General features: G+C 46.9%; 1 protein-coding gene across 1 annotated transcript; it reads right to left on the bottom strand.

Annotated features, from left to right (window-relative positions):
- Positions 1 to 23621: 23621 nt before the first annotated feature.
- LOC148454106 (protein kinase C delta type-like) lies at positions 23622 to 86915 on the bottom strand. Its single transcript, XM_088461249.1, has 9 exons — positions 86396 to 86915; positions 74477 to 74577; positions 53210 to 53380; positions 42539 to 42630; positions 41629 to 41691; positions 38911 to 39049; positions 31905 to 32048; positions 27819 to 27947; positions 23622 to 23783 (listed from the first exon to the last, which is right to left on the bottom strand). Exons 1-9 carry the CDS (start codon positions 86913 to 86915, stop codon positions 23622 to 23624), a joined length of 1521 nt encoding a protein of 506 aa, XP_088317375.1.
- Positions 86916 to 144179: the final 57264 nt, after the last annotated feature.

Raw genomic sequence — 144179 nt, 5'->3', positions numbered from 1 at the left:
CCAGACCTGGGTTGTCTGTCCTTGACGGTGTGGCGGTGGAGACTGCCCTCTTAAGGTCTAGGAGTTTTTCCAGCTCTATAGTTAACAGGGGCTCTGTCCATGCTAAGAGCTCGGAAGTTTTTATCTGCAAGAATTTACCATTAGGTATGGTATACTTTCTTTCGGTTGTCGCCCTAGAGGCTAGGCTCCTCGGGTATTCCGGATATACAGAGGTTGGCTTTCCTACAGGTGGGCTTAGATAACGGTCTTCGCCTTGCTTACCTGAAGGTGCAGGTTTCTGCCCTGTTAGTATGGTTTCAGTGTAGGATTGCTACTCTTCCTGATGTCCGCACCTTTGTGCAGGGTGTACGTTATATTCAGCATCCCTTTGTTCCACCTGTGGCTCCTTGGGATTTGGCTGTGGTCCTTAGGGCTCTCTGAGGACCGCCATTTGATCCACTGGGCTCAGTGGATTTCAAATGGCTTACGGCTAGGACTGTATTCCTTCTGGCTCTTAATTTGGCCAGTAGGATCTCAGAATGGGAGGCTCTGTCATGTAGACCTCCCTTTTTCTCATCTTTCCTAGGAACAGGGCAGTGCTTGCCCTTACTTCCCCAGTCCTGTCTGCTGGTGAGGCCTATTTGGCTGTGGTACGGGCGCTAAGAATTTAAGTTGACCGTACCAGTCCATTTAGGAAATCAGACTCTCGGTTTTGTCCTTTCTGGTTTCCATAAAAAGGGTTGGCCTGCCACTACGCTAACTTTGGCAGGATGGATTCACAGGTCTTCCTGTTCCATCCTCTATTAAAGCTCTTCCACTAGGTCTGTGGGTCCTTCGTGGGCAGCTCGACGTGGCGCCTCAGCGGTGATTGGCAGCCACGTAGTCATCTGTCCATATTTTTGTAAGGTATTATGCTTTTGATACCTTCGCCTCTCAGGATGCTTCCTTTCGGCGGCAGATTCTCCTTACAGCACAGGAGCGTCCCCACCCTTAAAGGATACTGCTTTGGGACATCCCCAAGGTATCCTGTGGATACCCTATGGACCCTGAAGTAGAAAATATGAGATATGGTAAGAACTTACCCTTGTTATCTCTATTTCTACGAAGTCCATAGGGTTCCACAGGACTCCCGCCCTGTCACACCTGTACTGCAGATGGGCTTTGATCTGGTCACCGGTTTCTCCGTCTCCTTCTGGTGAGGATGTGATTCTTGTGTGTTCCAGACTGTCTTCTCTCTCTTTTTTGCTCCTGCTCCGGCCTATGGCTTGTTACGAAACTGAGTGGCCTGAGGCTCGGGGGCGGGGTATAGGAGAGGGACCCCAGTGCATCCTGGGAGGCTGAAAATTTAACTCTGTGGTGTCTGGATGTCTGCCGCCATCGCCTATACCCCAAGGTATCCTGTGGAACCCTATGGACTTCGTAGAAATAGAGATAACAAGGGTAAGTTCTTACCATATCTCATATTTTACTCCAGTCTCTTCGTGCTTCCGGACGGACAGCTCGATGAGACCTATTCTGAACTTGATGGATCTCAAGCCATACCTAAGGATTTTCAAGTTCAGGATGTAGTTCTTTTAGTCGGTGATTGCGGGCCTAGAGGAAGGTGAATTCATGGTATCTCGAGATATCAAGGACGCCTCCCCTCACATTCCTATCTGGCCGCCTCACCAAGTGTTTCTGAGATTCGCAGTTCGAAATTCACATTTCCAGTTTCCGGCCTTTCACTTCGGCTTATCATCAGCACCCAGGGTATTCACAAGGGTCATGGCTGTGATGATGAGTCTCCTTCGAAAAACAAGGGATCACTATTGTCCTTCACCTGGACAATCTCCTTCTGAAGACCCATTCCAGGGACAAATTACTGCACATCACAGTGACTCACAGCCCTCTCATTCGTCAAGGGTGGATCCTGATCTTTCCCTAGTTCCATCTTCAACTGACGCAGAGGCTACAGTTTCTGGGAATGATCATGGACATTATGTCAACAGATGTTCCTCCCTCAGGAAGAGGCAACTTCTATGCAGGAGATGGTGAGGATTGTCCTTCGACATCATCAGGTATCGATGCATGTTTGCATTCAACTCCTGGGGAAGATGGTTGCAGCATTCGCGGCCATTCCTTACGGAAGGACCTTTCAGCTTGCCCTCTTCTCAAAGTGGACAGGATCCCATCTTTTCCTTCAACAACAGGTAAGGTTAAGTCCTAGAGCTCTGATATCCTTTCTCTGGTGGTTGAACTCGGTACACCTAAATGGAGGAAAAGAGATTCGGAGTGTGGGAGGGGCTGGGGGGCTATCATTTAGGAACTTCACTTCCAAGGCCACGGGACATCACAGGAAGCGAGTCTGCCGATGAACATATTGAAATTAAAGACAGTGTTCTACGCTATTCAGACAGCAGATCACCTGTTGTGGGGCCGAGCAGTCAGGGTCCAGTCAGACAACGCTACAGTGGAATACATAAACAAACCAGAAGTTGGCCGGCTATGAAAGAAGTAAGCCGGATTCTAATCTGGGCAGAAAAGTTTGCGATCGGCAGGATGTGCAGCCAGGGGAATGGGTACTACATCTTCAGGTTTTTCACCAGCTTGTCCAACGGTGGGAGTCTTCCACAGGTCGACCTCATGGCATCCAGATGAAATCATCAACTGCCTCTCTACTGCTCTTCGACGCGGCGGTGGCAGGGGATACACTGTCATCGCCGTGGCAGTTCCAATTTGTCTATCTGTTCCCTCCGTTCCCTCTTCTCCCTCGATTCTACACATCAAAAGGGAGAAGGCCAATGTTTTATTGGTGGTTACGGATTGGCCTCGCAGAGCTTGGTATATTCCATCATTCAACTTCTGCGGATCGACGATCCGTGGTCCTTGTAGTCTTCTCTTTTCGAATCTTTGGAGTCTATAGAGTTAAGATTCCTTTCGTAGACGGTAACACTTCTTCTCGCGCTGGCCTCAGCCAGGAGGGTGTCAGAACTGGGAGCTCTATCCTGCTATCCTCCATACTTGGTGTTTCATGAGGATAGAGCCGACCAAGAATGGATTTTCTAAGGTGGTTTCGGCTTTCCACATCAACCAACCTAGTGTGGTGCCTGTTTCTTCCACAGGATTCACCTTCGTCAAGATCCTTGGATGTTGTTAGGGCTCTTTGTATCTATGTAGAGAGGACTGTAGCCATAAGTAGAACAAACACTCTATTTGTTTTGTAGGATGCTGCTTGTCCTGGTTGGCCAGCTTCCAAACAGTAGCTGGCCCGCTGGATTTGTCTGACCATCAGATAGGCGTATATGGCCTAATTTAGGGACCCTCCGCCTTCTCTTACAGCGCATTCCACTCGCTCAATGGGTTCCTCGTGGGTGGCTGCTCGCGGGGTTTCCATAGAGTTACTTTGCTGGGCGGCTACTTGGTCTGGCTGGCATAGGTTTATTCGTTATTATAGATTTAACATTGTGGCCTCTGCAGCGCAGTATGGCTGGTCTGTTTTGCAGGGTTCTCAGCGCTCTCCCGCCAATGATGGGAGCTCTGGGATGTACCCACTGTCTAAAGCCTCCAGTGTCCCCTAGTGGATGAAGGAGAAAACAGGATTTTGTTACTTACCGATACATACCTTTCTCTGATTCTGCGCTGTTCCTTCCTTCCAGGGTTGTGGTAATTTTATGTTATGACTGTTAAAGAACTGTTTGACGTCTTTTCACTTGTTGTGTTACTGTTATTTCAACCTTCTAAAATGTTCTGTGTACTTTCTTCACCTCCTGTTCTTCCGTTTGTCTTTTTCTCAGCACCCCTCGGGCACAGTTTCCTAAGACTGGGCTTGTAGGGGGGTATAAAGGGGGAGGAGCTAGTCACACTTAAAATTGTAAAGTGCCAGCTCCCACTTAGCAAACGTCTATACCCCCTAATGTCTGAAGCCTCCAGTGTCCCCTATGGAATCGGAGAAAGGGATTTATCGATAAGTACCAAAATCCTGTTTTCTATACACTGCGGCTTGTATTGTGTTAGGCGCACTGAAAGTGCACATCAAATAATTATGTAATGTTGCTTTGCTTGGTTAATTACTGGCTGTCAGGGGCGTCAGAACGATTTATGTTGTAGGGTTATGAAATAGGTCCTGAGAATATGGAATCGACGTGATTTTGGCAGATTCGCGGCTAAATTTGTTTTTGCCATATAACTCATTGCCGCTTTATATTTAGCTGTGAAGTCGATGAAATCACGCCTGTTCTGTGATCTAGGAATCTATTACATAAGCCCCCATATGTTGTATAGTGTTACTAAAAATGCACTTGGGCAGTATAACTACTAAAAGATATTAGTGGAACTTATCTTAAATTAACTATCCTATCTATTCAGGTGCTGATGTACCTTACGGTTTAATCATAGCTTGTCATATGTAGGGATGACTACCTGCACCTTTCACGAGCGTATGGCTAATCACCGTAGCTCTATTCATCAGGCATTGCTGACGGGTGTGTCCGACAAACCTGTTGCGAAACACTTTCTGGATGCGGGCCACCAGGTCGCTATGCTTAAATGCAGGATCATAGACTGAATACCGAAACCTTATTGTGGAGGTGATCGGGCATTGCTTCTGAAGAAACTTGAAGCCAAGTGGATATTTAGACTTGGGACCGTGTCACTCCACGGATTGAATGAATATAGTACTTGAAATGTGTTTTTGCGCTGATAGGCTTTTCGGCATCATGATTTTGATGCACCTGTGCAGTGTGTGTATGTTTTTTCTTTGCGATACAATTTGTATGCATATTTATTTTTTGGGGTATATTGGTGTGTATATTGTATATTTGTTTTGTGCTTTGTTATTGGTGTCTTGTGTATGTTAATATTTATGTATATATTTTTTTCTGGGTATTCAGTTAAGTATATGGGTGTGTATTTTAATTTAATTTTAACATGTCTGTATTTGTTTTCTTTTCTCTATTCACCTGAAACCCTGGTCTTAGTACCCTTTGATGTAATGAGCTTGTGCCTATCGATATTTGCCCCACCTGATTGGACTTAGAAGTTTCTCTTTGCATGTGGAACACAGCCTAACATATCCTTATTCCAGACATATTTGTCTGCTGCACCCGCTACTTCCGGTTCGGTGGAACGCGGAAGTTGGTGTAATCTTGGGGCAGAAGTGAGTTTCTGCTCCCTGGCTGGAACGCACTCTGGGTTGTAGCATGTGGTACACGCTGCAAGTATGATTATACATGTGATGCGCTCTGAGCCTTTACAGGTGAGATCGCGGTTTTCTGATGTTTCTAGTGCATACTTTTAGCTTATACTCGGCGATGGTGATATGTTATGGTGTGTTCCTTACTTGATTACTTAATTAGTGTTATTATGCTATAGGTGTTGTATGGGTATTTATATAACCAAGGGGGCTGAATGTCCCTCTCTGTAGGTGTTTTGGGCTTTTTGTGCATGCTGCGCTGTGTTGGCTGTGTTTCCTGATGAAGGGCTCATTGGAGTCCGAAAACGTTTGAGCAGTGTATTACCTCTGCCTATATGTGAGTAATAAATAGCAGCCTTTTTATATGCAAGAAGAATCTGGTGAGGCGCCCCCCGGGAGAGTTAGGGTCAGGCTAGGGGAAGGGGGGTTAGAGTTAGGCACCCCCAGGGGGAGGTTAGGGTCAGGCACCCTCCCCACTGGGAGGGTTAGGTTTAGTGTACGGGGAGGGGGGCTAGGTTTAGGCCCTTGCTGGGGGAGGAAAGGGTTAGTCACTAGGGGGGAGGTTAGGGTTAGGCACCCCGAAAGGAGGGTTAGGGGGGGGGAGAGAGGGCTAGGTATAGTGAAAAATACTTACCTGTCGGGATCTTGTCATGCAGGTCTGCCGGCGTCGGGATTTGAACCGCTGGACTTAGGTTCGGCAGTTAAACATACCGATTCCACAGAAGACTAATGTTGCACTACAAGTGTAGTAATATTCAAAATCGTTTGTACATTAAACAATCGATAATTAAGCTCAATTATATTGTAGAGACTTGCACAGGTGTATATGCTGGACTGTAATAGTAGCCCAGAAATGACAATAGCACAATGCAGTGGCAGAACTTGTGACTAGTGGGCCCATGTGCTGAAATATGTTTTGGGCCCTCCTCCTCTGCCCCACCCCAAGTTCATAGTGACATGGAGATGTAGAGGGTGAAAGGGAGAAGCAAGAGGGTTACAAGGAGAGGGTGATAGGTACTGGGTGACAGGGAGAGAGTGGCTGGCAGTGGCTGACGGAGAGAGTGACAGGCAGTGGGTGACAGGCAGTGGGTGACAGGGAGAGGGTGACGGGCAGTGGGTGACGGGCAGTGGGTGATGGGGAGAGGTGACACAGTGGGTGACAGAGAGAGGTGACAGACAGTGGGTGGCAGGGAGAGGGTGACAAATATATTACTGTTTAGTTACGTGATCCCAGAACTGCAGCTCATTTGATCCTCCTTGGGTTTTAATGTCGGGGACAGTCACAAGTTCATGACATCTGTTGGTGGCAGAGGTAAGGACTACCTCAAAGAGGGAGAGCCAGGCCAGTCGGGGAGAAGCAGGGCGGGATGGGGAGGAGCAGGTAGGAGAGAGGCTATGAGGGGAGGAGAGGAGGGCCCAGCCTCCTCCAGCCGGATTACGTCCACAACCACAGCTCATCATTCCATGATGTTACCACTGGGACGGGTTGGCGGCACGTGGTGGCGTATAGTGAGTCAATCTGACTCATTATAATCCAGCCAGCTGCGGGTCCCTTTATTTCGGCGGGCCACAGTGCAATTCACTAGCTGCACCACTGGTAGTTCCGCCCCTGGCACAATGGCAGGAGTGACTTTTTGTATCTCAGAGTTAGGATTCTCCATCTTCTTCATAGTCTTTGTAGTTTAGTCATATTCTGTTGTTTCTTAGGAACTTTGAAAACCAAGTATAAATGTACCTTTATTTTGAGAAGAAACATGTATGCAGTATACATGTAGTAGCATATTTATTGAAAATAATAAATGAAAATGACATTGATCCATAGTATACAACCTCTTAGTTGTATATGATTTCCTCTTCAGAATTAAAAGTTCTCAAACTTGACAATTTTTAGGTAGTTTGAAGAGAAAACTTATTGGGAGATTTCTGCTGCTGTTTTTAGCCCCACACTGATAATTGGATAAATTGTATGGCTGGTAATGGTTAATGACCAGTTGGCACTTCAATTTGGAAAAGTTTAATGCCTTTCAAATGTGGTTTAAGTGCCAGAAGGGAAAACGCCTCCATTACGGGACTGATATATCTATAGCCAGCTAAGATATCCAAGGTTTCCAAAATAAAGTAACAAGTAATATGTCTAGGCTATCTGTGTGGAGTTAGTATATTTTCCCTATGCTTCTGTGGGTTTCCTCAAGGGGCTCTGGTTTCCACCCACGATGGAAGGTCCTGGAAGGATAAGCTTGGTAATCATCCCACAGTACTTCCTATAGAGCAGCACCTCGTGTGGCCATGGTTACTATGATGACCTGTAGAATGCTTCCTATTATTTTCCATGTAATAAATATCTAAATAACACTCAAATAAATGAATCCAGAACATCTGCTTTTTATAAATCATTTTCTTTTATTGAACATATAGTAAAAGGCATACAAGGTACAAGCAGAGGTAGACAATGTAACTCTGATACAGTAACACAGCAAGGTAACGATACAAACAATGGCAATAACACATGAGAACAGAACTAAGGGCCTCATTCAGAGGCGGTCGGAGGATGCAAGCGGTCGCTCAGAAACTGGGCGGCCGCTTGCATCCTGACCGCCCGCCTCTGTTTCGGTCGTTAGGCTGTGGGTTTACACCCACAGCTCTAACGACCGCTAGGGTGATGGTCGCGATGGTCTCTGACCATCGCGACCATCGGGGCTTACGACGAGACCCTAGGGTAGGGTCTCACTTGTCGTAAGCCCCGGAGAGCTTCTGGCTCTGTTAGAGCCGGAAGCTCTCCACTGACATCACTAGTGATGTCAGTGGGGCCTCCGTTTGGGCTGCCACCCCCCCGGCCCGCCCTCCAAACGGGGCGAGCTGTCAATCAACATCGACAGCTCGCCCCCTTTGGAAAGAGACCCGCTACGACCGGCGCTGTCGGTCGTAGCGGGTCTCACGCATGAGCACGAAGGAGCCGGCTCCCTCGTGCACATGCGCACTTGACAAACATCGAGGCGGCCGTGCGGCCGTAGACCGTACGGCCGCCTCTGAATGAAGGAATAAATGCTGTCCTAATAAGATATATAACATCAGGTATACATGCAGCGATACCATTATCATATAATGGGCCTGATTCAGATGTGGACACAATGCTGATATTTACGCAGTTGAGCAATTATCGTCCGACGGCGCATGTCTCATGGTCGCACTGCGCAAGCACCAAGATACCTCAGCAGTGAGGATTACAGGGAGTGGCAGCAAAAATGTGGGCGAGTCTTGAAGATGCTTCCAGCACTGCTTGAGTTTAAGATGACGGCGGCCCCGCCCCTTTATGTGAGACGTCATGACGTCACGCACAAAAGGGACGATGCCGGCACGGGGCGCTCAGAGCGCTAGCTACGGCTCTGCTCTTAAGTGTTTTTGTTCGGATACGGTTTTGGATCCCTTAAATATCAATGCAAATCTATAAAAAAAATTCATAAATCATGTAATTTGGACCTGTTTACATGCAGTTCAAAACCCGAGGTCGGTTTTTAAATCTGATTTCCAAACTGACTACAGAACCGAATCGTAACTTGATTTGTCTCGAAACTTACCCCAAAGTGATTTCGAACTAGGGAGCTCATTCAGAGCCGCTCGCTCGAGGGGATCGCTCGCACCCAGTGTATGCAAATTCGGCTAAGTGACGGCATGGCAGGCGCTCGCTCAGAAAGGCATAAGCACCCCACTTTGTGTTGGCGAGCGATCACTTTGTGTCTATAGATGCCCATTAGCGTATGTAGAGACTCCCATTAGCACCCATCATCTCCAGGAAGTGTATTAAAATATTGGTATATCGAGGCCCATCGGAAGGGCTCGTAGCGCTTGTGGTTGCCTTACCTTACCGCAAGCTCTGTGAGTGTACAAAACAGGCAGGTGACGTGTACTATGACGCTGCCTCTTAATTATGCACGCCTAGGAAACTACGTTGAAAAACATAGGCACGCCTGCGTTCGCACCTCCACTCCCCCGTTTCTAGTGGCCTGCCCCTGTTACCACCCACAAATGGCCTCTTCTGTCACTCAATCAACTGGGCTGTCTATGCTGAGCAAGCGAGTGATTCCCGGTCTATCGCAGTGGTTCGCATACGCGCAATGTGATGCATACGCATGCGCAGAATGGAAAAATTGGCCAGCAACGAGCGAGCGCATCCTAGCGAGCAGGTATGAGTCAGGTCCAGAATCTTGTGGGAGACACAGCCAGAACAGAACAACCCACACAGGCCCAAGAGCCAGCACCTGATTAAAACTGCTGGTAACCAATCACAGTCGACCAGGCCAACGCGTAGGCTGACATAATCATAGCTGGTAAACAAGTCAGCAACCTATCCAAGGATTCAGTCTAGACTCAACCAGCTGAGTACAGATATAACACCACCTTCCCTTCTAGCTGGCAAATCACACACCTTTCTATTTTGTTGTTACTATCTTATTAAGATTAAACTATTCTAACATACTAAATATTAAAATGTACATGTAGAAAATTAAAAAAATCTAAATAGTATTTTAGCTATCCGGCCCCCAACCTGCCCTTCTAGACGGCCAATCACACACCTTTCTATTGTGTTGTTATTGTCTTGTAAAAATTCAACTATACTAACTTAGTAAATATTAAAATTTAAATGTAGAAAACTTTAAAATCATAAATAGAATTATTTCTACTTCAGGGTCCATAGGGTATCCACAGGATACCTTGGGGTATAGGTGTGACGTCAGTCATCGGGCACCATAGAGTTAAGCTTTCAGCCTCCCAGGATGCACTAGGGTCCCCCTCCTATACCCCGCCCCAGAGCCAAGGCACCTCAGATTTTAGTTTGGTGCCCGGCCGGAGTCGGGTGCACCTGTTGAAGTGGGGGCTAGAAGAGCCCCTGAAGCTTTTTCTTCATGCAGCTGTGGCTGCACATCTGGATGAACAGCATGGACAGTCAGTCCTGACGTCCATGCTGTCTTCCCTACACCCCCGCCGGTACCAGAACGCCGGTAACGATCCGGGGATGCTGGTGAGCATCTGGGGTCACAGCTAGCGGTGACCCCAGATGTTCCGGACCATGGCCGGATTCAAGGGGGACAGCAGGTAAGCAGCGGGGTCCCGCGGTGGGTCCCCGCTGTCACATGGTCCAGAGTCCCCAGGCAGGGGGCTCCCTGGGTACTGGCTGCAGCGTGGAGCCAGCTATTGAACCTGCGCTTCCACTACCCCCTGGGACAGCGGACCACAGCAGAGCGGTAGCGCTGCGGCGTCCCGGGGGTTAAATGCATACCAGGGGAGCGCGCCTTCCCTGTCTCACAGCCGGCGCCTCCCCCGCTGCACACAGCCCTCTCTGCACACTGCCGACTGGTCCTGTAGCAGCGCTCCTCCCCCAGGCCAGCCTCCTCTCTGCTCCTCGGCGGCCATCTTTCCAACGCATGGTGAACGCTGCTGGAAGCGCTGGACGGAAGCATCGTGGTCTGGGTCCCCCCGCATACCTCTCCTCCGATTTGGGTCAGGTCTGTGTATGCTGCGCTGTGTCCTACCAGGCCCTGTGTCTGCGTAGTTGAGTGATCAGCGCTGTTAGTGCAGGAATTGATTTTTCTTTGCATTGTGACTGTGCTAGCGCTGCTGCCTGTAACTTTTCTTCTAACTGTCAGCTTTATTACTGTCCCTGTCCTTTCTGCTAAGCCCTTGCGGTGCGGTGCTGCAGGGTGGTCTCTCGCCTATTTAATATATAATTGGTGAGAGGGGTCACATACTTGGTGCCATCATGTCTGAAAGTGATTTTCCTCTCCGACTACAGTGTGCTACGTGTAAAGTACCGTTAGCGGAGGGGGAGGGTAGCGTGGAGGGCCTCTGCCGGCAGTGTTTGTCTATGGCGCGGCCTATTACGTTTACTGCACCGGTACAGGAGCCGCCCTGGGCTTGTTTAGCTCAGGCGCTCACAACCTTAGTGGGCCAGTTAGCTCCGCAGCCCGTGTTTCCGCCGATGGGTTTGTCCCAGCAGTCAGTGGTGTCGTCACCCATGCAGGGTTTCCCACGACAATTGGTGGTACCCCACAGTCTCCCTATTTCCCCTCTCCCGGTTTCTCAGGAGCCGGCGTGGATTAACTCCCTGACGAGTTCTGTACAGCACTTGTCGGATGTGTTGCAAGGGGAGTCTGTGATGCGGCCACATAAACGGCCGGTGGCGACTCTGTCGGCTCCTTATGAGGATGACGAGGGGACGTCTGATGATGGGGAGATTCTGGATCCTTACGATCAGGAACCTCTCCATACTAAGGACGCTGACGCTAAGTCCAAGGTATATATTCCTGGACTTATTCGGGCAGTCCGCACAGCCTTGGTGATTGAGGACGAAGTTCCCCCAGCGGCTAAATCCAAGTATGCCTTTTTTAAAGATGTGAAGGGCGATGCCACAGTCTTTCCTCTTTCGGGTCAGTTAGTGGACCATTTAGAGGAGGCGTGGAAACAGCCTGGCAAAAGATACCAGCCGCAGAGGCGCCTGGCAGTGGCTTATCCGTTCGCAGATAATTATTTTGCAAAGTGGGAATCCCCTCCACAGGTGGATTCCCACGTGACCCGTCTTGTCCGTAGTGCCACATTGCCGATGCCATCCATGTCCTCCCTTAAGGATGCTACGGACCGCAAGGTGGAGATCTGCCTGAAGTCCGCTTATGCCCTTGCGGGGGGGGCAGCACGGCTGGCTATGGCCATTTGCTGGTTTGCCAGAGCGATGGAGCGCTGGGCGGATTCATTAGAGGCGTCTTTTGATTCCGACTGTCCGGCCGAACAGGCGGAGTTGATTGGTAATCTCCGTGATTCGGCCACTTATATCAACGAGGCGGCCTTAGACATTAGTACTCTGGTGTCTAGAATTTCTTCAGCAATGGTGGCTGCTCGTCGCACCTTGTGGCTGCGATCCTGGAAGGCGGACGCAGATTCCAAAAAGGGTTTGGAGGCGTTGCCATTTACCGGAGAAGTTTTCTTCGGTCCGGATCTGGACAAGATTGTGGCCACGCTGGCGGCAGCCAAATCGTCTTGTCTCCTGTCGGCCGCTGCTCCTTCTGGTTCTGGACCATCGTCCTTTCGGTCTTATAGGGCCCAGGGCAGGCCCAAACCACAGTCTTTTCCTCGACAGGCTGGCCCTAAGAAATCGGCCAAGCCCCGGAAGCAGGCATGGAGTACCAGACGTCCGGCCCCTAAGCCAGATGACAAGCCTGCGGCCTGACGGTCCGGGCCTCCCTTTGAGGGATCCCAGGGTGGGAGGCCGCCTGCTGCAGTTCGCCCAGTGTTGGTCGGTCACTACGACAGACACTTGGGTTCTCGAGGTGGTCTCCCACGGGTACGCCCTCTCTTTCCGGCACAGACCCCCATCTCGATTCTTCACCATGGGTCTACCATCAGACCGGAACAAGGCTACGGAGCTGCGGAAGGTATTGCACACTATGCTCCAGGCTGGAGTTATAGTGCCTGTTCCATTCTCCCAGAGGGGCCAGGGTTTCTATTCAAATCTTTTTTTGGTACAGAAACCCAATGGGTCGTATCGTCCGATCCTCAACCTCAAGGCTCTCAACAAGTCTTTGTGGGTACCGAAGTTTCGGATGGAGACCCTACGGTCCATCATTCTGGCGCTGGAACCTGGGGACTACATGGTGTCATTGGACATACAGGACGCTTACCTGCATGTCCCTATTCTTTTGCGTCATCAACAGTTCCTCAGGTTTGCAATCCGCAGCGACCACTTCCAGTTTCGGGCGTTACCTTTTGGCCTGGCGACAGCACCACGTGTGTTCACCAAGGTGATGGCGGTCATGGCGGCTTCTCTGCGGCTGCAGGGAGTCCGCATGTTGCCGTACTTGGGCAACCTTTTATTGGTGGCAGGATCTCCAGAGCTACTTCTACGCCACTTGGACCTGACTATTGCGCTACTGCAACGGCACGGCTGGCTAATCAACTGGCAGAAGTCCACTCTAATCCCGTCTCGGCGGATTCTGCACCTCGGAGCCTTATTTGACTTGGAACCGCAAAGGATCTTCGTGACGGGGGAAAAGATCTCTGCTTTACAGTTGAGGGTGCGCAGTTGTCTGCACGGCCGCCGGGTGTCTCTACACTCGGCGATGAGGTTACTGGGCTCCATGGTGTCGGTTTTCGACGTGGTGGAATATGCCCAGTTTCACTCCAGACCTCTGCAGCACCTGATCCTGTCCAAGTGGAACGGGCTGCCTCAGTCTCTGAAGTCCCAGACGATTTTGCTCACCCCGGAGGTTCGCCTGTCCCTTGCCTGGTGGTTACAGACGACCCATCTCAGCGAGGGACGTCCGTTCTGGGTTCCAAATTGGGTCCTGTTGACAACGGACGCCAGTCTTCGGGGCTGGGGAGCAGTTTCGGGTCCACACTTGTTCCAGGGCAGGTGGACGCCGACAGAAGCGGAGCTTCCAATCAATATCTTGGAACTCCGTGCGGTCTTCAATGCTCTCCAGCAGGCACATCGGGTTCTCCAGGGTCGTCCGGTGCAGGTCCAGTCGGACAACGCTACCACCGTGGCCTACATAAACAGGCAAGGAGGAACCCGAAGTCGGGCGGCTCTCGTGGAGGTCTCTCGGATCCTGGTATGGGCGGAGCGCAATCTTCCGGCCATATCAGCGGTCTTCATCCCAGGAGTGCTAAATTGGGAGGCGGACTTTCTAAGTCGCCAGGACTTTCATCCGGGGGAATGGTCCCTGCACCCGGACGTTTTTCAACTGCTGGTGGACAGATGGGGTCTTCCAGAGATCGACTACATGGCGTCCCGGCACAACAACAAGTTGCCGGTGTACGGGTCTCGCACAAGAGACGAAGGGGCGCCTCTGGTGGATGCTCTGTCCGTCCGGTGGACGTTCCGGTTCGCATACCTGTTCCCTCCGGTCTCCCTTCTTCCACGGGTAATCCGGAAATTCAAACAGGAAGGAGGGACGCTCCTGTTGATAGCTCCCGCGTGGCCCAGACGACACTGGTGTTTAGACCTTCAGGGTCTGTCCGTGGACAGTCCTCTGCGGTTGCCGCTTCGACCGGACCTTCTGTCACAGGGTCCTTGTCTTCACCCGGACCTGACTCGGCTGTCTTTGACGGCGTGGCTGTTGAGACAGCCATGCCGAGGTCCAGGGGGTTTTCCAGCTCTGTGGTGCGTACCATGTTACGAGCTCGGAAGCCGTCTTCCGCGAGGATATACCATCGCGTGTGGCATACGTTCTTCCAGTGGTGTCGACCGAGAGGTTATGCACCGCGGGAATTTCGTTTGTCTCGGATACTCGCCTTCCTACAAGCGGGAGTAGATTATGGGCTTCGCCTTGCTTCTTTGAAGGTACAGGTTTCAGCCCTGTCTGTCTGGTTTCACCGTAGGATTGCTACAATCCCGGATGTGCGCACCTTTATGCAAGGTGTTCTCCGCATTCAGCCGCCCTTTGTTCCACCTGTGGCGCCTTGGGATTTGGCTGTGGTCCTGAGGGCTCTCCAGGGACCGCCGTTTGAACCACTGGGCTCAGTGGATCTTAAATGGCTAACAGCTAAGACTGTTTTCCTTCTGGCTATTGCTTCGGCCAGACGTGTTTCTGATTTAGGGGCTCTTTCTTGTAAACCCCCTTTCTTGGTTTTTCATGGGAACAGGGCAGTGCTCCGCACTCGGCCCGAGTTTCTTCCCAAAGTTGTTTCCCAGTTTCATGTTAACGAGGAAATCGTTGTTCCGGCCTTTAACTCACCTGGTCTTTCAGTGGGTGAGGCCTCTTTGGATGTCGTGCGGGCCTTAAGGACTTATGTTGACCGCACTTCTTCGTTTAGGAAGTCGGACGCCTTGTTTGTCCTCTATGGCTTCCGTAAAAAGGGTTGGCCTGCTTCAAAGCAAACTTTGGCGGCCTGGATCCGTATGGCTATTTCTGAAGCTTATCTTCATGAAGGCCTGCCGGTTCCTCCTTCTGTGGGTCCTTCGTGGGCAGCTCGACGTGGTGCCTCTGCAGTCCAGATCTGCAAGGCTGCTACGTGGTCCTCTGTCCAAACCTTCGTGAGGTATTACAGGTTTGACACCTTCGCCTCTCAGGATGCTTCCTTCGGGCGGCGGATTCTCCTTTCTGCACAGGAGCGTCCCCACCCTTAAAGGATACTGCTTTGGGACATCCCCAAGGTATCCTGTGGATACCCTATGGACCCTGAAGTAGAAAATATGAGATATGGTAAGAACTTTCCCTTGTTTTCTCTATTTCTACGAAGTCCATAGGGTTCCACAGGACTCCCGCCCTGTCGCACCTGTGCTGCATATGGGCTTTGCTCTGGTCACCGGTTTTTCCGTCTCCCTCTGGTGAGAATGTGATTCTTGTGTGTGTCCAGATCTTTTTTCTCTCTCTTCCTTCTCCTCCTCCGGCCTATGGCTTGGTAACTAACTGAGGTGCCTTGGCTCGGGGGCGGGGTATAGGAGGGGGACCCTAGTGCATCCTGAGAGGTTGAAAGCTTAACTCTATGGTGCCCGATGACTGACGTCACCCCTATACCCAAGGTATCCTGTGGAACCCTATGGACTTCGTAGAAGTAGAGATAACAAGGGAAAGTTCTTACCATATCTCATATTTTATATCCGGTCTCCATCTGTTATGATACCTGATGAACTCCTGCACTGTCAAAACCTAAACAAAGTGCCCTTCACCAATAACAACCCCCTTTCCTGGAACACACACTTGTTCGTAGGTACTCGGCTGCCGCCTGGACTTCGCACTTAAAGTAGTAACAGTGCAGGAAGCACAGGTATCAAAATATATACATAGAAATGTGACACTCTAAGACTTCATATTGGGAACTACACCTAGATTATCAGGAGGTCTCCCATCCACAAGTAAACCCAAGCCCTTACTGCCTAGCTTCTTTCTCTCTATTTTATAGTGTTATTACTGTCTTCTGAAACTATACTAACATACTAAATATTAAAATGTAATGTAGAAAAAGTAAATAACATAAATAGCATTTTAGCTATCCGGCCTCCAACCTCCTCTTCTAGATGGCCAATCACACACATTTCTATTGTGTTGTTACTGTCTTGTTAATACTAAACTATTCTAACATACTAAATATTAATATATACATGTTGAAAAATGTAAAACAACAAAGGGTATGCAGTTATATTTTCACTACATTAGTAATATATACATGCTTATATACATTATATACATAATTCCGGAATAATCATTCAACAAACATGAGAGTATTTTCAAAACTCAGTGTATTCTTTAGATCAGGGGTTCCCAACCACGGTCCTCAAGGCACACTAACAGTCCTGGTTTTAAGGATAGCCATGGATGAGCACAGGGGACTTAATTAGCACCTTAGCTATTTTGATTTAACCATCTGTGCTTAAGCATGGATATCACTAAAACCAGGACTGTTAGTGTGCCTTGAGGACCGAGGTTGGGAATCACTGCTTTAGATATACAGCAAACTGCAGGATAAGAGAATTCAAAACGCATGAATAATCCAGAGTAGTATATTAGCCAGGTGTACATCTGCTAGCAATAATATGTAATAATGTATCCAGGATATTTAGCAGATGAAGAAACCAGCAATCCTTCTTGCAAATAGCTAGAACCAGGGACCAACAAGACATAGAATCCTGTCAGAGACACAGCCAAAACAAACAACCCACACAGGCCCAAGAGCCAGCACCTGATTAAAACTGCTGATAACCAATCACAGTCAATCAGGCCAACACCCAGGTTGACATCATCATAACAGGTGAACAAGTTAGCAACCAATCCAATGATTCAGTCTAGACTCGACCAGCCGAGTACAGATATAACACCGCCTCCCCTTCTAGCTGGCCAATCACACACCTTTCTATTGTGTTATTACTGTCGTCTTCTGAAAATGAAACTATACTAACATACTAAATATTAAATGTAAATGTACAAAAAGTAAATAACGTAAATAGCATTACAGGTATCCAGCCACCAACCTCACCTTCTAACCATCCAATCACACACCTTTCTATTGTGTTGTTACTGTCTTGATAAAACTAAACTATTCTAACATACTAAATATGTTGGAAAATTAAAAACTATAAATAGCATTACAGCTATCTGGCCTCCAACTTCCACTTCTAGCCAGCCAATCACACACCTTTCTATTGTATTATTTTTGTCTTGTAAAAAGGAAACTATACTAACATAGTAAATATTAAAATGTAAATGTAGAAAAAGTAAAAATCATGAATAGACCTATTGCTATTCAGCCTCCACCTGTTATGATACCTGCTGAACTCCTGCACTGTCAAAACCTAAACAAAGTGCCCTTCACCAATAACAACCCCCTTTCCCGGAACACACACTTGTTCGTAGGTACTCGGCTGCCGCCTGGACTTCGCACTTAAAGTAATAACAGTGCAGGAAGCACAGGTATCAAAATATAGACATAGGAATGTGACACTCTAACAACTCATATAGGGAACTAACCTAACCTAGAAAAAGTAAAAACATAAATAGCATTTTAGCTATCCGGCCTCCAACCTCCCCTTCCAGCCGGCCATCACACACCTTTCTATTTTTGATGTTATCTGATTAAAATCAAACTATTCTAACATAGTAAATATAAAAATGTAAATATAAAAAAAGTAACACTTAAAAAATATATTTTCCTATCTATATCAACATTTATCATAAATTATCAAAATACTACAGGATCTTATGTCCTCTTTCCACACGTCTGATCTTGCACGTGTCTTCCATGTCCTGTATAATTAGAAAACAATATTAGTACATTGTACCGATTACACCATGTGCACTTAGTATCATTTATAACAAAATATATATAACATAATATACATTTTTGTTTCTATGTAGAAAAAATATAGACTTTTTAAAACCTTTGGATTATTTACTAGTGTAACATTATGAGTCCACAGAGCATAAGCTCTGTGGATTTAGTAAGCACTGTATTATGCCAAGAATGTTAGTAGGCAAAAGGACAATAATAATAGGCAGTGAAAACGGCTTTCAAATCCCTTATTCATGCAAGCCGGGATTTAAGGGATTAACTCCTTTTAAAAACTCAGGAGCATAGCCTGAACGGCTTGTTTATCCCGTACTCACAGTCCTCCCGGGAGACGTGACGAGTGTTTGCAGCCAGCTGGTTTAGACTTGTCATGTCTCCCATGAATAAGGGATTTGAAAGCCGTTTTCACTGCCTATTATTATTGTCCTTTTGCCTACTAACATTCTTGGCATAATACCGTGCTTACTAACACTTGGGGCATAAAGACTAACATCTATACAGCTGAAAACTTGGATTGCAAAACAAATTATTTTTGTACGGATTCACCTGCAATGAATACTGACTAACACCCTCATCTTGGGAATAAATCAATCTGTTATTCTAAGCAGACAAAGTCTCATGCTATTGATTTTTTCATGCTTGCAATTTTTTTATAACACCAATCAAGGTGTATCCACAAAACCATATGACATATTGTTTTTTCTGGATGTCCAGAAATTTATGGTTTTTTAGTTGATTGATGAGTGTCTACACCGGCTGGTTTTTTGTAGATTTAGTAATAATTTTTAATTGTCTATTGTGATGTATTGTTTTAGTAATTGTTTGTAAGGTCATTATTATGTATTAAATCTTTTGTTAAAAAGCGCCGTCTTTACAATTTGCATTTTCCTAGGGACTTTCTTTTTAGGTAGTGGCATTTACCTATTTCTTGACAGCAGCTGAACAAAGATTAAACTAATTTTAATTTTAATAATTGTTATATAATTGGCTGGTTAAAGAGTGCCTGGTTCTCTTTTTTTCCTTCCCAAAAAGGGCAGCCAGAATTTCGGCAACCCTGGCTTAAGGCCTAGAGCTGTGTTTGAGCTTAAGTTTGGGCCTGGGCATATGGATGAGGCCTGGGACTGGATGTGAGATTTTGCTGGGACAAACAGTGACCAAACTGGCCAATAACCCGGCCCTGATGTACTGCTGGAGGCTCCACTCTGTTCCTGGAAATTACTGGTCCAGTGGCCACTACTGGCTTTTGTATATTATGCTAATCACTGAGATTGGATATTGTGTACTATTGTATAATATGCTGGATAGTGTATACTTATTCTCTTGCCTGCGTCTCTTCCTATATTTTGGAAAGCCTCCCTCTCGCAGCCCACCACCAACAGAACCATGTCTAGCCAATACCAGGCCCAGTGGGGAATAGACAGAAGATTTCCCACAACAGAGGAATGCTGACATGTACAGTTATTAGAGTATATTATGTGAAGGTTCCTGTATGGATAGTATAGTGGACCCATTAATAGTCGCCCAACCAGAGGAAACGTGTATCCTCGAGGTGAAATAATGGAATCAGAAAGCAGGACAGCAAATTTCTGAGGTAACATAACAGATTCTGTCAGATGTCCAGCCAGGGAATGCAAGCTAGGGACATATAACATATTGCTGGTGAGTGCACACCTGCCAATCCCCCTCTGATAGTAGTGTCCCACATCCTGATTATATACCACATGCTATGTTCCCCAGGCGGCCATTACCTGGGTGAAAGAGTGGACCCTGAAGTACACCTGCAGCCTTTATTTGTTTACATTGTGCTTGCCTATAACCCCATTCCATTGTTCCTGAATAGGACCTAAATGTTTGCTAACATGCTTGCAAACAGTGGCGTAACTACCATGGGTGCAAGAGGTGCAGCTGCTATGGAGGCCCACTGCTCCCCCTGCATCCAGTCATGCATACAAGGTAGGCTGATGTAGTCAGGGCCATCAAGGGGGGCCCGGGTGTCAGTGATGTTGATTTAGTGCTGGCCCACCAGCTGAGTACAGCTGGCTCACTGGCAGGCAGTCATGGAAAGACAGCTGCTCCAGTCGCGAGGCAATCAGAGCTTGCAGACCGACAGCCAATCAGCAGTGGCAGTTTCTGTTTGGCTGCAGGTCCGCGAGCTCTGCTTGGCTTGCGGCCAGTGCCAGATTCAAATTGCAATAGCGCTGTCTGTCCATGGGTGATGCTACCTGTCGGTTAGCCCGCTGAAATTAGCTGGCAGCCTGGCCCCAAATCCACACCTGCTGGCTGCTGATGGCACACAAGGAGAGGTGAGAGGCTGCTGGAGGGCATGGGGAGGTGAGTTGCTGGGGGGGGCATAATGTGTAACGGGCACTACTATTGTGTGGAATAATGTGTTATATGGGGGAGCTACTACTATGTGGCATAATCTGTAAAGGGCATTACCGTGTGGTATAATGTGTAAGGAGTATTACTATGTAGTGTAAGGGGCATTACTGTGTGGCATAATGTATAAGGGGCACCACTACTTCGTGGCATAATGTGTATAAAGGGTACTACTATGTGGCGTAAACTGAATGGGCTCTGTGTGGCATAACCTAAATGGGGTCTGTGTGGCATAACATGAATGGGCTCTGTGTGGGGGCAAATGTATGTTTTTTTTTTTACCTTTGGGGGGCCTTTTAAAATTTTGCTATGTGGACCCTATGTAGTTACGCCCTTGCATGCAAACACAAAGGCTCTGGATTTAATATGAACTTGCATGAGTCATCAAGTTTGTTCAGACTGAGGTGAAAATTATACTTCTGTAGCTATCTGTTACAAGTCGCCGCCCTGTCGGTTATAGAGTTTTCATGTGGAACTTTTGGTTATGCAAGCTGCTCTCTGTGCATCCAGACTTCCAGCTATATTTTCTACATGCTGCGTGTATTCTGCTCACCGGCTTTTAAGTCACCCAAGTACCCTGGGTCCAAGCAACGCTGTCTCCAGGGCCCTCCAGGCCATACAGCTATCCTGCTTCTATACCACGGTTCAAGCATCTCTGTCTACAGAGCCCTCCAGACCATCCAGCTATCCTGCTTCTATACCACGGTTCAGGCATCGCTGTCTACAGAGCATCCAGGTCATACAGCTATCCTGCTTCTATACCACAGTTCAAGCATCGCTGTCTACTAAGCTCTCCAGGCCATACAGCTATCCTGCTTCTATACCTCGGTTCAAGAATTGCTGTCTACAGAGCCCTGCAGGCTATACAGCCATCCTGCTTCTATACCACCGTTCAAGCATCGCTGTCTACAGAGCCTCCAGGCCATACAGCTATCCTGCTTCTATACCACGGTTCAAGCATCGCTGTCTACTGAGCCCTCTAGGCCATACAGCTATCCTGCTTCTATACCTCGGTTCAAGAATTGCTGTCTACAGAGCCCTGCAGGCTATACAGCCATCCTGCTTCTATACCACCGTTCAAGCATCGCTGTCTACAGAGCCTCCAGGCCATACAGCTATCCTGCTTCTATACCACGGTTCAAGCATCGCTGTCTACTGAGCCCTCTAGGCCATACAGCTATCCTGCTTCTAAACCACGTTTCTAGCTACGCTGTCTACTAGGCCCTTCAGGCCATACAGCAATCCTGCTTCAACACCACGTTTCAAGCACCACTGTTTACTAGGCCCTCCAGGCCATACAGCAATCCTGCTTCAACACCACATTTCAAGCACCACTGTTTACTAGGCCCTCCTGGCCATACAGCAATCCTGCTTCTACACCAGATTTCAAGCATCGCTGTCTGCTAGGCCATCCAGCAATCCTTCTTCTTCACCACGTTTCAAGCATTGCTGTCTACTAGGCCTCCTGGCCATTTAACAACTTTAGTTTGGACTGTAAACCTACAGTATGTTCTATTGACTGTCCTATGGTTTCAGCTCCTTATTGCACCATTGACATGTTGTGTTTTCACTGGTCCATCATATCATTTATTTAGTAAACTGCCATGATTTAACTATACTTCTTGTGTTTGTTCTTCGATGTGCCACGTATCTCCAACACCTCCATCTCGGTCCTAGCAATTGCTAGAGGATCGTAACACTATCTCACAGGTTTTTGGTAGACCTCCAATTTCCACTGGAGCCAGCCCTGGAACCTGTGTAATTTAAGAGTGTCCCCATTTTTTAGAGATTTTGTGACAGTGTGTGACCCTGACGAAGTTCAAACCTAGGCAAAAACCTAATCCTGGTCAAACTACACCACAATGCCACATTTGGCGAAGCTAGGTCCATAACTCTGGCCGTGCATAAAGGACAAACAAGCGGACAGACAGACATGCTTTCTTGATTATTATATGGATGATGTGTGCATCATCTATTATAGAGCCATAAAATTATAAATATTCCCACTATAAATACACTTTTTGTTGTCCTATTGCAGCACACTGGTATAAAGGCAGATCCCCACTGCACTGATCTATCCTATTACTGTACATACTATAACATCTAGAGCAGTGATTCCCAACCTCAGTCCTCAAGACACACTAACAGTCCTGGTTTTGGTGATATCCATGCTAAAGCACAGATGGCTTACTCAAAATAACTGAGGTACTAATTAAGTTGCCTGAGCTCAAGTATGGCTATCCTTAAAACCTGGACTGTTAGTGTGCCTTGAGGACCGTGGTTGGGAACCCCTGATCTAGAGTATATAACGTGTTCACTTCATGAGTGCTGGCATAAATCTTGCAGCGTTTGTTCCCCTTGGGTCATAAACCATAAGGAAGCATAAAACAACTGATTGTGGGCCTGCACGGATCGCAATTGCAACCAAGTACGCAGATTGGCCGATTGTTGCGTACTGCACATGCATATACACTGCACATGCACGGCGATCGCACTGCGATTACTCACGCAGATAGGAATCCATCAAAGAGTGAGTGACAGGACGTGAGCGTTTGGGGGTGGTGACGAGCGAGTGGCTGCAGAAATGAAGGTGTACCGCTTCTTTGTATGCCATTGCATGGGTGTGCATAAATTAGCCACTGTGATTGCTTATGCAGCTTGAGTGCTCACTGCATGAGACGAGACTTGCAATTTTTGCGAAGGGTCAGACCTGCTGTAGTTGTGCTTGACGGGCCGATGTCCTTCGATGTTACTGATGTATACGCAGAACTGCAAAGTATTAGAGATATGAGAAAGCAGTAGTGGGCGTCCCTATGCTGGCTGAGCGGTGGCAGGCATTCGCATATTCTCACTGCAACTTTGGGTACGATTACGCAGCTGAGATTGCGATCCGTGCTAAATCAGGCCCTATGTTTGGTTCTATTGCTTTTTCTGTGCATGCAGCAGGTACACCTCACTCCTCCCTGCCTCCATTGTTCTTCCTCTGCTCACATCCCTGACATGCCCCTTCTCCTCCATTTCCCCCGCTATTATTTTTATATCTCTTAAGCTATATCTGTTTATGTAATAATCCCCAGCCTGCAATTATTTCTGCATTTCATCTTGCAAGAAGCTTATTGTCCAATATGAAAACTGATTATTATTGATCCTCAAATTACTATTATGCCCAGCTCTATCTCCCTTTTTCTTTCTTCATCCTTCCCCGGTTTAAAATTGAAATCTTCAATCAAACATGTTGAAAAAATAATAAATATATAATGTACATACATGCAGAGGTTCCCATTCTGGCACCCAGCAGTGCTGAAGCCTCAGCTCTATGTTCTTACAGGCCGGGTGGCTTTGGCAGGGTTCTCCAGGTGGAGGTGACAAATGAGAACCCTGCAAATTCTTCCTGCTCCTCGGCTGTAAGAGGCAGTTTACGGGCTTCTGCTGCCTCCATTCTTTCCAGATGTTTAGTTTTGGAGGCAGGCGGTGGAACGGTTGGCTACAGAAAGAAGAAATAACGTTTATACCAATGACTATTGCATCTTTTATTTGTAAGGTAGAAAAGGAGGCATTTACAACACTCCCTTTTGTAGAGATTTTGCACAATAGTTTAAATACTAGGTGCTTACAAGGAGGTACATTTACTAAGGTACAGGTTTTTAGAAGTGGAGTTGTTGCCCATAGCAACCAATCAGATTCTAGATATTATCTTCTAGAAGATGCTAGATAAATGATAAGTAGAATCTGATTGGTTGCTATGGGCAACAACTCCACTTCTAAAAACCTGCACTTTAGTAAATATACCCAAAGATGTCTATATAAAGCTGAAGGAAGTGGCATAAATGTTGCACAAATAACTGTCAGTCAGACCATATATAACAGTATTGCAGTAGATGCAGTGCTCAAAGTGGGGCGGTATACAGCAGTATGACATATCGCCACTTCCTGCTGCCACTTAATTTTTGATACAGTAGAGAATGTACCAGCGCTGGAACAGCTGTGGCATTGTGTGGAGATGTGTCCATTGTGATGGAGCCGGGAGCATCAGCTCCTGGTTGCACTGCTGTTTACAGCTAGCAGTGGCCGCCAGCCAATCCTGGCTCGCGGACCAGCTGCCAGTCAAAAGAAGGGGCTGATTTTTTAATCTGGTACCTTCTGCTAGCCAATAGCGGCTTGCAGACCGCCAGCCAATGAGAAGCAGCAAAGTGGCTTTCTCATTGGCTCACGGCCGGTGCTGGATTTAAAAAGACTCTCCTTCTTTTGACTGAGTCACGCGTCCCCGCTGGTAACCGGCATCGCGGATCCCTATTCCCTCTCTGACAGCTGGTTTAGGGGTTGGATTGTGGACATCTGCTGTCGGTTCTTGCTTCCCTTAGAGTAGCCTCAGCCATTCTCAGTACAGACAAGCTACCCATTGAGGAGACCCTGAAGGACAGTCCTCAGGTCACAGGTCTGCAGGGAAGTGGCTGTTGTGTGCTGCGTGGGTGTGGGGTGTGTGTGTGTGGGGGGGGGGGGGTAGAAGAGGGGTGGATTACATTTTTCATACCCCCACCTCTGAATTCCCACTTTGAGCACTGAGTAGATGTGAGATTGCTCTGGTGCGACTAAAGGTGTTGGCATACTCTATGCTCTCAGGAGAAGTCTATGTAACCTAGAAGTGCACCTTGATGTGCATAGAGGAGAATTCATTTCTAGAGGATAACTATGGAAAAGAGTAAACTGAGTATTAAAGTCCAACCTCAAACCACTTTATTTACACCCATTTATTAAAATAAATAATTACAGTTTCCTTCCTAAAATACTGTATTATGTATGGTGCCACATGGTAGTAACGCTAGGACTGCCTTTCTCCACTGATGTGCCATATGAAGGCTAAGAGGAGCCCCAATAACAGTGTAGGATGAGACCTAAAGACTATCAGCTGGTGCAATGGTCACATCTTTTTATACAGCAGCAATGGCCCCTTAGGTCAGCAAGAAATGTACCATGTCTACCCCTTTACCTCATTGCCAAATTACTGTATCACTCTGAGGGCTCTATTTATTAACATTATTTTTATTAAAAATAAAGTGAAGTAAGGGGCTTTCACACTCTTTTCACATTATTTTAGTTTCACATAAATTTACTAAAGGACGATTGGAGTAGAATTCGGAAAAATTTACTACAAACCCTAATTATCACATATTTTTAGTAAGCAAATCGCCTTTCCCATAATTATAATGGGATAGAACAGCTGACCACCAGAATCCCTGCAGTTAGTATTATGGGCCTGATTCAGACCCACTCGCGAGCGGCTGTCCGCTCGCAAGTGGGTCGATGGTGTGCATTGAGCATGCGCACGACGGAGGGAGCTCCATCGTGCGCATGCGCGAGACGCGACGAGCGAAGGACTTTCCTTCGCTCGTGTCTGATCAAAGGGGGCGTGCTGTCGATGTTGATTGACAGCACGCCCCCTTTGGTGGGCGTGCCGGGGGCGTGCCTCCCAGACGGGGGCGTTCCCAAGGGAACGCCTACAATCAGAAGCCGGCCCACTGACATCACTAGTGATGTCAGTGGGAGTGATTTTGGCTCTGATAGAGCCAAAATCACTCCAGGGCTTGTGGTCGAAAAACCCGACCACAGGCTTCTGGTCGCAATGTCAAGACCATCGCGACCATCATCCTGCACGCTCGTATGTGCTGTGGGTGGTGACCCACAGCTATACGACCGTCCAGTAGGACGCTCCATTTTTATGGAGGACGGCCCTCATTCAGAGCGAGCGCTCTGCTCAGAGCGTCCTGCTCTGAATGAGGGCCTATGACCACATCCCATATACAGAGGTGGAGGCTAATGCATGCGTCAAGTTATTGCAGTCACAGCGGCAGTACTGTGCAAATGCTAGTTTCAGCTTCCCTCTTGTGTACAAACGTATGATGGACTCTGCAAGCTCTGAGATGCCCACTTTCCTTGCTTGTGCCAGGGGTTGTATACACTCCACCATTAACGCACCATAACTTGCAATATCGAAAAGACAGCCTATGGCAGCACAGTGCTTCCTTCTGAACATCTCCTAAACATGGCCTCTATGGTTGTGGATCTGCTTTTGAGAATGCTGCCTCATTCACTGACATGCCCCTGACTCTCCATAACATGCCTGTGACTCTCCATAACACACCTGTGACTCTCCATAACACGCCTGTGACTTACTATAACACGCCTGTGACACCTTGAGACAGCCTTTTTTTGTGTTCACTTTAGGCCATCTCCCGGTAACCGCCCAGGAATGCCTATGGCTTTCTGACGCCAGCTCAAATGGATGCAATACCATATGCAACAGTGGTGTCTGCATACACATAGAAGTGACAGCGGTGTCTGCATACACATAGAAGTAACAGCAGTGTCTGCGTACACATAGAAGTAACAGCGGTGTCTGCGTACACATAGAAGTAACAGCGGTGTCTGCGTACACATAGAAGTAACAGCGGTGTCTGCGTACACATAGAAGTAACAGCGGTGTCTGCGTACACATAGAAGTAACAACGGTGTCTGCGTACACATAGAAGTAACAGCGGTGTCTGCGTACACATAGAAGTAACAGCGGTGTCTGCGTACACATAGAAGTAACAGCGGTGTCTGCGTACACATAGAAGTAACAGCGGTGTCTGCGTACACATAGAAGTAACAGCGGTGTCTCAGTACACATAATGTACACATAGATGTAACAGCAGTGTCTGCGTACACATAATGTACACATAGAAGTAGACAGGACTTAGGGTTTGAGTCAGAGGTGGACGCGGTGTCAATGTTTGCACAGTTGAGTGATTATTTGGTACTGAGCATGCACAAATAGTCCTAATTATGTGAATGATAACTTTTATCTATATAGTTCTGCATAACTGGTGGCATTATATAAATAAACAAGGGATGTAGTTACCATGCCGGTGCTCGGGATGTCGGCGTTCAGCAATCGGAATCCCAACACCAGAATAACAACCGCTGGCATCCTGATGGTAAGTATTAGGGTTAGGAGGGGGGGTAAGGGTAAGACACTATGGGGAGGGTTAGGGGTAGGCTGCAGGGGGGAGGTTTAGGTTACGGGGAGGGAGGGTTAGGGATAAACTGAGGGGTTAGGCTGCAGGGGGCGAGTTAGATATCGGCTATGAGGAGAAGGTTTAAGCTGCGAGGGGAGGGTTATGGTTAGGCTGTGGGGGGAGGGTTAGGGTTAAGCTGCAGGGGGAGGGTTATGGTTAGGCTGCGGGAAAGGTGAGATAGGGTTAGAACTTAGAACACTTGTCTAATTGGGTCGAGATTCTGACTGTCTGGATGCCACTGTCGGTATTCTGACCACCGGCTTCCCAACTGCTGGGATTCCGTATCCAACCCATAAACAATAATAAATGTCAATAATAGGTTGAGTGGCAGCTATAGCCTGGACCATACATGCACATTTGCACATCTCCTTAGCTCCATGTGTCTGACATGTATGTATTATCTGCTGACCAGCATTTAGTGACAGGTTGTCCAGTAGCTCTTGGAACTTCTGTGCTATACTTACTGGTGCAGGTATGTATGGGGGTGCGGTGCTAAGGGCTTCAATGGCGACCCAGTCGATTGGCTGAAAGAAGGGATCACGGCGTATGTTACCATTAACTCCGAGTCGTCTGGCTTGGTCTTTATGGAGGAGCTGAAAAAATTATTTGCATTTAATTTAATGGCTTACATAAAGCATAGTAGCTCAAAACAATCATTTTACAAACATTTCTGCTGCCCGGTACAGAGGAATATAAAGTGATTTGTCCATGGCCACAGCATGTTATACTGACATTCTATCTGGGGTATGTAGTATGTCTCCCATTATCATTCTCCATTCAAAGAACATCTACCCACCAAGCCATTTCTTCTCATATTGCTCCTAATTTGGATTTATCTGTGTAACAATGGGAGGTCAGTATAGGTGTTTCTATAATGGGTGCAGGGTGTACAGTGAGCACTGGCCCCTGGGTGTAACAATGGGTGGTCAGTACGGGTGTTTCTATAATGGGTGCAGGGTGTACAGCGAGCACTGGTCTCTGGGTGTAACAATGGGTGGTCAGTACGGGTGTTTCTATAATGGGTGCAGAGTGCACAGCGAGCACTGGCCCCTGGGTGTAACAATGGGTGGTCAGTATGGGTGTTTCTATAATGGGTGCAGGGTGTACAGTGAGTACTGGCCCCTGGGTGTAACAATGGTTGGTCAGTACGGGTGTTTCTATAATGGGTGCAGGGTGTACAGCGAGCACTGGCCTCTGGGTGTAACAATGGGTGGTCAGTACGGGTGTTTCTATAATGGGTGCAGGGTGTACAGCGAGCACTGGCCCCTGGGTGTAACAATGGGAGGTCAGTATGGGTGTTTCTATAATGGGTGCAGGGTGTACAGTGAGCACTGGTCCCTGGGTGTAACAATGGGTGGTCAGTATGGGTGTTTCTATAATGGGTGCAGGGTGTACAGCGAGCACTGGTCCCTGGGTGTAACAATGGGTGGTCAGTATGGGTGTTTTTTATAATGGGTGCAGGGTGTACAGTGAGTACTGGCCCCTGGGTGTAACAATGGGAGGTCAGTATGGGTGTTTCTATAATGGGTGCAGGGTGTACAGTGAGCACTGGCCCCTGCATCCAGGGAGCCTCACACCACACACTCTGCACCCATACAGTATTCTGGCATCGGCCTCACAGAAATCACTGGGAAAAAGGTGCTGCTGCAATTTTCCTGAAGATCTGCACATGTGCAGTAGAGAAATCACTGGGAATATGGCACCATCGCTGTATTCCAAGACTCCTGCATTTGCACAGTAGACACTGGCACAGTCCCAGAGGCTACTCTGCAAATTTGACGGAGAGAGAGGGGAGGAGCCATACGGAGTCAGCACATGGGCCCCTCCTCTCTTACACCACTCCTGGTGCTCAGGGTTTTTTGGACATTAGAATATTACTTCTATACTTCTTATTAAACAAAGCATATGAATTATAAGCAGCATGATGGTGTACTATGCCAGGTGGGCACTGCCAGAGCTTTTCTATGACCTCACCTGTGATCACTAGAAATATATATTTATTGGGCTTTGTAAGAACCATACCTGCAATTATCTGTAATGTTTCCAATTGTCTCACTATACAGAAGTCTTCCATTACTTATGTAATAATTGTATTTCTGATTGCAGAGAAAACAGTTGGATGATGCAGGTAGCTGTGTATGTTTTGCACTGAAATGCACTTTATATTTATTAAGTATATTTATCAAATGAGAAAAGCCATATCTCAATGGAACCGCCCCCATCTCTGCCTTAGCAGTGCCTAACCCTAAAACTCCCAGGGTGGTGCCTAACTCTAACCTCCCCCCAGTGCCGCATAAACCTAACCCCCCCAGGGGGTGCCTAACCCTAATTTTCCCCAGGGATGCCATAACCTAACCCCCCCATCCCCAGGTTAAGTAGTATACTTACCCAGCTGTTGATGATAGTGATGGTGGGGGTCGGGCTTCCAGCGTCAGGATTTAGATAGTCATTGGTATTTCGACACCTATCTTAAGTCCCATGCCGGGCTTGTGCAGTCGGGATATAGACCAGCGGCAACTCATCCGCCGGTCTATTGACTGCATCCCGTGTGAGCCAGCTAGCCGCGGAGACTGGCCCAGAGAAGACATAAGATAAGCCTTACAGCTCCTGTCCAGTACTGAGAAGCATCTGAGTATCACTGACCAGGTAATATTGCATTAATAAATTGCATTAATACTATCTTTCTAATGCAACAAAAAGGAGGGATTAAAATATCCCTATCACGGCTTGCTGATAAGTATCACTCTGCGTGCCTGAGATTTCCCAAACATTGTGAGATCTCGTGCACAGCCGGACTTCCACAGAATCCATACCAGCAGGTAATTCTGCCAATATAAGGAATAATGATAAGCCACAAAAGAGCACTTATTGGTTTTAATAACATCTGAATGATTTTCTGCCTACAGCAAAATCGTTACATATTTGCATATAACCTACAGAAGAGTAATTTTCTCTATGTTATCTGCTTTCATACATACCGATGTTCATTGTAAGTGTCAAATAGCGCTGGTTATAGTGCATTTAACATTTACCAAATCTTCTTACATCTCCTCCTTAGTTCCACCTTTGGGAAACCAGAGCTGAGCCCTTCATGTATTTATGTCCTGGTGCAGTGTATCCTGTAGTTCTCCTGGGGGAGAGTATAAAAGTGTGCCTTTGCTAACCCCATTACACAGCCATAGGACATAGCCATAACTATTACTTTATACATAACCTAGAACATGTAGGAGAGTGGCACAGGGTTGGAAGGCTGTCTAGCATTTATTAAGGACCAACAGCAGGGGTGAAACTAGCAGTGGTGCAAAGCACTGGGGCCACCATAATGAAGGGAGCCCACTGTTGCCAGACAGCATTATCAGCAGGCCAGCCAGGTATTATTAATGAGTCAGACTGACTCATTATAGTACATCGGCAGCTGCCGGGATGAGAGCCATAACCAGGAGAGAGGAGGAACCAGTCTGGCCTCCCCTGATCTCATGGACATTTACATTATATTCTATACTAGCTGGGATACCAAGCATTGCCCTGGTTGAAGACTGGACCGTGAAGTAACCTGCAGCCTTCATTTTGTTACATTGTCCTCGCCTATAACCTGGATAACTATGCAAATTAGGAGTAAATGACAGTGCAGGCGGGTGTATTCTCATACCCTTTGGAATGGGGTATATCAGAAGCAGACTGACTTACAGAACAGCTATAGCTTCCAAAATCACTTGAGTTACAGGAATCACTCCAGAGCAGAGGGGGTGATTCAGCTACGGATGGATATGCTTTTGCAGCTGCTAACATGTTAACAGCTGCGATATCTGTAATATGGTAATGCAGCAGGAGGTGTTATGCCTCCTGCATACGTTACTGATCCAAGCTGCATCCAAGGACACAGCATCAAATTATCTACAATAATCAGGACTCTGCGTGATCCCTGTCACTGTGTCTGCAACTGAGTCACCACTTGAAATCACTGTGCAGTCCAACATTGAAGACCATGTCTAGCAGTGCTGCCATCACTGGAATGCCGGGACTGGAGTCCCATTCCCAGACAGAAGGGGGCTCGCTCGCAGTGGCACTGTATGGCTGCTATCAATCTCCCCTGCTGTTTGTAATCTCTGTATGCTAAGCCTTGCCAGGATCAAAGATTGTGGCTTGATTATGCTGTCTGCCACAGTCTAGAAATCTTGAGTGCTGAGCTGCTCATAAGCCTGCCAGGTATTGTGTGTGTATGAAGCCAGCCCATCAGCCCCAGAACCTGTGTAATTAAAGAGTATCTCAGTTTTGTTGGATTATGTGACAGTGTATGGCTCTGATGATGTTCAAACCTAGAAAAAAAACCTATTCCTGGTCAAACTACACCATCATGCCAAGTTTGGTGAAGCTAGGTACAAAACTCTGGCTGTGCTTAAAGGAAAAACAGACACGCACACTTTTTTGCTTATTATATAGATGTGTATCTATCATTTCATTTTTGCTGTGTACAACATCATATAAAGTTATCTATAGCCATTAAAATCATATACTTTACAGTTATAATGTATAAATGTAATCTTATTTACCTGTTCAATGATGTCTTTGACCGCAGTGCCTGATGCAGAAAGCCTTTTGGGATTGTATGTAAGACTTCCAGTAATCATTTGAGTTAAAATAACTCCAAATGAATACCAGTCTGCACTGGCATTATACTCCTCACCAGAACGCACCTACCAAAAGAGAGATATTCATTATCAGGCTGTTACCAATAATTTTTCCATTTTAGCTTTTTTTTAATTGACCAAGTACATCGCTCTGTATAATATGTGTTTATGTGGAGACAGAACACACAAAAGTAGAATCATAAAACAATGCAGTGATGTGTGGTGAGGTCGATGGCTGGGGAAGCACACATGTATAAAAACTCAGGGCCTGATTCAGAGCCGCTCGTAAGCGGCCGCTCGTTCACTCCGAGCGATGTTCGCACATCTGTGCATACGTATGGGTCGTAATGCGCATGCGCCAACCAGTCATTGCGGTCGGAAATCGAGCGCTCGCAAAATAGCGAGTGCCTGCTAATTTGAGTGACAGAATGAGGCGTTTGTGGGTGGTAACAGGGGAAGGTGCTTGAAAACGGGGAGTGGAGATCCGAACGCAGGCGTGCCAAACGGTCAAAACGGGCGTTTTAAGGGTGTGCATAATTAACAAAGTAGCGTCATCGGCCACGTCACTTGGTTGTTTCTTAGCCTGAACTATTCGCATGATTGCGGTAGGAAAATCCAACCACAAGCACTGCGAGCAGTTCAGACGCCTTTCGATGTACTCGATTAATCAAATAAATAGCGGAGATGACGTAGGATGCGAGCGGCCAGGGGGCGTGTTTACAAAATAGCGAGCGCATGTTTCGTTCGATCACTCAGACATAGAGGCGTCAACAGACCGCAAAGAGCGAGCGCTCAATTTAAATAGCCGGCCCCTTTTTCTGAACGAGCGAGCGCAAATAGCGTCCGGCTCTGAATCAGGCCCTTAGTTTTTATATTAAAACTCGAGCATGACAGGGAGTATGATAGGGTAGGACCGCACCGCATGTCTTTGATACAATGTAATGTGTCAATTCAGGACACTGATGTGTGGCTTTGTGTCGCCTTGTAATCATATTGGCATGTGCTGTGTTTCCTGGGGAAGACTACATGTATATTACCTTAGTGATACTATAATTATTAAGGACTTTATTTCATTATTATTTGTAAAGCGTGGACATTTCCCTGGCCTGGAATCAGGGCCAGCCCAACCATTACTCAGGGTATGCGGCCGCGAAGAGCGCCACAGTGACGAGGGCGCTGCCATCACGCAGCCCGACAGTGGATGTGACGGGGTGGCCGGCAGGCGCAAAGACCTAGGGGGCCAGGTCTGCGTATACCTTTCTGTGAGGGAAGGAGCGATAACGGTGCTCCGGCATACTTTACTCACATGAGGCAGCTCCTTCCTGCTGCTTCTCTCTATGGTAAGACACCCCGGGGGTCAGAGGGTTGTGTGGTGAGCCCTGATTGGAGGAGCCATGTACACATGTTCCTCTGACTCGGGCAGGGGCGGAGCTACACCGTCTCCTTAGTCCAGGGCTTCAGGCAGCATGGAGGAACTACTAGAAGCTCCACATCAAGGTGAGAGGGGGTGAGACTATAGGGGAACATATTGCTTATGTCCTCCACTCTCTGTGTGTGACCCTGCCTGGATGTGTGTGTGTGTATGTCTATATGTAACCCTGTGTGTGTGTATGTAATCCTGTGTGTGTGTGCTTATGTCTCTATATGTAAATGTGTGTGAGAGAGAGAGAATGGGTAACTGCTGTGTGTTTGACAATGTCTGGCAGCTGTGTGTGTGACAATGTCTGTGTGCTGTGTATGTGACAATGTCTGGCTGCTGTGTGTGTGACAATGTCTGGGTGCTATGTGTGTGACAATGGCTGCTGTGTATGTGACAATGTCTGGGTGCTGTGTGTGTGTGACAATGTCTGGCAGCTGTGTGTGTGACAATATGACAATATCTGGGTGCTGTGTGTGTGACAATGGCTGCTGTGTATGTGACAATGTCTGGGTGCTGTGTGTGTGTGACAATGTCTGGCAGCTGTGTGTGTGACAATATGACAATATCTGGGTGCTGTGTGTGTGACAATGGCTGCTGTGTATGTGACAATGTCTGGGTGCTGTGTGTGTGACAATGTCTGGCTGCTGTGTGTGTGACAATGTCTGGGTGCTGTGTGTGTGACAATGTCTGGCTGCTGTGTGTGTGACAATGTCTGGGTGCTGTGTGTGTGACAATGTCTGGCTGCTGTGTGTGACAATGTCTGGCTGCTGTGTATGTGACAATATCTGGGTGCTGTGTGTGTGACAATGGCTGCCGTGTGTGTGACAATGTCTGGCTGCTGTGTATGTGACAATGGCTGCTGTGTGTGTGACAATATCTGGCTGCTGTGTGTGTGACAATGTCTGGCTGCTGTGTGTGTGACAATGTCTGGGTGCTGTGTGTGTGACAATGGCTGCTGTGTATGTGACAATATCTGGCTGCTGTGTGTGTGACAATATCTGGCTGCTGTGTGTGTGACAATGGCTGCTGTGTATGTGACAATATCTGGCTGCTGTGTGTGTGACAATGGCTGCTGTGTATGTGACAATATCTGGCTGCTGTGTGTGTGACAATGTCTGGGTGCTGTGTGTGTGACAATGTCTGGCTGCTGTGTGTGTGACAATGTCTGGGTGCTGTGTGTGTGACAATGGCTGCAGTGTATGTGACAATGTCTGGGTGTTGTGTGTGTGACAATGGCTGCTGTGTATGTGACAATATCTGGCTGCTGTGTGTGTGACAATTGCTGCTGTGTATGTGACAATATCTGGCTGCTGTGTGTGTGACAATGTCTGGGTGCTGTGTGTGTGACAATGTCTGGCTGCTGTGTGTGTGACAATGTCTGGGTGCTGTGTGTGTGACAATGGCTGCTGTGTATGTGACAATGGCTGCTGTGTATGTGACAATGTCTGGGTGTTGTGTGTGTGACAATGACTGCTGTGTATGTGACAATGTCTGGCTGCTGTGTGTGTGACAATGGCTGCTGTGTATGTGACAATGTCTGGGTGCTGTGTGTGTGACAATATCCGGCTGCTGTGTGTGTGACAATGGCTGCTGTGTATGTGACAATGTCTGGGTGCTGTGTGTGTGACAATGTCTGGCAGCTGTGTGTTTGACAATGTCTGGGTGCTGTGTGTGTGACAATGGCTGCTGTGTATGTGACAATGTCTGGGTGCTGTGTGTGTGACAATGTCTGGCTGCTGTGTGTGTGACAATGTCTGGGTGCTGTGTGTGTGACAATGGCTGCTGTGTATGTGACAATGTCTGGGTGCTGTGTGTGTGACAATGTCTGGGTGCTGTGTGTGTGACAATGGCTGCTGTGTATGTGACAATGTCTGGGTGTTGTGTGTGTGACAATGGCTGCTGTGTATGTGACAATATCTGGCTGCTGTGTGTGTGTGTGTGCGCATGTGAGACAATTGGTGACTGCTGTGGGTATACAAGACAACGTCTGACTGGTGTGTGTGACAATGGGTGACCTCTATACACCTGCATAGTAGCCATATCTATCATTAGTAAAATGAAAAGGCGGGTAGCTGCTTTGAGCAAGCGGTGAATAAATACAGTACACATGTGCGCCGCATCTATTCACTGGAGAGAGGGACTGGGGGCATGTCCAGCAGATCCCGGAGTGCTGGGCATGCATCAAGTGTGACAAAAATGGGGTGTGGCTTGTGGGTATGGCTTTTCCCATGAGACCACAGCCCCTAAATTATTTTGGGTGCGCGCACAATATGCTTAGGGTTGCCCAAAAATATATTCGCTTACCAAAAAATTTGGGCTAGGGCCGGCCCTGCCTGGAATATTAGGGAATATAATAATAATTACTGTCTTGGTCTCCTACTTTGCTCGACATTTCTTGATATTTATTTAGTGACATCTTAAGACCTAACATAATAAATCAGTTCATGGTAAAAAGCGAAATAAATAACAAATATGTAACCAGCACCAGTGCTATAGCCAGTGCTTGGTGCTGTTAAAGCAGGGTGCCTGGGTATGGAGACTAGCTCTCTCCAGTGCTGGGCAGGCTTACCTACTCTCCGATTTGGTCGTGAGCCTCCCGAATATTGGGTGCCGCTCCGGATCCCCCGGGAAAGCCAGGCAAGCCTCCCGGCTGCTGTCTGCCCCCTGTCCACTAATAGAAATCCCCGCAGCGGCAGGGGTCAATGACGCGATTCGCAACATCTCCATTTCTAAAAACTCTCACTTTAGTAAATATACCCCATGATGTGGAATAGTATTATTACAAAAGTTGTATTGAACATTGGATGGATCATAGCTTCATGATCAATCTAATATTCAGTATGAACTATGGTGCTAATGCGGTGTTGAATGTGCACCTGTTTAGAATATGTTGTGTGAATTTACACTGTGTATGCTGTGAAAATGAGCATGTGCAAAAGTGACTATGCACAGTCATGTGCACTTTGGACCCTTAAGCTTGCGAGCAGGGCCCTCTTACCCTTATGTATATGAATGTATGTTTGTCTTTTACAACCCAGTATAATGTTAATGTTGATTCAAATTGTAAAGTGCAACGGAATTTGCTGCGCTATATAACAAACAGTTAATAAATAAATAAATAATACTGTCAAAGAGGGCCAGGCTAAAGCTTTGCCGAGGGTGCCAAGAAACCTTGCACTGGCCCTGTACATACCAGTGATTCCCAGTATACTGCCCACTTCACTAGGAAATGGGCGGCATGCGGGAGATCCGGCCACTCTTCAGGGGGTGCAGGGTACTACACGAATAATAGGGAGCCTCCCGCACCTTGTGTTAGAGTAGGTAAGTATGGATAATGTTACTAAATCCTCCATTTGTTTAAGGAATGAAAGCTACAACCTGCTAATCCCTTGTATCTGAGTTCTAGAAGGGCTCATCGTCCTTTCCTCTTCTAGTTACTCTTTCGCCTTAATATCTAAAATCTATAAACTTTAATATGTCACATTCCAGGGAATGTATCCTGGCTTATATTTTGGCTCCATGCATTACTTAAATTGTTTATTTTTATTAATATTGGAATTTATTGAAAGTTGGCAAATAAAAAAGTTGCTAAATAATCTAAAAATAATACATGAACAATAAAGTTAATTAATTCCGAGTCTGATGAATGTCGGCTATTTCTCTCCATACAAGAATTCAGAGTTCATTAATTCAGCTATTGGACTAAAGTTGGACAAACATGTCACAAGCCAATCCAATCATTTCATCTACTTAGTTGTTATAGGATTGTTAAAGATTCAAGAGTGTGGTGAAAATAATAGATTAAATGCATTCTAATGTAGATGGTTACATCGATCAATCTAATTGGATTAGTAATAACGCTTTATCCAAAAAGATTGTATTATATCTTAATTTTATGTATTGTAATTACACAATTAAAGTCTTACAGATCTCTATGTTCTGTTACACTAAAATTCTGATGTGTATAAATTTACCAGCTGATAAAAGCAATCTTATTGTAATGTGTGTGCTTAAAGTATATATTGCCAGAATATGTATGGAAATCTATATATGCACTTTGCTTTGTGTCTTTCAGTTAGTAGGTGACACATAGAAAGCGTACTCTCCTCCTCAGACTGTGTAAGCCTGGGTGGTAATAGCAGCTGAATGATGGCTGCATTCCTAATGATATAACGGAAAGCTAATGCAATTACATGCGTGTCTTCATGCTTATGCATCACGCCACCACACTGTGGGCCTGATTCAGAGCCGCTCGTAAGCGGCCGCTCGTTCGCTCCGAGCGATGTTCGCACATCTGTGCATGCATATGGGTCGTAATGCGCATGCGCCAACCAATCAGTGTGGTCGGAAATCGTGTGTTCGCAAAATATCGAGTGCCTGCTAATTTGAGTGACAGGATGAGGCGTTTGTGGGTGGTAACAGGGGAAGGTGCTTGAAAACAGGGAGTGGAGAGCCGAACGCAGGCGTGCCAAACGGTCAAAACGGGCGTTTTAAGGGTGTGCATAATTAACAAAGCAGCGTCATCGGCCACGTCACTTGGTTGTCTCTTTGCCTGAACTGTACGCATGATTGCGGTAGGAAAATCCTACCACAAGCACTGCGAGCAGTTCAGACGCCTTTCGATGTACTCGATTAATCAAATAAATAGCGGAGATGACGTAGGATGCGAGCGGCCAGGGGGCGTCTTTACAAAATAGCGAGCGCATGTTTCGTTCGCTCGCTCAGACATAGAGGCGTCAACAGACCGCAAAGAGCGAGCACTCAATTTAAATAGCCGGCCCCTTTTTCTGAACGAGCGAGCGCAAACAGCGTCTGGCTCTGAATCAGGCCCTGTGTTCTGTCTGCTTGAGTAGCTGTCATCATCAGTGTTGCCACTTACACCTACTGTAAAATAGGTGTCCCTCAGGCATATGCATGACTCTCCCATGACACTCACATAAGCCAGTCCTCTTCTGTGCTTCCACCCAGTTATCACCCAGATACACTCATTCTTGTATGGAGAGAAATGGCCGACATCCATAAGATACAAAATCACCCATAACTACGCAAAGATGTATTTGTGTACTACAGTGCATGCCCAGTTTTCTCAATTTGGATAGATGCGGCCACATATGGGGTTACATGTAACTTATGCTGGGTACACACTGAGATGACGGGTCAGTGAACAAACCGATCTGCCATCAGAGCTGCCTATACACACTTACCAATTGGCAGCTCAACATATCTGGGCTGCTTTCACAACTGGGTGGGCATTTAAATTTGCCCATCCAGTTGAGATGTCAGTGTTAGCGGTCCTTGCAGCAAGCAAATGGACAGTCGGCTGCAGGTTTGACCTGATATGTCTGTGAATTACATCGTCCACAGACATACCTGGTGTACAACCTGCCGATGCACTCGCGATATATCGTTCATTGATTGAACACAACGATATATCGAAAAGTGTGGGCCCAGCATTAGAATCAGGCCCAACGTGTGTAGTAACCAGTAGGAAACCCATGTGCACCTCACCTCAGGAGCGATGTAGCCACGTGTCCCAACACAGCCAGTGGCTCTCCGGTCTCCGTGCATGTTCTCAATAGCGAGACCGAAGTCGGCGATCTTGATGTTGCCCGTTTCAGCCACTAAGATGTTCTCTGGCTTGAGGTCTCTGTGAAGAAAATAAAATCTTTGTATGCACTATGCTTTTATATAAACATGATTTACTTTTATATATAGAATTATATTATACTTTATATGTGTTTTTTCTAAATATCTGTAATTTTGAATTTATAGTTAGAAGCAAGGACTAGAGTGTCAGGTCCTATTGTATTCAGTGTTAGGTTAGTGTCCTTGTGATCACACTAATTCATGTACATTGGTATGTGTTCAGCAGCATTCAATGTTATTTAATAAGTAGAGCCCTACTTAGACCATTAACATTTGCAATGCTAATTTGTGTGGGTACTGCATGAATAATTACTGATATTAACAGTTTAATATAAGCAGCCCAAAGAGTACCAAACTATGCTCAGCAGTGATGGGGTTACAGAGCCTTTGTGCCCTGCACAGGATTCCATTTATTGCTGCAAGCAGAGGTGGCAAAAGCTGTTTTTGGCACAAATTTAGTAGCATGCCTCTGCCATGCCCTCAGCAAGCCCAATTTACTATTCCCATCATTATTGTTCCTACTCCTATACATTAACTCAGTAGTGTCCCCACACATTATATACCAGAAGTGTTCCCAGTACATTATCCCTAAACAGTGACCCCACATAATATATAACCAGTAGAGCCTGTCCTGTTTCTAGTGTACAGTGTTTATTTTCCCATCCTCTTGGCCACATATTCTCATTATCATATCTATAGGCTCTAATCCCATTTGTATAACACATACATGTTTTATGCATTTTAATGGTGTTGGTATGTGAGCCTTAGCACTTATGTGAAAAAATGTGATTATAACAGTGGCCAGCCTGCTGACCTTGCAAATCTTCTGCCCTTGGCCACCTTGCTGGCCAGTGTATACTGTTCTAACTCACAGATGTATTCACTGCATCTTATAGCTGCTATCAGCCTCTGTTTTTTTGGCTCAGAGCATTTTCTTATATAATACCTTATAGAGACTTGGTACCAGTTTGGACTTTAGTGCAGGAAAAGAAATATAGCACTATTAGCTCATTGTATTTAATGGTTAGTTTTCTATCCTGTATTGGTATGCCGAAGAGGCCTATTCATCAACACTAAAATAACGTTTTTAAGGACATTTTCCTTAATTAACGTTATTTTAGTATACATGAAGTATCTTAACACAGGAGATATCACTGATATCTCCTTGCTAAGTCCCCCTTCATTAATTTCCACACTATGTGGAAATTATGGTATTCATCAAATTCCGAAAATTATGTATTTTTGGAATTTGATGGAGGTACTGTATCCGCCACTGTGAAGTCGTGAATAGCAGGTGAGACTTACCTGCTTCCAGCTGGAGTGGTCCCCCGGCGTCTTCCTCCGGCGCTCTGTTCCCTCCTCTGGCTCTGGTGGTTGATCGGACAACTGTGGTCTCCCAGCAGAACACAATGAATAAAAGTTTAGAAAGAAAAAAAAAGTTTTTTTTCTAAACTGTACTGTGACCTGCTGGGAGACCACGTGTCAGACCAGCAGGACGGAGCCGGAGGCTTCTGCGCGGGCAGGTAAGTGCGGGACGGGGGGGAGGTGGGGTTGGGGGATACACAAAATTACCGTAGCTGTAGGTAGTGCTGCACATGCGCTGGGTTTACGAATGTAACAGCACATGCGCAGTATGGATTCCAGCTGCGGTAAGTAAGTGTAGAGAGGGAAAACTATCTATTTCCCAAAAAGCTGTCATCGCAAATATGACAGCTTTTCGGAATAGATAGTTATGGAGAGAGGAATGATGAATTCCTCCAGTAATTAGGTAGAACTCCATGCCAGTTCTATACTTAATTACCTCCATTGAATTTTAAGTTATGATGAATAGGCCCCCAAGTCTTGTGGCATAGAGAAAGCTCTATCAGTCAGTAATCACAGATACTGGTAGCTCCTCCAGGACTAGGTGGGAGGTTTCTCAGCCCACTTTTCCCACAGTTGTTGGCAGAGAACTGAGCTGCTAGTAGCACAGAAAAGTACACATTTTTAAAACTCTCCTCACCCAAAAATGATATGAAACTAATAAAACACTGCAGAAGGGAGGGAGTGTGTAAGATATAAGTGGGAATATGTGCCAATGATAAAAGTATAACACATAGACAGGGCCATAGAGAGCGGTGGTGGGCCCTGTTACTGTAGGGGCCTAAATGTGCAGGAGCAGCCATGTCCCCTACAACAAACTATGCAAAATATTATTTGTGGTGTGTCAAAGTGGTGCTGTGTGCCACATGGGGGTGCAGTGCGCCCCTCTGCCAGGGGCAGATTAAGGGGAGGGGCATGGTCAGTTTGATTGCTCCTCCCCTGCCCCACATTAGGTGCAGGCAGAGGAGACTACAGCTCAGCGGCAGCGCTGATATGTAAGAGGGGGCTGGGAGGGTAGTGGACCTGGATCCCCACTGGGCTCCTCCAACAGCCTGGGCCTTAGCAATTAGTACCCACTGCCCCCTTCCCTCGGGGCACCCCTGCACATAGAAAGTTGGGAACAGACATGATAAGTATATTACATTCTGTATATTAGACTCTATACTAATACTAATATCACTGTATTATACTATTGCTAAATTGTAACTATATAATTACCGATGGACTATGCCCTTAGCATGGAGGAATTGCAAACCACATACAATTTCTGCACTGTAGAACCTGGTGGATAGAAAATAAGTAAAGTTACATTGTTGGAACATTTAAATAATGGATGAATGATTTCCAGCCAACAGTCCCCACAATTTGTGCAAATGTCCCCATTTTTTGTTTCATATTTACCAACTGCATAATATGATGTTTCTGTCTCTGGGCCTGATTCAGACCCGCTCACGAGCGCTGAGCGCTCGCAAGCGGGTCGATGTTACCCAAGTGCGCATGCGCACGACGGATTGCTATCCCAATCCTAAGCTACAGTATAAGACTTATACTCAGTGGCAGATTTTACCTAGGGGCTGCGAGGCTGCGCCCCCCCAGTAAAATCAGCAACTTCAATGAGCCAGTGCACTCCGTGACTGCACTGACTACACTGTGACTGGAGGTGGCTTCCTATTAGAGGTGCCTCCTGCCAGTCACGCTAAAGACAGGCAGCTCCAGGGGAAGGTGTCTCCTCCCCCTGGGACTGCCGGTCCGGGCTGCGATCAGCAGAGAGCGGCTTGCAGTGGTCTTTTGGGCAGCCCTACAGGGCTTATTGAGGCTGCAACCAATGCATCCCTGAGAAGCTAGTGATATGCGCATGCGAGACGCCACCACCGCTTATGCGCATGCGCAGGTCCTGATTCAATGAGCAGGCGCCGGGACCCAGGCCAGCAGCAGCGGCAGACCCCTCAGGTAAGAGGGCAGGAGCTGCTGCTGCATATAGTCCATGCTATTACATACTGTGTTATCTATTTCTATACATCAGGAGAACCCTTTCCACTGAATACAATGGATAATTATAATATATCACCTATCATAAAGTCCTTCCTCTAACCAGTGTCTGTAACAAGATATTCTCCCATATCCTCACCTTGCACTGGGGATGGTAAGGCGGCCTTTCCTCTGCAGGAGACGATGGAAATCTCCGCCACATGCATACTCCATGCCGAGTAGTAAATGCTCCTGTGTATGGTAGAAGCAATAGTATCAGTATACATGTCAGAGAGGCCAGGAGGACATGGGGAATGTCATCTTTACACCATAAATAAGTAAAGATAAATTATATACATTATTAATTCATAAAAACTGTCCTTCGGTTATTTTCTCTTCATGGGAATATAATGGATGGTCATGGGGAAGACAAAGGGGCCTATTCATCAACACTAAAATAATGTTTTTAAGGACATTTTCCTTAAATACCGTTATTTTAGTATTCATGAAGTATCTTAACACAGGAGACATCACTGATATCTCCTGGTTAAGTCCCCCTGCGTTAATTTCCACACTCCCCGTACAATAGTATGGGGATATAGAAATTATGGTATTCATCAAATTTGATGGAGGTACTGTCCGTCACTGTGAGGTGGCAAATAGCAGGTAACACTTACCTGTGTCAGCGTGGGCAGGTCCCCCGGCATCTTCATCCGGCGCTTTGGTCCCTCCTCTGGCTCCGGTGTCTGCTCGGACACTGTTCTCCCAGCAGAACACAATAAAGTTTAGAAAAAAACAAAACTTTTATTTTTTCTTCTAAACTGTACAGTGCTCTGCCGGGAGAACACGTCTGAACAGCCACCGGAGCCAGAGGCGCTGCAGCGGGCAGGTAAGTGTGGGACAGGGGGAAGGTATGCGGAGGGGGAGGGGGGTTGAGAGGGACACACAAAATTACCGCAGCTGTAGGTAGTGCTGTGCATGCACTGGTTTTACGAATGTAACAGCGTATGTGCAGCACAGATTCCAGATGCGGTAAGTTAGTGTAGAGAGGGAAAACTCTCGCAATTGCAAAAGAAAAGAAATCGCAAAAATGACAGCTTTTCAGAATAGATAATTATGGGGAGGAGGACTGATGAATTTCTCCGGTAATTAGGTAGAACTCCATGCATGTTCTAAACCTAATTACCTCCAGAGAATTTAAAGTTATGATAAATAGGCCCCTATGAGAGCAGAGAGAGGGCAGGGGACACAAGGGGGAAAAAGAAGTATTACAGTTTATGGAACATGTTCTATAATGTTATTACAGTCCAGTTATTATTACATAACACCAGTAACATATTTATTTTTATACCAGAATATTATAATTGTCCTACATGCAAAGATTAATAGTAATTTTTGCATCTAAAACAAAAATAATGAGTAATTGCAGAAGAGCTGCACAACTGTATTATCACTAGAAGCTGTTATCTGTAGCGCTGATCCTCAATCCACGGAGCACATGACACAAGTAATATGTAGGGGAATGTATTACTGTATAGGTGGGGGGATGGGGAAGAAATACTGTACTACAGGTGAGATGCTAAATATATTACAGAGATTAGAGGGGAATATTTTACAGCAGTGATGGTGTTATAATCATATATCAGCTAGGGGTGTGCACCGGCCACTTTTCGTGTTTTGTGTTTTGGTTTTGGATCTGGATCTTTCTTCGTGTTTTGGATCTGGATTGGTTTTGCCAAAACCACCCTTCCGTGTTTTGGGTTCTGGGTTTTGTGTTTTGGATCTGTATTTTTTTGAAAAAAAGCATAAAAACAGATAAAATCACAGAATTTGTAGGTTTTTCTGCTCCTATGCTATTATTAACCTCAATAACCTTAATTTCCACTCATTTCCAGTCTATTCTGAACACCTCACACCTCACAATAGTGTTTTTATGTCCAAAAGGTTGCACCGAGGTAGCTGGATGACTATGCTAAGCGACACTAGTGGGCGGCACAAACACGTGACCCATCTAGGAGTGACACTGCAGTGGCAGACAGGATGGCAGTTAGAAAAACTAGGCCCCAAACTGTACATAATGCAAAGAAAAAAAAGAGGTGCAAGATGGAATTGTCCTTGGGCCCTCCCACCCACCCTTATGTTGTATAAACAGGACATGCACACTTTAACAAATCAATCATTTCAGCGCCAGGGTCTGCCACACAACTGTGGCTGAAATGATTGGTTCGTTTGGGCCCCCACAAAACAAGCTGGCAATTAATGTGTCCCTGCACAAACTGGCTCTACGGAGGCAAGATGTCATCCTCATCCTCCTCATCCACAGATTCCTCACCCTCTTCAGTGTGTACATCCTCATCCTCACAAAGTATTAACTCGTCCCCACTTGAATCCACCACCACAGGTCCCTCTGTACCTTCTGGAGGCTGGTCTCCCTGGAAGAGCTGATAATTCATTTTGATGAACATCATCTTCTCCACATTCTGTGGAAGCAACCTCCTACGCCTTTCGCTGACAAGGTTCCCGGCTGCACTAAACACTCTTTCGGAGTACACACTGGAGGGGGGGCAACTCAGGTAAAATAGAGCCAGTTTGTACAGGGGCCTCCAAATTGCCTCTTTTTCCTGCCAGTACAGGTATGGACTGTCTGACATGCCTACTTGGATGCTGTCACCGATGTAATCCTCCACCATTCTGTCAATGGTGACAGTATCATATGCAGTGACAGTAGACATGTCTGAAATTGTTGCCAGGTCCTTCAGTCCGGACCAGATGTCCAAACTTGGTCCTGCCTGCTCTGCATCACCGCCAGCGGGTTGCTTAGGATACCTAAGTTTTTTCCTGGCAGCCCCAGTTGCGGGAGAAAATGAAGAAGGAGCCGTTGACGTGTCACGTTCCGCTTCAGCTGACAGTGTGTTCACCAGCAGGTCTTTGCACCTCTGCAGGCTTGTGTCGGCCGGAAAGAGAGACACCACATAGGCTTTAAACCTAGGATCGAGCACGGTGGCCAAAATGTAGTGGTCTGATTTCAACAGATTGACCACCCTGGAATCCTGGCAAAGCGAATGAAGGGCTTCATCCACAAGTCCCACATGCCGAGCGGAATCGCTCCATCTTAGCTCCTCCTTCACTTTCTCCAGCTGCTTCTGCAAAAGCCTGATGAGGGGAATGACCTGACTCAAGCTGGCAGTGTCTGAACTGACTTCACGTGTGGCAAGTTCGAAGGGCTGGAGAACCTTGCACAACACGGAAATCATTCTCCACTGCGCTTGAGTCAGGTGCATACCCCCTCCTTTGCCTATGTCATAGGTGGATGTATAGGCTTGTATTGCCTTATGCTGCTCCTCCATCCTCTGAAGCATATAGAGGGTTGAGTTCCACCGCGTCACAACCTCTTGCTTCAGGTGATGGCGGGGCAGGTTCAAGAGTGTTTGCTGGTGCTCCAGTCTTCGGCACGCAGTCGCTGAATGGCGAAAGTGGCCAGAAATTTTTCGGGCCACCCAAAGCGTCTCCTGCACGCCCCTGTCGCTTTTCAGAAAATTCTGCACCACCAAGTTTATTGTGTGAGCAAAACATGGGACGTGCTGGAATTTGCCCAGATGTAATGCCCGCACAATATTGGTGGCGTTGTCAGATATCAAAAATCCCCAGGAGAGTCTAAGTGGGGTAAGCCACTGGGCGATGATTTCCCTCAGTTTCTCTAAGAGGTTGTCGGCGGTGTGCCTCTTACTGAAACCGGTGATACACAGCGTAGCCTGCCTTGTAACGAGCTGGCGTTTCTGAGATGCTGCTACTGGTGACGCTGCTGCTGTTGCTGCGTAAGGTGATACATCTACCCAGTGGGCTGTCACAGTCATATAGTCCTTAGTCTGCCCTGTTCCACTTGTCCACATGTCCGTGGTTAAGTGGACATTGTGTACAACGGCATTTTTCAGGACACTGAGGACACTTTTTCTGACGTTTCTGTACAGTCTCGGTATCGCCTGCCTAGTGAAGTGGAATCTAGACGGGATTTGGAACCGGGGACACACTACCTCCATCAATTGTCTAAATCCCACTGCACTAATGGCGGATACCGGACGCACGTCTAACACCAACATAGCAGTCAAGGCCTCAGTTATACGTTTTGCTTCAGGATGACTGCTGTCGTACTTCATCCTCCTCGCTAAGGACTGTTGGAGGGTCAATTGTTTAGTAAAAGTAGTGGTGTTCCTACTTCCTCTCTGGGATGATGAACGACTCCCAGCAGCAGCAACAGCAGCAGCAGTAGGCGTAGCAATGCAGGATCCTCCGGAGGAATCCCGGATAGGAGAGTCAGTCATGCCAGTGACATGGCCTGCAGGACTACTTCCGATCCTGACTAAGGAGGAAATTGACGAGGAGGGAGTTGACGGTGTGGTTTGCAGGCGCTTGGATACAACAGGACAACGGGATTTAGGTGTCCCTGGACTGCTTACGGTCTTAGCCAAAGTTTCTGAACTTGACAGTAACTTTTTATGAACGCGCTGCAGGTGCCGTATAAGGGAGGATGTTCCTAGGTGGTTGACGTCCCTACCCCTACTTATTTCACCTTTACATATGGTACATATGGCAAGACAGTTGTTGTCCGGATTTGGATAGAAATATTGCCAGACCAAAGAGGTGGAATGTTTGGTCTTCTGCCCAGGCATGACCGTGATGGGCTTTTTCATCCCACGGACAACAACTGTCTCCCCCGGAGCCTGATTTAAACAAACCACATCACCATCAGAATCCTCCTCGCCAACTTCCTCCTCAGCGCAAGCTACACCAGTATCCTCATCCTGTTGTACTTCAACAGTGACATCTTCAATTTGCATATCAGCAAGTGGACTGTGGGTGCTCCTTTCAGCACTTGCAGGGGGCGTGCAAATGGTGGAAAGAGCCACCTCTTCCCGTCCAGTGCTGGGAAGGTCAGGCATCGCAACCACCACCACACTTGGACTCTCCTTGGGGATTTGTGATATCTTCTTAGAAAGCACAGTTCTTCGCTGTGCTTTTGCCAGCTTAACTCTTTTGATTTTTTTAGTGGGAGGAGGGCTTCCATCGTCATGTGAAGCTGAACCACTAGTCATGAACATACTAGGGATTGACCTTAGCCGTTCCTTGCCACTCCGTGTCGTAAATGGCATATTGGCAAGTTTACGTTTCTCTTCAGCTGATTTAAATGTCTTTTTCAAGGTCATTTTCCTGAACTTTGCCATTTGGGATTGTATGTGCCCTCTACTATGACATTGGGCATCGGCCTTGGCAGACGACGTTGATGGCATGTTATTGTCTATGTCATGACTAGTGGCAGCAGCTTCAGCACTAGGAGGAAGTGGTTCTTGATCTTTCTCTATTTTATTTTTATCGGAGAAAGTTTGGTCCTCCATTTATGTTATATCAATTTGATATATACGTGCGGCTAAACACAGAAAATAATTTTTTTTTTTGGTTTGGACTGGAGTGTACTTTGGGGGTTACAGCACCCTTTAACGGTCAAGCCAGCCGGCCCTTTACTTATGACACAGGCGCACGCTTGGCACTACTTTGTTGATGCACGTGCGGCTACTGCGCACACAATTCACAAACACAGAAAATAATTTTTTTTTTGGTTTGGACTGGAGTGTACTTTCGGGGGTTACAGCACCCTTTAACGGTCAAGCCAGCCGGCCCTTTACTTATGACACAGGCGCACGCTTGGCACTACTTTGTTGATGCACGTGCGGCTACAGCGCACACAATTCACAAACACAGAAAATAATTTTTTTTTTGGTTTGGACTGGAGTGTACTTTGGGGGTTACAGCACCCTTTAACGGTCAAGCCAGCCGGCCCTTTACTTATGACACAGGCGCACGCTTGGCACTACTTTGTTGATGCACGTGCGGCTACTGCGCACACAATTCACAAACACAGAAAATAATTTTTTTTTTGGTTTGTACTGGAGTGTACTTTCGGGGGTTACAGCACCCTTAACGGTCAAGCCAGCCGGCCCTTTACTTATGACACAGGCGCACGCTTGGCACTACTTTGTTGATGCACGTGCGGCTACTGCGCACACAATTCACAAACACAGAAAATAATTTTTTTTTGGGTTTGGACTGGAGTGTACTTTCGGGGGTCACAGCACCCTTAACGGTCAAGCCAGCCGGCCCTTTACTTATGACACAGGCGCACGCTTGGCACTACTTTGTTGATGCACGTGCGGCTACTGCGCACACAATTCACAAACACAGAAAATAATTTTTTTTTTTGTTTGGACTGGAGTGTACTTTGGGGGTTACAGCACCCTTTAACGGTCAAGCCAGCCGGCCCTTTACTTATGACACAGGCGCACGCTTGGCACTACTTTGTTGATGCACATGCGGCTACTGCGCACACAATTCACAAACACAGAAAATAATTTTTTTTTTGGTTTGGACTGGAGTGTACTTTGGGGGTTACAGCACCCTTTAACGGTCAAGCCAGCCGGCCCTTTACTTATGACCCAGGCGCACGCTTGGCAGTACTTTGTTGATGCACGTGCGGCTACTGCGCACACAATTCACAAACACAGAAAATAATTTTTTTTTTGGTTTGGACTGGAGTGTACTTTCGGGGGTTACAGCACCCTTAACGGTCAAGCCAGCCGGCCCTTTACTTATGACACAGGCGCACGCTTGGCACTACTCTGTTGATGCACGTGCGGCTACTGCGCACACAATTCACAAACACAGAAAATAATTTTTTTTTTGGTTTGGACTGGAGTGTACTTTCGGGGGTTACAGCACCCTTTAACGGTCAAGCCAGCCGGCCCTTTACTTATGACACAGGCGCACGCTTGGCACTACTCTGTTGATGCACGTGCGGCTACTGCGCACACAATTCACAAACACAGAAAATAATTTTTTTTTTGGTTTGGACTGGAGTGTACTTTCGGGGGTTACAGCACCCTTAACGGTCAAGCCAGCCGGCCCTTTACTTATGACACAGGCGCACGCTTGGCACTACTTTGTTGATGCACGTGCGGCTACTGCGCACACAATTCACAAACACAGAAAATAATAATTTTTTTGGTTTGGACTGGAGTGTACTTTGGGGGTTACAGCACCCTTTAACGGTCAAGCCAGCCGGCCCTTTACTTATGACACAGGCGCACGCTTGTCACTACTTTGTTGATGCACGTGCGGCTACTGCGCACACAATTCACAAACACAGAAAATATATTATTTTTTTAGCACTTGGGGGGAGCACCCCTGATGGACAGTGCACCCCCTGGACAACACTACAGCACCCCTTTAGGACTGGGACACTGCACAGGACTTTGGAGTGGACACAGCCCCTATGGAGAACTGACTGCACAACACAGTCCAGCCAGCCCCTATGGACTTTGAAGTAGTGGACACAGCCCCTATTAACAACAGCAGCACAGCACAACACAGCCAGCCCCTATGGACTTTGAAGTAGTGGACAACAGCAGCACTACACTACACTACACTACACAGCCCTAACTCCCACCCTCCCTCTTCACTGTCCACAGCCGAGTGAGAAAATGGCGCCGACGTGGGTACCTTATATAGGATCCAAAACCCGCGAGACTCGGAAGGCGGGATGATGACGTTTTGCCTCGATTTCAGATCCGAGTCAGGCGGGAAAAGTCAAACCTGACTCGGATCGGACTCGGATCGGGGGGGCTCGGGGGGGTTCGGATTTCAGAAATCCGAACCCGCTCACCCCTAATATCAGCAGTGGCAAAAGTTCATCCCAGATGCCTGGAGGCAAGATATCATTTAGTGCCCCCCTTATCCCCCATATTTACAGCCCTAAGTGGGGTGAATATATTGTTGGTGATGGAGGAGGTGCCACTTCAGTCCTGGCGCCCGGGGCAGGCGCCTCCATTGTCTCCCATACTTCTACCCCTGTATATCAGTAACAATATGATAAAAGGAATTATGGCCAGCTAGTTCTTAACAGTATTTCCAGGTTAGGATATCCCATCCTCATGACCTCCTATATACTCCCATGTACTAGTCCAGTAAATGCCGCCCCTCAGATTACCCCACTATTAAATGACCATCGGCTAAGATCTGTGCTATATTTAAATCAAGTAAACAGCCCAGTTCTAGCAGTGGAGGAATAGACGGGGCAGGAGATATTGCTGTAATGATATACTGGTAGGTTAATTGGCTCCCCACAAAATTGACCATAGTGTGTATGTTTGTGAGCATGTGGTAAGGAATATAGATTGTAAGCTCCACTGGGGCAGGGACAGATGTGAATGGTAAGATATTCTCTGTAAAGCGCTGCGGAATATGTGTGCGCTATATAAATAACTGGTAATAAATAAATAAAAATGAATGTAATACAGAAGGCAGCACCCAATGGGAGAGATGTTACTGACATACACTCAGGTACAGCATTTATTTCTGTTGTCCTCTCTATCTTCAATAATCCCTTTATCACCAAGTGGCCTATTCAACGTCGCTTAATTATTACAAAAGCAAATGAAAATGAAAATTTTCACCTGTAATTGTAAAAATTAATTTATCAGGCCATTCATCAAGATATCACAGATATCTCCTACTTACCTTCCACTGGTGGAATGGCCCGCTGTCCCCATACACTAGTATGGGGACAGAATTCATCAAGCTCCAAAAATACATTATTTTCGGAGCTTGAGTGTGGGAGCATTCGCCATCTTGTGTATCACAACCTGCTCCTTCCCTATGGAAAGGAGGTCTGGGTTGTGAAGAGGGATCCTTTTGTATCCCTCCGCCCCTGTCCACTCCTTCCATCAGATGTCGGGGCTCCTGTGCGCATGCGTGACCTATAGGTTACACATGCGCACTAGCAGCACTGCTCCAAAAGGAGTAGTGAAAAGATTCACGACTCTGATAGGAGCAGTGATGCCGCTCGCCGTAAAGCTGATTTTCAGGTCAACTGTCACCGCACGGGAGCAATGCTGAATCGGCAAGTTAGAATGTTAATTATCGGGGTCCACAATAATTAACGTCATGAATAGACCCCCAAGTGATGTAGATACCGTTTACAAGCAGTTTTGAAAATGTATTATATATATATATGGTGCCAGCATATTCCGTTGTGCTTTACATCTTGATGAGATTTAATTTTTAAAAAGAAAAGTCACAGCAGAATATTAGCATACAGTCAGGTGCATAAATATTGGGACATTGACAGAATTCTCATATTTTGGCCTCTATTCACCACCACAATGGCTTTGAAATGAAACAAACAAGATGAGCTTTAACTGCAGACTTTCAGATTTTATTTGTGGGTAATTACATCCAAATCAGGTGAACGGTGTAGGAATTACAACGGTTTCTATATGTGCCTCCCACTTTTTAAGGGGCCAACAGTAATGGGGCTATCAACTCAAAAGCTATTTCATGGACAGGTGTGGGCTATTCCCTCGTTATTTCATTATCAATTAAGCGGGTAAAAGGTCTGGAGTTGATTCTAGGTGTGACATTTGCATTTGGAATCAGTTGCTGTCGACTCTCAATATGAGATCCAAAGAGCTGTCACTATCAGTGAAGCAAGCCATCATTAGGCTGAAAAATCAAAACAAACCCATCAGAGAGATAGCAAAAACATTAGGTGTGGCCAAATCAACTGTTTGGAACATTCTTAAAAAGAAAGAACGCACCGGAGAGTTCAGCAACACCAAAAGACCCGGAAGACCACGGAAAACAACTGTGGTGGATGACAGAATAATTATTTCCCTGGTGAAGAAAAACCCCTTCACAACAGTTGGCCAAATCAAGAACACTCTCCAGGAGGTAGGTGTATATGTGTCAAAGTCAACAATCAAGAGGAGACTTCACAAGAGTGAATATAAAGGGTTCACCACAAGATGTAAACCATTGGTGAGCCACAAAAACAGGAAGACCAGATTAGAGTTTGCCAAACAACATCTAAAAAAGCCACTACAGTTCTGGAACATCATCCTATGGACAGATGAGACAAAGATCAACTTGTACCAGAGTGATGGGAAGAAAAGAGTATGGAGAAGGAAAGGAACTGCTCATGATCCAAAACATACCACCTCATCAGTGAAGCATAGTGGTGGTAGTGTCATGGCGTGGGCATGTATGGCTGCCAATGGAACTGGTTTCCTTGTATTTATTGATGATGTGACTGCTGACAAAAGCAGCAAAATGAATTCTGAAGTGTTTCGGGCAATATCATATGCTCATATTCAGTCAAATGCTTCAGAACTCATTGGACGGCGCTTCACAGTGCAGATGGACAATGACCCGAAGCATACTGCAAAAGCAACCAAAGAGTTTTTTAAGGCTAAAAAGTGGAATGTTATGCAATGGCCAAGTCAATCCCCTGACCTGAATCCGATTGAGCATGCATTTCACTTGAAGACAAAACTGTAGGGAAAATGCCCCAAGAACAAGCAGGAACTGAAGACATTTGCAGTAGAGGCCTGGCAGAGCATCACCAGGGATGAAACCCAGCGTCTGGTGATATCTATGTGTTCCAGACTTCAGGCTGTAATTGCCTGCAAAGGATTTGCAACAAAGTATTAAAAAGTGAAAGTTAGATTTAGGATTGTTTAGTTTGCCCCATTACTTTTGGCCCCTTAAAAAGTGGGAGGCACATATAGAAACCGTTGTAATTCCTACACCGTTCACCTGATTTGGATGTAATTACCCTCAAATTAAATCTGAAAGTCTGCAGTTAAAGTCTGTTTCATTTCAAAGCCGTTGTGGTGGTGAATAGAGGCCAAAATATTAAAATTCTGTCAATGTCCCAATATTTATGCACCTGACTGTATATGGTACGTATGGATACTAAGCAATAAAGAAGCAATCACAGCAGTACCTTGGTCTGCAGAGCAAAGTAGGCATGTGTGAGGAAGGCGCTCCCATGTGCAACTTCTAACACCCTCCGTTCCACAAATGCGAGTTCTTTGCCCTCGGCGAGCAGATCCCTCTTCTTGATGACCTTGACAGCCAACAACTGGCTGCTACGTGAGTCTGCTGCCAACAGGACCTAGAGGAAATATCACAGTGTCAGCCTCATAAACAACACAGGAACATGAAGGCAAATGTGTTGTTGTCCATCAAGCAGTGGCGTAACTAGGGTATATGGAGCCCAGGGCACATTTTAAAATGGAGCCCCCCCCTCCTATGTGGCGCGAAGAGAAAAGAGGTGTGGTCACAAGGGGCATGGCCTCGTAAAAATGGGGCATGTCAACATGACACACAGCTCTCTCTCATCACTCTGAACATTCCTTTCCATTCCATATGCACCTTAATGCAGTGCCCCCAGTAGTGGTCCCCCTTATGCAGGCCCCCAGTAGTGTCCCTAATACAGTTCCCCCAGTATGCAATGTCCCCAGTAGTGATTCCTCTTATGCAGGCCCTTAGTAGTGCCCTTTATGTAGCCCCATTAGTTCCCCTTATACAGCCCCAATTAGTTCCCCTTATACAGTGCCCCCAGTAGTGGTCCCCCATATGCAGGCCCCCAGTAGTGATCTCCCTTATGCAGTGCCCCATGTAGTGGTCCGCCCTATGCAGTGCCCCCAATAGTGGTCCCCCTTATGCAGGCCCCCAGTAGTGCCCCCAGTAGTGGTCTCCCGTATGCATGCAAGTAGTGATCCCCCTTATGCAGTGCCCCTTGTAGTGGTCCCCCTTATGCAGGCCCTCAGTAGTTATCCCCCCTATCCAGTGCCTCTTATACAGTACCCCCAGTAGTGTTCCTCCTTCTGCAGTCTCCCAGTAGTGATCCCCCTATCCAGTGCCCCTTATACAGTGCCCCCTGTAGTGGTCCTCCCTATTCAATGCCCCCAATAGTCCCCCCCATGCAGTGCCCCCAGTAGTGGTCCCCCTTATGCAGGTCCTCATTAGTGATCCCCCTATCCAGTGCCCCTAATACAGTACACCCAGTAGTGTTCCCCCTTCTGCAGGCACCCAGTAGTGATCCCCCTATCCAGTGCCCCTTATACAGTGCCCCCTGTAGTGGTCCTCCCTATTCAATGCCCTCAATAGTCCCCCCATGCAGTGTCCCTAGGAGTAGCCCCCTCCCCAGTAGTGGGTCCTCCCCCCGATGCAGTGCCCCAGTAGTAGCCCTCTCCCCAGTAGTGCCCCCCCCCACCCCAATGCAACACATGAGTTAAAGAAAAACCACTTACCTTAATCCCGGCTCCTGCTCCCACCGTCGTCCACACCACCGTAGTCCTCCTGGACTGGCGCGCTCTGCATTATGGGAGAGACGTTGTGACGTCTCTCCCGTTACCCACTGCAGGAGCCGGAAGACCAAGCTCATGAGTGAGCTCCAGCCCGCCTCTTGCAGCGGGCACGGCAGCCAGTGAGAGTCTGTCTGACTGTCATTGGCTAGTGATTAACACACACATTGCTGCCGGGCGGCGGCGATGTGTGTGCAGCAGCAGCAGCCAATGAGAGTCTGTCTGACTCATTGGCTGCTGGCTGATTAACACACACATCGCCGCGCGCGCTGGCGCCGATATGTGTGTAAATACACCAGCCGGAGCACGCCTCCCACCCTCCGCCTGGCGTTATTGGGTAGGCGCTTAGGGGGAGGGAGGGGGCTCGGCTGTGTGTGCAGCACAGGACCGGTGCTGGGCGCATGGAAGCCTAGCACCGGTCCTGAGTAAATGTGTAGCAGTGACCGCACTCACTGCGGTCAGCGCTACACTGGCTATCTAGGGCAGGTCGGTACCGTGGTTGGCGGTGACCCCCTGCGCCACGGGTCCCACGGCATCCAGGGCACGTGCCCGCTCACCCTGCCCTAGTTATCCCACTGCCAACAAGGATGATGTATCATTTACTATTTTATTAAATAAGACAGAACAATAAGATACTTTTGGTCTGCACTGTCATTTTCCTCAACCCATTATACAATTTAGCTAAGGCCGCGGACGTGAGGATGAGGCTCCAAGTGGACCTGGGACAAGTACTTTGTATATGTACCTCCCTCCACCCCCTCTCAGCTTCTCTGTCTGCTGGAGAAAAAGTTTGCAGCCACTGATGTGAGGAGTTGTATGAATGTAAATCAGTCTGTGCTAAGGCCCTGATTCAGAGCCGGACGCTCTAACAGAGTGCTCGCTCTGAATCAGGGCCGGTCTTGTTTTTTTTTAGAACGGCCTCCTGGCTGCTCGCATAGCTGTGGGTGACCACCCACAGCTATAGCGAGCGGCCAGGAAGATGGTCGCGATGGTCAAGACCATCACGATCATCGGGCTTGCGACGAGACCCTTGTGGTAGGGTCTCGTTGCCGCAAGCCCCAGAGAGATTTCGGCTCTAACAGAGCCGGAATCTCTCCACTGACATCACTTGATGTCAGTGGGGCCGGCCCCAAACGGTAGGCATTCACATGGGAACGCCTGTTTGGGCAGCCACCCCCTGGCCCGCCCACCAAAGGGGGCGTGCTGTCACTCAACATCGACAGCACGTCCCCTTTGGTACGAGACCCGGAGCGACGGAGTGCCCGTCGCTATCCGGGTCTCGCGCATGCGCATGACGAAGCCGGCTCCGTCGTGCGCATGTGCTCTGGGCCACCCTCGACCCGGTTGCGAGCGCTGAGTGTGCATTAGATGCAGTAAGTGTGCATTAGATGCAGTATTGTACCTAGTTTTCCCACTTTGCACATATAGACTTGAATTATCTACCACTTATTTTAACAAAGGATTTGCTGCAGCTCAAATACTGTATGTGATTGGCTGAGCCGTGTAAGAGATCGCTCCTGCTTAGCTACCTATTACCTTTCCCTACTCACTGGAGCTTAAATCATTTGGTGTAGGGACAGTCAGGTGCTTCTCGGGAGTGAACCATTCATTCGAAGGGGCAGATTCAATTAGCCGTGAGTCATTACGTTTGTTTTGTTAGCTAAAGTACCCGGAACTATTCAGTTATAGACACTTGAGCAGCTCAGAGCCAGCAGGTAGCAGTGGTGCCAAAAGGGGGAGCGGGTACTGTTTACCGAGGCCTGGGCTTGTGTGAGGGACCCGGTAGGGGCCCAGGGTTGCCCCCTTCCCCTGTAACATTTCTGGAGATCGCTACCGCTGAGCAGCACCAGCATCCTCTTTCTGAGTGATGTGTGAGGGGATGTGTATCTTTTCATTTGCCCCCAGGACCCAGGGGCATTTCTAGAGAGGAGGGGGCCCATGTGCAGTCTCCGACACGGGCCCCCTCCTCTCTGTCCGGCGACCGGCAGCGTACTGAGCTGTGTGCAGTCAGCACCGGAGTTATAGACTCTGCGCCCAGACTCTATAGAGTATGTGCTGGTCACCGGGAAAATGGCCGCAGCGGCCATTTTCCCTGTACTGTGCATGCGCATGCGCAAACGATTGTAAAATGGCTGCGCCTGCCATTTTCCGGTCGTTTTTGCAATGATGAACCCCCGCACCGATGTGGACTCCGGTAGGTAAATAATATTATAGGTGCAGGGTGTGCCCCGCGCACCCTGGACCTATTATGCAGACGCCCCTGCCAGGATCTCTTGTTGGCCCTGGCAGTTAATGCTAATTTCTCCTCGTACCTCTGGATGCTGGAAGCATAAATAAGCTTTAGCTGCTGTTTCTGGGCTGCTTGTGGGTTTGTAATTGAATAGCTCTGAGCACATTTGTAGGGGGACAGACCGCAAGACTCAATCTGTGGCTAATTTCATCTGCCCCATATGTTTTTTCTCTTTCCCATATGGATTACCATATTCCCCAGCATAAGAAAGAAAGAAGATGCTAGGTAGGTATTTATTATGGGCGCAGCATTGTTTTCCTGAACAACTATTTATTAGTTATGCTTTTCTGTATAATCAGTGACATGATTTATTTCCTTGTAATCAGGGACATGCTTTATGTCTTTATAATCAGGGACATGCTTTATGTCTTTATAATCAGGGACATGCTTTATGTCTTTAGGCTCAAGAGCATACTTTATTTGTTTAGACCATAGTTTTTATTTGATTATTGATGCAATATTTATTGTAATATATTTTCATAGTACTACCCTGGTATCCAATGGCCAGGGGTAAAAGGAGAGGCCTGGAAGCTTAGATATTAAACCCCTCATCTGATTTCTGTTTGCAAACTGCATTCTAATCCACAGTTTAGTACATTTACTCTTGTAATACTTTCTACTTCAGGGTCCATAGGGTTCCACAGGATACCTTGGGGTATAGGTGTGACGTCAGTCATCGGGCACCATAGAGTTAAGCTTTCAGCCTCCCAGGATGCACTAGGGTCCCCCTCCTATACCCCGCCCCCGAGCCAAGGCATCTCAGTTTCGTTTGGTGCCCGGCCGGAGTCGGGTGCACCTGTTGGAGTGGGGGCTAGAAGAGCCCCTGAAGCTTTTTCTTCATGCAGCTGTGGCTGCACATCTGGATGAACAGCATGGACAGTCAGTCCTGACGTCCATGCTGTCTTCCCTACACCCCCGCCGGTACCAGAACGCCGGTACCGATCCGGGGATGCTGGTGAGCATCTGGGGTCACAGCTAGCGGTGACCCCAGATGTTCCGGACCATGGCCGGATTCAAGGGGGACAGCAGGTAAGCAGCGGGGTCCCGCGGTGGGTCCCCGCTGTCACATGGTCCAGAGTCCCCAGGCAGGGGGCTCCCTGGGGACTGGCTGCAGCGTGGAGCCAGGTATTGAACCTGCGCTTCCACTACCCCCTGGGACAGCGGACCGCAGCAGAGCGGTAGCGCTGCGGCGTCCCGGGGGTTAAATGCATGCCAGGAGAGTGCGCCTTCCCTGTCTCACAGCCGGCGCCTCCCCCGCTGCACACAGCCCTCTCTGCACACTGCCGACTGGTCCTGTAGCAGCGCTCCTCCCCCAGGCCAGCCTCCTCTCTGCTCCTCGGCGGCCATCTTTCCACCGCATGGTGAACGCTGCTGGAAGCGCTGGACGGAAGCATCGGGGTCTGGGTCCCCCCGCATACCTCTCCTCGATTTGGGTCAGGTCTGTGTATGCTGCGCTGTGTCCTACCAGGCCCTGTGTCTGCGTAGTTGAGTGATCAGCGCTGTTAGTGCAGGAATTGATTTTTCTTTGCATTGTATGTGACTGTGCTAGCGCTGCTGCCTGTAACTTTTGTTCTAACTGTCAGCTTTATTACTGTCCCTGTCCTTTCTGCTAAGCCCTTGCGGTGCGGTGCTGCAGGGTGGTCTCTCGCCTATTTAATATATAATTGGTGAGAGGGGTCACATACTTGGTGCCATCATGTCTGAAAGTGATTTTCCTCTCCGACTACAGTGTGCTACGTGTAAAGTACCGTTAGCGGAGGGGGCCTCTGCCGGCAGTGTTTGTCTTTGGCGCAGCCTATTACGGTTACAGCACCGGTACAGGAGCCGCCCTGGGCTTGTTTCGCTCAGGCGCTTACAACCTTAGTGGGCCAGTTAGCTCCGCAGCCCGCGTTTACGCCAATGGGTTTGTCCCAGCGGTCAGTGGTGTCGTCACCCATGCAGGGTTTCCCACGACAATTGCTGGTACCCCACAGTCTCCCTATTTCCCCGCTCCCGGTTTCTCAAGAGCCAGCGTGGGTTAACTCCCTGACGAGTTCTGTACAGCACTTGTCGGATGTGTTGCAAGGGGAGTCTGTGATGCGGCCACATAAACGTGGCGTCTCTGTCGGCTCCTTATGAGGATGATGAGGGGACGTCTGATGATGGGGAGATTCTGGATCCTTACGATCAGGAACCTCTCCATACTAAGGATGCTGACGCTAAGTCCAAGGTATATATTCCTGGACTTATTCGGGCAGTCCGCACAACCTTGGTGATTGAGGACGAAGTTCCCCCAGCGGCTAAATCCAAGTATGCCTTTTTTAAAGATGTGAAGGGCGATGCCACAGTCTTTCCTCTTTCGGGTCAGTTAGTGGACCATTTAGAGGAGGCATGGAAACAGCCTGGCAAAAGATACCAGCCACAGAGGCGCCTGGCAGTGGCTTATCCGTTCGCGGATAATTATTTTGCAAAGTGGGAATCCCCTCCACAGGTGGATTCTCACGTGACCCGTCTTGTCCGTAGTGCCACATTGCCGATGCCATCCATGTCCTCCCTTAAGGATGCTACAGACCGCAAGGTGGAGATCTGCCTGAAATCAGCTTATTCCCTTGCGGGGGGGCAGCACGGCCGGCTATCGCCATTTGCTGGGTTGCCAGAGCGATGGAGCGCTGGGCGGATTCATTAGAGGCGTCTTTTGATTTCGACGGTCCTGCCGAACAGGTGGAGTTGATTGGTAATCTCCGTGATTCGGCCACTTATATCAACGAGGCGGCCTTAGACATTAGTACTCTGGTGTCTAGAATTTCTTCAGCAACGGTGGCTGCTCGTCGCACCTTGTGGCTGCGATCCTGGAAAGCGGACGCAGATTCCAAAAAGGGTTTGGAGGCGTTGCCATTTACCGGAGAAGTTCTCTTCGGTCCGGATCTGGACAAGATTGTGGCCACACTGGCGGCAGCCAAATCGGCTTGTCTCCCATCGGCCGCTGCTCCTTCTGGTTCTGGACCATCGTCCTTTCGGTCTTATAGGGCCCAGGGCAGGCCCAAACCACAGTCTTTTCCTCGACAGGCTGGCCCTAAGAAATCGGCCAAGCCCTGGAAGCAGGCATGGAGTACCAGACGTCCGGCCCCTAAGCCAGATGGCAAGCCTGCGGCCTGACGGTCCGGGCCTCCCTTTGGGGGATCCCGAAGTGGGAGGCCGCCTGCTGCAGTTCGCCCAGTGTTGGTCGGTCACTACGACAGACACTTGGGTTCTCGAGGTGGTCTCCCACGGGTACGCCCTCTCTTTCCGGTACAGACCCCCGGCTCGATTCTTCACCACGGGTCTACCATCAGACCGGAACAAGGCTACGGAGCTGCGGAAGGTATTTCTACACTATGCTCCAGGCTGGAGTTATAGTGCCTGTTCCATTCTCCCAGAGGGGCCAGGGTTTCTATTCAAATCTTTTTTTGGTACAGAAACCCAATGGGTCGTATCGTCCGATTCTCAACCTCAAGGCTCTCAACAAGTCTTTGCGGGTACCGAAGTTTCGGATGGAGACCCTACGGTCCATCATTCTGACGCTGGAACCGGGGGACTACATGGTGTCATTGGACATACAGGACGCTTACCTGCATGTCCCTATTCTTTCATTCTAATCAATATATTGGAACTCCGTGTGATCTTCAATGCTCTCCAGCAGGCACATCGGGTTCTCCAGGGTCGTCCGGTACAGGTCCAGTCGGACAACGCTACCACCGTGGCCTACATAAACAGGCAAGGAGGAATCCGAAGTCGGGCGGCTCTCGTGGAGGTCTCTCGGATCCTGGTATGGGCGGAGCGCAATCTTCCGGCCATATCAGCGGTCTTCATCCCGGGAGTGCTAAATTGGGAGGCGGACTTTCTAAGTCGCCAGGACGTTCATCCGGGGGAATGGTTCCTGCACCCGGACATTTTTCAACTGCTGGTGAACAGATGGGGTCTTCCAGAGATCGACCTCATGGCGTCCCGGCACAACAACAAGTTGCCGGTGTACGGGTCTCGCACAAGAGACGAAGGGGCGTCTCTGGTGGATGCTCTGTCCGTCAGGTGGACGTTCCGGTTCGCATACCTGTTCCCTCCGGTCTCCCTTCTTCCACGGGTAATCCGGAAATTCAAACAGGAAGGAGGGACGCTCCTGTTGATAGCTCCCCCGTGGCCCAGACGGCACTGGTTCTCAGACCTTCAGGGTCTGTCCGTGGATAGTCCTCTGCGGTTGCCGCTACGACCGGACCTTCTGTCACAGGGTCCTTGTCTTCACCCGGACCTGACTCGGCTGTCTTTGACGGCGTGGCTGTTGAGACAGCCATGCTGAGGTCCAGGGGGTTTTCCAGCTCTGTGGTGCGTACCATGTTACGAGCTCGGAAGCCGTCTTCCGCGAGGATATACCATCGCGTGTGGCATACGTTCTTCCAGTGGTGTCGACTGAGAGGTTATGCACCGCGGGAATTTCATCTGTCTCGGATACTCGCCTTCCTACAAGCGGGACTAGATCATGGGCTTCGCCTTGCTTCTTTGAAGGTACAGGTTTCGGCCCTGTCTGTCTGGTTTCACCGTAGGATTGCTACAATCCCGGATGTGCGCACCTTTATGCAAGGTGTTCTCCGCATTCAGCCGCACTTTGTTCCACCTGTGGCGCCTTGGGATTTGGCTGTGGTCCTGAGGGCTCTCCAGGGACCGCCGTTTGAACCACTGGGCTCAGTGGATCTTAAATGGCTAACAGGTAAGACTGTTTTCCTTCTGGCTATTGCTTCAGCCAGACGTGTTTCTGATTTAGGGGCTCTTTCTTGTAAACCTCCTTTCTTAGTTTTTCATGGGAACAGGGCAGTGCTCCGTACTCGGCCCGAGTTTCTTCCCAAAGTTGTTTCCCAGTTTCATGTTAACGAGGAAATAGTTGTTCCGGCCTTTAACTCACCTGGTCTTTCAGTGGGTGAGGCCTCTTTGGATGTTGTGCGGGCCTTAAGGACTTATGTTGACCGCACTTCTTCGTTTAGGAAGTTGGACGCCTAGTTTGTCCTCTATCGCTTCCGTAAAAAGGGTTGGCCTGCTTCAAAGCAAACTTTGGCGGCCTGGATCCGTATGGCTATTTCTGAAGCTTACCTTCTGTGAAGGCTCATTCCACTAGGTCTGTGGGTCCTTCGTGGGCAGCTCGACGTGGTGCCTCTGCAGTCCAGATCTGCAAGGCTGCTACGTGGTCCTCTGTCCATACCTTCGTGAGGTATTACAGGTTTGACACCTTCGCCTCTCAGGATGCTTCCTTCGGGCGGCGGATTCTCCTTTCTGCACAGGAGCGTCCCCACCCTTAAAGGATACTGCTTTGGGACATCCCCAAGGTATCCTGTGGATACCCTATGGACCCTGAAGTCGAAAATATGAGATATGGTAAGAACTTACCCTTGTTATCTCTATTTCTATGAAGTCCATAGGGTTCCAAAGGACTCCCGCCCTGTCGCACCTGTGCTGCAGATGGGCTTTGCTCTGGTCACCGGTTTTTCCGTCTCCCTCTGGTGAGAATGTGATTCTTGTGTGTGTGTGTGTCCAGATCTTTTTTCTCTCTCTTCCTTCTCCTCCTCCGGCCTATGGCTTGGTAACTAACTGAGGTGCCTTGGCTCGGGGGCGGGGTATAGGAGGGGGACCCTAGTGCATCCTGGGAGGCTGAAAGCTTAACTCTATGGTGCCCGATGACTGACGTCACACCTATACCCCAAGGCATCCTGTGGAACCCTATGGACTTCGTAGAAATAGAGATAACAAGGGTAAGTTCTTACCATATCTCATATTTTTAATGCCACAGATTTGTACCTTGCAGGTTGCATTTCAATGAAACAGCATTTCTTGTACAGTGTAAAGACAAACATCACACACATACAAAAGTGCCACATGTAATAAAGGCAATATTAATTGAAACCATAACTTATGCTGCATGGCAAATTTATCAAAAAAATGGAAATGTTAAATTTAATAAAAGGGGTAATTCCAGGGTCGGATTAATAAATGGGGCGGGTGGAGCTGCAGGCCCATCGTGAAAATTGTCCCACCACCCAAAAGATTAGCTGGTAGTGTTGACAAAAAAAAAAATCCTGTCACAGGCTGCCAGCTGCAGAGTTCTGCCTGTGGGGGGACATTAACTAAAGGAGCCCATCCACTAGACGATTAAGTGGAGCGATTGGACGATAACAATCGTTTGCTAATCATTTGCAAAAGTGTCTAATACAACCAGCGAGGTGCGTGCCCACTGGTCGTTTAGACATCTATCATCTTGCAAACATGCTGATCAAACTGACGATAACATCAGGTTCAGCATGTTTGCAGATGATGATTAAGCCTGTACTGAACGACTGCTCGTTCAGTGCAGGCTCATCACATACTGACAAACGAGTGCACGATTACAATGTCGTAATTGTGCAGTCGTTTTCATGTCTGCTAGTGGATGGGCACCTTTAAATTGAAGTGCTACTGCTAGTGCTGTAGGATAAGCAGAGGGAGGGGGTGTGTTCTGAGGACAGGGGGCGTGGCTAAATGGACCATTGTACTGCCTCCTGCCTGCTTGTCTGGCTGCTCTGGTATCATGGAGCAGAGGGGGTATCTGTGACAACTAGAACAAACAGTACCTGACCTACAAGATAAGAGAGAGTTTAACTACTGTTTAAGTGTGTGTGTGTAAGTGTCTCAAAGTATGTGTGACTCGCAAGCGGGTCGATGGTGAGGCCGATGTGCGCGTGCGCAAGCCCCGGAGCGAGTGACAAAATTCACTCGCTCCGGGGCTCGCTACAAAAGGGACGGCTGTCGATGTTGATCGACAGCTCGTCCCATTTTGTAGGTGGGGAGGGGGGTGGCCGGACAAACGGAGGCGTTCCTGAAGGAACGCCTGCCGTTTGTAGGTGGCCCTACTGACATCAACAGTGATGTCAGTAGGTAGCTTCCTGCTCTATTAGAGCAGGAAGCTACCTGGGGCTTGCGTTAGATGAGACCCTACCCCAAGGGTCTCGTCGCAAGCCCCGATGGTCACGATGGTCTCGACCATCGCGACCATCACCTGGTCACTCGCTAAAAGCTTAGCGAGTGGCCAGGAGGCCAGCAAGAAAAAACAAAGCGGCCGCCCTCATTCAGAGCGAGCGCTCGCTTTTTGCGAGCAGCACTGAATGAGGTCCTATGTGTGCATGTATGATGCTCTGTATGTGTGACCCTGTATGTTTATCTTCATAGGAATGAGATCTGCTGTATGTGTGACTGCATATGTGATCTGCTGCATGTTTGACTGCATATGTGACCTGCTGCATGTGTGACTGCATATGTGACTACATACGTGACCTGCTGCATGTGTGACTGCATATGTGACCTGCTGCATGTGTGACTAAATATGTGACCTGCTGCATGTGTGACTAAATATGTGACCTGCTGCATGTGTGACTGCATATGTGACCTGCTGCATGTGTGACTGCATATGTGACCTGCTGCATGTGTGAGTGCATATGTGATCTGCTGCATGTGACCTGCTTTATGTGTGACTGCATATGTTACCTGCTGCATGTGTGACTGCATATGTGATCTGCTGCATGTGTGACTGCATATGTGATTTGCTGCATGTGTGACTGCATATGTGACCTGCTGCATGTGTGACTGCATATGTGACTGCATATGTGACCTGCTGCATGTGTGACTAAATATGTGACCTGCTGCATGTGTGACTAAATATGTGACCTGCTGCATGTGTGACTGCATATGTGATCTGCTGCATGTGTGACTGCATATGTGAATCCCTGTATATGCATACATGTTACATACGTTTTTCTTATGTGATGGAATTGGTGTGAAAGGCTCCTTGTATTTACCGCCTACTAGTAACTCCCTTATACTATCTCTATCTCATTTATTGGGGGCAATTCCATTCAGCGCAATGTTGAATAGTCCTAGGAAGGAATTCCTAGAGCTATTCAATTGACCACGCTGTTAGGTCCAACTAGAACCACTAAATGGCGCACATCCACTACATGATTAAAATGAGCGATTGAACAATAACGATATCGTTATTGGTCAATTGTTCATTAATCGTTGTCAAATCGTTCATTAAAATGTCTAAAACGACCAGCAATGCGCGCTCCCGCTGGTCATTTTAGACATCTATCGGGCAAACATGCTGAACAACCTGACGATAAGGTCAGGTTGAGCATGTTAGGGGATGATTGATGTGACTACACTGACCGACTGCTCATTCCGTGTGGGCGCAGCACATACTGTCAAACGACTGCACGATTACAATGTTGCAATCCTGCAGTCGTTTTGAGGTCTGCTAGTGGATGTGTGCCTTAAGTTGAATAATGCTGGTTACGGCGCCATAAGCTTGGTGTTTAGTCGTGGTAACCGGCATTCTCAGACTAAAGTGCCGGCCGCGAGGCTGTTAGCTCCGCGCTAAGCCAGAAAATAGCATTGCGGCCGGCACTGAAGTTGGATTTCTGTTTGCAACTCAGGAGGGTGCGAGCAGATATCCTGTAGTATGACTTAACAACACAGTGAATTGAATAGCTTTGGGAACTCCTTCCTGGGGCTATTCAACATCATGCTGAGTTGAATTGCCCCCATTATGACTATGCTATTAATTTTAGACTTTTAATTAATTTTATTATATATGTAGGGCGTGGTCTAAACTGATGTGAGACGTTGAGGTCCTCTGCTATCTCCAGAAGCAGCGCTGACCCGGAGGCTCCTATAGCGACTAAGAGATCTGCCAGCTGAGAAGAGCTGATTAATGGGCTGTGTACAAAGGTGGTGATTCAATCCAATGCAAATTGAATAGCGCCGGGAGCGAGCTCAGTGCTCAGGTTCAGTGCGCTGTGTGGTCAGAGAATGACAGTTATTGCGCCTTAACAAGGGTGTTAAGGCGCTTTAACCGGCATTCTCTGACCAAAGTGCCGGGTGCGCGGTTGTTAGCGCCGCGTTAAGCAGAAAAACAGCTGCGCGCTCGGCACTTTGGTCGGATTTCTCTCCACATCCCCAGGGGGTGCGAGAAGAAATCCTTTAGCATCCCAAGCAGTGTGGTGAATTGAATAGCTGTGGGAGCTCCCTCCCGTAACTATTCAACATCACGTTGAATTTAATCGCCCCCATAGTTCTTAGCCTTGATGTATGTGAGCATTATTACAAGTAAAATTATACTTTTTATACTATTCTCATGAGTGCGCTATTTCTACTATCTGCATATATATATATATATATATATATATGTAAAGAATTTTTATATATATTAGGGGTGAGCGGGTTCGGATTTCTGAAATCCGAACCCCCCCGAGCCACCCCGATCCGAGTCCGATCCGAATCAGGCTCGACTTTTCCCGCCTGACTCGGATCTGAAATCGAGGCAAAACGTCATCATCCCGCCTTCCGAGTCTCGCGGGTTTTGGATCCTATATAAGGTACCCGCGTCGGCGCCATTTTCTCACTCGGCTGTGGACAGTGAAGAGGGAGGGTGGGAGTTAGGGCTGTGTAGTGTAGTGTAGTGTAGTGCTGCTGTTGTCCACTACTTCAAAGTCCATAGGGGCTGGCTGTGTTGTGCTGTGCTGCTGTTGTTAATAGGGGCTGTGTCCACTACTTCAAAGTCCATAGGGGCTGGCTGGACTGTGTTGTGCAGTCAGTTCTCCATAGGGGCTGTGTCCACTCCAAAGTCCTGTGCAGTGTCCCAGTCCTAAAGGAGTGCTGTAGTGTTGTCCAGGGGGTGCTCTGTCCATCAGGGGTGCTCCCCCCAAGTGCTAAAAAAATAATATATTTTCTGTGTTTGTGAATTGTGTGCGCAGTAGCCGCACGTGCATCAACAAAGTAGTGCCAAGCGTGCGCCTGTGTCATAAGTAAAGGGCCGGCTGGCTTGACCGTTAAAGGGTGCTGTAACCCCCGAAAGTACACTCCAGTCCAAACCAAAAAAAAATTATTTTCTGTGTTTGTGAATTGTGTGCGCAGTAGCCGCACGTGCATCAACAAAGTAGTGCCAAGCGTGCGCCTGTGTCATAAGTAAAGGGCCGGCTGGTTTGACCGTTAAGGGTGCTGTAACCCCCGAAAGTACACTCCAGTCCAAACCAAAAAAAAAATTATTTTCTGTGTTTGTGAATTGTGTGCGCAGTAGCCGCACGTGCATCAACAAAGTAGTGCCAAGCGTGCGCCTGTGTCATAAGTAAAGGGCCGGCTGGCTTGACCGTTAAGGGTGCTGTAACCCCCGAAAGTACACTCCAGTCCAAACCAAAAAAAAAATTATTTTCTGTGTTTGTGAATTGTGTGCGCAGTAGCCGCACGTGCATCAACAAAGTAGTGCCAAGCGTGCGCCTGTGTCATAAGTAAAGGGCCGGCTGGCTTGACCGTTAAGGGTGCTGTAACCCCCGAAAGTACACTCCAGTCCAAACCAAAAAAAAAATTATTTTCTGTGTTTGTGAATTGTGTGCGCAGTAGCCGCACGTGCATCAACAAAGTAGTGCCAAGCGTGCGCCTGTGTCATAAGTAAAGGGCCGGCTGGCTTGACCGTTAAGGGTGCTGTAACCCCCGAAAGTACACTCCAGTCCAAACCAAAAAAAAAATTATTTTCTGTGTTTGTGAATTGTGTGCGCAGTAGCCGCACGTGCATCAACAAAGTAGTGCCAAGCGTGCGCCTGTGTCATAAGTAAAGGGCCGGCTGGCTTGACCGTTAAGGGTGCTGTAACCCCCGAAAGTACACTCCAGTCCAAACCAAAAAAAAAATTATTTTCTGTGTTTGTGAATTGTGTGCGCAGTAGCCGCACGTGCATCAACAAAGTAGTGCCAAGCGTGCGCCTGTGTCATAAGTAAAGGGCCGGCTGGCTTGACCGTTAAGGGTGCTGTAACCCCCGAAAGTACACTCCAGTCCAAACCAAAAAAAAATTTATTTTCTGTGTTTGTGAATTGTGTGCGCAGTAGCCGCACGTGCATCAACAAAGTAGTGCCAAGCGTGCGCCTGTGTCATAAGTAAAGGGCCGGCTGGCTTGACCGTTAAAGGGTGCTGTAACCCCCAAAGTACACTCCAGTCCAAACCAAAAAAAAAATTATTTTCTGTGTTTGTGAATTGTGTGCGCAGTAGCCGCACGTGCATCAACAAAGTAGTGCCAAGCGTGCGCCTGTGTCATAAGTAAAGGGCCGGCTGGCTTGACCGTTAAGGGTGCTGTAACCCCCGAAAGTACACTCCAGTCCAAACCTAAAAAAAAATTATTTTCTGTGTTTGTGAATTGTGTGCGCAGTAGCCGCACGTGCATCAACAAAGTAGTGCCAAGCGTGCGCCTGTGTCATAAGTAAAGGGCCGGCTGGCTTGACCGTTAAAGGGTGCTGTAACCCCCGAAAGTACACTCCAGTCCAAACCAAAAAAAAATTATTTTCTGTGTTTGTGAATTGTGTGCGCAGTAGCCGCACGTGCATCAACAAAGTAGTGCCAAGCGTGCGCCTGTGTCATAAGTAAAGGGCCGGCTGGCTTGACCGTTAAGGGTGCTGTAACCCCCGAAAGTACACTCCAGTCCAAACCTAAAAAAAAAATATTTTCTGTGTTTGTGAATTGTGTGCGCAGTAGCCGCACGTGCATCAACAAAGTAGTGCCAAGCGTGCGCCTGTGTCATAAGTAAAGGGCCGGCTGGCTTGACCGTTAAGGGTGCTGTAACCCCCGAAAGTACACTCCAGTCCAAACCAAAAAAAAAATTATTTTCTGTGTTTGTGAATTGTGTGCACTGTGGCTGCACGTGCATCAACAAAGGAGCAGCGCCAAGCGTGCGCCTGTGTCCCATAAGTAAAGAGCCGGCTGGCTCATTTCTTAAAGGGTGGTGTAACCCACAAAGTGCACTACTCTCCAGCCAAAATAAAATAATATTTTCTGTGTTTGTGTGCGCTTTAGCCGCACGTATATATATCAATATAACATAAATGGAGGACCAAACTTTCTCCGATAAAAATAAAATAGGGAAAGATCAAGAACCTCTTCCTCCTAGTGCTGTTGCTGCTGCTGGGAGTTGTTCATCATCCCAGAGAGGAAGTAGGAACATCACTACTTTTACTAAACAATTGACCCTCCAACAGTCCCTAGCGATGAGGATGAAGTACGACAGCAGTCATCCTGAAGCAAAACGTATAACTGAGGCCTTGACTGCTATGTTGGTGTTAGACGTGCGTCCGGTATCCGACATTAGTGCAGTGGGATTTAGACAATTGATGGAGGTAGTGTGTCCTCGGTTCCAAATCCCGTCTAGATTCCACCTGCATCCTCAAAGCAGCAGCGACAAGCGTGCGTCTGTCTGTTAAAGGGTGGTGACACCCTCAAAGTGTGCTACACAAACAATTAAAATATTGTTCTTTTTTTTTCTGTCTTTGTGAATTGTGTGGGCTGTAGCCGCACCTGCATCCTTAAAGCAGCAGCGACAAGCGTGCGTCTGTCTGTTAAAGGGTGGTGACACCCTCAAAGTGTGCTACACAAACAATTAAAATATTGTTCTTTTTTCTGTCTTTGTGAATTGTGTGGGCTGTAGCCGCACCTGCATCCTTAAAGCAGCAGCGACAAGCGTGCGTCTGTCTGTTAAAGGGTGGTGACACCCTCAAAGTGTGCTACACAAACAATTAAAATATTGTTCTTTTTTCTGTCTTTGTGAATTGTGTGGGCTGTAGCCGCACCTGCATCCTTAAAGCAGCAGCGACAAGCGTGCGTCTGTCTGTTAAAGGGTGGTGACACCCTCAAAGTGTGCTACACAAACAATTAAAATATTGTTCTTTTTTTTTTGGTCTTTGTGAAATGTGTGGGCTGTAGCCGCACCTGCATCCTTAAAGCAGCAGCGACAAGCGTGCGTCTGTCTGTTAAAGGGTGGTGACACCCTCAAAGTGTTCTACACAAACAATTAAAATATTGTTCTTTTTTTTTCGGTCTTTGTGAAATGTGTGGGCTGTAGCCGCACCTGCATCCTTAAAGCAGCAGCGACAAGCGTGCGTCTGTCTGTTAAAGGGTGGTGTAACTCTCAAAGTGTTCCAAAAAATAAAAAACTATTTTTTTAATGTGTTTGTGACTTGTGTGCGATGTAGCCACACTTGCATCCTCAAAGCAGCAGCGACAAGCGTGCGTCTGTCTGTTAAAGGGTGGTGACACCCTCAAAGTGTGCTACAGAAACAATTAAAATATTGTTCTTTTTTTTTCTGTCTATGTGAATTGTGTGGGCTGTAGCCGCACCTGCATCCTTAAAGCAGCAGCGACAAGCGTGCGTCTGTCTGTTAAAGGGTGATGACACCTCAAAGTGTTCTACACAAACAATTAAAATATTGTTCTTTTTTTTTTCGGTCTTTGTGAAGTGTGGGCTGTAGCCGCACCTGCATCCTTAAAGCAGCAGCGACAAGCGTGCGTCTGTCTGTTAAAGGGTGGTGACACCTCAAAGTGTTCTACACAAACAATTAAAATATTCTTCTTCTTTTTTCTGTCTTTGTGAATTGTGTGGGCTGTAGCCGCACTTGCATCCTCAAAGCAGCAGCGACAAGCGTGCGTCTGTCTGTTAAAGGGTGGTGTAACCCTCAAAGTGTGCTCCACAAACAATAAAAATATTCTTTTTTTTTTTCTGTCTTTGTGAATTGTGTGGGCTGTAGCCGCACTTGAATCCTCAAAGCAGCAGCGACAAGCGTGCGTCTGTCTGTTAAAGGATTACATCGGTGACAGCATCCAAGTAGGCATGTCAGACAGTCCGTACCTGTACTGGCAGGAAAAAGAAGCAATTTGGAGGTCCCTGTACAAACTGGCTCTATTTTACCTGAGTTGCCCCCCCTCCAGTGTGTACTCCGAAAGAGTGTTTAGTGCAGCCGGGAACCTTGTCAGCGAAAGGCGTAGGAGGTTGCTTCCACAAAATGTGGAGAAGATGATGTTCATAAAATGAATTATCAACTCTTCCAGGGAGACCAGCCTCCAGAACGTACAGAGGGACCTGTGGTTCCAGCAGGGACGAATTAATACTCTGTGAGGATGAGGATGTACACACTGAAGAGGGTGAGGAATCGGTGGATGAGGAGGATGAGGATGACATCTTGCCTCCGTAGAGCCAGTTTGTGCAGGGACACATTAATTGCCAGCTTGTTTTGTGGGGGCCCAAACGAACCAATCATTTCAGCCACAGTTGTGTGGCAGACCCTGGCGCTGAAATGATTGATTTGTTAAAGTGTGCATGTCCTGTTTATACAACATAAGGGTGGGTGGGAGGGCCCAAGGACAATTCCATCTTGCACTTCTTTTTTTTCTTTGCATTATGTACAGTTTGGGGCCTAGTTTTTCTAACTGCCATCCTGTCTGCCACTGCAGTGTCACTCCTAGATGGGTCACGTGTTTGTGCCGCCCACTAGTGTCGCTTAGCATAGTCATCCAGCTACCTCGGTGCAACCTTTTGGACATGAAAACACTATTGTGAGGTGTGAGGTGTTCAGAATAGACTGGAAATGAGTGGAAATTAAGGTTATTGAGGTTAATAATAGCATAGGAGCAGAGAAACCAACAAATTCTGTGATTTTAGCTGTTTTTATGCTTTTTTAAAAAAAAATACAGATCCAAAACACAAAACCCAGAACCCAAAACACGGAAGGGTGGTTTTGGCAAAACCAATCCAGATCCAAAACACGAAGAAAGATCCAGATCCAAAACCAAAACACAAAACACGAAAAGTGGCCGGTGCACACCCCTAATATATATATGACATGGGACAGATCTTGGCGGATTATATATATGTCGACACTCGGTAATAAAACTATGCTTAACTGCAGACAGTAGGAACCAACGTTTCAATACTTTATTGTATTGTCTTCAAGGTACCGTGAAGACGATGCAATAAAGTATGGAAACATTGGTATATATTTTCTGCAGTTAAGCATCATTTATTAATGAGTGCCGTCGTCATTGGAATCTGTATTGTGGGTTCACTTGATGGACACCTGCAAGTATATATGTGTGTGTGTCCAGGCATAAATGATTGTGTATATATACATATAATTATATATATTTATTATTATTATTATTATTATGTAATCACAGCGTACTGCAGTCAGGATAGGATGATGGGCAGCGTTCGGAATCACACATGGTGTCATAGGATATAAGGTGAGCTTTATTCTTTTAGTTTTGTGCATACTCCTGCTGAGCTGATAGGTGTGATATATTTTCTCAACAGTCAGAATGTCGACAGCATTATGTTCTGAATGACGACATTCAGGATACTAACAATATAATGCAGGATTACATTATGTAGATGGATGCTCAGAGGTACCAATTATATGTGCTGCAGATTTATTGAGACTTTTTTCTTTTTAGATCTAGTTGATTTGTACATTTTCTATGATTAGGTCTCTAATGCAGTTGTTACATTCTCTTTATTATATATGTGGTTTATTGGCTTATTATGATTAGTGTATCATGCTCACAGTATCATTATGTTTGTATATGTGCTATTACCTACTTGCATGTACTTGGGATTATTTCTATTTATGTATACACTCTGTTTCTATAGTAACCAAGCAAACTCCGAAAAGGATGTGCCGAGGTGGACACAGCCGCCAATTGTAGCCTGCCGGTCCAGTGCTAGAAACTCACATTTGAATATATAAGGTGAGTGTTTTATGATGTACATTGGGCCTGATTCAGAGTTGTACACAGTCTCTGGACGCAGCTGCTCTGTGATAATATGTAAAAGTAGCAGGATGCTTTTGTGATCCACAGCTGCATGGCATCACCTGCATGAACATCGGTCATCTAAGTAACCCTCAGGTTACCCAAGATGGCTGTGAGTTTTACGCTTCCGGGGCCAGTGAAGCTGCGTCCAAGGATGCAGCCACTAACCTTGGTACGCCCAGAAAAACGGGGTTGACACACCACCACTTTCTGTAAAAACCACTTCCCCTTTCCCAAACAACCACAAAGAGCAAAATTTACTAAGCAGCGGGTTCTAAACCCTGGCGGTTTGGTGGCGGTTTGATGGCGGGTTCTAAACGCCGGGAATTTGGTGGCGCTTTTGCGGCGGTTTCTAAATGACAGCCCTGTTCTATTCTATTCTTAAATGTGTTATGACGGTTGTTTTGCAGCGGTTTTGGCCTTAGTAAATCTGCGGATAGCAAAACCGCCACCAAACCGCCGGAGGTTAGAAGCCGCCGCTTAGTAAATTTTGCCCAGAATGTCAATCATACTGCGGTTTAGAGAGCACTGTGACCATTGTCACAGACACAGATCTGCACATGCGCAGTACAGATCCTACGCATGTGCAGAATGACAAAGGGCCTGATTCAGAGCCGCTCGTAAGCGGCCGCTCGTTCGTTCTGACCGATGTTCGCTCATCTGCGCATGCGTACGGATTGTAATACGCTTGCGCGAACCAGTCAGTGCGGCCGAAAATCGTTTGTTCGCTATATAGCGAATGCCTGCTACTTTGAGTGACAGGAGGAGGCGTATGTGGGTGGTAACAGGGGAAGGGGCTTGAAAACGGGCAGTGGAGATCTGAACGCAGGCGTGCTTAAAGGTCAAAACGGGCATTTTAAGGGTGTGCATAATTAATACAGCAGCGTCATTGACCACGTCACTGGGTTATTTTATAGTCAAAACTGCTCGCAAGATTGCGGTAGGAAAAATCAACCACAAGTATAGCGAGCAGTTCATACGCTGGTCAATGTACTCGATTAATCTAATAAATAGCGGACATGACGTATGGTGCGAGCGGCCAGGGGGCGTATTTTTCAAAATTACAACCGCAAGTTTTGCACGCTCGTTCAGACTTAGAGGCGTGAACAGACCGCAATGAGCGAACGGTTCATTTGAATAGCCACCCCTTGTTTTGGAACGAACGACCGCAAATAGCGAGCGGCTCTGAATCAGGCCCAAAGATCGGAGATGTACGTAAACTATCGGGCTTGTGTACATCTCTCAATCACATATATATATATGTGTGTGGGGGTGGGGGGGCACAACACAGGCCACACCCTCACATGGCCATTGGTGGGGTTACTGTCGATGACGATATAGCAATTGGCCCCTCGATGGTTACCAACTATGCAATGGTGGGCCAATCAGAACCTGGGGACAGGGCTTCGCAGGTGTAGGGGAGGTGCTGTGCTCCGTGTCCTGGCATCTTGTAGAAAAAAAAAATTGTTTATGCTGTGCCATCGATGAAGGGAAACCATCTGATTCTCCCCCATCGATGGTAAAAGCATTCGACATCAGCCATAAACCATCAATGATTATGAATCATCAATGGTCGATGGACATCCCTAGGTCACATCCATGGCATCACTAGTCAGACCATAGGCCCTTTATATCTTTCAGGGTAATTTTAAAATGGTGTGAGGTTAAACTTTACACTTTTGCACTGTGTGTCTACAGTATCTTTAGATGCTTTCTATAACCCCAAATGCTGTCTCCTAATAATACACCAACAACACCACAGAGCACAATGAATTGACACTATGACAGACCCAGCACTATAAATTACATGTAATGCAGCAAGTACAGTGTGGAATAACATTAGGTGGATTGACAAATCAAAACTAACATTGAATTAAATTGTGCTGTAGCTCTGTACATCTGTACTAACATCCAAATTCAGACATACAGTAATTCCCCTGTGACAAATGAAACCTCATTACTTACCTTTCCAAAGCCACCCTGGCCTAGCTGACGGAAGAACGTTAGTCTCTGGATGGTGTGAGAGACTTCATTGCTGAGGCAGGATGACTGAGCACTGTTGGTTCCTAATGGAAAAGTGAGATGAGAACATTTCAGTAACACCCATATATTATAGAACATTAAGGGGCCTAATTATCAAATGTTTTTATTTTCATATAATTATGTAAAAACTGCAGTTTCTACATAATTTTATGAATTGTTGCTATGTATTAATAGCCTAATGCATGGCATTTCATAGAAATCTCCTGCAGAAGGCTAATTAGCACTGCAGATCGCAGTCCCCATTATTATCAATGAGGACTATGATCTGACCCCTATGTCCCAAATTCCGAAAGGCAAATCATTTTGGAGTTTGGCCCCATTAGTGTACATCATTTTCAGATGGTGTAAACCGCTTTAAGTCTATGGAGGCTTTACTCTCAGGAGAGAGATCTTCCAATGCAGTGTCAGATTCCCCTGGAGGAGTTTTTCACAAATGTGAAAGACTGCTATAAAATGCTGGGGAAATAACTCACAGGGACAGCGGTTATCACTACCGCTGTCCTTGCGGGTTCAGTTTAGTACATAGTGGGGCTACTTTCATTTGAAATAAAAAAAATTCTGCCGTGATATGAAGTGTTAATAATCGTGGCAGTGCCTAATTGAGCTCACATTTTTATTACAGCAGACAACCAGGGACAGCCAAGTTACATAAATATTTCCATTCATATATCCTACTTCCTACTGTGTGCCAATTGCAGTCAATCTAAGGCCCATATTCAATTAGCGTTGAAAAGCCGAGATCGGCAAAAAGTTTTCACCGATGCGCGGTTTTCGCCACTTTACAAAGTATCGCCCTATTCAATTCCAGGACGCTTTTCGCCGATCATGGCTTTTCGCCTCTAATTGAATCCGGCCATTAGGGGTTTTTGGTCAGCTATATGTTTTGGGCAATTCAATTGTTGCTCCACGTGGGCATTATAGCCGCCAGCATTTCTGCTTGCACCCTCTGGATGATGCGAGCAAAAATGTGCAATAAACCGGTAGTTAGAGTGTCCAAACAGCAGTTTGGGCGCCCTAACCAGGACTGTAGACGGATTTATCCGTTTTACATGTCTAAACCTGGTCTAATAAGGCCTGATGACCGCAATAAGGCGTCCATTCATTTATTGTGAAAAACATTAAAACCATTTTATGCTAATCTTAACTCTAAAATAACGACACTGACAACAACTGCTTGGTTCGAATCAAATTAATGTATTTACTAATTGCATGAATTTATTTTAATAAACGGTGGCAAAAGAAGGCGCTACCACAACCCAGCTCTAGCCAAATACTTCTCACCAAAAAATGGGGTCGACTAAGATGCCCCCTTTTCAATATGCGTAACCTGCGCTGTGAAAGTCTCACCACCCCTTACTATGGCACAGTCCAGACGCTTCCGCAAAGAAAGTGCCCAATTGTCCACCCCGCATAGGTAGGACACACTCCCTGTCCTTCAAAGGGGCAAGTGCCCCACAGCGACCACTTATGCCACATGTGCCTGCTGGTTAGTATCGCCTTCCCGCCTACTGCTTTAAAATTGTTTAGTAAAGGACAAACACACGGTTTTGGGTAGGGAACGAGGGTCTTCCAACTGAAAAAGAGGCTGAGCCTATTCAAATTTAGCCTTAAATAGAAAAACCCATAATGCAAGCCCCCTTGAAACTCTAATTGGCTAACTGTCAACTAATGAAAAAAGGGCCTCAAAAAAGAGAAAACTGCCTAGCAAACAAATTCCCTATTACTGACCAATCACAAAAAACTGAGGACTCTTATATAGCCTCATGCCTATGAAGCCCTCAGCTAGTCTAATTAATGGGTACCCAAAACCATTAAATTGCAACACTTGGCGCCCACTAATTATCGCCGCCCACAAAACAATTAAATTACCCCTATAGTATTTAATTCTGCTCATAATAACAGTATATACACACAAATGTTTCTAATCTCATCAACTATGTTAATCCAATAGCATCAGAAATCTAAAGTATGTGAACTAAATATTTCCTTTTGTGACAAACAGGACTGTCTGCAACATTTGTGTTTGCATTACATTTGCTTATAATGTGTGGTCACATGACAGCACTGCTACTATCAGGGCCGGATTAAGGCTTGTGGGGGCCCCAGGGCAACTAAATTGTGGGGGCCCCTCCAAACCACACAGAGTCCACCCCCCTCCCTGAAAGACCCACCCAAAGCCTACCCCCGCCACATGAAGACAGGGACAAACGTAGGATTTTTTTTTGAAGGGGGGGTCCTGAAAATAAATTTTTATATATATATATATATATATATATATATCAATCATACACTCACACATAAACAGTATACACACACTAACACATATATACATATTAACACATGGACACTAGAACATGTATAAACATACACACTAACACATACACAGTATACACATAACATACTGTATACACCATGACATATATACACATAGAATCACATACATACATACACACACACACACCGAAACAGTACACAAACATACCTTCACTTAATGCAGCAGCTGCTACAGGACCAGTCCTGGTTGCAACAGGGGCCGGGCACCTCGATCCATTAGGCCCCGCCCCCAAATTGTCATATTGGCTCCACCCCCAAATTTGTGTGTCAGGGAGGGTTTCTATGTACGCAGAAACCCCCCTGCATCCGTTTCTCTGTAATGAGCCGGCCTCCTGGCCGCTCGCTAAGCTGTGGGAGACCACCCACAGCTTTAGCGAGCGGCCAGGTTGATGATCATGAGTGATGTCAGTGGCGCCGCCCCCAAATGGCAGGCGTTCCTTCGGGAACGCCTCTGTTTGGCCAGCCACCCCCACACTGCCTACAAAACGGTGCAAGCTGTCGATCACCATCGACAGCCGCCCCTTTTTTAGTGAGCCCCGGAGCGAGATAATATTTCTCTCGCTCCGGGGCTTGCACACTCGCAGTGCGGCCGCTGCACGTGTGCAGGGCCTCAACATCGACCTGCTTTCGAGCGCTCAGCGCTTGTGAGCGAGTCTGAATGAGACCCTCAACCCGGGAACAGGTGTCGCTTTGTGTGGGGGGCCCTGGACGACCACCCCTGTCGCCCCTTCCTTAATCGAGTCAGTTTCTGCCGAGCATTGATGAAGTTGTCATATACACAAGTGTGAAGCTCTGGAAGGAGAAATAGCTAACAAGCTCCACAAATCTTATCTTGGCCCCAGATCCAGTTCAAAGCTTCCCTCTGCCCCCCTGTCTCAGGGGGCCCCCCAACTTTGATTACAGCTTCAGTGCAAAAGAGCACCACAACTAGAAGTTGAAAATGAGGAGGGTGGGGACTGAGCAGGGGGACGGGGCTACATGGCACTATACAGCCAGTCAGTGCTAGCAGCAGCATGGGGGAGATGAGGGGAGGGGGGGGACTGAGCAGGGGGACGGGGCTACATGGCACTATACAGCCAGTCAGTGCTAGCAGCACCATGGGGGAGATGAGGGGAGGGGGGGGACTGAGCAGTGGATGGGGCTACATGGCACTATACAGACAGTCAGTGGTAGAAGCAGCATGGGGGAGGGGAGGGGGGACTGAGCAGGGGGACGGAGCTACATGGCACTATACAGACAGTCAGTGGTAGAAGCAGCTTGGGGGAGAGGAGGGGAAGGGGGGACTGAGCAGGGGGATGAGGCTAAATGGCACTATACAGACTGTGAGTGCTAGCAGCAGCATGGGGGAGAGGAGGGGAGGGGGGGACTGAGCAGGGGGACGGGGCTACATGGCAATATACAGACAGTCAGTGGTAGAAGCAGCATGGGGGAGAGGAGGGGAGGGGAGGAGAGGCAGCAGGAGCAGATACAGACAGTGGGTCTCATTCAGACCCGCTCGCAAGCACCTATTAGCTTTCAAGCGGGTCGATTCTCTCGCTCCGGGACTCACTACAAAAGTGGCGGCTGTCGATGGTGATCGACAGCTCGCACTGTTTTGTAGGCAGGGTGGGGGGTGGCTGGCCAAATGGAGGCATTCCTGATGGAACACCTGCCGTTTGGGGGCGGCCCCACTGACATCACTCATGATGTCAGTGGTGAGCTTCCGGCTCTATTAGAGCTGAAAGCTCACTGGGGCTTGCGGCAGACGAGACCCTACCACAACGGTCTCGTCACAAGCCCAGATGGTCGCGATGGTCTTGACCATCGCGACCATCAACCTGGCCGCTAACTAAAGCTATGGGTGGTCACCCACAGAATAGCGAACAGCCAGGAGGCCGGCTTTGAACATAGAAGAGGCCGCCCTCATTCAGAGTGAGCGCTCACATTTTGCAAGCGGCTCTGAATGAGGTCCAGTGTGCCAAATGATGATGTAAGGTAAGAGGGAGGAGGAGGAACACTATATTTATATCTGAATAAGGCCAATATTTACTAAATAGGATAATGCTGCAAAACTCCAGAAAATGCAGTTTTCAGGGGTTTTACCGCATTCTCCATATGTACAAAGCACCGGCAAGCATCAACCCGATGGGTAACGCCACCTTTAGGTGGCATTACCCAATGGAAGCCTATGGGCTTCTTATTGGGACACTCCTCGTTGGGAGGGATCTGATCTGATCTCTCCCATGAGCCCCCGCGGCCGTCTGGGCATGCGTAGAAGGACGCCTGAGGGACTTCTGGGTATTAAACTCGGAAATCTCTCCGCCCAGCAGCATAGCAAAGGACAGCTCTTATCGGGGTAGCTGTCCTTTGCGATATTCTAGGTACATACCACGGTAATGAACTGCAGTATGTACACGAAGACAGGCAGGATGTACCGCATCGCTAATGCAATGCTTAGTACATCCCGCCCTAAGTGTGTGATTATCTGTATGTGTGTAAATGAATGAATGTATATGTATGACTGTGTGTACCAGTATGATATATATGTGTGTGTATAAGTTTCTGCCTACATGTATGTATGTGTGTGTGACAGTATGTATGTATGTGTATAAGGGGCAGATGTAGTACTTAGATTTGGAGAGAGATAAAGGACTTGAGTCACTTGTATGCACTGCAGTACACGTGCATGAATTAGCATTACGATCGTACTGTGATCACTTATACAGATATAAAGCCATCGCAGACAGAGGGACAGGACATCAGCGTTTGGGGGTGGTGACGGGGGAGTGGTTGGAGAACCACAGGCGTGCCTGTCTATTTGAATGCCATTTCCAAGGCGTGCATAAATTAGCCACTCCGACGGCATACGCAGCTTGAGTACATCATGCGATGACATCTAAAATTTCTGAGTAAGGACAGAGTAGCTGTAATTCTGCATGAGGGTCCAATATTACTTGATGGTACCGATGTATACGCAGGTCTGCAAGGTATTACAGAGGTGAGATAGCGGTAGTAGGTGCCTCTATGTTGGCTTTGCGATTGCAAACATTAGCATATTTTCGCAGCAGATCTGCGTGCAGCTATAGCGATCCATAGTGAATCAGGCCCAAAGTGCCAACCAATCAGCTCTTAACTGTCATTTTTCAAACATTGCCTGTAAAATGACAGGAGCTGATTGGTTGGTATTTTATCTCTCTCCACTTTATCTCTCTCCAAGGCTTAGTAAATCTACCCCTGTACGTGTAACTACATATGTAGGTGTGTGACAGTATACATGTATATGTGTGTGACTGTATGTATGTGTATATGATGTGTGTGACAGTATATCTGTATGTGTATATGTGTGTGACTGTATGTATGTGTATATGATGTGTGCGACAGTATATCTGTATGTGTATATGTGAGTGACTGTATGTATGTGTATATGATGTGTGTGACAGTATATCTGTATGTGTATATGTGTGACTGTATGTATGTGTATATGATGTGTGTGACAGTATATCTGTAAGTGTATATGTGTGCGAAAGTATGTATGTGTATATGATGTGTGCGACAGTATATCTGTATGTGTATATGTGAGTGACTGTATGTATGTGTATATGATGTGTGTGACAGTATATCTGTAAGTGTATATGTGAGTGACTGTATGTATGTGTATATGATGTGTGTGACAGTATATCTGTATGTGTATATGTGTGTGACTGTATGTATGTGTATATGATGTGTGTGACAGTATATCTGTAAGTGTATATGTGTGTGACTGTATGTATGTATATATGATGTGTGTGACAGTATATCTGTAAGTGTATATGTGTGTGACTGTATGTATGTGTATATGATGTGTGTGACAGTATATCTGTAAGTGTATATGTGTGTGACTGTATGTATGTGTATCATACTTGCCTACTTTTGAAAACTAGTTTCAGGGAGATTTTAGATAGTGGTTGGACCGCCATCAAGGGGGCGTGTCCAGCTCTACCCAAAGGGTGTTTCTAGCTACACCTATGGGCGTATCTATTGCCACTCAGGGATTTGTCCTGCAGTGGAAGTTGAAAACTATAGCACTATGAGCAGCTTGCTGCCAGAGCAGGTCTGTGTATGGGTAGCAACTAAGGAAGGACATATGAAATAATGGAATTTATACATCAAAAATATTAAATCATAAGCATAAAAAAAATGTGTATCTGTGTATGCAGTAGATTCCAACCACAACCCTGCTATATGCATCAACTGATATCAAATCATATAAGCCTATATTCTGACATTTACATGAAAAGCCTGTGTCTCCAATTTCAAATTTCTATAGACAAATTCTCCCATTGACTACACCCAAATGTCTGTTTAGCTCCTGTATATAGTAATTACCCACACTGAATCTACTTAATCCAGAGTTCCACTCCCTACCAGGGGCTGGCTGGCAAGTTTTAGCCTTGTGGAAAAATACAAGCAAGTGGCCCTGGTTTTCTACAAGTGCTCAACAGCAAAAAAACACCTGCGATCTAACAGCAGTCTATACTACCAGGAACTCGGGTGTACTGTATACATAACCAAAGTCAGCAGAATAGATATGAAAAAGGGGTCCTAGAAAATGGAAGCCCCCTAAATCACTACAAGTGGTAATCTCAAGTCTGACAAACGCCCCCTCCCCTCCTCATTAAAAATTATTTCACAGATCTGATACACCCTTCCGCCATAGTTTAAAATCAGACCCCACATGAGCCTCTCTCAATTATGATCATATGGTACCCCACACTTGACAAACCCCCTCCCTCAATTGGAAACATACCCCAGTCCTGATTATCTTCCCGGCCTTTCTCAATGTACTCTATAATCATTCTCAAACCTGACAACTCCCTCAATTAAAATCACATCCCAGAACTGCCCCCCAGACCTAACAACCTATCCCCCCTTAATTAATAACATATTTTAGAAGTGTCCCCCCTCTTACATGACAACCCCCCTCTTCTCCCTCAATTAACAGCATGTTCCAGAAGTGACCCCCCCTCATACATGACAACCCTCCTCTTCTCCCTCAATTAACAGAATGTTCCAGAAGTGACAACCCCCTCATACCTGACAATCCCCCCTTCTCCCTCAATTAATAGCATGTTCCAGAAGTGACAACCCCCTCATACCTGACAATCCCCCCTTCTCCCTCAATTAATAGCATGTTCCAGAAGTGACAACCCCCTCATACCTGACAATCCCCCCTTCTCCTTCAATTAACAGAATGTTCCAGAAGTCACAACCCCCTCATACCTGACAACCCCCCCTTCTCCCTCAATTAATAGCATGTTCCAGAAGTGACAACCCCCATAACTGACAACCCCCCCTTCTTCCTTAATAGCATGTTCCAGAAGTGACCCCCCTCAAACCTGACAACCCCCCCTTCTCCCTTAATTAATAGCATGTTCCAGAAGTGACAACCCCCTCATACCTGACAATCCCCCCTTCTCCCTCAATTAATAGCATGTTCCAGAAGTGACAACCCCCTCATACCTGACAATCCCCCCTTCTCCTTCAATTAACAGAATGTTCCAGAAGTCACAACCCCCTCATACCTGACAACCCCCCCATTCTCCCTCAATTAATAGCATGTTCCAGAAGTGACAACCCCCATAACTGACAACCCCCCCTTCTTCCTTAATAGCATGTTCCAGAAGTGACCCCCCTCATACCTGACAACCTCCCCTTCTCCCTAAATTAACAGCATGTTCCAGAAGTGACAACCTCCATACCTGACATTCCCCCCTTCTCCCTTAATAGCAAGCCCAAAACTGTTCTTCCCTACCCTGCCCCCCCTCCCCCTTCACCATCAATAAAAATCATTTACGAACTGCATTAAATCAGATAAAAGAAAATGCATTTTAAAAATAAGACCTCAAATCAATGGGGGAAGTGCAACACTCACCAGTCTCCTGCTGCTGTTGTCCCTCCTATCTCCGGCTCTCTCTCAAAGTCTGCATGGCCGTTTGCAGCCTTCCACCAGCCATCCACCAATCAGCGTTCAGATACTCCAGCCATCCACCAATCAGCGTTCAGATACTCCTATCACTGTGATTGGTGGATGGCCAGCGCCATCCACCAATGAGGCTGCAGACAATGTTACTTGGCTTCTGCCATCGCGGCCGCGGACCCGAATCCTTTACAGTGTACCGGCCGGGCCGGCCCGGGAGAAGATGCCTTCCTGCACAGCTCACCCTCTACTTATATTTTTTTTACTAACGAGGTGAGCAGACTTGGGACAGCAGCCGGGGAGGAAGAGAGGACGCTGCAGCCGCCGCCAGTCCCGCTCCCTGCAGTCAGAGATCAGACAGACTCGGGAGGCAGTGACACCTAGGCGGCCAACGTTACTCACAACTCCGTGGTAGCCGGCCTATCATATTACATTACAGTAAATGACGTTGCGTGTCGTGACGTCCTCAAGCCAGGCCCCTCCCCTTTCTCATCCGACTCGCGCATGCATAGTGCGGTGCTTTGACAGGTCAGTGGGAAATACCGGGGGATTCTCTATACTTTCCGGGGTAGCGGGAGCTCCCAGCTTATAGCGGGAGGCTCCCGCGGAATGCGGGAGGGTAGGCAAGTCTGATGTGTATTTGATGTGTGTGACAGTATATCTGTAAGTGTATATGTGTGTGACTGTATGTATGTGTATATGATGTGTGTGACAGTATATCTGTATGTGTATGACTATATATGTATGTGTATATGATGTGTGTGACAGTATATCTGTATGTGTATATGTGTGTGACTATATGTATGTGTATATGATGGGTGTGACAGTATATCTGTAAGTGTATATGTGTGTGACTGTATGTGTATATGATGTGTGTGACAGTATATCTGTATGTGTATATGTGTGTGACTGTATGTATGTGTATTTGATGTGTGTGACAGTATATCTGTAAGTGTATATGTGTGTGACTGTATGTATGTGTATATGATGTGTGTGACAGTATATCTGTATGTGTATATGTGTATGACTATATATGTATACATGTCCTCCCAACCATCACAATGTTGCTGGGACCTGCTGTGCACATGAGCATAGGGGGCAGCCCAGCAGCTGTGGAAGCAATGTGTACGCCCCCAGTGTGAAGAAAAATGGGTGTGTGATGTATGGCCATGTCCCCATTTATATGCATGCAGAAGGCTCACACACTATGAGCCTGATCCAGAGTTGTACACAAACCTGATAATTTACTTACAGCTTCGATGATGAGTGATCGGCGCATGCGCAGGATCTGTACGGCTCATTTTGTGATAAGTGTCCATGAGATCGCTTGCAGTAACCCCTACGCTGCAGCATGATTGACATGCTGTGGCCATTTGGGGGTGGGGGTGGTGACAGTGATTGATTTACAAAATGGGGACATGTTGCCCCCATTTTGTAGGCATGCCAAGGCCAGGATCTCCATCTTCTGATGCGGATTTCCTGGCCCCAGCAGAGGCGTTCCATAGACCATTGTTAGTAAACGTAGGCTTACTTATACCCCTTTCACACTGCAAGCAATAACCTGGGTTATTGTGCAGTATGAAAGGACCCAGTTGAAATAACCTGGGTCAAGTGACCCAGCATTTCAAACCGGGTAACGAGCAGGATTGAACACGGGTTCATCCCGGCTCGCAGTGCAGTGTGAACGGATAACCTGGGTCGATGTGACTTGGAACCCGTTAGCAGTATAGGAAGAGCCGACACTTGGAGATGATCTCACATGACGCCAGTGACATAATTGACCCTACAATAAGCCAGGTCATGCTGCCAGTCTGAGATTCCAAAGTGAAAGGGGTATAAGATGGCCCGTGGCTGTTAGATGGTGATTTGATGCTGTGTCTTTGGATGCACCACTCTGAGCTGGAATGCCGGCAGTGAGAGTTTTCAGCCTCCAGACGTACAATTCTGAAACAAGCCCAATGACCAAAACTTTGTATCCCAAATATTGGTCTTTAGTGACCCCCAGCCTTAAGTGCCGGGCCCCTCAAAGCCTCAATCCAGCTCTGCTTGGTCCCGTTGGGTAATTCCATCTTCAGATGGGGAGAAGGTGTAACAGATAATTACTGGCTGAGTACGTTATGTGGTCAGAGGATTTATCATATGGTTGGGTGGAGTCTGAGATCATTAGTAAATCATGGTATTGATTATTGACAAATAATGTAAGAGACATGATTGGTATGGCAGGAAATTGGAACGGAGCTGCACAAATCATTTTTGACCCTAAAGTACAGTGTAATTCTTCTAAATCCCCAGATGTAATGGGCCACATGTTCTGGGGATAGCAAAATGAAGTTAAAAAATTATTTTTATTTGTTTGTTTAATCTTGCATCAGACGTCTGCTTTATAGGTGAACACAATAAGGATTAAGGTGGTGCCTCTATATCCTGTATTTTACAAATATGTATGAAAATATGTGTATGGGTTTCATACTCACAAATAGTGATCATCACAATTACAATAGATATAATGACTACTAAATGACTGGACACTAATGTTAATATTAAGCTTTATTTACAGATATCAATTTAGCTTTTAGATTTGAAGCGGGAATAATGTCTAATTATTGCTGCTTTAACTCTAGCGGGTAAGTCATCAAAATCTCGCAGCTGCCTGCAACCCACAGGCTATTACACTTAGCCCATAATCTTTACTTCTAATTCACATTAATCAGTAGATCCAATTACTACCCACACTGCAAGCGACTGAAGCCTCCTTGTCATTGGTAGCTCCCCATTAGCCTCTACACATCCAATTACATCACCCACACACTAAGTGGTCAATCCAAATGACTGCGAAGGGTGCAAGTTGCTGTTGCCAGGGCGTTAAAACACCAGCAATGGCACGGCATCTCGCACCCCTCGCGGCCTGCTCTGAGCCTGGATTCACATAATTTTGCTTGGAGCCCTACGGGGCTGTGAGCACTTATTGCGAATTCGGGATGCCGTCAAGTGCAGCCGTAGTCATGATGACTCGCACCCAGGAGTACATCGCATTTAATTGCACAGTAATACATGTGGTGTAAATGGGGCTTTACACATTACCAATACTCTTGGGGGAGATGTATCAAACCTTGGAGAGAGATAAAGTGGAGAAAGTTAAAGTACCAACCAATCAGCTCCTGACACTTTACAGGCTGTGTTTGAAAAATGACGAGTAGGAGCAGATTGGTTGGTACTTTATCTCTCTCCCCTTTATCTCTCTCCAAGATTTGTTACATTTCTCCACAATATCTAATAGTTTGGCTGTAGTCCATGGGGCACAATATTTCAGCCCAGATATAGTGCAACCCCCTATCACTAATAAGTACAAACATTGTCATATATAAGCATTCTTGGATTTACTATTAAGACAAATACCACTAAATTAGATTTTGATGCAAGAAAAAGCATGATATAAATAAATACATGTAAATGTATTTTCAAATAATGGTATAGATATAGAGGCCTCAGCACTTGTCTACTATAGCACAGCCTACCAAAAGTCATTCATGGTGTTTGTATGATAACAGTTTGTATGTATGAGTCTCCCTTACCCTGTCTCTCTGCATCTACGTGATGTTCTTTGCTCTTCTTCTTCTTCTCCTCATCTCCGATCTTCTCCTCTGGGCAAGATGACAACTGCCTGCATCTCTTCTGTCTCTTGATGGAGACCTCCTGCTCTTCATCAGAGGGGTTAGAAATAATTCTCCTCTTGCTGTAATGTCCATTCTTGCTCTCCTCTGCGCTGGATGATAGCTTCCTCCATCTCTTCCTCCCCTTCTTGATGGAGACCTTCACCTCTTCCTCGGAGGAGGAGTCAGGTAGGATCCTCCTCTTGCTGTCATGTCCAGTATGGTTCAACTCCTCTGAGCTGGATAATAGTTTCCTCCATCTCTTCCTCCCCTTCTTGATGGAGACCTTCACCTCTTCCTCGGAGGAGGAGATGGAAATGATGTTCCTCTTCATGTCACGTCCGTTGTTGCTTAACTCCTCTGAGCTTGATGATATCTTCCTGCACCTCTTCTTCCCCTTCTTGCTGGAATTGATGCTCCTCTCCATGGTGGCCTTCTTCATCCCTGGCTTCCAACGGTCGCTCTTCCACCAGTGGTTTGAAAGTAAACTGCCCTGATGCCAGCTGCAGCTTTGAAAAGTGGCATGTGCCATCAGTGGCAGTTACCTGCCCATATCCCTGTGCTACATACATGGTGTATGCTGGGCGAGCCTATATGCATGTAACATGAATAGGCAGGCATGTGTGAGATTATCTCTGGATTAAATAGTGGTTTCCTAAATTATGGGGTGGGAGTCATTTTATCAATGTGGATTGATCTGATTAAAATGTATCTATATTAAGGTGCATATTGAATTATGTTTGTCACTATTTTATAAAAAAAAAATAATAATGTATTATTTATATATTCTGTATTACCAGTTATTTAAGTAGTGCACACATATTAGACCGTGCTTCCCAGAGAACATTTCAGTTACTAACATTAGTCCCTGGCAATCCTTGTCTAATAAAAACATGGACATTAGTCCCTACCCCAGTGGATCTTACAACATACATGCCTACCCTGCCGGAAGTTGCAGGAGGCTCCCGATTTTTCAGGTAACCCCCCGCACCCCTGGAAGAGTAGGCACTTCTCCCGCATTCTGCCCACCTCATAGTGAAGTGGGCAGAATAAGGAGATTTTTATTGCGGACCGGCGGGTCAGCAAGTAGGGGGCGTGCCCTAATGACCTTATGATGTGTTATTTAAATATGCCCCGTTCGCGGCAAATTGCAGTGAGGGGGCGGGGCTTAATGATGCGACCCATCCATCCCCAACACCTCCCACCTGCTTCTCCTCTCCAGGCTTCTCCTGGGTAAGAAAACTGCAATGTCGGCAGGTTTGGCTTACAATCTGTATTCCCTATCACATGGGCTCACAGTTTATAACAATACAGGTTGAGTCTCCCATATCCAAATATTCCGAAATGCAGATTTTTTTTTGCATGACTGAGATAGTAAAAATGTTGTCTTTTGATGGATCAATGTACACAAACTTTGTATAAAGCACAATTGTTAAAAATATTGTATAAAATTACCTTTAGGCTGTGTGTATACGGTGTATATGAAACATATAAATTTCATGTATGTACACAAACTTTGTTTGAGCCTTAAAATTATAGAAAATATTGTATAAAATGACCTGCAGGCTGTGTGTATACGGTGTATATAACACATAAATGCTTTCTGTGTATAGATTTGGGTCCCATTCCCAAGATATTTCATTATGGTGTGCAATTATTCCAAAATACGGAATATTCCGATATCCAAAATACCCCTGGTCCCAAGCATTTTGGATATGTGAGACTCAGCCTGTACCAAATAGTTATTGACAAGATAAACACAAAACACACAGGTGCAGTAGTCAGCCATGGACGTGTCACTTCTCATACATACTATTATTCGTACTGGGATACAATCTGTCACTTTCCTCATTGTCCTACAATGTGTCTTACAATTTGCATACTGTATCCACTCTCATGGTCTCTATATACCTTTTATAAGCCAGGGATACCATGGTCTTAACTTGGGCGCGTCTTCAATTTGAGGCGAAAAGTCCGGATCCGCGATACTTTTTCGCCGATGACGTAATTTTTGCCTGTTTGGCTTTTACCCCGTATTCAATTTGAAAGACTTTCCACCTAGGCGGAAAGGCAATGCAATGTAATAGGCGGAAAAGTTTTGTCTATGAATGGGAGGAGGAAAAAAGTGCAAAATTGGGGTTTTGGGGTGCAACTTTGCGGGAACCCCCGTGCAGTCTTCAGACAGTCCCCCAAAGGTAATCTGTGCCAACATTTAAAAAAAAAAAACACTTGACACCCCAAAATAAAATCACTATCATTTTGGGGGTGAAAAATAAAAATGTTGGGGGACAAAGTTAAAAACTAGCGAACTTGACTCTGGGGGGTCCCCAAGTATGCCCCAAGTGTTTTTTTGATTGCAGGGGCTTGCGGCAGATGGTTTTTCAAGATTTTTTCAACTTCACTGTAGCAACTTATAAATATGCTAACCCCCATTTTCAAGTTCCCCCAATTTGATGGGATAACTTAATTTCTGGAAAAAATATTCCTGAATACTCTTCTGCATCACGTATAGAAAAACACAATTTAGCAGCTATTGAGTCCGTTTAAAAACACCAAATACCTTCAGCAAGCCAAATCGGGGGTACCATAGGGAACCCCCATGTCAGTGCATCTTTTGGGGGGTGTCAGGCTGATTTCCCCAAATCTGACCGTACTTTCCACCTGTTTAAGTTTCACTGGGTCCCGTTTTCGCGTACTTTCAAATTGAATACGGGGTAAAGCAGGCACGTGCGCGATACTTTTCCGCCTACAAAACAGGCGAAGTACGCGGAAAGTCCGGGCCGCGAAAAAGTATTGCGGCTTGTCTCAACTTGAATACAGCCCTTAGCTGGATGTAATATTACTATTACAACTGATATATTCCTACTAGTGATGAGCTAAGCTATTGCAATTTAGGTCCTTAAGAGTTTTGTTTCAATAAAAAAAAATTGACATAAAATACTGAAAAATGACTTTTTCAGGTGATAATTACACAGAAGCAGGGCCGGGGGCAGGCGGCCAGGTGCCCCCCAGGCCGCACCATCACCTAGAGTCCTGGGCTGCCTTCTCTGCAGTAAGCGCCCTGGTGGTCAAGTGGTTGTTATAGCCGTGATCCACCTGTCGGATCTTACTACTTCTTTCTGTTACTGCAGAGTGACAGAAGCCATGTAGGCTATAAGTTAGTAACAGAACAGGCTGTGATACTGGCGGCCGTATTACAGGGGAGACTGCTTGTGTGTAGCTGTGGCTGTGCTCCGTGAGTCACAGATGACAGCCTGAGACACAACAAGCAGGGCCAGCAGTGTGACCATATTAGTGACATGGCTGTACTGCATCTAGCGGCTGTGTCACCCAGGACCCTCCTCAGACTTCAGGTGCCAATGTGAGGGGCGGGTGCGGTGCAATGCCTGCTGCCGTGCAGGTGTACATCTGTTACTTACCTTGCGTCGCACCCTCTCACCTTCAGGCCGTGTGTTGAGCAGACGGTCCTGGAACCTCCGAATAGAACACGGACACGATGACCTAGGGGGAAGGAGACGAGGTGAGTACCGTCCTTCCTCACGTCGACCGACGCGCCCTACCGAACCGGGGGATAAATTCAGGTTTTAAGTGAAGATCATCATTGGCACTTTTGGCCTCAGATCCCGAATTTTCACCTAACGGTACTCACGCACCAGGTGAAGATCCGTCCTTGCACCGGGTTGCAAGGTTCACCGTCCGCCCAGAAGGAAGGAGATAGGTAGTGACAAACAAACAGGGAGAGACAGTACACACAGATATTTCTCACCGTGTCCACTCTTGCTCTTCGTCCGCTCACTCGCCTACAGGTCCCTGTAAGGAGATACACAACACAGCCGTGCAGGGCCTAAACCTATGTCAAGCAACTACACATACTAAACGACATCACCCTCAACCTACGGTGTGTGTAGTGCGACAGATATAACAACTAAACTTTTGCCCTGCACGGAACACCAAACACAGACTAAATACACAAGAGCAAAACACAGTGCTGTCCCTTTAAATGTCTGCTACCTATCCAGAGCTGGCCAGCTCCTCTTCTCTGTGACTGGGGAAACCACTACCTCATGGGTGGAAGCCGTACAGCTCTCCACCACTGCTCACACCACTAATCATCTATGCGGGGGCTACCTTTCTATATGAGGGGCACACCTAATGGGCTCAGGGCCCTGGACCTAACGGCCAGGGTCTTACATGCAGCTCAGGCCTAGGTGCCTGCCAAACGGTGGTAGGTCGTGGTCTAGGCCTAATGGCCAGATCACTTATTATGGGGCTCAGGCCTATTTGCCTGCCTATCTGTGGGGCTCATATATAGGGCCTAGTGCCCTCCTGTATGGGTACAGGCCTATGCCTGATTTATGGCCACGGGCCTGGTGCCCGCCTACTTTATTGGGTAGTGACCTGGGCCTAGTACCCAGGCCACTTATACCTAATTAAGAGGGGATCCTTTTTGGGGTCTAATGCCCGCTATAGTGCCCCGGGCCTTGTGCCCGACTAATTGCCCACGGGCCTAGTGCCCGACAATGCTCCACGGGCCTAGCGCCCGACAACCCCGGCGGTCTAGGGAGGGGGGTATATGGTGGGCCTCACGGAGGGCCTACCTGCTACGTTGGAAGAGGCTGCGGGGGGGAACTTCGTGACGCCCTTTCCACTTCCCACCCCCGCAGTCCTCTCCGGTCCTCAGCCGCATTCTTCGGCCGCTGGCCCGTCCTGGCCAGCGGCGCCGCCTCTTCTTCCAGCCGGCGCCGCCTGTCTTCTTTCTTGACAGCGGCGTCTTCTGGCCTCTTCCGCGGCCGCCGCCCCTGTTGCCGCGCCGATCTTCCGCTCTTCGGGAGGTCTTCTCTCCTCCCTCTCCGCCGCCGAACTGCCCTTTCCCGCTCGGCGCCGTCTAATACAAGACGGCGCGAGTGGACGGGGCTATGACGCGGCGAGCCGCGATTGGCTCGTCACGTCCGCCTCTGATTGGCTGCTGGCCCGCGAGCCAGGTTTGGCTCGTGGCCAGAGCCAAACACCCGCCGCGCCCAACGCCTGACCGGCGCTGGGAGCAGGTACTCTCTCCCAGCGCCGGCTACCCGCCGCTTCTTGGCTGCCGGGCGCCAAGCTCCGCTGAGCTTGCGCCCGGAGCCAAGCTTCTCCCGGCGCCACAGTACCGCCGGCACTGGTGAAAGGGACCAGGCGGTCCCTTCACCAGGTGCCCGCGGTATCTGCACCGACGCTAGGGACATTACTGTCCCAGCGCTGGCAATGGATGTGTCCCGCAGAGGACACATCCCTTCTGCCTGCCCCTGCACGTTGGCTGATGCTGGGATCAAACACGTGATCCCAGCACAGCCTTCCACATTTCCCCCCCCTTTTTCCTTTGTAGTCCCTACAAAGTCTTCCTCCATCTCCAACGTCCGCGGGTCAGGGTATTCTATGGTCCCTCCAGCGAGGATCTGTTCAAGGGCCCAGCCGGGACCGACTATGACCCCACATTCCTTCTCCACTGGCTCCGGGCTCTCCATCTTCGTACCTCCTGACTTCACTCTGCGGATCCTCTGTGGGAGTGGCAACTCTGAAGTGCCACTCACGATGGGCCACCATGGGGAATTTTCTTCTAAGGGTGCCGCAGCCACCCACTCTTCTTCCAACTTGTCTGGGGCATCTTCACTGAATTCAGGGTGTGGCACTAACCACCACCCAATAGTCGATTCCTCCGGGGCATCCTCTTCCTCCCGGGTTTCCGCCGACATTTTCCATGAGTCTGGACTCATCTCCACAGACTCCTGCAGCAAGCGACACTTTCCTTCTTCAGCGTACTCCATCTCTTCCGCTGACATCTCCGGGTATCCAGGTCTCGGACTCTTCCAGCATGGGGAGATCCTAGACTTCTTTGCCACTGGGTCTTCACGCTCTTCCTTATAGCGTGGCATCTTCACCTCCCAGTCATCCACATCCGTCCTCTGCGGACAAGGATCCTTCTTCACTGGGACCTCTTCGGGGCATAACAGTGCCACTGCATCTTCCCAGGGACACTCATGGGCCAAATGTCCCTGCCGCCGACACTTCCAGCACGGGGGTGCTGTTGCCATCTTCATCACAAAGGGGTCTCTACCCTTCGGCTCCTGCTCAGGAACAATGGGCACCTGCGAACGTACTTCCAGCAGGCTCTTCTGCTCCACTTCCCTGGCTTCTTCTATCCACTTCTGGGCTCTGCCATCCAAGATCATCCGATTTTCGTCCCACGGACAATCTCGAAGCTCATGCTCTGGATCTCCACATCCTTCACACCGGAATTCTTCATCCGCCTGGTGCCACTCTTCATCACGTGGACAGCTATTATGCTCATGCCCGTAGGTTCCGCAGAGCATACACCAGAGTCTCTTCTTCACAGAGTTCTTCTGACCACATCTCTGGACCGCTTGCTGGGCCATCTGTGTGATCTCCAACGGGGACATTTCTTCCTCTTCTGTCGCCCTAAATTCACGCCAGAGACATTCGCTGGCATCATGTCCCAGCCGCTGACACGTCTTGCAGGGGGTCACAGCTGATTTCTTGCGCCCCTTCTCCCGGCGCTCTTCCTTGCCGCGCTGTACCGACCGCTGCACCATCTTCATGATGTCTTCTCCCGACACCGTAATCCAGTCTCTCTTGTCCTCATATGCCCGGGGATGGTTCCACTCCGGAGCTGTCCATAGGGGGGTCCTCTTGCCGGTGGTCCACATCGTGTCCGTGATCCTGCCGACTACGCCAAATGTGAGGGGCGGGTGCGGTGCAATGCCTGCTGCCGTGCAGGTGTACGTCTGTTACTTACCTTGCGTCGCACCCTCTCACCTTCAGGCCGTGTGTTGAGCAGACGGTCCTGGAACCTCCGAATAGAACACGGACACGATGACCTAGGGGGAAGGAGACGAGGTGAGTACCGTCCTTCCTCACGTCGACCGACGCGCCCTACCGAACCGGGGGATAAATTCAGGTTTTAAGTGAAGATCATCATTGGCACTTTTGGCCTCAGATCCCGAATTTTCACCTAACGGTACTCACGCACCAGGTGAAGATCCGTCCTTGCACCGGGTTGCAAGGTTCACCGTCCGCCCAGAAGGAAGGAGATAGGTAGTGACAAACAAACAGGGAGAGACAGTACACACAGATATTTCTCACCGTGTCCACTCTTGCTCTTCGTCCGCTCACTCGCCTACAGGTCCCTGTAAGGAGATACACAACACAGCCGTGCAGGGCCTAAACCTATGTCAAGCAACTACACATACTAAACGGCATCACCCTCAACCTACGGTGTGTGTAGTGCGACAGATATAACAACTAAACTTTTGCCCTGCACGGAACACCAAACACAGACTAAATACACAAGAGCAAAACACAGTGCTGTCCCTTTAAATGTCTGCTACCTATCCAGAGCTGGCCAGCTCCTCTTCTCTGTGACTGGGGAAACCACTACCTCATGGGTGGAAGCCGTACAGCTCTCCACCACTGCTCACACCTCTAATCATCAATGCGGCTACCTTTCTATATGAGGGGCACACCTAATGGGCTCAGGGCCCTGGACCTAACGGCCAGGGTCTTACATGCAGCTCAGGCCTAGGTGCCTGCCAAACGGTGGTAGGTCGTGGTCTAGACCTAATGGCCAGATCACTTATTATGGGGCTCAGGCCTATTTGCCTGCCTATCTGTGGGGCTCATATATAGGGCCTAGTGCCCTCCTGTATGGGTACAGGCCTATGCCTGATTTATGGCCACGGGCCTGGTGCCCGCCTACTTTATTGGGTAGTGACCTGGGCCTAGTACCCAGGCCACTTATACCTAATTAAGAGGGGATCCTTTTTGGGGCCTAATGCCTGCTATAGTGCCCCGGGCCTTGTGCCCGACTAATTGCCCACGGGCCTAGTGCCCGACAATGCTCCACGGGCCTAGCGCCCGACAACCCCGGCGGTCTAGGGAGGGGGGTATATGGTGGGCCTCACGGAGGGCCTACCTGCTACGTTGGAAGAGGCTGCGGGGGGGAACTTCGTGACGCTCTTTCACTTCCCACCCCCGCAGTCCTCTCCGGTCCTCAGCCGCATTCTTCGGCCGCTGCCCGTCCTGGCCAGCGGCGCCGCCTCTTCTTCTCTTCTTCCAGCCGGCGCCGCCTTTCTTTCTTGACAGCGGCGTCTTCTGGCCTCTTCTGCGGCCGCCGCCCCTGTTGCCGCGCCGATCTTCCGCTCTTCGGGAGGTCTTCTCTCCTCCCTCTCCGCCGCCGAAGTGCCCTTTCCCGCTCGGCGCCGTCTAATACAAGACGGCGCGAGTGGGCGGGGCTATGACGCGGCGAGCCGCGATTGGCTCGTCGCGTCTGCCTCTGATTGGCTGCTGGCCCGCGAGCCAGGTTTGGCTCGCGACCAGAGCCAAACGCCCGCCGCGCCCAACGCCTGACCGGCGCTGGGAGCAGGTACTCTCTCCCAGCGCCGGCTACCTGCCGCTTCTTGGCTGCCGGGCGCCAAGCTCCGCTGAGCTTGCGCCCGGAGCCAAGCTTCTCCCGGCGCCACAGTACCGCCGGCACTGGTGAAAGGGACCAGGCGGTCCCTTCACCAGGTGCCCGCGGTATCTGCACCGACGCTAGGGACATTACTGTCCCAGCGCCGGCAACGGATGTGTCCCGCAGAGGACACATCCCTTCTGCCTGCCCCTGCACGTCGGCTGATGCTGGGATCAAACACGTGATCCCAGCACAGCCTTCCACACCCCCACACCCAGATAACATAATAAATATATAATAAATGGAAGCGTCATTCTTAGTAGGAGGCTCCCATAATTATTAATATTAAAATATATTCAACTTACTCATATGAATATATAACCCTATATAGTACCCTCTGCTAGTAGGAGACTCCCATATAGGCAGGCGGGCCCGGCAAAAGAAATCTTGGGGCCCAGAACACTCATGTTTTTGGGGCCCCCCATCCCTTAATAGCAAAAAATGCTAATTTCATTATTTCCATTTCAGGATGGGGATAACAAGAGACAGTGAATGAAGAAATGATTTACTTAAATAAAGCTTTTTTTCTATATGTAATTTTATTAAGATATTTTAAATCCAAATATTTAAATATTGAAGTTTTAGTCAGAGTTTGGGGTACGTAAATCATGAAGGTGGACTACACATAGTGTCTGGTTTTTAATCTACTATAACAAGTTTAAGGCATAAAAACACTGTATAAACATTTGCTAAATTTTATTTCAAAATAGACATTTTAAACAATGACCATAAAATGTATGATTATTATTATTATTACCAGTTATTTATATAGCACATACATATTCCGCAGCACTTTACATAGAATAGTTGACTATTCACATCAGTCCCTGCCCCAGTGGAGCTTCCCTATCACATGCTCACACACATACACACTAGGGTCAATTTTTTTTTTATGTTTGGAGCCAATTAACCTACCAGTATATTTTTGGAGTGTGGGAGGAAACTGGAGTACCCGGAGGAAACCCACGCAAGCAGAGGGAGAATATACAAACTCCACACAGTTAGGGCCGTGGTGGGAATCGAACCCACGACCTCCTTGCTGTGAGGCAGTAATGCTAACCATTACACCATCTGTGCTTCCCCCAAATATGATATATAGTATGTATAGTATGATATAGGATTTCATACTTGTGATGAGCAGTGTTGTTCTCAGTGGCATAACAATGGTCCCCGCAGACATTGCAGTGGCTTGGGGGTGCTGGAGGCCAAATTAGGGGCCGGTCGCAGGGGCAGGGTGTTGATATGAGAGTCGCACTGGCAGCCAGCATCGTGCAGCAACCATTGAGACCATAGACACAGCGCCGCCATTTTCTAATGTGGCACCGGTCAATAACCTATCAGAGCTCGCGGTCCGGCAGCCAATTAGCAGCTCCGATTTGCTCGCATCTGGCACCAGAATGACAGCGGTGTTGTGTATCTAGTCTCAAGGGTTGCTGCCAGTGCGACTCCAAATCAAACCTGACACTTTCTGTGATCCACTGTTACATGAGGACACAGCATTGGATCACTCTGCGTGACCATCAGCCATTTCAGGAACCCTCCGGTTACTCAGTATGACCGGTGTTTTCACGCAGCAGAAGCCAGTGGTTTAAACACACCCAGATAATGGGGCCGACCACTCCCCCCTCTGTTCTCTTAGAAACTGCCTGACACTTCGCCTGCTCTGCTCCCAATCAGGTTGCGGCGCCCGGACACTGAGGGCCTGATTGAGATCCGCATGCAAATGACATCACAGCTGCCATATCTCACGGATCACAACTGCGAAAATGTGCTAATGTCTCCAAAACTTACCCCAGCATATGGATGCCCACTGCTACCTTCTCATACCCATCCGACAACGTGCAACAGCGCGTGACCATCAGTAACATCGATGCAGATCTGGCAGCCACGCAGCTTCTGAGTATGTCTAGGCTGCTGCAGACACAGCGGGTCTCCAGACACACAGAGGGCTCTCCTGCTGTGAGCAAGAACGCAGTGGCTAATTTATGTACGCCCAGAAAACAGTTATTAAATGGACCTAACATGCCTACATTTCTCTAGCCACCCGTTACCTCCCACAATCGCTGATAACCTGTTTCTCACTTTCCATATGAATCCTCTGTGTGAGAGAGGAATCGCAATATGGTCGCTGCACATGCACAGTGCGGCTTACACACTTGGGTAATGGCTAGCAATCGCTCAATCTACAGTATATGAACATCGACATTTGCATGCAAATTAGAATCAGGATGAGAGCAGTGTCGTAGAAGGAGACCCACACCATACATAACTACATGTGTGCAGATCTGCAGACATCTGAGTTGTACATAAACCATTGGGTAAATCAACCCCATGAGATAATTATTATGTATTTATTGATCACACAGCTGAAACAGCATGGCGCTCACAGCCACCTCTATTGTGGTGTTTTATTCTGGTAGTATTTCAGGCAGATTCCAAACCCACTGCTGGATAAATGTGGTGGCTAGTCTCTATAAGGTGTATAATAAACCCACTGCTGGATAAATGTGATGGCTAGTCTCTATGGGGTGTATAAACCCACTGCTGGATAAATGTGATGGCTAGTCTCTATGGGGTGTATAAACCCACTGCTGGATAAATGTGATGGCTAGTCTCTATGGGGTGTATAAACCCACTGCTGGATAAATTGATGGCTAGTCTCTATGGGGTGATTAAACCCACTGCTGGATAAATGTGGTGGCTAGTCTCTATGGGTATATAAACCCACTGCTGGATAAATGTGGTGGCTAGTCTATGGGGTGTATAAACCCACTGCTGGATAAATGTGGTGGCTAGTCTCTATGGGGTGTATAAACCCAATGCTGGATAAATGTAATGGCTAGTCTCTATGGGGGTGTATAAACCCACTGCTGGATAAATGTGATGGCTAGTCTCTATGGGGTGTATAAACCCACTGCTGGATAAATGTGGTGGCTAGTCTCTATGGGGGTGTATAAACCCACTGCTGGATAAATGTGATGGCTAGTCTCTATGGGGTGTATAAAACCACTGCTGGATAAATGTGGTGGTTAGTCTCTAAGGGGTATATAAACCCACTGCTGGATAAATGTGGTGGCTAGTCTCTATGGGGTGTATAAACCCACTGCTGGATAAATGTGATGGCTAGTCTCTATGGGGTGTATAAACCCACTGCTGGATAAATGTGGTGGCTAGTCTCTAAGGGATATATAAACCCACTGCTGGATAAATGTGGTGGCGAGTCTCTATGGGGTGTATAAACCCACTGTTGGATAAATGTGGTGGCTAGTCTCTATGGGGTGTATAAAACCTACTGCTGGATAAATGTGGTGGATAGTCTTTTATGGGGTGTATAAACCCACTGCTGGATAAATGTGGTGTCTAGTCTCTATGGGGTGTATAAACCCACTGCTGGATAAATGTGGTGGCTAGTCTCTATGGGGTGTATAAAACCACTGATGGATAAATGTGGTGGCTAGTCTCTAAGGGGTATATAAACCCACTGCTGGATAAATCTGGTGGCTAGTCTCTATGGGGTGTATAAACCCACTGCTGGATAAATCTGGTGGCTAGTCTCTATGGGGTGTATAAAACCCACTGCTGGCTAAATGTGGTGGCTAGTCTCTATAAGGTGTATAAACCCACTGCTGGATAAATGTGGTGGCTAGTCTCTATGGGCTGTATAAAACCCACTGCTGAATAAATGTGGTGTCTAGTCTCTATGAGGTGTATAAATCCAATGCTGGATAAATCTGATGGCTAGTCTCTATGGGGTGTATAAAACCCACTGCTGGATAAATGTGGCTAATCTCTACGGGGTGTATAAAACCCACTGCTGGATCAATGTGGTGGCTGGTCTCTATGGGATGTATAAACCCACTGCTGGATAAATGTGGTGGCTAGTCTATGGGGTGTATAAACCCACTGCTGGATAAATGTGGCTTCTCTCTATGGGGTGTATAAACCCAAGCTGGATAAATGTGGTGGCTGGTCTCTATGGGATGTATAAACCCACTGCTGGATAAATGTGATGGCTTGTCTCTATGGGGTGTATAACCCCAATGCTGGATAAATGTGATGGCTAGTCTCTATGGGGTGTATAAACCCACTGCTGGATAAATGTGATGGCTAGTCTCTATGGGGTGTATAAACCCACTGCTGGATAAATGTGGTGGCTAGTCTCTATGGGGTGTATAAACCCACTGCTGGATAAATATGATGGCTACTCTCTATGGAGTGTATAAACCCACTGCTGGATAAATATGGTGGCTAGTCTCTATGGGGTGTATAAAACCCAGGCTAAAGCTGAGAGGGTCGGGAGCGGCACCCGATATTCGGGAGGCTCCCGACCAAATCGGGAGGGTAGGCAAGCCTGGTTTAAAGATCCACAGGTGGTGCTATTGATTTTATTTGTGATACTGAGAAGAACGTGCAGCACTAGTAAAATTCTATTACTATATCTATCGAGGGCATGATGTGTATTTTGGCCATTAGTAAACTGCACAGTTTAATTAAAACCACAGATCAGAGCATGTCAAACTGCACCGTAGTAAATCTCCCTTTTGAGTTTTTAATCTAACTCCATAGAAAGCTGAATATACACACACTACAGTATCCACGAGGTGGGAGTGTTGCTAACAGCTTGCGTTGCTGTGTTGTTCCTAGGACAAGTTGGACCTGTGACATGCAGCCATTCTCTGGCAGGCATACTCAGGCTGTTGTTTGCTCCGTGCTCCAGAAGTGAACATCTGCTGTGCGTGCCCAATCATGCACAGAAAGCAACAATCGGCCGATTGCGTGCATATTAGCAACTGCAGTTCTTGCTGAATCAGGCCCACTATCTGTCATTTTATATTAGAATATTGGTATATTCACATAAATTGTCTCCATTCATCTGCCTTCTGTTTCTGAGAGTCTGTTATGAACGAGAAATAATTTGGTTTCACAGCACATTAATTATGAGCAGGGGTTGACTTTTTGCCTGCTTAGATCATATATAGCTGTACGCCACCCTCCACTTTTCATAACAGCTCATAACAATATTTTCTGCAAGGTTTTGCAGGACTGCAGCCCAGATGTAAATGTACATGGTGGAAAAAGAAAAACGTCACTTCAAAGTCGTACCTACTACTCACCTTCGTCATGAATTAAATCATGGGATTCAGGGGACATTGGAGTTATTTCTTATTTTGCAGAAGTATATACAGTAATTTCAGCTCTGCTTGGTGTATAAAAGAGGAAAGTTGTAGAGGAAAGGGCCTTAGGAAGAAGTAGAGCGGGCAAATCATATATCACGATTCCCATGCAGGGCCATAACTAAGGGTGGATGAGTAGTCCCTGGGGGTGGCACCATATCTGCCCCATGGCACCTGTTTGGCTTGCAGTTTGCCTGGATCTGCAGCCAGTCCTTTGGATGCTGTGGGCATGTATCCTGTAGAGCTGGCTGAAGTACCCTGAGGATGCTCCAATCAGTGCTCTACTAGATAGTGCTGCAGCTCCGCCTCCTCAGCATTACATAATGACATCACCTGTTGGGGTGGCTGGGCTGGACCAGGGCCGCACAGTGGGCCTGATTCAGACCCGCTCGCAAGCGCTATGCGCTCGCAAGCGGGTCAATGGTGGGCCAGTGCGCACGCGCAAACCCCGGAGCGAGCGCAAAAAGCATTCGCTCCGGCACTCACGTCCAAAAGGGGCAGCTGCCCCGTTTGGAAGGCGGGGCGGGGGGGTGGCTGAGCAAATGGAGGCGTTTCCTGCAGGAATGCCTCCGTTTCTGGGCGGCCCTACTGACATCACTAGTGATGTCAGTAGGTGGACTTCCTGCTCTAATAGTGCAGGAAGTCCACTGGGGCTTGCGGCAACGAGACCCTACCGCAAGGGTCTCGTCGCAAGCCCGATGGTCGCGTTGGTCTTTAACCATCGCGACCATCATCATGGCCGCTCGCATAAGCTGTGGGTGGTAACCCACAGCTATGCGTGCGGCCAAGAGGCCACAACAAAAAAAAAAAAAACACACGCCCTGATTCGCTTTTTGCGAGCGGCTCTGAATCAGGCCCAGAGTGCTGCTCCAGCACTGTTCCCACACTTGCAAGCTGATCAAAGATCATAAGTACTTTTTTATTATGTTATTTTAATGTATTTTTGTGGGTATGAAACTATGAATGGTTAACTTTATTGGCAATGCAATATGTAATAATATTGAAATTAATTATTGTTATATTCATATAACAAATAAATATGTTATTTGTCTAAATTAAGTGTTAACATATTCTTATACCTGCCGTATTGGGTGTGAAATAGTAACACAATTCTGAATTATTCATTTTTAATATGTCCATATTTTAGGTTTTATTTTCTATATTCTTATATTTGTGCAAAATAAGTGGTTCCTTCATATTAAATATTTAAAAGCCGCATCTAAGCACATTTAAAAATCAAGTCCTTATCATATACCCAATAACACTGAAAGGCCCCGGTAATGGCACTTTCTCTACCCCTCAATCTTACATACCTTCTACAAAATAAAATCTAGTTTTATGCTACAGGCAAAATTAGAGATTAGCATGAGTACATTTATCCCGTATTTCACTAGCCCTCATATGCACAGTTTCTCCCTAACTTCTGCATACCCCACAGATGCCAACATCTCATACTTACCTACTTTTGAAAAAACGTTTCAGGGAGATTGTGAAAGCAGCACCTATGAGCGTGCGGTAAAGTGGACTGTACTGCTACATCTGAAAGGTGTGCCAAAAAATTGCCTTACATCCAAATGAGAACAAGCCCAAAAGCAGATAAATAAGATCTATTTGTTGATGAAAACAAACTAATACTTTTCAGAAAATGTCTGTAGCCATAGGGATCATTGTGCCTTATAACCAATGCAGGGAAATTATACTAATGATTCCAACTGAATGTATATATCTCTGTTTTTTTAAATATAACAACTTCATAATGGGGGTAAGGTACAATCAGGGAGATTGTCGGACTCTTCAGGAAGATTGATACTATTTCAGGGAGTCTCCCTGACAATGAGGGAGAGTTGGCAAGTATGCACATCTTGATGTGTAGATCAATGTGCTTTCTAAATAAACTATGCATTTGTGACACAATAGGCACAGGACATAACAAAATGTCATTTCCAGTAAGAGCTTGTGACCTTTTTTATGTTCCTATGACATCTTTCTCCAACATTCCAGGCCTAGTGTCTCCCATGTGCGCTGTTACTGACTACATGTGCTCACTGTGTTATTTCCCTGTTACAGTATGTCCCCAGCTCTCCCTCTGCTAATTGTATATGGCATTGGGCCTGTAGTGTTCTCCAACTCCACAAACATAACAAAGAATCAGTTGCACAGAGGCCTCAGGAGGATGTTCTGCACATATTACTGAGGCGTTGCATCTGCAGATCCTCATGCTGTGACCAGGCTCTGACGTAACTGTGTGTGGAGAGTAAAATCCTATTCACAGTGAGTTCATGGTTCACATGTCTTGAAGGCATCAATATATATTCTTGATGATCTTGAAGTTTGGGACAGTTGCACTTGTCAGATACCCAAATATATTCACGGTGCATAAGGGGAAACTTGTTCTTATATACGTGCTTCACCTGTATGTCATAGCGCATCTCCTGTCCCATTATCCTCCTCCCCAAAATCTTTCCACAGATCACTGCACAGAGAGGGATGAGCAAAAATTATTTTTTTTATAAATGATTTTATTGTAACGAAAATGGATTTTGCATGGAGTTAGAAAGTAATCTGCTTAAATGTACTTTACCTCTTACAATACATGCTACCTGTACAGCACACTGATGTTATTGTGAGTTTCAGGATGCATGTATATATATTATTCATATATTACATGTATAAATACTGCATAAGCTATGGATATTGTTACAACATTAGCTTTAGTTCTGTTAGTGAATACTATGGTCCCCATTTAAGGGAGTAATTTAATTATCCAAGATGTGTGATTGAGATGATATAATATGTGAAGAGATGTTGTGCCTGCTATGTGCCACTGTTATGGGCCATACTTACCTACTCTCCCAAACATGGCAGGAGGCTCTAGAATTTTCAAGGAGCCCCCCGCACCCCTGGAAGATTATCCAGATCTCCCGCATCTAGCCACCTTCCTAGTGAAGTGGACAGGGTGGGGAGATAATTGCCGGGAATCGCGGCTCCGTATAGAGGGGGTGGGGCTAAATGATGTGAAACTGTCACATAGGAACCCGATCCTGCCCCCAAAAGTGTCTGCTCTCCCGAGGAGCAGATAAGAAAAGTCAGTAAGTATGGTTATAGGCACTGCCACGCTGTACCGATCATCCAAGATTTGGATAACTTCTTCCAATACGGTTAGATGAATCTAAATCCCAATTTGCATGTGATTTTAGTGTTTTAGTGCCTCCTGCCTAGTTACAGGGCTGGTTCTAGAGTTTACGGAGCTCAGAATGAGAGTTTCCTTTGGTGCCCTGCGCTCAGGGGAGTGGCCATGGGCGACCAAAAAAGCATATAGAAAATAGTAATTGTTCTGCACAGGGGGGGCCTTTTGCCAGGGTGGGAGCCTTGCCTAAGTCTTACATTGTGAAGGCAGGCTTGTCCCTCCTCCTTGCTGCTCCTCCTCTGTCTTCTCGCTCCAGCGGCCGCTTCCAGAATGCCATGCGCGATGACAGCGACATTCTGGGAGACTGGGACTCCCAGTGGTATGGCGTTATGGCCATTTGTAAATATGGTGGTGCCACGGACGCCACAGCTTAGATATGGAGGCGGGCGAGAGCGGGCGGGTGCCATCAGATTAGACGGCACCAGGGGAGTGACTGTGGCCGCACCATCAAGCCTCAACACTCCGGGCGATAATCCTGCTTGCCCGTCTCTAGAACCGCCACTGGATATATGTAATATGCCAAATAGGGTTAATTTATTGGCAGTTATTTATATAGCACACACATATTCCGCAGTGGAGCTTACAATATATGTTTCCTATCACATGCACACTCACATACATACTAGGGTTAATTCATGCTTGCCTACCCTCCCGATTTGGTCGGGAGCCTCCCGAAAATCGGGTGCCACTCCCGACCTCCCGGGAAGGCAGGCAAGTCTCCCGGCGGCTGCAAACCCCTCCTGCCCCCCACCGCAATTACAGTAAAATCCTCGTCAGCGGGGGGACTGTGACGCGATTCGCGTCGAATCGCGTCATTTTGGCCCCGCTCCCTGCTTCACGCTGCCTGTAATATCGGCAGTGTGTATCGGGGGTGGGGCCAAAGTGACGCCATCACGTCGCTCCGCCCGCATACTCTTTTAGTCTGGTCCTCCCCGCCCCGTTTGCTGGCCACGCCCCCCTCCAGTAAAGCCGATCTGGCTGCTCCCTCCTGAAAGGGTCAGCCAGATAGTCGGCAAGCATGGGTTAATTTTGCTGGGATCCAATTAACCAGTGTATTTGTGGATTGTGAGAGGCAACCGGAGTGCCTGGAGGAAACCCACGCAAGCACAGGGAGAATATACAAGCACCCAGAGAGTTATATGTGCAGAATGATAAAATGTGACATAGAAATGTATGTCTCTGATGTTCATAAATGTGCTTCTGAGTGCGGCCTATATATTAAGCCTAGCTTCACATAAGGTAAACTATGGGCCTGATTCACTTCCGATTGCAACTGCGATTTTGCACGCAATCGGCAGATTATTGCATTCTGAGCATGCTTACGCATCGTGGTGCGCATACGCGACCCGGCCACTGCGATTGGGACTGCAATTGCAGTGACTAAGCAGACACATCACAGAGTGAATGACAGGAACTGCCATTTGTGAGAGGTGACGGGGGGTGTTCGGGGAAAACGAAGACGTGCCAGTCTGTGTGAACACCGTTGCATGGGCGTGTATAAATTATCCATTGCGATGGCCTATGCAGCCTGAGGGCTCATAGCGTGTGATGAAGTTAGCAATTTCTGAGTAAGGTCAGAGCTTGTGCAACTGTGCGTGAGGCTGCAATGGTACTCGATTGTACCGATGGTTCTGCAGTCTTGCTAAACATTACGGATGTGTGTAAGGTAAAGTGGGCGTCCTTATGGATTAGCATACTATCGCAGTTGAATTGCTTGCGTAATCACTATTGCAATCGCAGTTGTGAATCAGGCCCTATATCCGAAGATTACATACAATAAATGCACATCCTACATTTACCACAAACTGCTCAATCTATTTGATGGCTATTGACATTTTTATCTCCAGAAATAATGGGCCAATTTAGTTTTGAGACTTGGGTCTATTTTTAATATTCAACCATTTTTTCAGTTTTATGGATTCCGTTTTTTAATCCCTATTGTATCCTGAATAGACGTATCCGCTCCCATCTTTCTGTTTCTGTTTCCATCATACACCTCCACCATCCGCCTCCCCCAATATCTAATTTCCCCAGCACAATACCTTGTCCCCGCCTATATCCCACACTGTCTCTGATATCTGCCCCATATACTCTTTAAATCACCACACAATACAGATTGATTCTTGATAATCTCTGCCCAGGGTGCAGTTCTTTTTTACCCTCCGGAGATGATTTTCCAGAATAGTTTTAAGTCAAGAACTTTTTAGACAAATTTTAACATTTTCAAAAAGTTTTTGTGATGACTGCTTTGAATTTAATGCAAAAAGTTGGATATGAATTTCTGGGTTTAATACAAAAGTCCAAAAAAACTGCTCTCTACTTAAAGTATGTGTAAAAATAAGATAAATGTTTGGAGTATGTAATCCAATTCTCCATTATCACCGTATTCCCAGTTCAAATAAAATAAGATCAATATAAATTATTATTTCCAGTTGTACAATATATATAGAACTAAAAAATGATTGGACCAAACAAATAATCCCAATAGCCCCTGAGAGCATTTGCCAAACTAGGAAGTTGGAACCACTGAAGTCCCTAAATAGCAGAGGGATTTTGAAGGAACAAATTAGTTTCTTTATTTTTGTACAATCAGTCCCCACTACCAGCACCCAGTAATTATAACACTCAGCCTAAAGCTAGTTGGTTGCTTGGTTGGAATGAAAATTTGGTAATGTATGGTATGGGAGCAAATGACAATCAGCAATTTTCTCCCAAGCGCCACGAAAAAGGTCGTTCAGGCAAGTTGGTTAAATCTGTTTGATTTAGACAACTTGTCTGAATGATAGCTTCCATCCCTTTTCCAGTGTTTGGGAGCAAATGGCTGATTGTCATTTACTCCCATCAGAGCCAAATGTAGACCTCATGGGGCCCTAGGCAATATACCGGTTTAGGCCCCCCCCCAATAAAAATATATGTAAGCTCTCACAAGCAGGGCCCTCTTCCCTCATGTGCTTTTCCTTCATTTACTTATACTATCATATATGCCATACCCCCTTGGTCTCTGCTGCCCTGATGCAGAACATTTATAAAGTTTGTCCTTGTCCTGCTATGTCTTATGTCGTACTGTAAGTCACGGCTTTCTTGTATTGCTTATTTGTTTATATACTGTCAAACTCTGGTGTTTAAGGGCTTCTGCACTTGGAACACGGACCGGGGGGCCAAGGGCAGCGGGTGATAGGAAACCGGAAGGCAATACATAAGTCCTCTTCATATGTCTCTTCCAGATGTTGGCGAGACCTACCCCAAGGCGCAGAGTCTAGTCCACCTGATGGTCTTCACCATTGACCCCTCCAATCAGGATGTGGGTTTCACTGCACCAGGTGGACAGGTCGTGGCCCCTGGGATAGGTACCTGGAGAAAACACGGAGATAGACATGGGAGGATTATACAAGCACTGATAATGTTGGAAGAATAGTTATAATAGATCCCGAAACCAGTGAGCGGAGGAAGGTACTTTGGAAATCGATGTGCTAGTAGTGAGGATAACCAGTACTTCATATGAGATGCTGAATAGCGATGGTAAGCTGTACTTGATATGAACACTGAATAACGATGATAGCCAGTACTTGATATGAGATGTAGATTAGCGATGGTAAACTTCACTTGATATGAAACACTTGGTAGCAATGATATGCTGTACTTGATATGAACACTGAATAACCAGCACTTGATGTGAGACGCTGAGTAGTGGTGATTACCAGCACTTGATATGACACGCGGAATAGCAGTGAATACCAGCACTTGATGTGAGATGATGACCGCATACACTAGAGAGTACACAGGAAAAAATTGTGGGCCTGATTCAGAGCCGGACGCTATTTGCGGACGGTCGTTCAAAAAAAGGGGCCGGCTATTTAAATTGTGCGCTCGCTCATTGCGGTTTGTTGACGCCTCTATGTCTGAGCGAGCAAACGAAAAATGCGCTCGCTATTTTGTAAAGACACCCCTTTGCCGTTCGCATCACACGTCATCTCCGGTATTTATTTGATTAATCGGGTACATTGAAAGGCATCTGAACTGCTCGCAGTGCTTGTGGTAGGTTTTTCCTACCGCAATCACTGTGAGCAGTTCAGGCTAAAAGACAACCAAGTGACGTGGTCGATGACGCTCCTTTACTAATTATGCACTCTCATTAAACGCCCTTTTTACCGTTAGGCACGCCTGCGTTCGGATCTCCACTCCCCCGTTTTCAAGCACCTTCCCCTGTTACCACCCACAAACGGTACATTCTGTCAATCAAATTAGCAGTCCCTCGCTGTTTTGCGAGCGCACGATTTCCAACCGCAATGACTTGTTTGCACATGTGCATTACAACCCATACGCATGCGCAGTTGTGCGAACATCGCTCAGAGCGAACGAGCTGCCGCTTACGAGTGGCTCTGAATCAGGCCCTGTATTCGGTCACAATTATTTTAAATGACTGCTGTTTGCAACATCTTGGAATCATTACAGAACTCTCTAAAGAAACCTGTCTGCCAGTTTGGCAAATCTTTCAGTGGGTTTCTGGGAGGCATTTTTACAGCAATCCTTTTAGTGATTATAGATACAAAAGTAAATTTAAACTGGGAATATGGTGGAACTGGAGAATTTTCTCAAGTACTCCAATTATATTACTCTTATTTTTGTGCATACTGCTAGCCAGACCTCAAACTTTTTTTGGACCTATATATTAAGGGGTCAATCCTATTCCGTACGATGATCATCATTACCGTCATGCCGTCATTACGGCAGCCCGGATTCGCCAAATTTTGCACGCAGCCCCATAGGACAGCGAGCAAAGTTTGGGAAATTCAGGGTCAAGTCGGGCTGTGAAGGGTACGATGTGCCGGTCCGTTGCCGGCATTTTAACGCCGTTGCAAAGGCACATCGCACCCTTTGCACAGAGTAGGATTGACCCCTAAACCTCCTGGTTTATATTTTACTTTTTGCATCAACTTCAAAAGACGTATCCATAAGTACTTAAATGCTCTAAGTGGCCTTAAAATGTTTTGGCTTAAATATATTCAGACTCCTGGAAAAAAAATACACCCTGAGGAAAGATTTTGACAATGAATCATGACTAATTATTCAGAGATTTTAAAAGGATACGATACAGCTCTATTATTTAACATAGGGAATGAGAGTGACAAAATAGATGGTCATTATTAAAAATGCCAGAAAAGATGTGACTTCTCAGTATGCACTTAGCTTTGTTTCTGGACTCATTCGGAAACCATAGAAAAATGGTGTCCATAATACAGAAAAATTGATGATGGGCCCATTATTTGAATTTCTGTTAATGAAAACGCCACATCTTATGTATAAAATATTTGTTTGTTTTATATCTGTTTGTTTGCCTGTCCGGTTATGCATTCAGACACCCCTGCACCATTTGGGATGAAACCAACGAGAGGTGGTCCAGTTGGATCCTGGCCAGGTTTTAGGGGGGTTGAGGTCCCAGTCGGACCTCCCGTTGGTGTACACTTTGACCCGGGGAGCCTGTTCTGGGCCTTACACTGGATGAAAACTTCACAGAGTGGTAACATTGGATTCCAGAAGATATTCTAGGGGGGGTTGAGGTCCTAGTCAGACCTATTGGTGAAGATTTAAACACAGGCAACGCTGGGCACTTCAGCTAGTTTTATTCATTCTTCAGATACAAGCTCTAAACTAAATTGACCCCATCTTTTCCTGGAGAGAAACAAGCAAATATACATCAAATAGGTTGAACAGATTGTGGGAAATGTAGAATGTGCACTAACAGTTGTACTGGGGTATATAGATTTACTTCCTAAAGCGCGAAGTGTGTTTTTTATATAATGGACATGAGGGGCACCACAACATTTTAGGTTGTGGGCCAAAACATGAATTAATTTTGGCGCCCCTAAGTTGCCCCCTAAGACAGCTGGAGTAACCCACCGCACTACCTACCTGATGACAGAGATCAGTAAACCTGAGGGGTCTTTGCTTTTGCTGACTGCTGTCTCCCAATCTTCTCACTCACAGACACAACACTGACACACCGCTACCACTCAGGTTTGGGAACACATGCAGCCAATAGCATGTCTCTGTACAGAGAAGTTATCCAACCAGCGCTGGGAGAGGTGAGCGGTCGCCCGCATGCTGATGGGAGATGTAGTTTGGTGCATACTTGCCAACTTTTGAAAACTAGTTTCAGGGAGATTCTATTTGTTAATAGAATGCGCTGCGCGGTGCACCATTGAGAGGACGTGTCATGCTCCGCCCCACATGTGTATCTAGCTCCGCCTATGGGTATATATATTTCCACTCAGGGGTGTGTCCTGTATTGGTAGGTAAAAACTGTAGTACTAAGAGCAGCTGGGCAGGGTAGAGGGGTATGGAGGGGCAGTAGAATGCTGGTTGCTGATCATAGTAGTATTGTGGTGTAAAAGTTTAACATGGGCAACAGCAAGGTGATAATTCTAGTTCCAGCAATGACTCTTGCATGGTGAGGTGATCCCTGGCATTGGTGGGGAGGGGGGCATAGGAGGTGCAGGAGGGAGCTGGCAGCTGACCTCAGTATAGTTGGATTTAATAGGTGTAACATGGCACAAGCAGGATAATAGTCACAGCTGCCAGCACTGCCTCCTGCTGGGTGAGTTGATCCTGGCATGGGGGGGTTGTATATAGGATGCTTCCTCTCAGTGTTATTGGAGGTGTAACAGTGTGACATGGGCACCAAAACTGTAATAATTACAGCTGCCATCAATGCCTGCTGCTTTGCAGGGTGAGGTGGCCCCTAGCATTGGGGGGGAAGAGAGGCAGTCACACACATATACATACAGTCACACACTTCCACACACACATACTGTCACACACACTTATACACAGTGCCCCCCCCCCTCCCTTTTAGTAACTTACACAGTGCACACTTTCTGCAGTGCTCCTCTCCCTCATACTGCTTGTATCCTGCTGCAGTGTCATGTAGACCCGCCCCCTGCCGTGTAGCCACGCCCCTCCTGCTCCGACTTCTTTCACTTTTAAATTGTTGAAAGATTCTAAGTTGAATAATCAAAGTTTGGTGGGGCCTGATAGAGGGGACCCTGGAACACTTACCTCCTTTGCACTGTCCTCCCCCCCTCCCACTCAATCCATCTGTTATAGCTGCAGTACTGCTCTCCTGTCCTGCTCCCCATCACCTCCCCCGCCCGGTTATCTCTAATGCCAGCCAGCAGCGCAGATCTCAAAACCAATACCTTAACTGCTAGAATCCTACCAAATTAACTGTCATTGGCAGAAAATAAAAGTCCCTATCATTAGCCTTAATCATTGTTTTATAAACCAGGCATAGATCATATTGTGTGATTGTCTTGCTGCAAGATGTGACATGATTACAACCGCAAGATCCTCACTTACCAAAGTCACTCTGACAATAATGTTTCTTCCTCTGTGATCTGCCTTTGTACTGCACACACTCCTGGCAGTGTCCGCCTAGAAAAGTAAAATGTTAATAATCCACAAAAACGTTTTAGATGATTATTTAGCATTTACTGTAGGATATGAACTTTGAGAAGCACATTACATATGGGGAGCAGAAACCACCCTGTGGGCCTGACTCTAAGTTATACACTAAAAGCACAGAGGCTGCATCTTTGGACAGGAGGCGTCTGAAGGTAAAAAAACACTCATTGCCGGCATTGCTGATCTGAGCGCTTCCGCAGCATCGCATCAGTATCGGGCATCTGAGTATGCCTAAGCTTACTCAGAAAGGCCATCGGAACTCTTCTGCCGTGGCCAGGAAATCTGCACCATTGAACCATCAGCCCTATGGAGGAGCAAAATATCCATCATACATGGCCATTGGTGTCAGTGCAACTGCGACAAAAGACGTGATACACCCACGTCTGGCTAACCACAACTCTGTTATCACCCAGAGATAACCACCAAAATTGCCTCTCTCCGCTTCCAAATTCATTCTGCAGTTCCCTGCGTCAGCCATCAGGACACATGGGCAGTGCAGCTCAGACACAGGCAAAGACATCGGCTGCTTGTGTGCGGCATCAACACTGTGTACACCTCTAAATTAGGCCCATTATTTTATACAGTAACCCATTGCACTCACAGGGGCTCATGCATGCACATACATGTAACAGCCTCAGTAAAGGGGCTCATGCACATACACATAACAGCCTCAGTAAAGGGGCTCATGCACATACATGTAACAGCCTCAGTAAAGGGGCTCATGCATGCACATACATGTAACAGCCTCAGTAAAGGGGCTCATGCACATACACGTAATAGCCTCAGTAAAGGGGCTCATGCACATGCATGTAACAGCCTTAGTAAAGGGGCTCATGCACATACATGTAACAGCCTCAGTAAAGGGGCTCATGCATGCACATACATGTGTAGATAAGTTGGATTTACCACAAGTTGCTGAATGGATCATTATGCAATCAGCCATTGAGAAGTGGCTAGATAGATCACCAGCTCTCTAGTACTCACATGAAACATGCCACCTAAAAGGCCTCTCATCGCATGTGCCCATGTCTAATTATATGACAATTACACGAGCACACCCTTACAGTAGCTCACCACGACCCGCGCCCATCCCACCTATCCAGGCAGTAGGAGATGTAGGTCAATTATAGGCAAAAATGTAGATATGGGTGCAATATGGAAATGCACATCTGACCCACGAAACACATGTCCAACTCCAGACCTCCCACCCGATATGCAATGTGCCACTGTGGGGAGGTAAAGGCTGCACACGGGCCCCCTCCTCTTATAATTCACCCCTGATTCTACATGCCATAAGTAAGTAGTATTGAAGTTGTTCGGAAATTTGAGCAGCTCATTTACTGGAAAGTAAGATGGAATAATGAGGTGAAATCACACTAGTGTTCACTAAATATAGATTACAGTCTTATAAAATGATCTTCAAACATTTGTGTTTTCCTCCAGTGGTTGGATCTATTCCCAGGTTTGTTTGTACGTGATTCGCCAGCAGTGTAATTACAGGACTATAAGGGCCAGATTCAGTACTGAACGGAATTGTAACGCTGCACACAGGCAGCTTTGCAATTCCGTCCTTGCAGATATGGTAATGCAGCAGCAGGAATCGCACCTCCTGCTGCATTAATTATCCAAGCTGCGTCGGCCAGTGCAGCATCCGATAATGTGCGGGAACATCGGCCGGCTAAGTTACCCAGGGATTCATACAAGCCGTCCGCCGCAGATGAGAGGAAGAGGCCAGCTAATCTCTGTCAGCCAACGGAGATCCTGGCCTCTTCCCTCCCCCCCAATGGCGGCAACACTCCTCCGTTTCAGGAACTGGAGGCCGTTGCCATCCCCAAACGGCAACAAACTGTCAATCACTGACAGTCTGCTGCCGCTCTGCGTTCTTTCATGCAGGACCGGTACTGCACATGCGCATTATGGGTCAGCCGCCTGCACATATTTCCGGCCATCGGGAATCTGCATTCTGCAGTGCACTAGTGTGCACTGCTGAATAAGGGCCTGATCTAGGTTGGATCGCAATGCTGCTTTTGCACGCAGCCGGCCGATGTTTGCATTCTGAGAAAAATAAAAAGATAGTGTATGAACACCGTGTCAGATCTTGCTGCGCTGTATTTATAATGCTCAAATGCAATGTAACTTCGATGTATCAAAACATAGTCCTCCTGGACAAGATAAGTAAATACATAAAACTGTACTATTCAGGCCAGTCACTCAATGCTAATCCCAGAAATTGTCTAGATGTTATTTGTAATAGACCAAAAAAGAGTCTAAAAATGATGATCTTCATTAAAAAGAACAAATCTTTAACAGAACAAAAAAAAACAAAGGGCCTGATTCAGACCCACTCGCGAGCGGCTGTCCGCTCGCAAGTGGGTCGATGTTCTGCACTGAGCATGCGCACGACGGAGGGAGCTTCGTCGTGCGCATGCGCCAGACGCGACGATCGAAGGACTTTCCTTTGCTCGTTGTGTCTGATCAAAGGGGGCGTGCTGTCGATGTTGATTGACAGCACGCCCCCTTTGGTGGGCGTGCCGGGGGCGTGCCTCCCTGACGGGGGCATTCCTAAGGGAACGCCTACCGTCAGAAGCCAGCCCACTGACATCACTAGTGATGTCAGTGGGAGTGATTTTGGCTCTGATAGAGCCAAAATCACTCCGGGCCTTGCGGTTGAAAACCTCAACCGCAGGCTCCGGCTCGCAGTTTCGATGGTCGCGATGGTCAAGACCATCGCGGCCATCAAACTGCACGCTCGTATAGGCTGTGGGTGGTGACCCACAGCTATACGAGCGTCCAGGAGGACGCTCCATAGTTATGGAGGACGGCCCTCATTCAGAGCGTGCGCTCTGCTCAGAGCGTACGGCTCTGAATGAGGGCCAAAGTTCCAAGAATATCCTTTTAAAAAACACAAGTCTCGTCAAACAACCCTTTATGCCATCCAATGATGTTAAATCAGTGCACGAAAAAACAGTGGTTTACCGGACCTGTAGGAATCCAACAACATTTAGCGCAGTCAGCTGAATCTATAATGGTAGGTGTGTGTTTCACAGAAGAAATCCTATGACACCTGGTAATACCAGGATGTTATTTCTTCTGGGCTGTAGATGTTTTATAGGACTCGGCTCTCACCCGGGACCTGTCCACTTTTCCCAACACTCCCCTACGTACTCGTGGATCTCACTCACAATCAAAGTGCTCGCGGCTCTCACCCGTGGCTCATGCGCTGTGTGTAACAAACAATTATGCAGGTCCCAGCTGCTCCGGCTTTCATCCGACAGCTGCCACCTGTCTATTAAACACTCCTTTTCCCGTGCAACTCAGATGGTGATAGTGACAAGGTCTCCGTTTTCAAGTCAGCTGCCGACTCATTTCTACCCTCCACGGGTCTTTGTCAAGGCATAGCTGACTTGTACACTGCCCCATCCTTTTATGCTCCCCACAGAACTGGTGTACAGGTTCCCGGTGCCATATACAAAATACACATTACAGGGATCTATAAAATACAAACTCCTCCTTAATAGATAGCTGGTACCTAAGTAAAACCTAACTAATAAAAGAATCACACCTGTGCAAATTTAAGTGAATGCTACAACAGTGCTCTTAGGATGTTTGCATTCTGCACATGTGTACAAGATCCAGCACGCGTGCTCGAACCAGGCGGTGCGATTGGGAATGCGATCGCAGGCAGTACACAAACCCATCACTCAGGGATTGACAGGAAGTGCCATTTGTGGATGGTGACGGGGGGTGGTCGTGTGAACGGAGGTGTGTCAGTGTGTTCAAAACGCCGTTGTAGGGTCATGCATCAATTATTCACAGCAAACCCATACGCAGCCTGAGTACTCACTGCGTGCAGTAAGTTTAGCAACTTCTGCTGCAGGGTCATGTCAACCACAAGTGTGCATGCTGCGCCGATGTTACCGATGATTTTGCATACTTCCACAATAGTAGTAATGTGAGAAGAGGATAACGGGGCGGCATTATGTAGTGCTGGGCGTCTGCATCTTGTGCTGTGACGGCAGTGTGAATGCATTCATTTGCATATTTTCGCTGCGGCCGGTTGTGTGCGAACACAGCATTGCGATCCAACCTGAATCAGGCCCTAAGTACAATATCTTGCTTAATAATATGGGTAAACTTCAATCATTACATAAATAAGTTGCACCTGATTTGCTGTCTTCCTTTCTTACTGCCTCCACCGTTATTTGGCTGCTGTATGTAGTTGTGGGTACCCAGGTGTCCAAACCCGTATCCGTGGGCTGATATGATGGATCCATATTCTGCTGTGCTTGGGAATCCCTCTGGATGTCATGGTACCTCTCCTTTGGCAGCCAGTACTCATATTGAATGCCTGGGTTTTGTTCCTGAAAGAGAACCTGTAAAAGTGTAATAAAGAATCAGGGGCTGCTACTGGACTAGGTGGAACTTTTTAGAAAATAATAAATAATGATTGTCTGTATGATATAATCAAAACAGTGTACAATAAATCTGCATGTGAGACAAATATTAATCAGACACTAGGATATATAAGAATTATCACCCAACAGCACATTTCATAATATTCAGATGAGTTCATCTATCCACCTAGTGCATACATAGGTGCACAAATAACTTCATTTGTTGGAAACGTTCCACCATAGAAACACTCTGTACAGCTTATGTGGGATTGTGGGCCCAGATGGAGATAAACATGGTGGACAGAGTAATAGGATCATGCCAAACTCCTCATCAGGGCCGCAACTAGGGGGGGGCTAGGGGTGCGTGTGCATCGGGTGACAGATTTGAGGGGGTGCCGCAGGGCCGCTCCAGGGTCATGAGGAGGAACTAGCGGTGGTGCAGCCAGTGCATTGCACTGGAGCCCGCCGCAATAAAGGGACCTGCAGCCAGTGTCAATAACAGGCATGCTGGTGGCTGCCACAGGAGAAGCTAGGAGGCAGTCGGGTAAGAGGAGAGGTAATTTTCACGGTGTGTGTTGTGGTTTTTTTTACACATTTCTTTACAGGTGAACTACACATACCATTGAGCCCTTAATGCCCCTCATGCTGGTACTTGTGGTTCTCCAAGTACCAGCATGTGGGGGAGGCTTGCTGGGACCTGTAGTCCCACTGTATAGACAATGTGAAATATTCACATTTTTACACAATACACAGTCACTATCAAACCGCCACCCACCGCCCAGAGGTGGCGGGGATAGCCCTGAGCTATCAGCCTATGCCAGGGGTGCCCTGGAGAAGGTGTCCCCTTTATTGGGGGGTCCCCAACTCCCCAGGGATCCCTGGCCTGGGCTGACTAGCGGTCAGGGCTGATGCTGCGGCTTGGGAGCCCGGTGAAAGGGCACAACTGGCTGTGGCATCAGTCCTCCATTAGAAAGGGTCCAGGGCTGGTTTTAAATATATGGGGTACCTTACGCCAATTTTTTTCTCCGTATATTTAAAACCAGCTCGGTCCCTGCTGCCTAGTGCTGGTTCTTAATTTACAGTGGAACCTACAGATTTTGTTCCCTGTACTTTTAAGACCCAGGACTGGCTGGCAAGTCCGGGGCTGGTTAGTCTTGGGGGGACCTCACGTAATTTAAAAAAAACAAAACATTTAACTCTTTTTTTTACAAGTCTTAACACAAAGCAGCAAGCACATATCTCACTGATATGTGCAGGCTGCTAGCTCGGGAGAGATTTGCAGAGAGAAAACACTGCAATCTCGGGTGAGTAATCTCCTGCAAAACGAGTTACTCGGAGAGACATCTCGTTCTGCTTCACCATCTGCAAACTCGTTTAGCCTCAAATCGCCTGTTGGTAAATGTGGAATAATAAAAGCGATTAAATCACCCGAGTTTTGGCGAGTTCCAGCGAGATGAATCACTTTGCAAATCGGGACCATCTTGAATCTTAGTAAATTTACCCCATAGGGTGTTATAAGGCTCATGAGAAAGATGGAAGGATAGGAGGGGGACAGCTATAATAGCAGAAAGTGCCTGGCCACTGCATTGCATCATTCTTATATTTTATTATTTTTACTATTTATAATACCAATGTTTCTTTTATTTACCTAAAATATTGCAACTTCGATCAGTCACTTTTACATGCCTTGCGCCAGCTGGGATTCGAGTCACATTTTTGTACCCAAAGAATTCTAATGAATAAAATAATAATGAAATAATGATCTGAAACATTGAGACACCATGTAATAACTGGTCATTTTCCGTGGAGGTATTCTATTAATGTTGTCTAATTTAGATTGGTCTTAAAAATGCCTCTTACAGAAAGTACACAATAGTCTATGTAAAATTGTTGTATAAAAAAAAAATGATGTCTTGGTATGAAAACAGAATTTTACAGGACGATCCGCCTATCTTTTTATCTGTTAGAGGTTAGAATGGAACTTGTTTCCATTTGGACCTTTTTTCCATTGTTTATTTTTGTTGGATAATTTAAGGGGGGGTGTCTGCCATGTCTCGATTATCTCTATTAATATATGTTATATTTTGATTTTGTTTTGTGAAGGAAACATTATTATGTAATTATATTATACTATTGATATAGAATTGCCCTTAATGGGCCTATGTTTTATTTTTTGTCTACCATTTTTTTTGTTGATTAAGTGATTGTATTATTGCTCTAATGAATAAAAGAAATTGAAAAAAAAAAAAAAAATGATGTTGCCCAGACTATTATTTTGGCAGTTAAATTGTCTTTCATAATGGTTACAATATGACAGTTTTTAAAATATTGTGTTTTTATATGCTATTTTTGAATCTACATCTAGTTTCTCTTAACTGTACATAGGGGCCTATTTATCAAATAATATGTTCGGGGTATACCTACAAATATAAAGTATCACCTGTATGAATGAGGGAGAGACCGTAGGAGAAATCTCCAATATCTGCTGCACTCTCCCTAGTTCTGACAGCAGCAGCCACCATATGTTTTTATGGGGGCTGTGAAGCTGTCCGATTATTTCAAGTTTGGCCACGGCAGCTAATGCAATCTAAAGATGACATTATCCGCTTTAGCCTATGGGCTACACTTCACAAAAATATACCAGGACAGAGCTCCCTCCCTGGCAATGGGGCTGCACATGCACGGTCAGGGGACTGCGCAGCACAGTAGCGCACAGAGGGCTCCGATATAAATAATAGCTAATGTGATTACTTACTACTAACACATCGCAGGGATGAGCTCCTTTCCAAGCCCTTGTCCCTGCATGTGTATTTTGATACATTCAACTGGTAAATAATATATTCTTGCCATGAATAGCGGTGATAAGAAATTACGATTATAGGGTCTAAAACCCATTAATTGATAAATATCCCCCATAGTGTGACTTCAGTGTTATCATAAGTATCACATTTGCAATGTAGAATATTATGTACAATGAACAGGGATGTTTAAATGTAAATTAAGAAGGTTATGTGGCTAATTAAAAGCAGGTAAGGTTTATCACAGTATGGTAATAATGTGCATGCGCTTTCCATTTCCCCAATGTCACCATTGCAGTACTTGTTTTTAAAATGCATTTAACTTTTTTTTTTTTAACAATATTTATTATTGTTAGCAAGTTACAGGTTGAGTCTCCCATATCCAAAATGCTTGGGACCAGGGGTATTTTTTTTGAATAATGGAATATTCCGTTCTTTGGAATATTTGCATATCATAATGAAATATCTTGGGAATGGGACCCCAATATACACACAGAATGCATTTATGTGTTATATACACCTTATACACACAGCCTGCAGGTCATTTTATACTATATTTTCAATAATCGCATCACTGGCCTCCCTGCTGCCGGGATTCATATTGTAACTGCGGGGGGATGGGGGGGGGTCACCGGAGGCCGGGAGGCTTGCGTGCCATTCCGGGGGACCGGAAGCGGCTCCTGATTTTCGGGAGGCTCCTGGCCGAATCGGGAGGGTAGGCAAGTATGCTTTTGGCAGCATCTAAGCCAGATTTCATTTGCCACTATTAACAATTATCCAATACTAGTTAGCAGCCTTTCAAAATGTTGGTAATTGTTGTGCCCACGAAAAGTTCAGCGCTGAAAGGAGTCACTTCTGTCATTTCTGCTCAGCAGCTTGGGGGGATGGGGTTAGAAGTGTCAGCGGCAGTGGGCACCGCCAAATGCAGCAACAATTGCCCTTATATCATCTGTAGGAATGTATTATAAGGATTTGATTGAGATAATTAGTCTAGTATCCTAAAGGTAAATACATAGCTGAACATAACCTGTAGAGGGGTAAGGAAGCTGGACAACATTCTGTATAAGAACACAGGAATCAGTTTGGCCACCACAGTTCTGACATAAATCAGTAGTGACTTCAGGACTCAGGACCCCATCGCAGCCAGCACTCTGTGGAATAAGCACAGAAGAAGATATGATATCAGATCAGATGGTGTAAGATGTGGCTGTGGATGGATAGCTAGCATGATAACTGCTTATAATAATTAATAGGTCACTGCAATTCTCAGAGATTTACCTGCAACTTTGGCCTTCAAATCATGGGCTGTAATAGTGCACAATTTGAAAACTGATTTGTTAAATTGCCATTAATGCACATTGGGTTAAAAACCCACTCATTGCCGGCATTCTAGTTTGTTTATAGTGTTTTTTTGTTTGTTTTATAAATACATTTTAAAAACAGAGTGGCACATTTCAATTTAAAATCAGCACTAGTGTTTCAGCCAAGACGCTTTTGGGAAAATTGGGGGGACAGAATTTTCCATTGCCAGTACTAAGCAGTGCCAGCCTGGGCTTGTGCTACCATGGGTGCCAAGAGGGAGGGGGGGGAGTACTGATTACCCTGGAGGGGTGCAGTGGGGGCACGTGACCTATGCCACCTCCCCCTCCCTCCTCCCTGTCCGCAGCCCAGCACACACTGGGAGCAAGGGAGACTGCTAGGGTTGAACAGCAGCAGCAGTCTCCTCTGCCTGTGTGGGGGGAGCGATCACACTAATTGCACCCCCCCCTGGATTTGCTTCGGGCTCAGAGGCTAATGGTGTCTCCTTACTGTGATTAGGCCATGCCCCCTCAATAGTACTGGCTCACTACGGCTGTGTGCTATTATAGGAGACACAACAGCATGAGGCCCAACTACCATAGTGCCAAACAGCCCTAGCCCTTAAATACGGGACTGGATAACTAGGGAGGTCAGGTCCACACAAACAAGAATATACCAGCCCTGTGCCAATAGCACTAGGGCTATTCCCCATGCTCCTGGGCTGTGGGCATGTGGTTAATAATATGTAGTTAATATTACAAAAATATTTTAATTTACTGACAACTACAGGTCACAGCAAGCCCTGTAATGCAACATTTTAATGTCTGACAGGGCATGTTGGCATTTGGAGATCAGCAGTTGTTCATGTTATGCCCCTTAGTAGTGTCCTAATTCACATTCACACAGTGCCCCATTTTATATTATGAGATTTTGTAGTGCCCCAGTTCTCATTACTCCACACAGTGCCCCATTGACATTATGCCACATTGCCCCAAGTTCACATTATGCCACAAAGTGGCACCAGTTTACATTTTGCCAATATGCCAATGCTGTGTTATTTATTTAAGCAAATATTGAGCCATAGGAAAAAAAATATGTGTTAAATGCATCCATCTACATTTCTCATTAACCAATGTTTACCATTACCTAAGAAACAGGCAGGCATCAGGGGGGCAGAGGCACAGATCTGGAGGGGACAGAGGCACCGATGGGAGGTGAGCACAGGCATATAGGGGAGGGGGCTGTGGCACAGATGGAAAGGGGGCAGAGGCACAAATCTGGAGGGGACAGAGGTACTGATGGGAGGTGAGCACAGGCATATATGGGGAGGGGCTGCTGCACAAATTTATCAGGCAGTGAGCGAGACTGCAGGGGAAAAGGGGACAGTGGGAGAAACTGCAGAAGAAAAGTGAAGAGTGGCAGGGATGGCCATCGACGATTCGAAATCATAGATTGTTTATGGCCGATGTCGAATACTTTTACCATTGATGGCAGAGAGCCAATGGATGAGTGGGAGCCGATTTTTTTTATTTTTTTGTCTGGACAGGACAGCTTAAGCCCACCCCCTGGATAAGCTCTACCCCTGTTTTTGATTGGCTCGCTGTTCCCCACTGCAGTGGTGGCCACCGTGGGAGCAAACCATCCATAGTTCATCACAGATGGGTTTTATGTCATTGATGGTAACCACCGATGAACTGATCAATGGTAACGATCAACGGACTCCCCTCCGTTGGCCATCATCTAAGATGCTGTGTGACATCATTACGTAGCAGCGGGCTGCTGAGGAGCTACGTCGCGTGAGTAAGCGGACTTGACTACTCAGCCGCCGGTATTTTATACCCATCCCCTAGCAGCCTACTTGAAATACATTGTATTTTTGTAATTTTTATTCAAGCAGATAAAATGGAGGTGATAGTTTGTGCTATGAACCTGACGGGTTTGTAAGATTAAGTCTTGGATTAATGTGCTTCTGTCGCAAATTAATCAAAGCCATACTAATCCATGCACATGTCCATAAGTAAATGTTTGGGTCTGTCTTTAGGGCTTGGTGTGAGTAAGTGGCACTCTTCGGAATGAGGCATCTGGCCACCCAACAAATTTGTTTTGCTGACAGAGGCCCTGATTCAGAGCCGGACGCTCTGACCAGAGCGCTCGCTCTGAATCAGGGCCCTCCTCCATTAAAATGGAGCGTCCTCCTGGATGCTCGTATAGCTGTGGGTCACCACCCACAGCATATACGAGCTTGCAAAAAGATGGTCGCGATGGTCTTGACCATCGCGACCATCGGACTTGCGAGGGAAACCCTGCGTTCGGGTTTCCCAGCCGCAAGGCCAGGAGTGATTTTGGCTCTATCAGAGTGATGTCAGTGGGGCCGGCTTCAGACGGTAGGTGTTCCCATGGGAACGCCTCCGTCTGGCAGGCACGCCCCCGGCACGCCCACCAAAGGGGGCGTGCTGTCAATCAACATCGACAGCACGCCCCCTTTGGTGCGAAACCCAGAGCGATGGAAAGCCCGTCGCTCGTCGGGTCTCGCGCATGCGCACGACGGAGCTCCCTCCGTCGTGCGCATGCGCAGTGGGGAACATCGACCCACTTGCGAGCGTACTGCCGCTCGCGAGTGGGTCTGAATGACCCCCAGAGAGTGAAGCTAATTTGCAGCAGAACCATATTTAGCATTGCCAAATGAGATCTGTGCATGAACAGTAGTGAAGCTCATACAGCCTAATTTTATGCCAAAACAAGATGAGCACATGTATGAAAATGTACAAAAACTGCTGCACAGGTAAATGCAATAAAAGTGCAGTAACCCATAGCAACCAATCTAATTTTATTTGACACTTCCCTTCTGTTGTTTACAAAATGAGAAAAAAGCATCTGATTACTGATACATATGATTTGTAAAGTAGTAGCTAGTTGTTGTTTGTGTTTGTTTTGTGCACTGTTCTATGTGATTATTTGGAGATAATCACCAGGCATTGACCATTGATGCAGGTTCCACCAGGCTCTGGTCCACAACTGGTTCCATCCAACACTCGCCCAAAGCTATAATAAAAGTTCTGTCCAATGGCCAAGCAGTTTAAATCACAGGCAGTGGGGGCTGAAAATACAAATATGATTAAGAAATGGCATCCAGCTTCATGAAATCATTAGTAATAGACAATTAAAATTAGTTGGAGCAGTATTCGGTATAGACAAATGTTTTAGATTACACAAAAGTTAAATATTAGGTTTTATCTATGACTTAATATACTTACATACTATCTATAATTACCTCCATAAAACGGTACCCAATCATATCTCTGCTGAGACCAGCCCGGGATGGGCCTATTGTTGTAGAGAGCACACTGCAGGTTCCTAAAGGGCACTGCATCTTCCGGACACAACTATAAAATCATATACATTAATATGAATAATGACAAGACCACAGATTTACTGTGCAGTAGGAGCACTAGGCTTTATAAATAGCAGGGATGCAACTAGAAATGTGATGGTTCCATAGCATAATTAGATAGAGTTCCCACAGAGGGACTCCCTCCAAACCTTTCCCATACCAGACCACTCTGCAAAATAACCTTCCCTTCTGAGCAGAATTTAATATTTGAGCCCTAGAATTTTGGCTCACTAGGGATTTGTGGGACTTCAAATGCCTTGCGGTATTATCAGTCACACTTCAGGAAGCTCACTAAGCTCCTTGCTAACTGTGTAATCCTCTCTGGTGAATACTGTCTGGAGCAGTATGATTGGTAGCTACATGGACATGGTGCCCAATAGCTAAGAGGACACAATGGGCCCCATCTGCTGCCTGGCCTAGTAGCAGGTACTAGCCCTGCAATCCTGACATCAGTATCATATATGGATGGTCAATGTGTCACAGTATAGGAGCATACACACTAGACGATATGCTCCCTGAGGTTGGCCTGCATGTTTCCTCGATGAACGATACTGACGATCGACCCATCGTCGTTATCGTTCATCGTTTTGATGTTAAAAATGGATGATAAAGTAGACGACTGAACGATAACGATAATCGCCCAGTGTGTACGCACCTTAAGATATTTTGGTCACTGCCTCTTTTGAATGCAACAATGACATTACCAGTACTGAACATTTAGGTTGATATCTGCTATAACATACGTGACACATAGGATGAAATGGCTTACCATGGACTGACAAGATTTGTATTGTCGCTGTTCTCCTGCACATATTATGTCCCCAGTCTGCCTGTGAAAGGTGAAAGACAAATTACCTCTATGATACAACTATGCTACACTGTAATTCAAAATGATACAAAAAGAAAATGACAGGCTACTAAACTCTAGACAGGTCACGGGATTTCTTGTTGAATACAGGCTACATGTATGAAAGTGTCTTCTCTCTCATGCCACATAAGCTACAAGGTGTTGATCTGTGTGCTCAGGTGGCATTTGTGCTTTTGTAGGTTTTTAAAAGTCATTAAACCCCAGATAAATGACTTAATATTTACACATCCTCGGCGTGCTGGAAAATTGGTCTATGCTTTCAGTGGTACTCCTTTTCCACCATCAAGAGCTATTTATATTTGGAATACAAAAATTTAATAAATATATTCAATAAATCAGACACCAATGAGAAGTGTTTTGTGGAGGTGAGGGGAAATAGAAAGTTATAATGAATTAGATTGGTGGGCACAGAGGTCAATTGGGCAAAAGAAGCACCATGCACATCTGCATTTTGGCAACATTATAATATAACTCTCAGTAAGGGGTAAATTTACTAAGAATCGTGTTTGGTCGAGATTACAATCTCGGGTGAGTTTAGGCATTTTTTTCAACTCGCAAATTTACTAAAGACAAACTCGGGTGAGTTTGGGAGAGATTTCTCTATGTCCACTGAAAACCTCGGGTGAGGTTGCAAACACGATTAAACTTGAAAGTACTTTCAATGAAAAAGATGCAACTCGGGAATTTACTAAGAATCATGATTAAAATCATGGGTATAATTGTAGCAAACTCGGAGCTAAATAGAAGTTTCAAATAGACCACCTCCTGAGCTGCGAGTTTGTCAGAAACATACACAGATCAGTGTGATTTGTGTATGTTTCTGCATGTAAACTACCTACTGTAAAGTATTTTTTTTTCCTTTAAATGACGTAGGGTCCCCCCAAAAAAGCACAACCAGCCTTGGGCACCTCAGCCAGTCCTGGTTCCAAAAAATATGGGGGAAAAACGTGTAGGGTTCCCCCGTATTTTAGGAACTAGCACTGGGCTGCTAAGCCTGTCCTGGTTTAAAAAATATGGGCAAAAAATTGCGTACATTTTTTCCCCTGTATGTTTAGGAACCAGGACTGGCTGAGGAGCCCGGGGCTGGTTATGCTTTTTAGGGGGGGCTCTATGTAATTTTTTTTAAAATTAACCCTTTTTTCACAGGTATGCCACACAAGCAGCCTGCACATATCTCACTGATATGTGCAGGCTGCTTGTTCAGGAGAGTTTGGCTGCAGTCAGACACTGCAAACTCGGGTAAGTAATCTCGATCTGATACACCATTGGAAAACACGATCTCAGCTAAACATACTTCTTAGTAAATTTACCCCTAAGTGTTCAGGTTCATAGTATCCCCATAAGAGCCTTGAACAGCAGCAAGGTTATAATTTTTGTTGCATTCACACAAGTACCATGTCTAAGGATACCTACAGCACAGGATGCACTGTCACCTGATATATGATTACATACCTACCTACCTACGTTACAGATCTTTGTGGCCAAATCAGGAAACACTGGACAATTTACAGGTGTAGCTTCAAAGTGTAGATGCTTTTACTGCAACATAATCAAGTTTTACTTTTAAATTCTATGTATAATTTTCCGCCATCTATGTAATGGAAGCCTTATATTACTATCTTACATGACATTACTCCTATTACTAGGCTGTGCTATTAACATGTTCATACTTGTGACATGGGAATAAGTATGTATTATCCCGACGTTGGAAGGCCGGCAGGGGTGAAGATCCCGACAGCGGATTTAGGTACCCCCTAACCCTCCCTTAGGGGTGCCTCCCCTAACCTCCCCCCTGGTGCCTAACCGTAACCCCCCGCTAAATGCCTACACCTATCCCCCAATCCCCGCAGCCTAAATCCAAATCATCCCGGGGGGGTGCCTAACACAGACCTCCCTCCGGGGTGCCTAACCCCCCCTTTCCCTAGCCTAACCCTCCTGGGGGGGTGCCTCACCCTAAGTCCCCTCAGGAGCCCTGAAATCTTCCCCTGCCCGCGCCTGGCATATTTTCGTTCGGTATGCCGGGCGTTGGGCTCCCGGCATAGGTGTAATGACAGGCGTCGGGATTTCGCTGGTTGGCTTCCTGACTGCATCCCGTGACATGATGTCCTATCCCCTGCCTTTTTATTCTTGTCTACAAATGGGCTTACAAGAGTTGGCTGAGCTGTTTGTAATGTAATGTTCTGATTTGGCTGCTCTATCTCCATTTCTAATCTTTACTAATTTATATATATATATATATATATATATATAAATAAATACTGTATATATATATATATATATACACTTATTTATAAGAATTAAAGCAACAGATGCTTTGATCCTAGCATATCTGCCAAGTCCCAATTCAGGTGGGACAATCCTGCTTTACAGGGACTGGTAGAGGCTCATTGGGTACTTTAGGAGCACCCTCTCTTGAGCGCTGTGCCTCCCACTGCCCACATTTGCTCCTACTGCTCCTCATACTGGGAGTATGGTGATGGCATACTTGCCTACTTTTGAAAAGCATTTCAGGGAGATTGTGAAAGCACCATCTATGAGCGCAGTGGTAAAGTGGCGTGTACTGCTACATCTGAGAGGGGTGCCATAAACCTGACTTACATCCAAATGTGAACGAGCCCCAAAGCAGTCAGTAAGATCTACATGTTGATAAAAACACATTGATTATTATTTTCAGGGCTTGTTCATGTATTGTGCTTTACAAGGGACAGGATGAAAATCCAGACAGAGGCAGGTAAGTACCCTAACTTCCCCTGTCCCCCCCTAACCCTCCCTTAGTGGTGCCTAACCCTAACCTCCCCCCTTGTGCCTAACCCTAACCTCCCCTTACCGCTCCCTAAACCTAACCTACTGTAACCCTCCCAGGGGGTGCCTAACCCTAACCTCTCCCTGGGTGTGCCTAACTCTCCCCACTAGGGGTGCCTAACCCTAATCTCCCCCCCCCTAACGCTAACCCTGCTAGACTCCCTAATCCTAACCCCCCCCCCCCAGCGCGGCTAGCAGTTAGTAATTTCCTTGTCACTGCATGCAGCACAGGCTAATGGTACCAGGAGCGTGAATATTTATTAATCACCTATCACTTTATTTATTACCAGTTATTTTATTTATATATTGCACACATAGGGCCTAATGGACCCCGACTGCGCATGCGCCGCCTCCGGCAGCTCCGTCGCAATGGGTCTCACTACAAGACGGGGCGGCTGTCGATGTTGATTGACAGCTCGCCCCATTTTGTAGGCGGGGAGGGGGGTGGCTGCACAAATGCAGGCGTTCCCTTTGTAATTCCTGGCATTTGTGGGCGGCCCTACTGACATCACTCGTGATGTCAGTAGTGGACTTCCTGCTCTATTAGAGCAGGAAGTCCACTCAGGTCTCCTCGCAAGTCCGATGGTTGCGATAATCGCGACCATCGCCAGGCCGCCCGCAAAAGCTGTGGGTGGTCAACCACAGCTTAATGAGCGGCCTGGGGGCCGAAATAAAAAAAAGGCACTAGTGGGAGGGTTAGGGTTAGGCACTAGTGGGAGGGTTAGGGTTAGACACTAGTGGGAGAGTGAGGGTTAGGCACTAGCGTGGAGGGTTAGGTTTAGGCACTGGGGGCAGGGTTAGGCAGTGCGGGGGGAGGGTTAGGATACTTACTGACAGGTGTTGGTATCCTAACCCTGTCGGGATGCTGGTGTTGAGATTCTGACCGCGGGCATCCTGAGCGTCCCCATCTGCACATGTGCACCACTGACATTTAGAAAAATGCAATTAATTAAAAAGTACTTTATTCAAGAGTAAAGCATCTTTGTCATGATATTAATCTGTTATTGCCATCCATTCTTCTAGCCTAACACACCTACTATAGGGCCTGATTCTGAGAAGGACACAGACTCTGCCGCGGCTGCTTCATTTACAGAAGCGCTAATTCTGCGCCCAATTTTATAAAAACAGATGCAAACTTGCAGCTCTTGAGACGCTTCATTTTTGTCTATGGGCCTGATTCAGAGATAGATGGTAATGCAGCCGTGGAAATATGCAAGTTCTAATCTCAGCCTTCCTATTGTACATGACTGTGCGATGGAGTGTACGAGCGCTGAGACTCCTACTTTCAGGCTCTGTAGTCTGTGCATTTGTGATAGAATATGTAAACATACCAACATCGACACAACATCGGTAACACCATCAAAATTTGCAGGTCTACTCTAGTTACTCTCCTCAAATCCAACTAAACATGGCCTCTGAAGCATTGTATTTTTGATTGGGAACGCAGCAGACATGCCTGTGACAATACCGTAACATGCCCATGAATTGGCCCCTTCTCAAGTGTTAGCGATTCTAAACACAAATGTGAACGCATCACTAACGTTTGGCCAAGCGTGCACAGTAAGGGATTTTAAAACTTTTGCCCATGTGCTCAACCCAAGTAAATATCGGCACTGCGTACATCTTTGAATCAGGCCCTATATGCGTCTTTAGACACCATCAAAACTTACTCCAGCCCTATGGCAGTTGCAGTTTCTCCGTCCAAGTATGGCTACCTGTGGGAGCGGTTCAGCATCTTTGGATAAAGCCGCTTTCAGCATCGCGCCCACATCAACTTAGCCACCCCTCTGTTACCTCCCAGGTCCGCCCACTAATATCCACTTCGCGTCCGAATATGAACTGCTTCTCTGAGCGTTAACAATCGGAAAGCATGCACTGTGCAACTGGGACGCATGCATAGACTTAAGCCGCTTATCCACTAGCCGATATAATGAACGATTACGACATATCGTTCAATCGTTCATTATATCGGCCAGTGGATATGCCGTCAACGACCAGCGATACGCACCCCCGCTGCTCGTTGACGTCGCTCATCGCTCAAACCTGCTGTCCAACCTGATGGTATTGTCAGGTTGTGCAGGTTCGAGGATGAGGGAGGGTGCCGGCACTGAACAATATTGTGAATGATATCGTTCAGTGTGTGCTCAATGTCGTTATGGCCACTGAGCACTCTGCTGCCGGGGACTCATGGAGCGATATCGTGTAGTGGATATGCGGCATTACAGTACAACATCGGCCAACTGCATGTGGCATTCACACTCTCTTCACCTCTGCATCAGGCCCCTCATTCAACAACAATTGCAAATTACATTTGGCAATTTTTTTTTCACACAAACATAACACATGCACACATTATGGCTGTGTTTAAAAATAAAGATATATTATTCAAAATGTTGATAGTGAGACCTCTGGTGCCTGCTCACCGTAGACAGTGGCGGGTTCTAAGTGTCACTCCCTCCTGACATGTGCTTGAGCATGTAGTCCAAGACCCCCATGCTGTCCAAACTCCAGAGGATGAGTGAGGAATCCTTTCACTTTGCGGCCTCCTGTTTTCTGTCACCTATTATTGTGAAAGAATCAGGAATGGAGATAAGCCTTTTTTTTTATAAAAGGTGTGACAGGGGTGACTACTTTCTGGAGTACCATGGTCACATATTATTTTAGTTATGACTGAAGTGAACAGATACTGTAGCTTTAGCTTCACTTAGCGCAATGTTCTGTACATAATAGTTTGAATACGGTATCAGTGACAAAGGGATACTGAACCTCATTCAGAGTCGTTCGTAAGGGAAACGGGGCCGGATATGCAAATTAAGTTGCGTCGTTAAGATGGGATCATTAGCTGGACGAGCGAGGGGAGGATGTGGCCATAAGACTAACAACACGTCCAGGGGCTGGCTGGCAACTTTTAGCCTGGGGGGCAAATGCATGCAGGCGGCCCTGGCAGAGGAGTAGCGTGTAGCCAGTGTGACCGAAGAATGTGCGTGCTACGGCGCCGCCCCCCCCTCAAATGTTTCAGGGAGGAGGCGGGTCCATATGGAATTAATGTAAGGTAAAAATAAAGATTAGGGGCAGCCCCCTGTCGTAGTGCCCATATGCAGTGCCCCCATGTGCCACAGGAGAGAACACCCTTATGCAGGCCTCCAGTAGTGCCCCCAGTAGTGATCCCCCCCTATGCAGTGCCCCTTGTGCCCCCAGTAGTAAGCCCCTTATATAGTGCCCCCAGTAGCGGTCCCCCCTGTTCAGTGCCCCTTGTGCCCCCAGTAGTAAGCCCCTTATATAGTGCCCCCAATAGTGGTACCCCCTATGCAGTGCCCCCAGTAGCAGTCCACCCCCCCATGCAGTGCCCCCAATAGTGGTAACCCTTATGCAATGTCCCTTAAATAGTGGCCCCAGTTGTAGTCTCCCCCCATGCAGTACCCCCAGTATTGCCCTTTATATAGAGCCCCCAGCAGTGGTCCCTCGCAGTGCCCCCAGTGGTAGTCCCCTCCCCCTATGTAGTGCCCCTAGTAGTAGTCCCCTCCCCCCCTATGCAGTGCCCCTAGTAGTAGTCCCCTCCCCTTGTAGTGCCCCCAGTAGTAGCCCCCCCTTGTAGTGCCCCCAGTAGTAGTAGTCCCCACTTGTAGTTCCCCAGTAGTAGTAGTCCCCCCCTTGTAGTGCCCCCAGTAGTAGTAGTCCCCCCCCTTGTAGTGCCCCCAGTAGTAATCCACCCCCCTGGTAGTGCCCCCAGTAGTAATCCCCCCTGGTAGTGCCCCCATAGAAATCCCCCCCCTGGTAGTGCCCCCAATAGTCCTCCCCCCAGTAGAGAGAGACTTAATTAAAAAAAAAAAAAAAAACACTTACCTGAAACCCCGCTCCTGGTCCCGACGCTTCCACCGGCTCCTCTGGCCGCTTTGCATTATGGGAGAGACGTCGTCATGACGACGGCTCTCCCATTACCCACTGCGGGAGCCGGAAGATGGCTCCCGCAGTGGGAGTAGCAGCAGCCGATGGGAGTCTAACATACTCTCAGCGGCTGCTGATTACAGCAAACACACAGCTGCCGGCTCCGGCGGCTGTGTGTTTGTGCTGTGTAGCGCTGACCGAACTCCGTCCGGTCAGCGCTACACACGCGGTGCAGTCTGTGTCACAGTGACACAGACTCCCCGCGGCCCTTGGCCCGCATGGTGCTGCGGCCCGGGGGGGCACATGGCACCCTGCCCCCCGGCCCAGCCCGCCACTGAACACGTCCCCTTCTCGTTCGCAATACACATCATCTCCGGGCATATAAGGATTAATCGAGACCATCGGGAACCATCGTAGCTGGTCGTAGAGCTTAAGGTTGACCATACCCTCTCTTAAGCACTCACATAAAACACCGTTTGCATATTCAGGCACGACTGCGTTCGGATCTCCACTCCCCCGTTCACAAGCACCTTCCCCCGTTACCACCCACAAACGCCTCATCCTGTCACTCAAACTAACGACCTGGCCTAGTTGAAGGAGAGATACATTTCCGATCGCAACAGCTAATTTGCTCACGCGCATTGCGAAACTTACACATGCGCTGTTTTGCGAACATCGCTGGGTACGACTGAGCGGCCACTTACGACCGACTCTGAATGAGGTCCTCTGACAGGATGTTAGCTCTATGGTAACATGTCCCCAGCAGGAGATACATTTTAGAAGAGGAAAATTTTCAAGTCATCGTTTTTGTGTTGGTTTCAAAACCGACGTAAACCTATGGGTGTAGATGGCAAGTTTGTGTCTAAACAGTGTGTATTTACTATCTGTCAGCTTTCAGTATCAGTTGAAACTGAGGGCCTGATTCAGAGCCGCTTCTAAGCGGCCGCTCGTTCGCTCTGAGCGATGTTCGCACAACTGCGCATGCGTATGGGTTGTAATGCGCATGCACCAACCAGTCAGTGCGGTTGCAAATCGAGCGCTCGCAAAATAGCGAGTGACTGCTAATTTGAGTGACAGGATGAGACGTTTGTGGGTGGTAACAGGGGAAAGTGCTTGAAAACGGGGAGTGGAGATCCGAACGCAGGCGTGCCAAACGGTCAATACGGGCATTTTAAGGGTGTGCATAATTAACAAAGCAGCGTCATCGGCCACGTCACTTGGTTGTCTCTTAGGGGCCTATTCATCAACACTAAAATAACGTTTTTAAGGACATTTTCCTTAAATAACGTTATTTTGGTATTCATGTAGCCACTTAGCACAGGAGATATCACAGATATCTCCTTGCTAAGTTCCCCTGCGTTAATTTCCACACTCCCCATACATTAGTATGGGGATGTGGAAATTGTGGTATTCATCAAATTCCGAAAATTATCAATTTTCGGAATTTGATGCAGTTACTATTCGCCACTGTGAGGTGGCGATTAGCAGGTGAAACTTACCTGTATCCACGTGTACAGGTCCCCCGACGAGTCCCTCCGGCGCTCTGCTCCGTCCTCAGGCTTCGGAGGCTGGTCGGACATGTGTGCTCCCCAGTAGAGCACAAGAAAGTTTAGACAAAAAAAAAAAGTTTTTTTTTTTTCTAATCTGTCATGTGGTCTGCTGGGAAACCACATGACAGACCAGCAGGACGGTGCCGGAGGCTGCTGCGCGGACAGGTAAGTCGGGGGGGGGGGGGAAGGTGAGCTGAGGGGGGAGGGGGGGTACACAAACTTAACGCATCTGTAGGCAGTGCTGCGCATGCGCTGGTTTTACAGATGTAACAGCGCATGCGCAGCACTGTTTCCAGATGCGATAAGGTAGTGTAGGCAGGGAAAAGTATCTATTTCCCGAAAAGCTGTCATCGCAAAAATGACAGCTTTTCGGAATAGATACTTATGGAGAGGTGGAATGATGAATTCCACCTATAATTAGCTAGAACTCCATGAGAGTTCTAAAGCTAATTATCTCCAGAGAATTTTTATGTTTAATGAATAGGCCCCTTAGCCTGAACTGTTCGCATGATTGCGGTAGGAAAATCCTATCACAAGCACTGCGAGCAGTTCAGACGCCTTTAGATGTACTCGATTAATCTGATAAATAGCGGAGATGACATAGGATGCGAGCGACCAGGGGGCGTCTTTACAAAATAGCGAGCGCATGTTTCGTTCGCTCGCTCAGACATAGAGGTGTCAACAGATCGCAAAGAGCGAGCGCTCAATTTAAATAGCCGCCCCCTTTTTCTGAATGAGCGAGCGCAAATAGCGTCCGGCTCTGAATCAGGCCCTGACAGCGATGTTGGTCGGTTTTGTCATCGGTTTTGACATTTCCAATGAATAACACATGCAATTTCTACATCAGAAAGCCTCTATAAGCCCGCTGACACCAGAACTACCCGTGTAGTCAGGTCATTGGAGATAATAGGTGAGAGGTGATTTGTAAGAGAACTTTGGTGAGTGTTCCTGCGATATCTGAAAGTAATCTTGTAATTTTTTGTATAGTCTTCTCTGACTTTAATCTTTGTCTTATTTTTTTGTTTGGTGTCATTTTTATTTTCCATCTTGTCAGAGATTATTTGTGTGTCTGTGGTGTGTTTGTGAGGAGTGTAGTGTTATGCTGGGCACACACTGGCCAATATATTGGCTGATCAATTGATCGGCCAATATATCGTGCCACCATCGGCCAGTGTGTACAGACTATGGCCCTCATTCAGAGCCGCTTGTTAGCAGCAGTACGCTCGTTGCGTTCCGATGTTGAGAAACCGCGCATGCGTCGGTGTAACACTGCGCATGTGCGTACGGCAGTTTGCAAGCTTATTTTCATTCGTTCGGCAAATTGCGAACAGGAAGTGACATGTCAAATGTGATTGACAGAACAGGCCGTTTTTGGGCGTTGACGGGGGTGGAGATGGGAAAATGCAGGCGTGGCGAGGCGTTTTTGGGGCGTACATAAATTAGCTCATGCGAACGTCAAATGTGTTCGTACCAAGTCATACGTCACTGGCTGATCCTCTTTCCGTTCAAACTGCTCGCACAACTTGGGGTCTGGATTACTCGACCACAATGGAGATGGCCTTGTCCTCTGGTCCGGGCCTCCTCGATGTTTCATCGATTTATCACGGCTTCTCAGATAAACAATCAACTTTGGATTGAAAACCAGCTTGTAATGTGTTTTTTTTTTTTCTTTGGGTTAGCACAAAACCGTACGCAGCTGAAAATCTCAGCTGCTAATTTCAGGATTACACAATCAATTAGCGTATTTTTGAAGGAATGTTTTTTACAATTTTTTTAGGGTTTTGTGATATTGTAACAATATTGTAATCATGTTTGTGTGTATTGTAACCTTTTACATTGGCCTGGAGATTTTGGTTTTTTTTTTAACAAAGTGTTCCTTAAAGAAACATTTTTTTTAAATCCTTTTTTTTAATGTTTTTTTTTAAAGTTAAGATTTCGTTTTTGCCTTGTGGTACAGGATTAACTCTAAACCATTTTTCAAATAATGTCACAATACAGTTGAGAACATTTTTTTTTTTTTTATTTACTCAACACATTTGTGAACAAATCATGTGCATTTTGCCTTAAAAGTTTGGGTCATTGTTACCCACTAATATTTTTTACAGTTGACTTGAAAATTAAGCCAATTTTGGCCACAAAAAAACAACAAATTAAAAACAATTCACAAGAAAGGAGAGGGAAGTTTTGGCCCTTAAGGAATATGGGGCAAGCACAGAAGGAGTGTGGGAAAAGTAGCCAGTGCTGTCATCATTTCTTTCCCCGTTTGGCTGGGGTAGGGTGGGCGCCAGACCGGAACCGGGATGTCCTCTGGCTGGCCTGTCCAGAGGCAGATGTTGTGGCCTCTGGACTAGGCACAGGGCTAGGCACATTTGGAGGAATGGCTGTTGTTGTGCCAGAGGTGGAGGATCCAGATGTTCCGGTAGGAAGGGAGGTCGGCTCCACCATGTGCTGGCGAAGAGCTGCTCCAGGGCATTGGCGATTCTGAAGTTGGCCCTGGTATTTTCAGCCAGGGTCTGACCAATGGTAACGTTGGCCGCAGCATTTTGCTCCAGGGCCTCAGCCACCCGTAGCAGACTGGCGTCCATTCTCTGCAGAATCTCCGTATGGGAATCCGATTTAAAATTGAGTTCTGTGAGGAGTGCCACTGCCTGCGAGGGGGATTCACCAGGACTGGCTTCTGCAGGGTCCTCAGCCGGATGTACTGGTTCCTCCCCTGCAGAGCCAGCAGAAATTCTGCGGCCAAGGCTCCCCTCTGGAGCAGACTCATCCGCCTGTGTCTCTGTGAGAAAAAAGAGAAAAGAGGAACATTACAATCTACATATTGTCACAATAACATTTCAGAGTTGGTTACATCACAACATTTACCTGGGACAACATGAGGAGCCGCAAAGTCTGGCATGTCCGTATGCATGTTGGACACGCCAAACACCTCCACATCCTGCACACACCCCTGTGCCAGCTCTTCCAAATCATTAAACTCCAATGACACAGGGGTGGGACCACCACCTGTCCCCCTTGCATGCCTAGCCCTGTCAGCCATTTTTTGCTTAAGGCGATATTTGAAGTCTTGCCATCTGTGGGTGAAAGAGTAGGCATTATTCCTGCATTATTTGACCCTTTTTATTTGTGTGGGTCAAGTTTTTACTTACCGGCGTTTGACATCCCGGGCTAGACGGACATAATCACCCACCCTATTGACAGCACTGGCTATCTCCTCCCACATTCTCCACTTCTGGCTTACACTCATATTCCTGTCTGCCTGTGGCAGGATGTCCACACACTTCTGAACCAAAACCTCCATCTCCTTTCTTGTGAATTGTGGCTGCCTTTTCTTTTTGCCAGCTTTGGCCGGAATACTGGGCCCAGCAGCCTCTTCCATGTCATCCTCAACACCTATTTACATTAAATTATTGTTAAGTTAGATGTCAATCTTTCACTGTATTCTGCTTCTAAATAAGCCTTGATTAGAAGTGTGAGAAATACTTACCATCCGCCTCTTGGCCATTGTTTGGCTGGTCTGTAGCCATTTTTCAATCAAAAACAAGAACTACACCACACCATTTGTTTTTTGCCATGCGTCCTTATTATTCGGCCGCATCATTGATTGTGCGTTCCTATGATCCGTCCTTAATTTGAGCGGGAATAGAAACACTATTTATGGCTTTTAGCGACTCGAGTCGAGGTGGCGGGTGTTGTTTGTTGGAGGTTACGTTGGTCGGAGTGGATTGTTGGCGGGAGTTGTGTTTGGAGGTGTTTTGGAATTTGTTAGAGGCATTTTTTTGGGGTTTAACTTTCCGTTCACATTTTTTGGTGTGGTTCTTTTAGTTGTGGTGTATTTTTGGTGTAAGTTTTTTCCCGTCATCCTTTTGTAAAATATGGCTCTCCTTTTTGTTTGGTTTTTGCCCAAAAATATATATATATTTTTTTTCTTGTAGGTTTATTTTGGCTCTGCCCCAACAACCTTTTTGTTCTGTCACTTCTTTATCGTCTATTGGTAAGTTTGGATTTTAACTTGTTTGTTAAATGTTCATGACTTGTTTTTTGCATCTTTTGGGGACATTACTGATTTCTTCTGGGTTTTTGGGGATGTGAAAACTGCGAACTATTTAGCGCACTTTTGTAGGCTTGATTCCCCTTCTTAAAATGCGAACTATTTAGCGCACTTTTGTAGGCTTGATTCCCCTTGTTAAATTGCGAACTATTTAGTGCACTTTTGTAGGCTTGATTCCCCTTCTTAAAATGCGAACTATTTAGCGTTCACAATCTGGGTTGTTTTTTGGGGGCCAAATTGTGGAAGTCGTCGCAATGTCGGTTTGCTCTTTGTAGAAATGTGTGTTTACCCCTTTTATTTTTGTGCCTTTTCAAAAATCAAGCTTACAAAATGGACACCCCAAAAACTTAAATTTTTAAGGTCTGTTGAAATGTAGGTTTTGGAAATCATGACAATACCCCGGCATGTAAGCATTTTTGGATTGTATCGTAAAGATAAGTATTTTTCAGTATTTTTTTGGGGCAACATACCTTAACTACAATTATTACCATTTCAGGTTGATGTTGGTCGTATTATTGTGGCCATGCTACCGGAAGCCGACCAACCTCAATCTCGTCCCAGGCGTAGGCATCGTAGGCGTGCAAGGCCCCAGATATATAGAACACGTGTCACCCTTTTTGGAATGCCGGATGATGAGGTGTTAAGGCACTACCGTCTTCCGCCCCAAATCATCATAGGCACTCTCTCATTAATAGAAAGTGATCTTGAGCGGCAAATTGACAGTCCTACAGCAATACCACCACTTACGCAATTTATGGCGGTGTTACATTTCTGTGCCTCAGGATCCTTTCAAACCACGGTGGGAATAGTTGCGGGAATATCCCAATCCTCCTTTTCAAGGATCCTGAGGGCAGTGATGGAGGCCCTTTTCAAGCACCTCCATCACTTTATTAAAATGCCTTTGGATATGGGTTCCCTTAGTGTGGCCAAGGCCAATTTTTACCAAATAGCTGGCTTCCCACACATCATAGGGGTTGTGGATGGTACTCACATACCACTTCAGCCTCCAGGACGGCTGGAGGCCATTTTTAGGAACCGAAAACACTATCACTCACTGAATGTAATGGTGGTATGTGATGCCTCCCTCCAGATCCTGTCCCTGAATGCAAAATTACCCGGGAGTGCACATGACTCATTCGTCATCCGGCAATCAGGGATATGGCAAAAATTAAACAACCTACAAGCTGGTGATGCGTGGCTTCTGGGTAAGTGGAGACCTTTAGTAGATACCAATGCAAAGCTTGATACACAGTGATCCTGATGTTGTCACATCTTTTTCACAGGAGACAGTGGCTACCCTTGCACGCCCTGGCTGCTCACTCCTTATTTGGCTCCCACACCAGGCCCACAAAGTGATTTTAATTCCGCACTTACAGCCACCAGGCAAGTGGTGGAGCACTGTATCGGCCTTTTAAAAGGCCGATTCAGATGCCTCCACCGCTCTGGTGGCGAGCTCATGTATTTGCCGGATATGGTTTCGAAAATTGTGGTCCTGTGTGGGATATTTCACAACATCGCCATAAGGAGTGGTGTCCCAATGCAGCCAGAGGATGCCTTACCTGAGGATGGCCCCCCCGAGGTTGGTCGGAGGTCAGTATGTGGGGGGGCCATACGCGATGATGTGGTGGCCAGATTCTTTAGGTAATTATTGACACAAAATAAGTTATTTGACACAATGTAGAAAGGTAATTATTTTTAAATCAAATTAATCTGTTTTTTATTTCCCATCTTGTGTTTTCTTTCATAATATTTTGGAATGAAACGATGACTACTTCCTGCTCCCAAAAAATGACTTCATGTGGCCACATTGGATATATCTTCTGAACCCAATTTTGCAACAACACATTTGTGGAATCATGTTGGCATGCTAATTCATCAACCAGTTCTTGATTGTTTTTTGCCTTTTTTATTATGGTGTAGGCTGGATTTTTGAGATTGTTTTCACTGTGTGTATTGATTGTGACCCAACACTTTTTGTTTATTATTTATGTGTAATAAATTTTCGCTTATTTTAAAAACATCATTTCTTTTCGACATTACAAGGAAGTGTAAGCTGGTTCACCCAAGGAAAAGTTGCTTAATGGCTAATCCTGTAATGGGTCAAATTGCTCAGTATTTTACTATACTTTGTGGGTTAAAACCAACACCAAAAGGTATTATGTAGAATCAGTATGTTTTATAATCTCGGCCTAAGCAGGTTTTAAAAAATATTTAACGAACCCAACAAATATTTAAAAACACAAATGCTGGTAACTCTCCAAACCTATTGTTAGTGTTAGGTGTTTCATGTGCCTGCTTAAAAAAATCAGCTTAACACAATCTTAGTTACATTACTTTCAAATACTTGCTGCAATAGTCTACTTATGTAAGTTTAAACAATCTAAGATTTACAGACAAGGAATGAGACTGTATTCAAAATTTAAATGTTTATTGTTTTAAAATATTTTGCAAAAAAAAATTAAAAAAAATTTAGTGGCGCAGGATCCCCGTCATTCTATCCAGGACCACCAGCAGGCCGATAACATGCCCCCTTAACATCTGGACACACCTGGCTAGCTCCGCCAACCGCCTCTGGTCCTCTGTGGGTTATAAAATTGTGGTGCTTACTAAAATTAATCTTTAATTTCTGATTCTAAAAAACTTCAAAAGAAAAATCCACTTAGCAAAAAGTGACAGTTGTTTTAAAAAACACCAAATCAATTTTCAAATAAAAAACTAAACCCCCCCCCCCCCCAAAAAAAAAAAAAAAAACATTCTTGCTACCGTAAACAAGAGATACAAGTATGAGTGATTGGACATGTGTGATATGTGTATGGGGAAAACATCTGTGAAATTTTTAAACAAAGATATATATAACCAACCTTTTAAAATACTAAAAAATGGAAAAGGCACAGACAAAGGATTACATCAACACATTTAAAAAAAAAATGGTTAAAAGGGAAACATACCGTTCAGAATGACGCCTGGACCAGGAACCACACCATCGTCCTCCTCGGAGGTGGGACAATTGCCTAAGGAGGTCGGCGGGGTGATTACTGACAGTGGTGATGGGGTGGTCAAGAGAGGGGTGGGTTGAGGGGAGGGGGAATTTTGAGGGATGGGAATTCTCCAAGAGGGAGGGGCGTCAGGGTCTGGGCAGGCTGGGGTGGAGGGGGAATTTTGGGGAGAGGAGGTTTGGCTAGGAGTTGGGGAGAGGGGACGAGGGCGACGTCTTCGCAGGCGATGACGCCGTAGTCTTCGCACTGCCCCTAAATGATGGATAACAAATTGAGGTTAGTTTTTAAATTCACCTTTCTAAACGCTAATTGGTTAACAAACAAAAAGGAAAACATGCACACGCAGATATGTGTGAAAAAAAGAAACAGGCCAAGCAAGAAAACATGCACACGCAGATAGGTGTGAGAAAAAGAAACAGGCCAAGCAAGATAACATGCACACGCAGATAGGTGTGAAAAAAAGAAACAGGCCAAGCAAGAAACCATGCACACGCAGATATGTGTGAAAACAAGAAACAGGCCAAGCAAGAAAACATGCACACGCAGATAGGGCCGCAAATAAAACCATGAAAACCAAACAAAACATAACTTACTTTCCGCTATACGCTGGCGAAAACATGCCAGCAAGCGGGGCGTCCGCCGTTGAAGGTCGGACCACCTGCGCTCCAGCTGGCCGATCTGTTAGCGTGAGCCGAAGGAACGCAGGCGGCGGCGAACCTCCACATAGGCGGCACGCTTCTCCCGATTGCTGATGGGGGGAGGCTGGCTGGTGATACGCCGGTCCATCACCTCTGTCAGGACAATAAGCTCCCGCTTGGTGAATGCAGAGGCTCTCATGATGGCAATGGTGTATTTTTAATAAAACTGTTTTAATAAAGACCAGAAAATAATTTTGATTGGTTAACAGGAACCATTCTATTGGTTAGTGTATGAGTCATGTGTTCTACAGGCCAAAAAATCTATTGTGAGTTATGATAGGCTTGATGCAGTGACATGCGTAAGCTAATTTAAGTAAAGAAATGAAGCCAGTAAAATATGCGAGGGTAAAAACACGGAAAACAATTTGATAATTGGATCAAACATGTATTTTGGATAAAGAAAACCATTGTTTAAACCGTACGTATTGTGCGGGTAAACAAAAACACGGACAAGAGTAAAGTTTATTGAAAATGAGAAAAAAAGGTTTTGAACACGTGTGAAGAGCAATTAACCTAATTGATATATTGATTGGCATGATACGATTGAAGTAGGTAGGCAGAATTAACGAGCAGGTAATCGAAATCTGACAAGCCCACTTCCGGTTTGTACTTGTGCGTGCGTTCCCTGCAAGCCACATTGGGGATGTACGCTCGCTATTTGGCTCGCTCGTTAGCTAGAGGAGGGGTTGGGAGACTTTGGGGAGGAAGTTTAGCTACGTACGAAATTACGAGCGAGCGCTTAAATTAACATATTTCGGCACGTACGCCGAACGTACGAACGGCCACTTGCGTCCGGGTCTGAATGAGGGCCTATGGGCCAAATGTAATAGGTAGTCTGTTTTGGTAAATTGCGAGTTTGGTGCTAAACTCGCAATTTTTCACAACTCTCCAATGTAACAGGGTGTCTGTTCACTAAAACTCGCATTTTTCAGAGTTACTAAAACTCTCCATTCTCAAACTCGCATCCAGATGTTTTCACATTGAAAACAATCAACTCGCCCAATGTAATAGAATGTCTGTTTCAGACTCGCAAAAAGAAGATTACCAAAAGTCCCCAAATAATAGACCTGCTTCAGGCTAGCGAGTACATCCTGAGCAGGTCAGATTAACACAGAAACATGCACATATCCATGAGATATGTACATGTTTCTGTGTGTACTTATGTTAAATGTTTTAAAATAAAAAAAAAAGACGTGCACCCCCTCCCCAAAAGCATAACCAGCCCCGGGCTTTATAAAGTCTGTTCTGGTTCTAAAAATACAGGGGCCAAAATGCGTAGGGGGCCCCTGTATATTAAGAACCAGCACAGGGCTTTGTTGAGCTGGTCCTGGTTCTGGAAAATCAGGGGACAAAACGAGTAGGGGTCCCCTGAAAATTCCAGAACCAGCACCGAACTCTTTCTAGCAGGGGGATAATGCCACAGCCAGGGAAAACCTTTCACCGGTTTCCCCGGCCAAAGCATAATCCCTGACTGCTAGTCAGTCCAGGCCGGGGATCCCTGGGGAGTTGAGGACCCCCCCAATAAAGTGGTCCCCCTCTCCAGGGCACCCCAGGCCTAGACTGATAGCCTGGGGCTATCCCCGGCACCCTAGGGCGGTGGGTGCCGGGTTGATAGTGTAAAGTGTAAAATTAAAGTTTCCATATTGTCTTTGGTTGTAGAACCACAAGTACCAGCAAGCCTCCACTGCATGCTGGTATTTGGAGAACCACAAATACCAGCATGCGGGGCATTACGGGCCCGCTGGCACTTGTAGTTCCACAACTAAAGAAATACGTAAATAAACAAACATACACCGTGAAAGTATAATTTTAATAAAACATACATGCACACTCACACTCACACATACTCACCTAGTAATCCATAAGGGTGTACCTGAAAAAAAAAATCCATACTCACCTCTCCTATGCGTCGATCACGTCCTCTTCTCCAAGTAGGCAATCCAGGGGTTAAAATAAAAAAACGCAAAAAAACCCGATCCATACGGACTGAGCAAAGGTATCTGTGTACACATACCTTTGCTCCGCGTAAATGACCGTCAGTGAAGGGGCCGCCAGCCAATCAGGGAGCATCTCCGTCGGAGCAGCTCCCTGATTAGCTGAATGCGGGCAGCCTGTGTGTCCCATAGACGTCTATGGTGAGAAATCCCCATAGACGTCTACTGTGGGAACCGCTACATCGTAGCCGCAAGATTAATTGAGGTTAATCTTGTGGTTACATCAATGATACAATGTCGCCACAGCAGCCAATCAGACGAGCCCAGGGAGGGGTCCACTCCTCCTGGCTGTCTATTGCCACAGTGCCCCCTCCCTCTACTCTGCCCTACCCCCGCTGCTGCTGTAGTAAGGTGATCACCACCTATTAACTGCCGATGTCCCCCGCTATGTCAGGTGTAACCTAACATATGCATATGACGGGTCACCACTTCTTAATCAGAGATAATTGGTAAAACCGAACCGCTCATCTCCTCACACTTCCCTCTGCCCTCCACTCCCCAGTCGCACTGCCTGCTACCTCCTGCTCCCAGTCCTCCCTCACACTGCCCACATGCTCCAGGGAGGTGACCCGGCAGCCGGCACAGAAGGGGACAATCCTACTGCAAGCAGAGGACCGGAGGAGAAGACTGCATCACTGGACCCATGGATACTGGATCGCATCGCAGGATAGGTAAGTATTCCAGAACTGCTCCTTATCTAAGCTATAGATCGCATCAAACTGATGTGATCTATAGTGATAAATAACAATTCACCACCACAGAGGTACATGAATAGACCCCTAACTGAGCACGCAGTGATAAGAGAGCAAATCACTAATTAAGCAGCTAGTGGTCTCAAGCCAGGCATGAAGATACGGTATATGCAGGCTCAATATCTACAGTAAAAGGCACACATAAGGTATATACATTACCGTAGTGATACAGTTGTTTGAAACTAGTTAAAAGTAGTATCAGGGGTGTTAGCTGTAGGTGGGCTTAGGGCCTAATTCAGACCCGTTCACTATCTGCGCACGCTCGCTAGATGCGTATGCAAATTTTTCAAAGTATCGCCACGGGAAGCGATCGCTCGCCAAGGCATGAGCACACCCACCATGTCTTTCGAGCAGCCACTTTGTGTATGCGTATGCCCAATCGCACAGGCAGAGCCGCACACCAGCAACACGTCATCTCCAGGAAGTGTATTAAAACATTGGTACATCGAGCACCATCGGATGCGAATGCAGTGCTTGAGGTAGCTTTACCCTACCGCAAGCATTGTGAGGAAATCAGTGTAAAAAAATGGCAGGTGACGTGTACTATGATGCTGCCTGTTAATTATGCACACCTCTAAAACGGCATTGAAACACCCAGGCACGCCTACGTTCGCATCTCCAACCCCCCGTTATTAGTGTCCTGCCCCTGTTACCACCCACAAACGGCCTCTCCTGTCACTCATTACCCTGGGCTGCCTTTTCTGGGTGAGCGAGAGGGATGCGATCGCAGTGTGTAGTTCGCACACGCTCAGAACGAAGCGTGCACATGCGCGTATGCAGAACATGGGGCCGCTTGCGAACACACAGCGGGAGCGAGCGGCTCTGAATCAGGCTCATAGCCTTTGTTTCTTAGCTTCATATGGAACGTGAAGGAGACACTGTGCCCTGTCCCAAACTGTCTGACTCATAATTCTGGGTATCTTGTGTGACTAAGACTAAGTGCAATTTTTTGGGATTTTTTACCATAAAATAGCATTGATATACCCCACCCTAAGAGTCTTAAAGTCCTATTTATTATTAGGTAGGTGGTGAATATTAAAATATTGTAACAATTCAATATGGCTATGCTCCCGATTTTTCGGGTAACCCTCGCACCCCTGAAAGAGTAGGCAGATCTTCCGCATCCCACCCACTTCCCAGTGAAGTGACCAGGATGGGTAGATGTTCAGAGAAATGTGCGGGTCTGTAGAGAGGGGGCGGGGCTAAATGACCTGCTCCCGGAAATGATTCCTGATAGGTCAGTAAGTATGCTATGGTGCAGGAACGGCTGTTCTGAAAAGCAGCCATCCCTGTCATACTTACCACAGATGATTACACCATTAATTAATAGCTCCAAAATGTTACAGTGCCGGGACTGACCCGGCAGTGTAAAGGTGCGTACACACTGGGCGATAAAGTGGACGACTGAACGATATCGTTATCGTTCAGTCGTCCACTTTACAGTCCATTTTTAACCCCAAAAAGATGAACGATAAGGACGACGCGCGTTCCCGTGGGTCGTTCGTCATTATCGTTCATTGGGCTGACATGCAGGCCAACCTGACGATCTCATCAGGTTGCTGCATGTCAGGGAATGGGGGAGAGAGCCCGGCGCTGAACGATATCGTTAATGATATCGTTCAGCGGCTGTGCTCATTGTCATGAACGACATTGAGCACAGCCTGCCGGGGACACACTACACGATATCGCTCAGGGAGCATATAGTGTAGTGTGTACGCACCATTAGTGTGCATAATAATAATATGTTGACACATGCACATTGCCGGAGAAATGAGGAAGGAGCTGGACTCTGAGAACCAACACCATCTGAAGTGTGCTGAGTACTGGGCAGCCACATCGAGCTCCTATTATTGAATGGGCCCATAACTTAAAACATGCGGGACTAGTGGTGCTAACTTTGACT

This window comes from Taudactylus pleione, unplaced genomic scaffold (assembly GCF_031769625.1).
Source record: "Taudactylus pleione unplaced genomic scaffold, aTauple2 ptg001032l, whole genome shotgun sequence".
In the NCBI taxonomy this organism is placed as follows: domain Eukaryota; kingdom Metazoa; phylum Chordata; class Amphibia; order Anura; family Myobatrachidae; genus Taudactylus; species Taudactylus pleione.
Note: the sequence above shows the minus strand (reverse complement) of the source record. Positions and strands in the feature narration are given on the sequence as shown.

Bases quoted from the DNA above. Each gene is read 5' to 3' on its own strand.
- LOC148454106 (XM_088461249.1), bottom strand. From the start codon at position 86,915: ATGAAGAAGGCCACCATGGAGAGGAGCATCAATTCCAGCAAGAAGGGG. The intron at 53,381-74,476 runs GTAAGTAATGAG...TATTTCCTCTAG, and splicing joins GCCAGGGTGGCTTTGGAAAG to GTCCTGTTGGCAGCAGACTC. The intron at 39,050-41,628 runs GTAATTATATAG...TTTTCTTCACAG, and splicing joins GCTAAGGGCATAGTCCATCG to AGACCTCAAGCCAGAGAACA.